Raw genomic sequence first — 136787 nt, 5'->3', positions numbered from 1 at the left:
TATAAATATTTAGAAAAAGATTTCACATTTTCTATTTTTTACAATTTAGTCCCTAATTAAAAAATTACATGCATAATACCTTTTTCATACACATTTCTTTTTCTCAACATCATTATTTAAAATCCAACCAAACATACCATTTTATATTCTTCACCTATACTTTTCTAAACATATTTCATAATTTCACAATTTAGCCCTTCATTTAACATATTATTTACATAACTATTCTAAGTAATTTCCATACTACAACGTAAACGTCTAAAGAAAATAAATTAAAAACCTTGTAGTGCTTACAACAAAAGTTGAGATGATATATTTTCTTCTCTTCTTACTACTTGGCCTTCTCTTTTCCGTTTCCTTCAATTTGGTCCTCTCATTTTTTTTCTTTTTCTTCAATTTCATAACAAACTTATAACATTTTCATGTTAAAAACCATAATCAAGTGACTTTTCTATGCTATTTAATAGAAATAAACATATATGACTTGAAAGTTTCATCATCTCTTACCTTTAACCCTTTGAAATCAAAATTCTAGTTCTTACTTTCTATCTCCTTTTAACACATTTATGGAGACCCTTTTCATGAAACTAATATACTCACTAGTCTTCTCTATTATTTTTACTAAAGAAACACCAAAAAAAAAAAAAAAAGAAGAAGAAGAAGAAAAAGAAGGGGGTTTGAGCTTGGAATAAAGCAACCAAATGGTGATTGAGTTCAACGTGTCACTCATACAATGTTAAATTAATAACTTCGTTATAAAACTTTTTGAAGTAATCAAAATTATTTGTACTTTTTAAAATTAAATATTAACCATAGTTTTAAATAAATAATTATCCAGCCAAAACTAGTACTTGGTAATCCCACTCAAGAATAACGTGTCTATATAAACTTACCAAAAGTTATTGATAGGTATGCACTGCTATCTTTGACTTTCATATAGTACTTATCTGTTATGTGAGAAGATCTTCCCTTCCGTTAATTTCATTCAAAAAAAAATCTATAAGCTCCGATGTATCAGTGACATTTAATTACAAATGGTCAGGTGAAAACAAACAAATAAACGTGATTCAATGATGCAAAGCAACAAAAATGGGGTAACAATCACATAGCCTGCAATTAGGTTTAGCCGCCAATGTTGTCTGGTCATATAAATAGGGCCCCTTGTTAAAATAATAGGTGAGATAATAACAATTGGTGCCCCACTCCCGCAACGTCCATTAATAAATAAACAAACAAACCACCAATTATGGATCCTCCATTCCCCACCCCACCGACCCACGTAGAGTGCTTGCAAGTTTCATAATTTACAATGCCCATTTTTTAATGGTTATGAATTTTCTCTTCTTCTTTGCTTACCTTTTTTTTTTTAATTATATCTCCAATGTATTAATTGTAGGAACTTATTCTAATTAAGCATGGCTTGGCATGCCTGACAGGTTTGTATTAATTGTAGGAACTTATTCTAATTAAGCATGGCTTGGCATGCCTGACAGGTTTAGCTTTAGGACAAGAATCTCCACCCCTTGTTGATAAAAGATTCCATGCCACATCAAACTTTCTTCTTTTACCTTTTAAAACATTATTATCATTATTGTCATTCAATGGGCATATGAGTTGATTCTTTGTACCAAACCCATCATTTATTACAATTTCTTTTGCTTCAGCCATGTAACCTAATCATGTGAAGGTTTAAATTATTAGATATGTACATAGACAATTATATGTGTATGGGCAAATAACCACAAAGAGAAAAAAAGAAGAAGAGGAGAATGGTATCGGTCAATGTGTCCAATTTAAAATATATGTTTTTATATATACTAAAGTATATTAATTAGATTTAATTATGATTTTTTTCTATAACATTCAGCCTTATAATTTAATCTTGAATTATGGTTTCTTTCCTATTACATTCAACCTTATAATATGTTCTTTCTAATTTAACCAAAACATACAAAAAGTATAAAGACCTGAGCATATTTAACCCAAACATAAGTACATACTACAAACTGTTGGCCAAAAAATAAATTCATACAAAATACAATTACTGAAACCTTACTACACTATATAACAATTGGTCTCCACCCTCTGATTATGATATTCAAACAGCTCCACTTTCATAATCCTTGTTTTAGGCTCCACCGTAATTTCAATAAATTTCAAAGAGCAATCCTCATTAATTAAAACCTATGAATAGCAACTACAAAAAAAATAACTTCCATGTGTGCCGAGCAACGTACCATTATTACAGATATTATAATTTATTTATAAATAATGTCATTCCAAATTCATCAAATCTATCACCTACGACCAAAACCAACCAAGAATAGAAAAAGCAGACTCAAAATATAGCTAAATTCCTTCTTCCTGATCCTCTCGTTGTCCTACCTTTTCCTTCCCTTCATTTTCTCTGATGCCAGAAAGGATGCTCTCATCGAAGGATGGATGCTGATCAAGAACATCAAGGATCTGCACGTGACAGAGATCATAGAATTTGCCGTCGATGACCATAACACGCAGTTAAAGGGGATTTGAAGTTGGAAGAGCTAGTGAAAGGCGAGTCTTAGGTGATCACCAGGATCAATTGCAAGTTGGTTCTGCAGGCAAAGGACGGAACAACTGATAACTCATACGAGGCTGTGGTTTGGGAGAAGGCGTGATTGAAATTCAGGAAGCTTACCTCCTTGACCCTCGTCAAGGGTTAGAATATTTTATTATATAATAATATAGATGTTCATGTATGTTATCATTTTTCTGTTACTTAACTGAGTGGAGAATAAAATATTGGTAATACACTGTTTGGGTTTTTAAATTTTGACATTAAGAATTTGCTTTTACCCTCTCTTTTTTTTTTCTCATTTCTCGTATAGTAGATATTCTTATGTTCATATATTTTAAAAAGATTAAAAAGGAAAAAGAAAATATTTATTTCTCATAAAATAATGATATCATTTGGGAGTTGAGTTTGATGGTAGAGGAGTAATGGTATTGTTGAAGTCTAACAATGAGATGTAGTGTGGTGATTACTTATGTTATCCTTTAATTATATAGTTGGGGTTCAATTTTCACTTATGAAAATAGAGCACATTACTTTCTTAGAAAAGCAACTAAGACGAATTGTTGATACATTATTTTCATGATGTGAATGTTATTTACAATCTCTTATAGAAAGTTGATATTAGGTAATAGATTATCGATGTTCTATTTTTATCAACTATCCAAGTTGATACTAGTTGCATAAATTTTTTAAATATTTCATTGTGCAACCAACACTTTTTGTAAAAAAATTATATTAACTTTTTTTAATTAAATAATAAAAATTACAAAATATCACAAAACTATTTAATTATCTTTTTATCACCATTTGATTAATGTAAAAATAACAATAAGCAATAATTCAAAATAATTAAATAAAAAATTAAAACTAAATAATTAAATTTCTATTTTGTAACTTTTCCCAAAATGGAAATTCACTGATAATTAAATCACCGTTAATATATTTTACCAAAAAAAGATGGAGTGATATGGGGCGTTGGATCGGTGGGCTCGACACACAAAGAGGCGGAGATCCCAACCAAAGTGAAGTTAGGTTTGGTAGTAGTAGGTCACTCAACTCATCTCTTATTCTGTCTGACTGACTCTAAGGAGAACAAAGAAGAAGAGAAAAAGAGACAAAGGCCTTAGCTTAGCTTGGGCCTTCCCCCAAAAAGAGAAAAATGTTGTCCATTCGATCCCTTACTACTACCAAGTTGGTGGTGAGAAGCTGTAGTTACTACTATTCTTCTTCCACTGCATCGGCTGCGGCTGTTGAAGCTGAGAGAACTATCCGGGAAGGCCCTAGGAACGACTGGACTCGCCAACAGATCGACTCCATCTACCATTCTCCCCTTCTTGATCTCCTTTTCCGTGGAGTCTGTCTCCTTCTCTCCTTTCCTCTTCTTATTTTTACATCTTATCTGTGACACATGGCTCTAAATCTTATCTACTTCATCCTAGGCTCAAGTTCACAGATATGCTCATAACTTCAGAGAGGTGCAGCAGTGTACTCTCCTCTCAATCAAGACTGGTGGATGTAGCGAGGATTGTTCCTATTGCCCTCAATCCTCTAGGTACCATACTGGCCTAAAGCCCCACAAGCTCATGACCAAGGATGCCGTTATGCAGGCAGCTAAACAGGTTACCACCTTTTTTTCTTTTCTTTTAAGTTTCATTTTTGTATTCCAGTTTTTCTCATCATTGCTGAAACTAGTAGGGGCTGGTTAGTTTTGAATTAGTATTTATAGATCGCAGTGTATTCCCTTTTTACATAAATTGGTACTGCAATTTAACTTTGCAATGTAAGACGTTTATTACCACTTTGCAATTTAATGCTTATGCCGTGCACCCTAACTGCCTCACTGTGCTCTTTTCTGGTTAAATACCGACAAATTTTGAGTTAATGAGGGACCTTCTTCTTTTCCTTTTCTGGGGAAAGCATTACTCTCCACTTTTTTCTTGTTTCATTGGCATTTAGTCAAATTATTAACTGACGCAGTAGGAAACTTTTACATGGAGGACATAATAGAATTCTTATACCTGCACTAGGTTAGTTTCTTACTGTCTTCCGCTCCTACTCATACAATACGTATAAACTGCTATATAATGTACTTTGAGCCATGGTTTGTGTGAATTATACTTCTTGTAGCATGGTATTAGTGATTTGTATATTTTTGGCAGGCTAAAGAGGCTGGTAGTACACGCTTTTGCATGGGTGCAGCATGGAGAGACACAGTCGGAAGGAAAACTAACTTCAACCATATTCTTGAATATGTAAAAGAAATTAGGTAATAATGCATCATTGATGTCAGATTGCTTTTAGTGAAAGTCAGAGCTCGAGTAATTGTTTTTTATGATGCGACTTTTGTTACCTAGAATATAGCATACATTTCAAGTGAACTTGATTCTGTGAAGTTATTAAAACAATTGGTAAGATGCTTGTCTTCCGCATGAATATCTGAAAAACACCCACAATCTTCAGTGAAAAAACATTTGTAAACTTTATTTTCTTTTCTTATATAGTAGTATATATATGTGTGTGTGTATTTCATAGAATGCTGAGGTTATTATGTTTTGAACAGCATTCTTTAAAGGTTTTCTTCTTCTTTTTCTTCCATTTTCAAATGTTTTGATCATGCCATTGCTCTAATTAATATTTGTCTCTAAGATATTTTTTCATTTTTCCATCAAAAGTTAAACAACATTTGAAGTGTCTATTGTTTACCAGGGATATGGGGATGGAGGTGTGTTGCACTTTGGGCATGCTGGAGAAGCAGCAAGCACTTGAACTTAAGAAGGCAGGTCTTACAGCTTACAACCATAATCTCGATACTTCAAAAGAATATTATCCCAACGTTATTACAACAAGAACCTATGATGAGCGGTTGGAAACCCTTCAACATGTCCGTGAAGCAGGAATTAATGTCTGTTCAGGTGATTGTTTAAACATTATAATATATCATAACTGAAAGCATTCTTTCACCATATGATTTGTTATCTAGTCATTTAGCCCTATAAGTCAATAATGTCCAAGTTTCTTTATCTTCTTTATCATCTTCCTGTTGAGAAGGTTGAACTGATGTAGAAAGGAGAAAAACTGTTTTAGTTGGTTATTCATGTGGAGTTGGCAAGAAATTCACAACTGGGTTTCTGGTTTGGCACTATTGTCTTTTAAAATCCTTTTGAGTAAATTTAACAATGCTACGTTAACCTCTGGATAAGCTTTATCATTAAGCTTCTATATATATCCTGAGTTTTATCTAATGAATATTACTTATATTTTCTTCTAAGTGAAATAATGCTAATTTACTTAACTTTTAACAGGGGGCATTATAGGGCTTGGAGAAGCAGTAGAGGACCGGGTTGGTTTATTGCACACATTGGCTACACTCCCCACTCACCCAGAGAGTGTTCCCATTAATGCCTTGGTTGCAGTGAAAGGCACACCTCTTCAAGATCAAAAGGTAATTCCAACCTCGACAGATAATGTGCAACACTGGCATTGGAACTTGTTTCATTTTTCTTTTTTTTTTTTTCTTTCCATGTTTTCATCTTTATTGCTATAATGGTACCACTAAGTACAGATTCGATGATGTGTGCACCAGTATGACTTTTGTGCTATCTTGTAATAAAAATACAAGAGAACAACTTTCACTCAGTCAATAAAACTCTTTGTTTAGTGAAGATAGAAATCAGCAGTTTGCAGTCCATAAAACTGTGTTTAGTAACTTTAATGGTTGTTTTTCTGTTTGATTCCTTATGGTTTTAGTATATTTTTTGGTTGATTTTCTCTGACCAATGTAATTGAGGACCTCTGCTGTCTGAGGCAGTGTCCGAACGTTTCTTCTTTGGAATGAAGTTCCAAGTCCCTCACTTCCAAGTTAAATTTTGAAAGAAGATAGTATAAATTCTCCTGCCAATTTGCTTCCTCTTGCTTACACTTGTTTTCCTCTATCTACTTGTTTCAACCCATTTGTTCTTGGTTTGAGCAAACTTCATATTTGATACAGAACATTTCTTTCATCAGAGAGAAAAATGGAACTAGGATATTTCTAGATTGCATCTCTAACCTTTGTCTTGCTCACTCTAAAGCTCTGCACTCTTGAATGCTACAGGTGCTGCTCTGTCATTTGGTTCTTTCCTCCCTTTGTTTTAGTCCACATTCACCACTACAGCTTGAAGCTTTTTTCTTTTTAATAAAGAATATCTGATATGTATATAGTTTTAGGCACTATCACCAGTTTTTACATTCTTACTTTCAAAAGGCATCATTTGCTTATGGTTTTGGATATGCTAGCACTTTGCGTTAACTGGACATGAAAGTGTATCGAATTAGGGTTTGTGCTCGACTCATTTATATCCAAATTTCTAAAGTGCTTTTTCATAAATTTGGATGGTTGGACCTGCATACCCTTATCAATCTGACGTGTGGGACAACTTCATGGATAATGAAGAGCTGGAGCAGCATAAGCCAGCAGTCTAGTTGTAAAGATGAGTGGAAATCTGTGTGCAAGCATCTTATATTTATTCAATATTGGTGTGGATTGTAAATGCACTGAAATTGAAATAGATTAAGTTTACACCTTATGTTTTGGTTGTGCATTAGAATTATTTAGTGAGTTTGAGAATGAGTGGCTTAATTAATATTTCTCATCACTTGGTCAGCCAGTGGAAATATGGGAGATGATTCGGATGATTGCCTCTGCTCGAATAGTGATGCCGAAATCAATGGTCAGGTTGTCAGCTGGCAGAGTTCGGTTCTCTATGCCAGAGCAGGCGTTATGTTTTCTTGCTGGTGCAAATTCTATCTTCACTGGTGAGAAGCTATTGACAACTCCTAACAATGATTATGATGCTGATCAAGTCATGTTCAAAATCCTTGGACTGATTCCAAAAGCTCCCAGTTTTTCTGAGGAAGAAGCAGAAAATTGTGATGAAGCTGTTTCAACTTCAGGTTGATTTAAAGCAGTGCCTTCTTGATGTAGTTGTAGCATTGTGTTCAGTGACCTTTTTCGTTGTAATGTTTGTTAGTTATTAGCTGTAAGGAATTGCCTGCGCAATAATAAATGGCAATGAGCTCTTTTGTTGTCCAGGGTAGAAGTGTCGAAGGCTTAGTCTAATGCAGTGAAAGACTTGTGACATGTATTTATTTGATAATTAAAAAAAGAAGATTAGAGTTAACGTCTAAAAATTTATTCTACAAGGTATTGTTGGCATGGACTTGGTCTCCCAAGTCATATTCCTAAACATGCAAATGGTTGCCTATGCAAATTGTAATGCACGTGGATGGTGGTTAGATGCCAAACTGTGTGTTAGCAAACCAAAACAAAGCAAATTCTACAGTGCAGTAGTGTTGCTGAATGGGAAAGGCAAGGCTTTGATTCCCATGCACCAGCCATTTTTGCACGACACTGAAGAATTAGAAACTAATAGCGATAAGAGAGACGAGCGAAGGAGAGTTATGCAAACTATTGGTCAAAGTTGATGGTTGGCAGACCTCTATTAGAGATTGGAAACAAACAAAATAAAGAGCATGCAAGTAGAGTGCGGATCAACTCCTGAGATGTCGATTAGATATGCATCAAATTCAAGCATGATACTTTTGAATTAAGCGGTAGAAGTATAATATTAATATTAGAAGTGACAACTATAAAAATACACCTGGGAAAGAAGCACCATGCCAGGTTGCTGTGGAGACCGTATCCCTAACCCTGCGTGTTCTGATAGTGAACCTCAGGCAACCGCAATAGCAGATTGGCTAATTTGGAATATCCGATGTGACAAGGGTATTTGATTCCTTTCCTTTAAATTCATAGGAACCGAAAGAATAAAGGAAAAAGTATATGCCAGAAGAGTAGAACCCAAGTCATGTCAATAATATTGTAGCAAGATCTTTTATGCATAATTTTAGCTGGTCTCCTGCCTTTTAAATGTGTATGAATGCGGCATTGCCAAGCAAAGTCATACTTGAATAGAATGATATATGTGTGTGTGTGTGATCAACAAAAACTAGCCATGCAAGGCAGATCAATCTGCGCTAGCCATGAAGAAGAAGAAAGCAAATTATTCTCTTATTGTTTTCTCTATTTATTAAGTCACAAACTCTGGCTGCTTGCATGCCACAGACTTCTCTGATGATGACATTGCAGTTTTGTTCCTCTGGTACCCCAGTAAATATCCAGGCGAAGCATTTCATTATTCCAGGATTGGGTCGTTATGATCACAAGTACTCACCAAAGCTTCCTTCTAAGTTCCCGAAAGCATCCATATTCAACTCGCATCAAATTCCGAATCCTATTTTGCACCATCCACCAGTAAATCAGGTCCATCCTTCTTATACATTTTATGTTGGGATCTTAATTCATTGAATATTTCCATATTTCTAATTGCTTTTAATCCAATGTGTATTGTTTGTTACCGAACGTGTTTCTATAAAATAATTTTGCCTCATCCAATGGCAGAGTGTTGCTGCAATAGTATTTGGAGACGGATCAGAGTCAAGGCTTTACCCATTGACAAAGAGAAGATCAGAAGGGGCTATTCCCATAGCATCTAACTACAGACTCATTGATGCAGTTGTTAGCAACTGCATTAACAGCAACATAAATAAGATTTATGCTCTCACACAATTCAACTCTACTTCTCTCAATTCCCATCTGTCAAGAGCCTATTCTGGAGCAGGTCTAGGGAAAGAAGGGTTTGTCGAAGTGATTGCAGCATATCAGAGCCCTGAAGATCAGGGTTGGTTTCAGGTATTACACAGCAGTGTACTGAATCATATTGTATATAGTAAAACTACAATAATAAATTCAATGCTTTGAATTGTTTGTGCAAGGCACACACCTGTAGCACGTTCATGTATTAAAGCAGTAACAGTTGTCAACATAGGCACGATTTCGTGACTTGCACTTATATTTTTTCTCAACACCAGGGAACAGCTGATGCTATAAGACGATGCCTATGGGTCCTAGAAGAGTATCCAGTAGCGGAGTTTCTGGTCCTTCCTGGCCATCATCTCTATAAAATGGACTTCCAAAAGGTGATAGAATCCCATCGCAACAGAAAATCCGACATAACTATTGTTGCTTCAAATGGTATTACCAAGAGAGATCAAGACCCAGGTGTTGGTGTACTGAAAATAAATACGGAAAATCAAGTCATGCAGTATAGTTTGAAGTCAAATAAAGAACCCGTGAACTCTGCAGTAGTAAGCTGTCTTCGTGAACTTTGCTTCTCTCATTTTGATGTCGCATAATTACAATTACTAAAATTTCCTTGAGCAGAACTTGTGAAAATTGGTTTCAGGCTGAAACTTTTACCAGATGCAGTGACTCTAGTTATAGTTATATTCCAAGTATGGGAATCTACCTCATCAATAGAGCTACAATGGTAAATCTTCTGAATAATCATTTCCCCAAGGCAATGGACTTTGGGACTGAAGTGATACGAGGTGCACTATCTCTAGGAATGAAGGTCCTCGGACTTTACTAATTGTATATACAAATAAATGCATTAATTTATCCACATAGTTTCAAAAAAGTCGATGAATGACGATCTTGTCCTTTTGGTTATGGGACAGGTTGAGGCATATCTGTTTGAAGGCTATTGGGAGGACATGGGGAGCATTGAAGCATTTTACCAAGCAAATATGGAATGCATAAAGAAACTAAACACAGGATACAAGTTAGTAATTTACTTACCTATGGAAGCCTGAAAGTAGAAATAGTGCTATTATTGCATCATCGAACTGAATATTTCACTTAAAATAATGAATATGTAGACTAATAAACTAATACGAACTTTATATATATATATATATAAATTCTTTGATAACAGCTTCTGTGATAGAGATTCTCCAGTCTATACTTTACCTCGAAATCTGCCTCCTACCATCGTAAATGATGCCATGATAACAGATAGTGTGATTGGAGATGGTTGCATTCTCAACGTAAGTATAAAATTTTCTGGAGGACTCTCCAACCTCTCTCTAAAATTTGATCATAAGCGTTTCTAGTAGAAAAATATGGATGCCTTTGGTGCAGAGATCATTTTGGTGTTTTTGTTTTTGGTTTCTTAATCTGAATCCAGTTTTCATTTGTTTCTGAATCATCATTTTGACTCATTGTAAGAATAGAGGTGCAAGATCAAAAGTTCAGTGGTTGGAATGAGGACGAAAATTGGAGATGGAGCAATCATTGAAGACTCGGTGATCATGGGCTCTGACGTATATCAGGTACCGTCTTTGACGAATTAGTATGTATATTATGTGTGTATATAACTAATGATGTTTAGCTTTTAATCTTCTAAAACTTGTGGTTTTAATTGGCCAGCTTGATCATAGAAATATGAGTTAATGAAATTATCCGGAAAATTTTATTATGGAACTTTCTGACCTGAGTTGAATATATGTATGTATTGACATATCTTGACTAGTGACTGGTGTTGGTAATAGATTGAAGATGGCAGAGAGAGCAGCATTAAGAGTACGAGCGTACCGATAGGGATTGGTGAGAATACTGAAATTAGAAAAGCCATTGTAGATAAAAACGCAAGGATCGGGAAAAATGTTAAGGTATGTACGGACTCTTGCAGTCCTACTCCATTAGTTTTGCAGCTTGCCATTTGCATTACCTATTACCTATTTTGTTTTGACTTTGTGAATATATATATACACTTACGTCTGAGTGGCCAATACATTACACGGTAAGCTAGAAACACTAAATGAGATTTGGTGTTGGACGAACAGATTATCAACAAAGATAATGTGGAAGAAGGGGATAGGGAGGCCAATGGTTATATAATCAGTGGGAGAATTATGGTTGTTCTTAGAAGCGCAGAGATTCCAGACAACAGCATCTTATGATTATGACTAAGATTTCGTTCTGATTTTTCCCCCACATATACATGCATGTGATATGTACATCACAAAGCCATAACGAGGGATTTGATTATCAAAAATATTTTCATTTTTTAAAGGAAAATAGCATTTATTAAATTCACCAACACGGGAACGTGCTTTGTTATTTTGTTTTAAAATATTATTAAACTATTGGTTAAATTAAAGGCAATTAGAAAGAAGTCACACAAACCAACCGTAAACATAATGATAATCGTAACAAAATTTTTCTACAGAATTGAGCAACCATACTCCCAAATGGCTATAAATAGAAACTGAATCTAGATTTCTTCACAACAATTAGATGCCAAAAAGATTGCTAGTTTTTTAAAATATGAAACATTTTCCTCTCTTAACTATCTCATCTGTAAGTATCATATCTGTCCAGCTCTTGACTCTTTGATTTTCTGTAAACTGGATTTTATCCTCTGTGCTCAGTCGGAGGCACAGATTATTAGAACATATAGTCAATGGCTCTTCCGTTCTGTCAAATAGTAATCACCCACTGTCAAGAAGACATGTTCTCCCAGCTTCACTTCCACTGCGGGCAAGTTCTCAATGCAATCAACCTTTATCTGCAACACAACACAAAACCAGACTAGACATTCAATTGAGGCTGACCAACCCATACTAGAGTCAAACCATATATTTTTTATCACAAGCAAACCAAATCGAACCTTGCCACGGCCAAGCTGAAACTCCGACTTCAAACAGGAATGGTCCCTTGACAGAAGGTAAATCTGCAGGCCTTGTGCAAATTTAGAATTTCCTACAACCATCAATAATTCGATAACATAGAATAAGACACGAGAATACAACATTTCAGTTTGCTAACACCATATTACATGCAGCAACTGTAAAGAGCTTGAAAAGCTATATCTTTTTAATGAGCCTAGCCTAGCCTAGCCTTGATCAAACCATTTAAGCGTCAAGCACAGCTCAATTGTCATTAGCATATATGCTTTATTTATATCATATTCAATACAATAAATTTTAGTTTGAATTTGGGAGAATAACCACAACCTTGGACAAGCAATCTGAGACTATTTTCAAAAGAAATCAAAATATGACCTAATGGAAGATGTATAGTTCAAAAGAAATCAAAATTGCAATACAGCCAAATAATCTGACACTATAATTGTCAAAACAGTGTTCTGAGTGGCTGAGTTGCAATGTATTCATTTGTAGCATGAAAGATGATATTGTAAAACACAGCCTAACCTGCATATAAGTTGAGAATAGAATTTGCTTTGAAAACAAGGGCTGGTCTGACCAAGCTTATTTTAAATGACATGTTATAGATGCCATGGAAAATCTCTTCGCTAAGCACCACCTGCAATTTTTATTATGTAAGAATAAGTAAACCATAATGGGATTATGAAGAGGTAAGAAGGGTGGGGAGAGAGCGCAATTGTTCTAGAAGCATGTAGTAAGGTGTATTATCTACTAAAGATTTGGTCTCAGTTGAAACAACATAAAACCAATTACTGCCTATAAAACTGCAGGCAACTACTAAAGAATAAGTGCACCCTATCAACGAGAAAAAGGAACACTCGGTTTTCAGCTTTACTACAAATCTATGAGTATAATATTTATTGATAAGATAGGATCTTGAAATGATGGCAGGATTAAAAAATTTCATACTCCACTAATACACAAACAACAAATTACTGCATTTCATTATACTAGCCTAGGAAAAGAGATGCTGCATGTCAATCTATGAAATCAAAAAAAATTCAAGGTGCTAATACACAAACTCAAACTGATCAAACTTAACTGCATGGAGAGGCATAATGTCAGAGGAAAGCAACGGAGATCCAATTGCATCCTTAATGTAGTTTTCCTGCAACAAGATGCAACCTTGAGCTATTATATACAGCACACTGCAAATTAAGACTTATGAGAAATTGGGCATTGCAACCACTGTCAAACAATGCAAAATCTTTCACAAATAGATGATAGAAGTATACAAAAACTCCATCATGCACATGTAGGGATGGCCAAAAAAACCCAAATCCAACGGGTTCTGACCCAACCCGATCCATTAGGGTCGGATTTTTCTAAAATAATCAGATTTAGGGCAGGTTGGGTAGGGTGAATTTTGAAAAAAAATAGTCAGGTTGAGTCAGGGTCAGGTTTGAGGTAAATCCACCCCGCCCTGCACTGGATATTTACAAAAATGCCACTGATATATATATTAAGTTTTTGCTTTCAATAAATAAAGAAATATTAAGTCTAAACTCAAAAAAAAAAAAACTTATTTGCTTCAAAATAAAAATAAAACAATTAAAAAAATAATTCCATTTGCTTCAAAATAAAAAATAAAACAATTAAATTCAGGTTAGGTCGGAGTCGGGTCTCCTATTGAGTTTAGGGTTTGGGTTCAGGGCAGTTTTTTTTCTTTAACAGTCGGGGTCAGGTTGGGGTGGATGCCTGAAGGTTCGGGGTGGGCGCAAAAATTCACCCCACCCCGCCCCGTTGCCTTCCCTATGCACAAGTACACGGATGCACACACAGCTGCATTCAAACAAAAACTCTGGCAAGGGGTTTAGCCAGTCATTAATTAGCAACTACAGCTAAATCCCTGGCTAGATTTTTTTTTTTTTTTTTTGGGGGGGTCAAAACTTACCTGTGAGTTTAAAACTTGCTGGATGACTGACTTGTCTTCATCCAATGACTCAAAGTAGACCTCCACCATATCTGTCGGCTCAAGGCCAGCTTTCTTTCGTGATTTTTGAATTCTATTAACCACCTACAAAAATTGAATTAAAATGTCCAATGCCTCAGAAATAGTACCAAAAACTTTCAACTAGCTTCCTCCATAATAAAGAACAAACCTAGTTAACCGCAATATGGCATTATCGATCAACATAGGTCACCATACTTCCACAAACACAATTGCTAATTAAAAAAAATTGAGAGGAAAAAGTAATACATCTTTTTGAATTAGAATTCATATGTTATTAGCATGATGATTAATTTACCTCACGTGCAACACCAGCTTCAAACAATGACTCATCAGGACATATATCCAAAACCACCAAAACATCACCTATTACAAAGACATTATTTTAAACTGATGTATTTTCATAACATCACTTTATGGGAAGGACAGATGATAGGAATAAATCACCAATCAGAATAACATTAATAATCCTCACCATCTCCAGCTGCATCCATCTCTTTATCTGTCATGCCACCAGGATGTTTAAATTCCCGCACAAGCTGAACAATTTCAAAACAAATAAAACATTTATTTACTCAGCATGGATTTACCAAAACACTATTCTTGGCAAAGCACATCAAATTATGTAAAAACTTTAAGCAATCCAGAGAAAGTAGCCTAAACTTCTTATTCAAGAATGTATAGACAGAGAGATAAAAGCCCATAAGTTTAAAATACAGCTAATCACTTAAATTGATGCCATCACTATAAAGACTAAACAAAAGAGACGGAGGAAACGATTTTAACAAATACATTAAATTAAATTTAATAATAAACTATGCAAAACAACCCTGCATATACCAGCATAAGTCGGCATACCTTAATATCAGTCAGCTTCAAACAGTGTGTAGCAATAGTCACCTCTCCAGCTTTCGTAAGAGCTAAGATATCTTCCTGAGACATGGCTTTGATTACCTTGGCAACAGCTCCCATAGCCTTTCCTAGTCGCTTACCTAATACGCTGCAAAAAAAAAAAATAGAAAAAGCAATAAATATTAGACGAACGTGGTTCCATACTCCTTTCCTGCTCCTCTCAATTGACAGGAGGGGGAAGCGGACATTAAAGGAGCTGATAAGATAATAAGTTGCATACCTAAAATCAGGCTCTGCGCGAATGGATGCATACTTCAAAGTGTCTTTACATGTAACAAGAGACCTTATATTGAGCTCCTCCAGTACATACTACAGTAAGAGAAGATGGGGGGAGGGGAAGATGAGGAAAATAAGATACAAAAAGTCATAGAAAATATTGCCCAACCACTACATTCTTATTTCAAGACCAGCGGACAACCCAAAGGAGAAAGAAGTAATTAGAGAAGGAAGTCAACCTAAGTGGAGGCATTTAACCTTACCATTGCATCAAATTGAAACCTAACTGCCATTAAGCTACAGGAAAATTTACATACATTTGACTCACTTCCTATTCCTCCTTAAAGGATCATCTACACACAGAAAGCTTCTTTCTCTTTTAGTTTTCCCTTTCTCGTTTTTCCCATTTGATTATTTAAAAAAACCCTCAAATGCTACTTTGAGAACTTGATGAATTTTGTGTATAGACAATGACAAACAAGGAATGACAAAGAGATAACAAGTAGAGCAAGGGGCATTTATTAAACTAGAAACTGAAAAAGAACTAAAGTTTCCACAATGCACCTCTCTTAATTTGCCAACTATGTCACCAAGAAAGTCCTCATCCGGATGAACAACTACCATCTCCCTAAATTACAAAGAATGAATGGGTAAGAAGGTAAGACAGACAAGAAACATATAAGAGAAATACGAGGCAAGAGACAGCTTATAAGCAGACCTCAGAGGTGTTTTGAGAGGCTTGTTGTGACGCTCGCGAATGTTGCGGGCCAGGTCAATTATCTTCATCATTCTGGCCACACTTTCTTCAATTCGCTCCCCCCTCTAAGATAGCAATGCCATTTAATTCAGCAAAGCAGCCAAATGATTAGTTTAGAGTAGTATATACTACCTTATAATTAAGAAGATAAATTATTTTCTCAGACAAGCTCAACTACAGAGATTTTGGAGCAAAGTCCATGCAATGACCAATAAACCATTAATGAATTATACAGAACAAACGATATTAGCCTAATTACAACAAAAATAAACAATACCTTTCCTTCTTCTTGAGGGAAACTACAATAATGGATGCTTTCCTCTGCTCCATCACAGATTTTTCGCATGTTTTGATAAAGAACCTCAGTGAAGAATGGTGTAAAGGGGGCCATAACCTTACATGAAGTCAGAAGCACCTAAAACCATAGTACAAATTTCTAAGCATGCAAATAATTATATGACTGTTACTGAACACATAATAACATATTAGCAATAAATTGCCACTAGGAAAATGAGATAATAGTACATACATTATAAAGAGTAGAGAGTGCCATACGGCAGTCTTCCTCTCCAGTACGGCCTTTGAGTCTCTTACGGTTGAATCTCACATATATATTTGTGAGGTTGTCAAGAAACTTCAATAGATATGGCACCACCTAACATAATATACACGCATATATTCCTTTCAGCTCTATTACAGTGTAATATAACAGATGTACAAAACTAATGCATAGCACCTACTGAAAGAAGGTATATCTCAAATGTACCATGGTACTGCTATTCCCAAAAACAAGTATGTTATAACAATATCATAGAATCAGTATCAGATCTACCTAATCGTATCAATCTCATCACATTGTAATACACATTTCTTAAATCTTATAAAGCTGGTATGGGCAGTCAAAGTTGCTAAGCTGCTGCCAACTCTGAACGCTAAAAAAGCAACCAAAGTGTGAATTCTATTTCAAAACATAGAAAAATGTTGCCAAATTTTCCAAACTGACTTAAATATTATATTTAAGTTTTATCTTCAACATGGATGTAAGGAAATTCCAAAAGGTTGTGTTGGTTTATAGTCAGAACCGTATAAAGTCGATATGCATCCATTTCCTCTCGAACAAAATGAACAAGACTTTGAGTTGCAGAGTTTATCCATTGGTCAAGCACATTAGATGACTTCTGAATAACAGCGACAGCAATAGGAACAAATGGGGCAGAACCCTCATACTCGAGTCTTTTAGCATTCTGAACAAGGAACCTATACGCATTATACCATGGGAGAAAGACATCTTTGACCTGGGCAGATATCAAGATAACAGAATAAGAAAATGAATGTCAGAAACATGCAACATAACACGAAAACTCTTTTCAGAAGCAAGAGCTGGTATACAGCAAGCAATGCACAGAAAATACTCACAACACCAAAGACTCCATCTTTTTTAAAGCGTAAGGTTTCAGCCCGAACAACTGGGGAGTTTATAAGGTACAATCGTAAAGCATCCTGAAAAATTGAAACAAGATACATGTGTTGATGAATGAAACAAAGTTCGTGTAACTAAAATACATGTAGACCGAGAATAAGCAACTGGCCCGAATGTAGTGAATAGGAAAAAGATAAAATAAGGGTATACAGAAAATGACTTACAGCCCCATAGTCATTAATGACTTCCATGGGTGAAGGATAATTTTTCAATCTTTTACTCATCTTCTTTCCATCTTCCGCAAGGACAAGCCCGTTGCAAATGAGATTTCTAAATGCAGGTTTCCCAAATAATGCAGTTGACAACACCATAAGAGTGTAAAACCTGACAGTGTATAAGCAGTATAAAAGGAAAACAATAATTAAAAAGAAATAGGTCAGTCTAGGAAGAGAACAATGTTCAGTAAAAAGGCTATCAACTGAATTTTTGACCAACTGGATGAGATGGCAATCGAAACTCCAAAACTGTTTCACTCACCTATATACCACTTCCAACGAAAGAAAATTTAAAGGGTTATAAGACCATGCAAAATGCTTCACCATTAATCATGCATGTCAAAGAATTTTAAAACAAAAAGTTAAACCGCCATCAAGAAAATTCAGCAACTCAAAAGGCTTGCTCATTTGGTTTGCAAAACAGTCAAAAGTGCATAAGATCAGCTAAATCCACATGTACTCCAAAATCTGGTAATTATAATGAATAACAGATCTAACAGTAGGGAACAAACCATCCACGAGTTTGATCCAATCCCTCAGCCACAAAATGCCCAGGAAAATTTTTCTCAAAAAGTTCAACATTCTCAAATGGATAATGGATGTAAGCATAAGGCATTGATCCACTCTCAAACCAACAATCAAATACCTGCAAAAATAATTCAGAATAATTGAACAGAGTAAAAGACTGATGATAAGCATAAACACAAAAAAGTAAAAAGATCTGACAAATGAAGGTTTTTAGCAGAAGCTGTCTAGAAATTTAGAACTCCAACAATGTGAAATCAGCTCAAAATTAAAATTGATAAAAATTCGAAGATGGGGTTGGACACTACATCAGCAACATAGAATCTGATAGTTACTAATAATAACAGCTCTTTGCATAAAAAGAACCTAAAGTCAGCAGCCTTACATCATCTATGCGTCGTAGCACACCAAATTCTGGACCACGGCTAGAAGGTATAGTGATATGATCAATATTGTGCCGATGGAGATCAAAGACCTGAAATAATAAATTAAATTATGCACAAACCCACAAATTGCTGGGCACAGATATTTTCAATAGCAATCTAAAAGTACACACTGCAATACTTCCAAGAAACAATTGTAAACAAATGAAAACAGGATAAATTTACTGGACCCTGATACCAAAGCTAAAATAATAAAGTGGTGCCAGAAGTGATGCAAAGTGACACAAACTCTAGAACCATCATCCATTTATTATTTTAGACAATACTTAAAATTAACTACATAAACTGAAGGCACAAGGATCAATCAATAAAATAACATATTTTCTCTCTCAAAGGATTCAGTCCTTAACTCGTCAAGACTGCACTGAAATAGACCCCTACGCATTGTGTGAAAAATAAATGAAATGGAAGAACAAAAGTTTTAAATCTATCGCGACAATCCCCAGACAAGGAGAAAAGGGGACCAAATGTAGAAAGCATAGAGGCAAAAGAAAATAGATAGAGGCCAACAACATCTACCTTCCTAAAGAGTAACATCTTAGACATGGGAAAGTAAGAAAAAGTCAAACCTTAGCACCAGAAAGCCTTTCGAGTTTTTCAACAGAATCCATGACTATTACTTCCTCACCATCCTCACTAATCCACACAGGAATGGGAGTGCCCCAAAATCTACTTCGACTAATAGCCCAGTCTCTTGCATTTTCCAGCCAATTGTGAAAACGTTTATCCTGTAAAATGGCAAAACACAGAGAATATGACATTCTGAAAGAACCATGAATAGAAGATAAATTATTTTATCTGCCTCTAAGGCATTGCTCAAGCTTTTCATTGGGCTAAATCCAGACCCATGCAAACAGAATGAACACCAGATAAATTGAAAAGAGCTTCAAGTAAAAACATAATAACATCAACAGGCAGTGAAGAAAGTCATCTAACCTTCACATAATCAGGTACCCAGTAGGTCTGTTTGTTGTTATCTAATAATTGCTCTTTCAGTTGTTCCACCCGCACAAACCTAAAACATATGATACATGACTTACACAACTAGAATGCAGCAGAAAATGAAAGCAAGGAAGTAAAAGCATGGTTTCCAGAATCCTTGTGCATTATCAAAATCTCCTTTAATAGGTAAATACACAATGTAGAGATGGGCAAACAAACCAGTTAACTAATGGCCAACTATATAAGGTAAAAAAGCATGAGCTTTGTAGTGGAAAGCAAATTTAAGATGCCTACATTCACCAAATGAAGTATGTGGAAATCATGCAACCAAAACTGTAAATCCTTCAAAGTCTACAGAACTTTTCCAAGACGGGGATCACCGTTAAATGATTTCTTTGCTCGTGTCTCAATTTACAGAACATCAAACCTTGTCGAGGAAGGCAAAGCAAAAATGCAGCATTCATAAACCATCAAAGCCTGCAGCCTACTCTTCAATGCTTACACCAACTCAAAGTTGCTTATTTAAGCACAAACTAACATAGCAGTCAAAAACCATTTATAGGATAACCTTCCACTTATTGAAACTAATAATTCATTTCAACTTAGAAGAACTTCTAACGACGAACTACATATACAGCACAGATACAATTCAACTTTCATGAGCTTAATTTGATAAACAATTTCTCCATGATACACCCTTTGTCAACTAATGCCCCTCAAGGGATTTACAAGCATATGACTTGTCTGTAATGATTCCAGAAGAATCAAGTCAACCAAAAGCACATGCGTAAAGCAACTTTCTCACAGCAAGGTAAGCAGACATTGGAATGTTCAAATTTGATCAATATATTAGCATTTCCTCTCAATGTATTTGACTATATTACCATCAAGAGAATTGATAATTAAATGAGCCAACAACTGAAATTAATATCTGAGTTGTTTTTGGCAAAAATATTAGAGAAAATGCATGAAAAACAGTCATTAAAGAAGGGTAAAATAAAGTTTGCTTGTGTATAACTTGTATCTTTATTTAGCAAAGCTATAAACTAAGGTTCTTAATCTTTCGGAATAAGAGTGATAAAACCAAACATACCAGCTTGGAACAGCTCTATAAATAAGAGGAGTATCAGATCTCCAACAAAACGGATAAGAATGTGTAAAGGTTCCCTGCTTAACAAGCCTGCCTTTTGCCTGGGAAATAAAGAAGAAGATTGATGAAGTTCAAGGAGAAAGAAAAGAAAGTATAAAACATAGTAAGAAACAAATTTTAGGACATAACAACTAGATTCTTTCTTTCTTTTAAAATTTTGCTTTTTTGGCTTGTAATGGTAATAAAAACTATCATCGCTAGCTTTAAATTTGCATGGAGCTGTCAACAAAGTATAGGAGCTCCCAAATTGGTAATAAACAATTATCTCAAGTTGGGGATAGATGCTCAGCGGTTTTCCTCTTTTCTTTCAATAAGATATAATTTTGCATCAATCTGACCTTCAATGCTTCAATAATATCCTTATCAGCATCCTTAACATAACATCCACTAAAATCAGTAATTTTGCCAGTAAAGCAACCATCATCATCAACTGCTACAATCAGATTCTCACCCTACAAGGCAAAAATAGATAAATAAATGGTATATACTGAAGGGTTGTATTGATCTGAGGAAGCAAACATGATAAAAGCATGGAAATTAGTTCAATTCACATAAAAAGAGCAAACAGATATAGCGAATAAAAGAAATGAAACTAATGCTTTGATTTATCCACTAAATTTCAAAAACACAATAAATAACAAGATGTGTTTGCGATAAAAGGAAACAACAGGTGACAGAGCATCAGCAAATGTATTCAAACTGATGAAGGAGAATTAATGAGCATTCCTGCCTCAAGGACATAAATTCCTCAGAAGTTAAATTACATTTGTGATAGACAATGTGCAACCTGCAGCTCTCTCCAACTTTCTCTAGAACTTAACCTTTTAAATTACATTTGTGATAGACAATGTGCAAGCTGCAGCTCTCTCCAACTTTCTCTAGAACTTAACCTTTCTTAGGCATCAGACTTAGGCACTGATTAGTAAATGAGCAAATCCTATATTCCAACATCAAATGCAGCCAACAAAGGATACAATATGTTTAGAATCCAAGAAAATAGATTTTTGTTCAAGAATGAAATCTTTTTGGAACTGCCCAATTCATCCTCTGGTACCATGCCGCATCCCGGTTCTGATGAAATAGTATGAATACAAAAGGTATTTTGAATATGCAATTATCTTGAATGTATTAACTATATCTTTATTTTTCAATCACCTGGAAAGGGCAAAAGAAATATTTTTTCTTTCCTCAACGTTATATTAACCCATATGAAATTTTGACTATCAATGTGAAAAGAATGAATGGATCTTGTAGTTCCAGAAGCAAATGTTATTCATCTGCTTCTCATGTTCAATGGACAACCAGAGAAGAAAGTTCATAACGAAAACGTATTAGTTACACAAAAACCATCAAGCAAGAACATTATAAAGGCATGAACACCAAATGAAAATTCATGCAACATGTAACAACCTATATGTCAAAATATCAAGTCTAAACGTACATCTAAAAATTAATACATTCAGATAAAGTAATTAGGGCAAACCTTATTGATTATTTGATTCCCAATGCAAACTCGGTAATCGTCTTCACCAAATGCAGGAGCACAGTGTACAATTCCAGTACCACTGTCATCTGTCACATAATTGTCAGCAATCACCCTAAAAGCGGCATCTGAGAACTCCAAGAAGTAGTTGAACAATGGTTCATACCTGCAACATATGCATCCTCTTAGTATCCTACTACAAAGAAGCTTGTCTAGACTCAAACCAATTTTAAATATCTCAAGAGCCAGTCACAAATTTTAATGTTCTCTAGAGAGATCATAACTGGCAGCCAATTATACATCACTTAATGATGCAGATAAAAAACATTGACACGCTGCACTCCATTCCTACTTATGAAGACCAGTAGCTATAAAGACAGTAGTCTAGATATCACCCAGATGGGAATCATTGGCATATGAACCAAGTTGCATCAAACTAGAGACCACCTCTTAATGATTCCCAAGTTATTTGGTGTCCTCAAAACAAACAACTCCAGATGATAGAAAGGTGAAAATATACATCATAATTCCAAACACAAGTTTGATATTACCAATATAAATCCCAAAAAGAACTGCTAGGATAATCAATATAAAGTTCTTTTATAGTCAACTAGGACCAAGAACAGATAACCATAAGCATGAATACTCACTTTTTCCCCACTAGTGAAGCCCCAGAAAATTTTTCTAAAACTTCAAAGGAATCTGCTGCAGAATCTTTAGTCTTTTCACCAGAAGATCCTTTGCTCTTAGATTTCTTGGAATCACCAGAAGGCCCATTAGCAGCATTTGGCTTTGGTTTCTCAGTTGGAAGCTCAGACAACCTTGACTCAGCAACCACATAGATTTTTCCAGAGTACTTATTGCGAACCTGAAATTTAATTACATAACCCATATTTCTTTAGGAAGGATGTCATCTCTGTGTTTTGCATGCAGGCACGCCAACGTAAAATTTTCATACACTATGAGTTCTAAGCAATTAAGAGCAATGTAAAATGACTATGGGAAGCATGATGGAGAAGCAGATTTGTTGGGTGGGATCAGGTAACAAACTAACAAGCGATACAGCGTCATGTATGATCTAAAACTAAGACTACGCATTGCTTCAACCCCAAATGCAGTAGAAATGACATGATAAACAACTAGACCATCTCATGCTGATGACCTAAATAAGTAACAAGTGAAGGGCAACGAACCTTTACATAGACAAAATTTGCGTTGACACAAAGTGCAAGATTACTAGGAAGGGTCCATGGTGTTGTTGTCCAAGCCACGAAAGCAGCGTTATCTGGATCACCAACTATGGGGAAAGCCACCATTATTTCAGGATCAGGCACAAGCTGCACAATGAAGTGTTGTTAGACATAGTTGGAGTAAAAGGGCTGAAAAACAAGTATCTGAATTGTACTTGGAGCATTTCAGAAAGGTCATCAGAGAACTAATAGACCAAATTGTTATAGGAACTTGAGTAAAAATAACTAGAGTGACACTAAAACCAAGTAAATACCTTGTAGTTCTCACCAGCTTCAAAATTAGACAGCGGGGTCTTGCACCCAGTACTATAAGGCATGACCTACAGGACAACAAACTTTTTAATAAAGAAATTGTGAAGGAAGCAAAGGCGACAGAAACTGGGTTTTAATTGTAACCAGACCTTAAATCCTTTATAGATAAGTCCCTTTTGGTAAAGCTGAGCAAAAACCCACCACACGGACTCCATAAACTTCAAGTCCATGGTCTTATAATCATTTTTGAAATCGATCCAACGCCCAGTCCTGGTAATGATAGTCTCCCACTCCTCGACATACCTAGTGACTATACTCCTGCATTCCTCATTGTACTTATCGATACCCATCTCCAGAATTTGATCGCGGCGCTTAATTCCGAGCTTGCGGTCGATTTCGTTCTCTACGGGGAGACCATGGCAGTCCCAACCAAAACGGCGGGTGACATGATGTCCAGTCATAGACTGGAAGCGAGTGACAATATCTTTAATGGTGCCAGCGAGGATGTGGCCATAATGAGGGAGACCGGTGGCGAAGGGTGGACCGTCATAAAAGATGTATTCAGGCAAGTTTTGGGTGCGAGCCAGCTGACCCTTGAAGGCATCTATTTGGGACCAGTATGATAGTATGTGCTCCTCTTGGGAAGGGAAGGAGAAGTCCTTTCCCTCGCACACCTCCTCCATTTGATTCTTCTTCTTCTTTGAGAGCTTTTTGCTGGGTCTTTTTTGTGTGTGTATTGGGGCGGAAAGGTGGAGGCGGAGTACTGATATAGATGAGATTAAGAGCAGGGCAAACAACCCTCTGCCTCTGGTTTTTTTTCAAGGTTTATGACTCCTTTTTGGTATACAAGGTTTATGACTTTAGGTTAAGTTTTGTTATCATCCATGTGTTGAAACTGATATCTTTTGAGCATAAGTAAATAAATTACTAGTAAATTTTAAGTTTTAATATTTATGTTATTGGGGAATTATGTTTTTTCAATCCGCTTAGCCAACTGCACCCAAACAGTAATTTAGCAATTAATATGATGGAGCAGTCTACGTTGATAATAATAACATATCTTGCATCTAAGTCGATTTGATGATCAGTTTAAAAAATAAAATTTTTTAAATTTAAGTTCATATATTCATCATATTAAAAGTTGTTTTATAAAAGAAAAATTATAGAAAAGAATGAAAATAAGAATTTTTAATTGATGCATACAATATAAACAAAAATGTCATACAACAATAAAAATTTTCGAATAGCTGATTTACCATATTATAACTTTTAAAGTTGAGTAATTAAAAGTTTAATGACATCGGATGTAATTTATGCATCTTTTAAAATAGAACTATAACATTGGGTCAAGGCTATTAACTCCATTCTATCAATCGGTAAGAATTATTTTTCTTCTTCATGTTCTAAATCGATCATGGCTATTTTGGTTAGATTATTTATGGCCTCCATCTTTAGGTTGGGTGTGGTTCATTTATCTCGATTGTGGCTCAATTATCTTGATTGTAAATGATTGGATTTAATGGTTACCATATACCTATTTCATTGGTTAGATTCTAATACTCAAAAATAATATAAAAGAATCTAAAAATCTTATCACACATGTATGCATCTGTAAATACAAATTTAGAATATAAATTTGTGTTTAAAATAACATATAATAAATTGAAATTTTTATCACACACGTATATGTCGCGGGCCCTGAATTTAAACCCGTGGCAAATGCATACAAAACATTCCATAGAAGTCAACTAATTAAATGAGGTTCATTTAACCCATTTAAATTTACTCGATTCTTGAAACTCATTGAGAATTCTTCCTACTCGAATCATTGGTGGCCTTGTAAGGATGTATAGAATTTAAATATCTTAAAACTCTCATCTTGAGATAAACATTAATCTCAGGTGTTGATGTAATTTGATTTGCATCGTTAAATCCGAAAGAGCTCAACTATAAATAAAGAACCCCGTCTCATTTCCTTAAACACTTATGATTTTTGTTATGTGTATAATTAGACCAAATGGTCCAAATCAAAGTTTATGTATTAAGTTGCAAGTTAAATTAAAGTTGATATATAAATTTGATATTTGTCCTTTTTATTTGTAAAATTTAAATTTTTATAATTAAACATTGGCATTGGTCGGATTTTTTAACGTCAAAAGGCTAAATCAATCGAGGACATATAAAATTAGGTCCTGATTTTGGGGTTGATAATTAGTTTCTTTCAAAGTAAATACAATAGGCTTAACTAGAGATAAAGCTTAAGTAGGGTGCTTCTAATGATGAAATCAGGCAGGCCTTATTCAATAGAGTTGATGGGCTTAATGCTCAACATAAATGGAGCTTTGTTTGGTGAAGCTATGGTTAGATAAGTTTTCCTTTGAGAGATTATAATTTCCAAGTTGAATGCAATTAATCCTTAAAGTGCCGTGACGTACGTAGTTACAAAGTTCATTGTTAATATGCTTAAAAGAGTGATCATCTCACCAAAATTCAGTCTGTTTTGTAGTTAAAAGTTGGATTACTGATAGCCAAAGAGGTCATTCATATGATATAAAGCGTCTGAATTTGGAGGAAAAAATATGTGGGACTTTCTGAAATTCACTGGCTAATGCAAGATTGTCAATTGAGATGGTTGTCGTAATTATCCCTGTATCTATTTGTTATTGATATGGAGGGACTTGGTCGAAGAATTCGTTTGGCAGTTCAGAATGAGCTGTATAGAGAGATTTAATAAATGAAAACGTAAACATAAACTGCTTAATTTGACTGGCGGGTTCGGCTGCTATTTGCTGATGTGATTTTCTGGAGGAGAGTAAACTTTGACATCACCCCCAATCAATAAATTTTGATATTTCAACTCAAAGCCTCTTTTACTAATAACGGAAATCCAATCCGAGTTTTCGTCCCTTCTCTTATTGTTTCAAACTAGGCTGTGGCCTATTGAGTATCAGATAAGTTTTTTTCTTCCTATCTCAACCAAAAAATGAAACTGATACCAAAACGTAACCTTCAACACCACATTAACATATGCAAAGACGAGTCATCTCAGTGGAATACGTGTAATTTGCAGCCTTCCGTTCCGTGAGAAAGAAAACCCTAACAACTCCCACCAAGATTCATACTGGTTATAAGTATCAATTTACCTCAAAATTCAAGGCATTAGGCATAGATAGAATAGGAGTAGAAGCGATGAACATACGTGTTCGCCCTATATTCATCTATGGCCATAAAATGGTCAGTTTATTCTTAGCAAAGCTCAAGTATCAGTGGTTCCATGCTGCGGCATTGGTTAGCTAGGTACCGCCACAATAATCATGGTGAGAGGAAACACAGGTATGATGAATCAACACAATTAGATTAGTTACCTCAGCAAATGCAGAGGTCCGGAACTAGTTGGTGAAGCTCAACTGGAGACTCTCACCACTGCATGCAAAGCCAACAGACGGTTGGATTCCATAGCCATATATATATATATATATATATCAAACACCAATGAAGCATAGTAGCAGTAAGAAGACATATTTTATTCATAGCATACGGGATACAATTAATATATCATATACATCCTAGTCTCCGCAGAATTAAGTCAAGACTCATTGGATCATCGGTTAATCTCAAACCTGTAACATCTTCCTTTCCAACTTCTTCCCATGCTCCTTGCAGCTGATCCATTTTTAAAATTTTGGCCTGGTCTATTTCCCACAATTGCTGGAAATGTCATCCCCACCATGGCATGGTTCGGCAGAGCGTAGAGTTTTATCCAGTTGATGCTCATCACTGAGAAAAATATTCATTCTCATTTTTCCAATGATTGTTCATAAATCTTTTAGTTGCACAGTTTGACAGTGCAGGCCACAGCTTGTGCCCAGAATTTAAGCCTTGCTTTAACATCTTCTGGATGGTCACCTGTAATGCATACACAAGGTTAAAACTCGTTCCCTAAGCGAAGTCGATCATCTAAACATGGTTTTGCACAGGCTAGATGCATCCAACTTGCGAGTACTACTGTTCTATGAAAAACAAATTGCACAATGTTCCTGCTTTTTTTTTTTCCTTTTTCTGTGAAAAGATTTGTAAACTTTCAGCAGATGGCAAAAAAATAGTTTCTTGGATTTCTCACCATCAATGCAAATCAACCTTGATTATTGTGTTTGTGTAAGAAACCAAGTATTTATTTGAATGAAGGAGGCGCAAGTGTGGGCTTTCAATTCCTGAATCTAAACTGAGCCGAATGAATCGATTTGAATCAGTTTTTCAATTCTTTTTGGCTCAACCCTAATTTCATCTAGCAAAGAAAAGCATGTCATGTATGATATAACACTTCAACAGGTGGGAAAGAAGAGCAAGAAACCAAAGCTTATCATCACTCAAAGTCCTAGTAAAAACGAGCACAACAAGATCTAATGGCAAATAGAAAAATAAACAAAGAAAGATGGTAAAAAAGAGAAAAGACTGACCAGGACTAGAGATCTTCCAATTGGCGACGGGTTCGGGGGTAGCGGTGGTGTCTGGAGATGCATGGTGCTGGTGGTCATCCAAGTACTTCTGAGACATAGAGTAACATAGCTCAAGTGCAGGCAAGGTGTTGCAAAGCTCAGGAATCTCCTCGTAGCTGAAGCCAAACCCCAGATCTAAACACCCCTTTAGTTCGTCTAGATCATCATCGGTCAAGCTCTTTGTCCTCTTCAGTTCATCCTCCTCATCAACCGCCTCCACGTACCCCTCCAGCAACACCTGATTTTTCTTCTTATTCTTCTTGGTGGTGCTAATCTTATCTTGGTTGTTAATATTATTATCCTCGTCTTCTTGATCTATCTTTATCAAATCTAGACGTTTTAGATCCAATTCGAAGCTATCTGCCTCTTTCTGGGATTCGTAGATTGAGTTTCTGGTGGCAACCCAAGATTCTGTTTGGGAAGAAAATCCTACCATCTTGTTCTAGTTCTGCTTTCTTGCTTTTCCCTGTAATAAATTTAAAGACTTGTAGTTCGATATACGATTCTAAGGCAGGCTTATAAAGCTGTGCTGTCCGCGACCAAGATTTGTGCTCCTCTTTTTAACTTTTTTATTATTACTGCGATTATCCATATAAAAAGAATCGGAAAGACAATCATTGTAGCAATTAACAAAATAATTATATATGTATGTATGCATGCATGCATCTTCCATGGATGTGGGTGGTGGTTATGATGATGATGGTAAGTAATTTATTGCTCAATTTCTTTTATTACTTTTTAAGCTACGTGTCTTTTTATTTTTAAAATTTTGAAAATTTATATTATAACTCAAACAATAATATTAAAATTTGCAAGCTATATTTTTGCTTATTTGTTTTCTTATTGTTTTAAATTTTAAAATTTCAATCATAATTAAAATAATTTAATTTTTGGATATCATATAAAAATAATAAATTGATATTATATTATACATGATAATATTTTCACACAATAATTTAAAAATATAAAAAGAAAAAATTAAAAATGAACTCTTAATTTCAACCTCCTAAAATCGTATCAATTTGATAATAATTTAATAAATTTAATAAATACTATTAAATAAGGTCTAAATTTGAAAAAAAACTTAGTAATTAACAAAGTTAGATAGACAGAGGTATCAAAAGGCAAAAGGGATTAGGTTACGTCTGTGGTGTGTGATGAGTGGTGACAGCTGTAGCAGAACGGTAGATGGTGGAGGTGGACCGCAATAGAAAGTAGATAGAGAGAGAGGTGGGGGATGGGACCTACCACGTGTATTCATCATGTTCTTATTCACACTCCTTGTTGGTATTCGGACGGACCCCATCACCCTTTTGTCCAGTTTTGACTTTTCGTTCATTCCCATAAATTTGTCTGTCTTTTTGTTACTGCGTGTCCCCTTTTATTTATATAATAATGAAATATATATGTCCCCATCTCTCATCTCGGGGAAGCAGGCCTAATAAATTACGTTACCATATCCAGGGCCAGGCCCAATACACCCGGTCCCAATAAAAACATGAATTTTGTTGATCAAAGACACAATCATCTTGTCTTGTCTTGTCTTCGTTTGGGTGGACTGAAAATCCAGTTCCATGCATTGCTTCCCCAAAATCTTTACAGTCCACAACAACAGTGTGATGTCAATTATTTGTTTATGTCCGTCTATTTTGTACTTCATTAGTAGCTATTATTGCATGGTATACTAGTACTCGTTTAAAAATTGTGAAAGAAGCAAAATTAATTTAAGGCACCGGGGCAGCTGGATGGGCTTTTGCTAATATTTTTCTCTTACAATTATCACTTGGCTTTCTCCTAAACTATAGAGGAAAATTACACAGCTACCTCCCAATAATCCATGATTTCTTAATCGCATTGGTAGACGTGGATTTTTTTGTCTTTAGTTAAATATTCTTTTGATAATTGAATAACTTGTGTATCATGCAAAATATGATTCATCATATCTTATTTGTTTTGTTGAAACCTATTGGGTCCCAACTCATCCTTATCCACGTAGACATGGGCATACCATGCCATGTTATGAAGTGAGAAAGCATTCATGTTGATGCATGGCATTGGCATCTATATACTATAGACCGCCATGTGGATGTTGGAAGCTGTTACTTAAGGACAATTACAGGCCAACAACCCACGTGGCTTCTCTCTCTCACTCAATAATTTCTTACCAGCTGTCTATCTGCGCCTAATATTTATATATATACTTGATCAGAGCCTAATATTTATATATACACACGTAAAAAAATCATTTAAAACCTAAACAATAAAATTTTGTATTATTTAGCTACCAACTCAGAAGAGTAAATGGTCCAAACTTCATGGTGCAAATTTGATAACCTATTTCTCCTCGAATTTGTAATGTTGTTAATGTCTAGGTGTAATTGAGAAAAGACTCGCACCATTTGGTATCTTGAACATTGTTAGACGTAGCACATTTACAAAGATTTTATGCTCGAAAATTAGTGGGTATGGATTGAAATCAAACTTTTAATTCCTACAAGAAGATATGGTCTTCAAAAGAGTCTAACCACTAAAAAAAATCTCTACTAGTAGATCCATTATTGAAGAGGTTTAAACTCTTATATATTGCATGATTTGTTTAGGTTATTTGTCACTTATTTAATTAAGAATTATTTTATTGTGTGTAAATATTGTAAGTAAATTAAATTGAGTTTTAAGAGAATTATTTAATTTGAAGTATACTTGATGTGTGGGTAGAATTTAAGTCGTACATGTACTTAATTACAGTATATTAATTCTCTTAATAATGTAAGAAATTTTCAAAATGTGTGAACAATTCCCAACAATAGTATGATTAGATAGAATTATGGTTTTGGAGGTTAGAGAGAGTGAGGAGAGTATTGGTAATGAAGCAAAAATTCGAAAGTTTAGAATTTGGACGTATAAAAGTTGATATATGAAAAAATGTAGGCTGATTGACCAAAGAAGTATGAATGATTGAAAATTTTCATTTTTTAGACTTTGGATTTCATTTTTCGCAATGCAAATAGAGTTGGTAGCATTAAAAGTAATTAATTCAAAGTGTGGTTAAAAAAATTATATTTTTTTCCATCATTTTTTATCTGTAATTAAATTAATTTCTTACAAAATGAAACTAGAAAGTCAACAAACTTCAACCACCTCATGCTTTTGGCTATGAATAGCAGCATTTAATTTGATTTAATGGATGTGACTTTGTTTCCTCATTCCTTCAATCTTGATGCACATTAATGAAGGATGCTTGCAATTGCAAGTCTCTCATATCCAATTAATTTATTTACGCCTCTTTCTTTCGTTCCAATTTTATATCTCAAAAGCAATTTCAAAATCATTAAAACCCATCACCATCACCATCACCATCACCATCTCAAATCTCAATCCATTTCCTTGTAGCCTACGTTAGATATGTTCACACATTAATATCATCATCATACCAATCTTCCATAAGCATGTGATTGTTAAATAAGGCTATTTCTCAAAATATTAGTCTTAAACAATTTTGTTTGGTTGTGCTTAAGGTTTATCGCATTAAATCAAGTCAAATCAAATAAAATTTTTTTGAGTTAATCGAGTTGATGAATACTATTTTATCTTAACTTAATTTAAATTGTTTTTGAATCAAATCAAGTGAAATGAAATTCAGGTCGAGTCATATCGAATAAAAATGTTCGAGCTAAATTAATAAATTAAATATGTCAAATTAAAATAACTAATTCCTTGAAACTATATATACTTGAAAACTAAAAAAAAGACAAATTTGAATCATTAATTAATTTATTTAGGTCTCCAAAATTATTATTTTAAATTTTTTAAAAATTTTAACTTTTTTATATATTCTTTAGAATTTTTTAATTATATATATTAAAATATAAATTTTGGAATTTTATAAATATTTTAAATTTTTTTGTAATTTTGTTAAGAGAGACCAATTTGCTCATTTTCAAAATTGACAAGAACCAAATGTATATTTACACTAATATGTTATTCGAATTGTAAAATTTAACTTGATTCGAACTCAAAACTCAAATTACTTATTCGAGTTGACTTGATTATGTTGCTATTTCGATATTTATTATCCATTCAATAATTTTCATTTGAATTATTATTTAATAAACATAAACATTTGGTTAAATAATATTCCTATATATTTTAACATTTATTCAAAATTTTAATTAAATATTATACATTAGAAAATTATTTTTGCAAAAATAATTTAATTTTATGTATTATAATTATTTTAAATATTATAATAAAGTATTGTAGGAAAAAATATTATTGAAAAGAATATCTTAATAAATGTCAATAAGAAGCAGATATGTAGATAAAATATAATAATAATTAAATTTATCTTATTTTCCACTTTCCATCTTTTATATTAAAGATAAATTTTGTGAAATTTAAAGTTTGATTTTTATTTTAATTACTTATGTTTTTCTATTTTTAAAAAATAGATTTGGAGAATAAATTGAATACGGATGAGTATATAATAACAATTTTAAGTCTCTAAAATTTAATGATGTGATGAATTTTATTAATGATTAAAAATCTTAAATTTTAAGTAAATTATTCCCATAATCAAAATCAAATCCTATTAGATTGCGTTAGTTAGAAGTAATTAGACTTTGATTTGATGATTATTTTGGAGATATGGTAAACGGAGAAGAAGAATCGACAATGACACTATCATTTGTTTTGTAATACTTTTCTCCCTCTGTATTGTATTATATTAACAATATTGAATAGGAGATTCTAAGTGTTAAAGTTGAAGACGACTCTCATGACCATGCACGCAGTCCAATCGGCTTCACCCATATGATAATCGTGCGGCTGCGTCTGTCCTACTGACCACATAACACCTAGACCCACATACACCAATCCATCATGTATGAAATTGCTCCACCGGAAATCTATCATGATATGAATTGTATGAATGAGTAATTTTGATTCTCAGAGAACTACTGTTGGTCTGTCCAATCTAATCTAAGCAAATTTACGTGCATCGTTATTATATAATGTTTGCTGATGGGATTCGCATCATGTTCATATCTTAGACTATCCTTTTTCAATTTCTCACTCTGAAAGGAATAAACTTGTTTTAAACAGTCTGCAATATAACTTTAGTTTTACATATTTTCAGGTAAACAACTTAAAACTGCTATGCTCTAAATTTGCAATATTGATGCCTTCAAGTGCTTTATATATCATTCATCATAAAAGGAATCAAATACACAGATGGCAACATGCAGTTAATGAGGGACGATGTCTAAAAACTAAAAACATTTCCCTTCTTCCTCCAACCCACACGAGGCTTGTGTAGGTGGTGGTGTTATGGCAACTTTGGACAAGAAGACCTTCACGAGCCTTCTACTTGTGCTATGGCAATTTTGGAATGTGTGGAACATGGAGCTGATCCAAGGTCCCTCAAGATGCTCTGATTTGGGCAAGGACTCTCCAAAAAGATTTTAGAGTGCATAACCTCATTCATGCACCTATGCTGCCCATTAGACCAAGGACTGCCAAGTGGAAGCACCAAGAGATACGAAACTGAAGGTCAATATGGACGCGCGACGGATGGCAGATGAGCGGAAGGCTGCTTATGGTGTCGTCGTTGGAGGCATGGAAAAGGACCGTGTTGATCAAATGTAGAGGTTCCTCCATGCTAAAAGCAAGGACTTGACTACTTTCGGCCGTTGCTTTCTTGACCATTGAGCTTGGTACCCATATGGATGATGATGATGAGGGTGGAATTGTGGGCCTTCCTTCTCTCATCATCCGAAAGATCAAATGCCAGGATAGGGGTAGTGTGGAAGGAGACAACCCATACCGTTGTAAGCTCACACTTCTGTTTCCAATGTGCCCATATCGCTCTCTTTCGTGTCTTGTGTTGCCTTAGATGTTTTCACGTACGCAACCCTCCATTTAGCTAGGTGTTCTGGATATTTTATGAGCTACGAGCATGGCTCTTACTTTAAGATTTGTTTTTTATTTTTAGCTTCTTGGCTTGTATCCTTCATCATTGTTGAATGAAATCCGTCTTTTTAAGTGAAAAATGGTTTTTTTTTTCTGATTATATATACATTATATAAATTTGACTTCAAGTAATGCAAAAAAAGAATGCATTTCTAATTGGACGGCAAATAGACTTGTCAATGGCTTTGCAGAATGCTGAGGGGTAAGTTTCTCTTAACTCTGATATTGAAATTTGCACAGAACGCATTTATCCAGTGAGGTGAAGGTATTGAGAAGCATTCGTTTAATAGAAATCACATTGTGAATGCTCAACTTTGTAGCGATTGGTGTATACTGAGGCTAGGAGATGAAGTTGTATTGCTTTCACACTATATGGTGTCGGATAGGAATAGGATGCCATTGTTTTGATCGTAGCAGTTTTTACTGCTTCTTGGATAATAAAATTAAAACTCATCCAAAAATAAAAATGGATAATACAATATTGGGCCAGTACACTACCATGTGTTCGTTTCTGAATAATGAATTTCGGTGCCCAAGCCTCAAATCCATAAAGAAAGGGAAAGAAAAGCCCAGAAGAAAAGGCGCTTTTGGTTTTGCTGGCTATTTCTTTGATTCGAAAACAGCGGCACCCTCTTTCGGCTTCATTGTTTTCCCGCAACTCTACGATGCATCCTAATCCGTAAATTCAGTTATCTACTCCCCAAAATGAGTTGAAGAATACTACTAATGTGGGAGTGGAGATGGCGAGGAGATCTCCCAACTTTTTCCTAAGGAAGCACCGAAAATGGCCGCTTATTTCCTCTCACAAAACTAAATGGCGCCAAGCTTTCACCCAAAATCAACACATGGTATCCTTCAAACAACTCGTTGCCCAGCATAACCCTCTTCAACCTGACTTTGTCCCCTCTCTATTACGCTCTCTTAGCCTCTACAACCTCCACCAATCCCCTCAAGCCTATCATTTTCTCATCAAAACCTTGCTCCATAATCGACACTTCCACCACATTCCTTCCCTGCTCCATCACCTCCAACTCCAACACTTTCAAACGCCCGAGTACATTTTTACCCACCTCGTCAAATTCTATGGCAACGCTAATAGAATCCAGGACGCGGTTGATATTTTCTACCGAATACCCCAATTCAGGTGCTTCCCTTCAGCTTATTCTCTCAATGCTTTACTCGCACTTCTTTGTAGAAGCCAACGTGGCCTTAAGCTACTCCCTCAGGTTCTCTTAAACAGTCTGCATATGAACATAAGACTGGAAGAATCTACTTTCCGTCTACTAGTTTGCACTCTTTGTAGAATGAAAAAGGTTGCTTATGCTATAGAGATTCTACAACGTATGTTAGACGATGGACTTGGTGCCAATGATAAAGTTTTCGCTTTTGTGCTGTCATCAGTTTGTGCTGAGGGTGATTTGGATGGTGAAGACGTTATTGGTTTTTGGAGGGGATTGCGAAAGCTTGGGTTTTCTCCCGCCATGGGTGACTATGATGGCGTGATTAGGTTTTTGGTGAAAAAAGGGAGAGGCTTGGATGCTTGGGATGTTCTAAATCAAATGAAATCCGATGGAATAAAGCCTGGTATTATATCTTACACTATGGTCTTAAATGGGTTAACTGCTGAAGGAGATTACGTATTGGCAGATGAGCTGTTTGATGAATTGCTTACGTTGGGTTTGGTTCCAAATGTTTATACTTATAAAGCCTATGTAGATGCTTTATGCAAGCAAAATAAAGTTGAAGAGGGTATCAAGATGGTAGCCTGTATGGAGGAGTTAGGGTGCAAACCTAATGTTCTCATTTATAATACGTTATTGAGGACAATTTCTAAGGCTGGTGAGATAAGTAGAGCTAGGGAGCTTGTTAAAGAGATGAAATATAAGGGCATTGAAATGAATTGGGTTTCATATACGATAATAATTGATGGTTTGGTAAGTAATGGTGAAATTCTTGAAGCATGTGCTTTGGTGGAGGAAGTGTTGCACAAGTGTATTTTCATCAAGAGTTTGACATTTGATGAGGTAATCTGTGGCCTATGCCAAAGAGGATTAGTTTGCAAGGCACTGGAATTGCTTGGGAAAATGGTTGAAAGGAGTATTTCTCCCGGGGCTAGGGTTTGGGAAGCACTTCTTCTTAGCTCTGGACCCAAATTTCATTTGGTAAATCCACTTTAAATAATGTTGCAAGTTAGAGAGGTCTACCAACCTTGTGTTTTCGGAATCAAAGACCATTTCTTAGACTTCTCACTTTTGTTCCTTAAAGAAGGGTGAGAGTGAGAAAGACTTGCAGTAGACGCAAAGAGAGACGAGCAAAACAAAATTCTTAGTGGTTCATAGTTGGTTCTGGTAGAGATGTATCTTTTGACTTTAAAACATAGAAACAGAGAAGTAAACAAAAGATTAAGTGGAAGAAAATGGCCGCTGTCCCAGATTCCTAGTAGTAAGTTCCATTTCCTTACCAGTAGCTGGGGCTTGTAAAACCTTTTACCTTACTGAAAAAAGTAATATTCCTGTCCAGGATGGGCATACAGCAGATAACAAGTGGAGTATAAATGAACCTCAGGTTTGAACTAAGGAGTTTAGCTTTGCTAATTTCTGTTTTCATTTCAGGATTAATTTTTCAAGTCGGAACATTTTATGTAATGTAATTTTTTGCAATTGCTTTTCTTGGTTTGTTATCTGAAACTAAACATGTATTAGATGGAATATGGCTGTGAAGTAAACACCTGGGTTGATATGTGGCCATTCTCTTTTGACAAGTGATTATAATTTTTACATTTGTCTGGTTGACTAAGAAAAAATACCATCTAATCGTGAAAATGAAAAGATGGGAGTGGGTCGGAGAAAACAAGATTCTGGTGAGTTGTGCACCAAACCAAATCTGATGAAGGGGTATTGAGAGAGCAGCAGCAGTAATATTGTATCCATTCATAACTTTCAATATTCTGATTCGCCACCATTTGGGTGATAAAATTGGTTTCAAATGGAAATGCAGTAGAATTATCAGAAGTCCTGGTAGAGTTACCTTCGGAATGGTTCCGAATGCCTGAGGATGGGATCTGCCTCTTCATTTGTGGTAGCTGCTGCAACAATAGCAGAAGTATATTCCATTGTCAGTCCTGCGAAGGAGTATGAAAGTAACTCTTAAATCGACATTGAATCAGAGGATCCTATATACTTAATGATAGAGCTAATTATTCCAGCCAACAAAGTAAACCATTAGAGAAAACATTTTCTTTTGTAAAAAGATCTGAACAGAGGAAATTTTAGTATGCACCGGTTTAGAGATGGCTTTTGTATGCCTTTCTGGAGGACATTAGGGGTAGCTTATCTGTTTGTTTTCTGTTTCTTTTGTGTTTTTGCTTGTAACACCTATAGGCTTTGCTTCGGGAACATTTATATTCATATTAAGTCGTCTTTTAAAGTCCATAAATGTACCCAATGCACTTGTGCTCGTTTCCAACCCTCTGCAATCATCTATGACCTCATCTATGACCTTGATGCTCCTCGGCTCAAACCTAAATTTAGAATGACTGTGATGCTTCTCGGTCATGACTAATGATGCTTTGTCAGCGCAATTCTTATTTTACCCACAATTTTCACTCATGCTTAAATCAATAGAATGCTTCTTTTTTACTCAAATCAGAGATTTGAAACACCAATTCACTGAAGTCTTTGATATACTCCTAAATAATACATTGTTGCGTAAGCCGGTGCAACTTAGCCTAAGTCTCCTCCTTAACATTTTGACGGTAAATTTGCTTTTTGAATTACTTTTGGAACTCCTCTAAGTCCCAATCATGGTCTCACCTCGTTCTCATTTGTGGACGTACGATGTCTATAAGAGAGCGACATTAATAAACTAAACTGCAACAGTTTAACTCAGTGGTATCATCCTCGATCCCCATTACACAGAAGTATTGTTCCATCTCTAGAGAAAATTGTCTACATCTCTTGCGGACCTTATCCACTCAAACTCTGCATACAACGAGCTCTCTCTCAAGCTCCTAAAATTTTGACATCATGACCTCAGTTTTCTTCTTCAAAGCCAAGACCATCCATGGCAGCATTCTCAGTTTTCTTCTTAAATTTTTTACATCATGACCTTAATTTTTCTTGAGAGCATAATTTTTCTTAGTCAGCTTCTCGGTCTGGTCATCCATGGCAGCATTGAGAGTCTCTCTCATTGTATCCCGATTGAAATTGAGAGTCTCCATCACATAATTCCTGAGTTGCTATCTCAACGACTCTAACTTATCGGTGTGTCTTTTTACTACCTTAATTGTTTTCTTCACATCGCCCATGAATTCTTGGTCACCCGAATTTTCAAAACTAACACAATATTTCTTGATCTGCTACTTTATCTCCTCCTTTCGTTATCTTAACCGTATCACAAAGAGACTCTTAAAAAACTATCGTGGAGTCTTTTCCCAAATTAGAGATGGCTAATACGGTTACTACTGTAGTGTAGTGTAATTTAGTGAAGGAATAATGCAATTACTATGTACAAACATTTGGTGGTTGGAAAAAATTTGTCAAAATTAACTTTCTTTTTTCATTTCCCATTTTGTACTCTGATGAGCCTCGTAGTCCCCATATTGTCAAATAATAGTAGGTCGGTTATCAATGCAATCTATGTACATTTTTCTCAAGTGTAGCTTCCACTTTTATATAAAACCAGCAATCTTTATTGCTGAACTTTGCACTTTTCACCTCTAGTCCACACAGATATTACAATTAGCAGCTACGGTCATGGTCTGCATGAGTTTGCTGTTTAAATTTATAACATGCAGGAAGAGGAAGTCAACATATGTTCCAAAAATAAAAGCCTAGAAACAGATGCTAGAATCGTTTTAGTTATATATCTATCTCTAAGAAGCAACAGTTATGCACTTTTAGTTCCTCATCGTTTTTCTTTTTTCGATATCATAAAAGATCCCATAATATCCTGATCAACAAATTCCATATGCCACCTAAGGGACTATGAATTACCTAACTTCTCACTGCCGAGGCCCAGGCGAGGGCGGCAGCCTTTGGTCTCTATTTTCATTTTATTTTTCCAGCATGTTTCATACAGACGGCAGCACTTCTTTGAGAAGCACCTTATAATCTGTTTTTTGGTTTCACTCCAAAAGCCCTTTTAGAAGTGTTTTGGACGTCAAAAAGAACTTTTTGGAGAGTAAAAAAGTAACTTCAGAAGCTTTTATTTTAATTTTTCTGAAAAAGTTCCATTAAGCAAAAATAAATAACAAAGTGGTGCCTTCTTTTTCAATAATTGAGAGCTTGCTCATATGCAAAACATGGTTACTTTTATTTTCGAAGATGCAATTTCATTCATATGTAAATCGTTATAATCAAAGGAAAGGGAGCTACAAAGACCCCAATACATTAGAACTAAAACCCAATGATAAACATATCAAACAAAAGCTTGCTTGCATGCAAAACATGGTTACATAATTTACAGTTCACATATATATTATAGATATGCTTAATGCAATTCTATTTTGACCATTTCCATGCAATGTCCCACTCCCAAGCCATTCATAATTAGCTTCCTATATGGCCAGCAAAAGGCCAGGCAATGAGCGGCGTGCCAAGTCCCTAGGCTGGCTCTGCCACAGAGTGTGGTTGTCGTGCCCGATTTCCCACCGAGGCGGCTTCACATCCCTCACAGTCAGCCATGTATTAAAGTACTCCCTAAATTGGGTAATTAATCCGTCTTTCAATGTCCATACATGTACCCAATACACTTGTGCTCCTTCCCAACCCTCTGCAATCACGCAATCACCAACCACCTCGATGCTCCTAGGCTCGAACATAAACTCGCTGTGGCTGGACTCCCCGGTGAGCACCCGCATCATATGGTGGCACCGAGGAGGCCCATGGAACCACCATTCCAGGTCAGTTGTTAGAAGTTTGACAACGGTGCTGGTGTCACCATGTGCCAATGCTTTATAAAGTGTATCCACAATTGCCTTATTTTGCATTTCTGGGTTTGAGACCATAGCTTCATTCTTTTTGGATTCCATTATCTGGTTTGCAATTGAAAAACAAAAAAAGCGAGTGAGCTAGCAAAGCTCAAATTAGGAATTACAAGGAAGGATATTGTAAAGCTAGCAAGGAATTAGAAATAATTTTGAGTATGGAATGTCCTAAAGTGCAGACTTTTTATAGCAAAAATGGGTCCCTTGCTACGAATGACATGGCAATGGATCTATCTAAATGATTAAATGACACATTCTTAATAAAGAAATTAATTAACTTCCTGGGAACAAATGATGCAGGGTTCAATTTTTGTAGTTAGTAGCTGTCGTAGATAACTACAAATCTGCTAAATTCGAACTTTAGTGTATTGAGAGCAGGAAGAAATTAGTTTGTGACCTTGCTTAATTGTTGACGTTCCATTTTAGAATTTAGCCTTAAGACGAGGCTTTTGGTCTTGCATTAGGATTTGGCTGCACCCAAAAAAAAGACAGCGTCTTTTGGATGCAACCGAGAATATCTCTTATATTCCTTCTGTTTTTCTATGCATTTTTGTTCTTTGATGTTTGGTTTCTTCTGGTAGTTTACTAAATTTGCAAAAGAAAAAACATGTGTTGATTGAATATCATATATGTATTTGGCATCTCCTTCATTTGTGTGTTAATTCCTAGAAATATGATGGATTGGTGACAATTGTTTAATTAACTTCACTAATTACATATCCATCTGCAAAATTGAGTATAAATCCCAACTCCCAACAAGTAATTAGACCGTGATTTTTGGCCAAGCTTTGAAATGAAAATGGGCTGAGAGTAGTTGACACTTGAGAGCGAGGGAGATGAGATATCCCTTTCAGTCATCATCCTCGTAGTTAAAATAGGCTGAAAAGAAGCCAGGTTGGCGACAGTCACTCCATCACCTTCAGCTTGCATGCAGTGCATGTACAGTTAATTTTGATGGCTCTTTTCATATATATAATTCACCAATAACAGACAGTTCGTAAATGGCTTTGCTTCGTAATTTAACACCCATTTTCAAGCTGATACGAAAAAAAATTAAGCAGCAGATGAATTGATAGAAAATCAAATTTGAGGGTCTTAAAATGTTGAATTTGTAACATACACCTTTTAACCAAAGTATCAAAAGTGGCATAAACTAGTGTCAGATTAAACCATACCGACATGAAGCTTTTGCAATAATATTGCAGTTTGAACGACCAATGTTGACTATTAGTTAAATCCATGGAATATTGGAATGAGATTAGAGATAGACAGTGACGGGGTCATGCATACATTTATGAGCACCAGTTGGATCCAACCTCCCCCTCGTGTGCAGTATTTAAGTGGGAAGTGGGAACCTTGGTTGATGAATTAATGGCCATGATTGAATCGCTGTTGTATTATTGGCACCTTCCCTGTCTCATACAACCAATTGACAATAGTATAGCAGGGAGGAGGTAGATTGTTACTCTTCCAAATCTTTCGTCTCATCCACAAACTAAATCCAGGCTGAGGGACTTCACAAATCTTAGTAGGCGAGGGGTGCCTATCAACTACGGATTTTGCATATTGGTTAGCCTGTTATTGTTTTTCTCGATAGATGATTGTTCACTATTCCGAATTGCCTACCAAATTTTAGGGTTATAAGGGACTTACGGCTAAATGACATCCACAAGTTAGACTAATCTAAGTGTGTATATGTACCCCAACTAAAACCATATCACATTATTATCCATTTCAAATTGAATTAAATTAATTAAATGATAAATCAAGAAATTAAACTTTATTAAATTGGTTCTCTATAACAACATATAGTCTAAATTTTTAAGTGAAATTATAGTTATTTCATATAAGCAAGCCTATTAATTATCATTTATTAAATGAAAATTATCTCAATTAAAATAGTATTTCAATAAAATAATTCAATTTAATTAATAGAAAACATACAAAGCAGTCGTTCTTTGCACAATTTGAAAAGATCACCTTTGAAGGGATATGAACTAAAACGTCAGCCCCGTAATGTGGAGAAACGATGAATACTCGTTGAGAAGGCTAAGCGCGAAATCTAAGCCTTATGAGCCTTTTTTAGGGAATTTCAACAACCATGTTAGATTTGTGTCACTCCATCCCTATTTATATTCTAAAAGATAAATAAAAATAAATAAAAATAAAAGGTAAAATTAAATCTAAATAATAATATTTAACAATTATCCTAATATAATTAAAATTTAAATAAAGTTTTGTATTTATAAGATCTCTTCTTTGCACTTTTGCCCCTATGTTTTTCACACTTTGCATTTTCGGCACCACTTTTGTCTTACTTCGCATGCTGACCCATTTTATCTTTAAATTCGCGCTTTTTGCCCTTAAATTTCCTTTTGCTTTCATTTTAGTTCCTACAAGATAAAAAACCATAAATAGCTCAAATTAGTAGGATCATACTCAAAATAAATATGTAATTAATACATAAAAATATATCATTCCAGAGTATTATCAATTTTACTTTTAAATTAATCAAGAGGTAAATAATAAAGATTATCTCTATAACACCCCTTTCTTTAGAAACTTGAGTAATGAATGTTACATTTAGCACTTAACATACTTTTCTATATTTATTTGGACCTTTATTAAGGTCACATTACCCTTTTTAAAACTTAATTAGGCTAACAATAAAGTTTAATTCCATTTCAAACTCGTTTCGGTTCTCTTTTGGCTCAACTAAAAATTTTTAATTTTAGGTTTGTATGTCTAGAGACAAGGGCTTGAATATCTCGGGATGGTGTCTTGTTATTGTAAAACTTTAGCTTTGAAGTTATCTTATCTAGAGACAAATGAGTGTATGTCTCAAGACATGACCATGATATTGTAGCTTTTTACCTTCGAAGTTCTTGCGTCTGAAGACACATTTTGTATGGCTCAAGACTTGGGACAGGAGACCTGAAAATTCTGTTTCAAAAACTTTCGAATTATATCAAAATTGACCATGATCAATCCAACACAATAAACAAAACTTATATACTATATAAGACATTGTATTTTCATTTCAAAACACCGTTAACTCGAATATTAAAACAACTAAACACTCTCTACTTACTTCATTATTAAACCTATGTACATGCTAAAATCTAAAACCCAAAGTATTAATTCCATACTAAATTGCATAATAGTAAAAAGTGAACAAATGTCAACTCAGTAGACTTAAGTGGTCGGTTGATTTCTTTGCTGCTAGTCAATCCTTGGATTAGGGATTTAAATTGCTCAAACTCTTAATTGATTCAATTTTACCTTTCGGTCACCATTTTACGCAATTAGATGGTTTTGTCTAATTTATCTCTTGATCTCACTAAACTAAATTGGGACAATCAAACTGGTTCACAATAGTTGGGACAATCAAACTAGTTCACAATAGGCTTTCCTCTCGGTTTCACCTACCTAAATGTTCACCTAGAGGAATCAATTCTAGGTTTTGAAATCTATTCGATTTAGTCTAATTTTTACGATTTAAATCTATTGGATGTTTTTAAAGAGAAATCAAAATAACAATGAGTTTTTGTATCTAATTGCAAGAAAGTTAAAGTTACAGTAAAACTAAAAAAACTATCAGCTACCAACTAACTAAAGTAAGAAAAGAAAGAACTCAAAAAGTAAAAATGGTGAAAGAAAAATAAAAGGGAAAACTATAAAGATGATAAATGTGGCTCCTTTATGTTTGGCATCAAGTGTGCCTTTAATACAATCAAGTTAAAACTCTAATATTTTGACAAAAGTGTCTTTGGAGTGCATGAATTGACTTGAGTTGGACATAAAATTGCTCTTGTAGTATTTTTCACCCTGTTAAACATCAATGTCACAACACCCTTGACAATGATACAATCTTGGCTTTGGGGGTTCTCGATATCATGACATAGTCTATCTTGCACCGTGACACCCTAAACAGTGGCCCTGGATTCTTCACTTCAACAATCAGCAGTGGAGCCGCGACCTTGAAGGCTTAGAGCCGCGACCTCAGGCTTAGTGTTGTGACACAACACACTTAGTGCCTTGACATCCGTGGTAGACTACTCCAAGTTGGTTTTTGGTTGAAGTTTTGCTCCCCTGAGTTGATTGAGGGCTAATGTCATGACACCCACATCAGATGCAATTTTCCTCATGGTTTGGTCATAGGTGTCTCCCTACACAAACTCAAATATACCATTAGACTCCCAACGTCATAATTTTGTCAATTTGGGTCTCAAAAGGATTGATATGAAAGAAAAACAATCATTAATACTAAAAACTAAAAATAAAAAAAGAAGCATAGAAAAAATTCTTAAATTGTTTGAGGGCAAACTCGTAAAGTCTTCAAGAGAGCCTAATTTAACCTATCAAATTACGAAAGATCATTGTTGCCGCACATTTTATCAATGATTGGCAGCTTCACAAGCGGTGTACCAACGTTTGTTACTGTTGTTGTGTTGTGGCCTAGTTTCACTGTTGTTGCATGGAGTCGACCCTTGGTTGGAGTCGACATGGTGCACCATTGATCAGAGGATGAGCATCGGGGTTGTGCTTCGTGATTCACATGGGTGTTCATTAAGGGCTGTCGAAGCAGGTAATGGCAGCATGTCATGCAGCAATCGCCAAAGTGTTGGGTATCCGCGAGGCCCGTTCGTGGCTTAAAACTTGCTGTTTCAATAATATAGCTGTGGAATTTGACTGCATTGAAATCGAATACGTTACTTAGCCCTAAGGTATTGGTTTGATACTTGATGATTGTCATTAGCTTGTGTCTTCTTTCCAACAGATTTCCTTCGTAGTGCTAATAGAGTTGCTCACCGATTAGCACAGGAGATTTTATACCAAGCAAATTGTATAGTTTATGATTCTGTGCCATCTAATATGAGTTCTGTCTAATGTTAATGGCATCAATCGGGAAGTGGTGCAGTAGGCAAAGGTGTATGAAAAGAACGTATTGGCTCTGATTTTAGTGGTGCTCTCTTTTCCTTGATTATTTTACTTAATAGTGTTTTCAAAAGAATAATAAAAAGGTATTGGTATTGATGTTGTAACCGAATGGATGGACTTGTGTTGATGAATGCCAAATACCTATTTATAAATCAGTTCCACAAGATATAGATGCATGAATAAAGACCTGATGACTAGCATTAATGAGAGATGGGCCCAGGAGCCTGCAAAGACATATGTGGTAGTAGTATCTAATTGCAGTCTGGTTGAAGGATATGTTAGGTATATATTATGATGGAGCTGGACTAATGATTGAGTACTTGTTCAAATTCATTTGAGTTTCTTATATATTAATTAAGATGAGGACCACGCATCTTGGTCTACCACCCATCAATCCAGATTCATGAAGCTCTTATTAATTAATAGGCCCCAACCCATGGAAAAGATAAATCAACAAGCAAGTCTAGGTCTAGTGGATGATGAATCAGAACTTACTGGTTTTGTTGCTCTAAGCTGATTAGATTTCAAGCATGGTTTGTATTTGAAAATGGATTAATGGCTTACTGTTTATATCTTCGCTCAACCAAGGTTGGTCCTTATTTCTGTTGTTTTGAAACAGTAAAAAGTGTATGAAAAATCCAAAACCCATGAGTATATTTATTGTAGCTAAGCATCGTATATTTAGTTGGATGGAGGCATTGGAAGGGACTGACAAAGAGCAAAAAAAGAAAAAGGGAAAGATAGAAAGCTTGAATGTAGGTGAAAATGTAGGGAAAGAGACAAAGAGAAAGCTGTTTGTAATAAGTAATGGAATTATAAAAGAGATTAAATTATATCAAAATTAAAATTAAAGTAAAGAAACTTAATTTTAAATTTTAAATTTTAAATTTTAAATTTTAAATTATTTTAATTACATTTTAAATTATAAAAATTATGTCAATTAGACGGTGTCATTATTCAAATTTTATTTAATCCTCGATAAATAAAAATAAAAATAAAAATAATTTTATTTAATCCTTTCAAATAATAAAATAATATATTACTATATAGTAAAATTACAACTTTAACTCTAATAATTTATAATTCAATTCTCTCGAAAATTGAGTTAAATTTCTTTTACATTAAACTTGATGGGTAAATATTTTATCAAAAAAACTATATATGAATCATGTCTTATGTATTCATCATATGATTAAAAAGTCGATTGAATGATGATTGAACCAATTTCAAATTAATCTAACCAATTGATTTGAAAATGATTGACCTGATTGGTTCAAAGTAAATAAATTCTAAAAAAATTATAAAATTATAAAATTGATTCAATTGGTAGTTTAAGTAACTTTTTAACTCGAGAGTAATTAATTCGTAATAGTTCATAGGTCAATCAGATTTTAAATTTTTAAAATTTTTTTAATATTAAACATTTACAATATTTTTCTATCAATTTGGTCCATACCCTTTAAAATTAAATTAGACCAGTTGGATTAGAAATCGATAAGTCAACCAATCTTGTACCTCTCATTGAATCAATACTCCAGCTAATATCCAGTTTGATCTGGTTTAGATAACATGAATTTTTTTTAATTTTAAAAAATAAATTTTAAAGTTTTATTTTTATAATCTTTTAATTTTTAATTTTAAATATTTTTATCATTTGAGTAAATAAAATAAATCTATATTATTTTAGTATTTAGTATTCTTTTTTGAAAATTTCCCAAGTTTATGTTAAACATTAGTTTCTTTGATTCGAGTTAAACTTTCGATTTTTATATTATTTTTATATTTTTATTTTTAGATTTATTTTAATAAAATATATTTTATTTTGTCAGCTTCTGAATATCATTTAACGAGGTCATTTTCACAAATATTTTTAAAATATAATAATTTTTCAAGAAATTTTAATTATTTTACTATTTTAAATATAAAATATTTATTTTATATTGTAAAAATTAAAATTAATTATATATTAAATAAAAATTCAATTTAATTTTAATTAATCATAATTATTAAACTTTTACATTTTGATTCGATTCAATTTCATCCGTTTTTTCAAGATAGTGTAAATATATATATATTTAATTTAATTAAAAACAGTAACAGTATTTAAAATCTGAGCGAGAATATAATAGAAATTGGAAGGGATGTAGCAGCAAAAAGCAACATCAGCTACTTAATTTAATCAGAAATATAATATAGTTGTTTCATCTCACAAACTATCTTGGGTGGGTGGAAATATGAGCCATTCATCTAAACATGCGTTTTGATCAGTTATGCCCCATTCCCCAACTTCATACTGCCCCAACAGTAGTGGAGAATGATCCTTCAGGCTCACAGCATTATCAACAAAAGGTGGATCCTTTGTTTTGGACATAATGTTGTTGTTACCATCTAATGCCCTAAGAAAACCTAACCACCAAGCGTAAGAAGCAGCCTGATTTTCACCCCACTCTAAAATCTGCACTGTTTCCAAGTCTGGAGGTGGTGTAGCAGGCAGTGAAGGTGCAGTAGTTGACCATATTGGTTCAGGAGGGGGCATAGCCTCCACCAAAGAGCAACAACAACATGAGTTAGTATAGCTGTAGTAGGAGGGATTACCTACACCAGAAGCTGATAATGGTGGTGTGTGAGTGGACCTATGGAGATGCAAGGCATGGGCAACTTCCCTCCTGGCTTCATCCATGTTGATGACAACTCCTTGACCGGTATTTCTTGTACGAGACCTTCTTCGCATGAGGGGCTTGCTTGAACAAGTTCTACTTTCAGGTTCCATTGAATGGGATGGTAATATGAAATTGGTGAGCAATAAGTAATTTTGAGTCAGAAGCGATGGCATGTAAGGTGACACGCGTTAGTAGCGGTGGACACATCAAATCAAATCCATTTACTGCTCTTTTAATTACCTAATTAATTAAGCAGAGCCGCTGTGGCTGAAGCTACACCCTCCCTCTCTACCTCTGTAAAGAATTAAAAGCCAGACTGAGCTCTGGTTCAGCTATGAGGCATACCTACTTTATATGGGCCGGGTAATGCCTAATGCTTGCAAGGTTCTTTGTGAATAACACAATCCAACTAGTAAATTGTTCAGATTTGGACTCAAGTGTAGCCACCCCCATATTTCACCTTTCAAACCCCTACATTATTTGGTTAATTTATCAACCGTCCTTGTAGTGTAGTGGCTTTTGCATTCTTCAATCTTTTAAGGACTCATATCAATTAAGTCTTTAATAAGTATAGTTTTTTGTTAAAGCCCTCACATGTAAAGAAATGATGCTTGACGTGAAAAAATATTGATAAGTGTGGGAGTTGAAGGAGCAATTAATAATTGTGATATGAGTTGGCTAGCAATTTTTGAGCCAATGCTTGTCTTCTGGATACCTACAAAATAATTGATGTTGCATGATTTTCAAAGAGAAATCAATTTCACATCCGACTTTGATTGAAGAATGAAGATCATAATTCTCCCCATGAAATCATTTTTATTATTTAACATTTCTAAATTGAGCTACAAATTTTAAGTGCACATGATTTTCGTTGTGGATCAACTATCCAAACCTTAAACTCTCATTTTTTTTGGTTTTATTTATACATAATGTATTTTTGAGTCAAATTCTTAAAGATTTTATTGAAAAATTTTAATCAAACAATTTAATCTAATAAAAAGTTAACATGTAATTAATTACAATGTTTTTTTACTTTAACGAAACTTTAACGAAAATAATCAATAATGTAATGATGTAAGTATTGAATGTGGCATAAGAATCAGTACAGTAGTGTTTTATGCATGCAAGGTGGGTGTAGGAATTAGGAAAATTAATGAATTTGTCCATCTACCGTCGACTAATTGCAAAAAGAAAAAAAAATCACATTATAGGCGTGTTTACCACATGCATATATAATAAAACAAAAGCAAGCAAGATATCACTTTTGACTTTGGAGTTCCATCGAGGCACAGACAATGCAAGCAGAGGTTAAAATATTATTAAACGCTTAGGCAAATTGTTGATGTGCTAATTGCTAAACCCTCCATCCAAAACAAGATTATGACCACTCACATACTTGGCTTCGCCACTAGCAAGGTATAGAGCTGCCATGTCTGCTGAACCTGGACTCCCAGAATTCATGCATTGCTCTATTAATTCATGGAATACCAATGGAGATATGCTATTCACTCTAATCCCATACCTCCCTAATTCACAAGCCGTGTTCTTTGTCAACCCAACAGTGGCGTGCATGGATGCCGCGTAAGCATGTGGAGCAACACTAGTCCTGGAAATAATGCACCCTCCTCCACCTCGGGTAATCATCACTCTCGCCGCATGTTTAATCCCTAGTGCCGCACCTCTCACGTTTACTTGCATAACACGCTTCAATTCATCCACGTTTAAATCAACAATGCTCGTGATTCATATCATCTCCACCCACCCCGTCATTGTTAAAAAACATAACAATCCGTCCATAACATGGAATTGTGGCATCCACCAAGTTTTCAATGTCTTCTTCTGTTAGAATTAAGTGACCCAAATTCTTATTTAAATAAAATACGATGGAAAATAAAATAAAAGTAAAATCCATATAGAACTAGACTTCTTTTATTTTATTTTAGAATAAGGTTTTTAAACCTTATTAAACTCCATCTATTTTATATTGATTAGGATAAGGTGTTTCAATCCTACTAGAATATGGCTTTGCAAGCCTATAAATAGACATAGTCTATTCCTCTTGTATTTGAGTAAAAATTTTTCGACATAGTGAATTTTCTTCTCCTCTGCCTGTGGTTTTTTCCGAAAGGGTTTCACGTAAAATTTATGTGTTCTTTATTTTATTTATTTTATTCTATTTTATTTTTCACAAATTGGTATCGAGCTTAGGGTTATTCATCTCGATCACGGTAATGGCGTCTTTGAAGTATGAAATTCATTGTTGGATCGCAACACCGATTTGCGTTGTGGCAAATTAAGATGCAAGCGCTTCTTGCAGATGGATCTAGAGGATGCCCTGCTAGGATAGATAAGATGCCTTCGACATTACAGATGAAGAGAAGAAGCGTAAGGATCGAAAGGCATTAACACAATTACATCGCATTTGTCCAACGAAATTTTGCGGGATGTGATGAAAGAGAAAACGCCACGTGCATTATGGAAGAGGCTAGAACAAATATGTATGTCGAAAACTCTAACAAGTAAGTTGCATATGAAGCGGCGTCTTTATGCTCATCGTTTGGAGGAAGGTGCGTCGACACGAACACTTAACAGTGTTTAAAGAAATTCTCTCAAACTTGGAGGCCATGGAGGTTCAAGATGATAAGGAAGATCTAGGGTTGATTCTACTTTGTTCGTTGCCCGTCTTATTCAACCTTTAGAGACACGATTTTATATAGCCATGAGTCTCTCACAGTTGATGAGGTTTATGATTCTTTAACCTCGTATGATAAGATGAAGCATCTTGTGGTTAAACCCAACTCTCGGGAGAGGGTCTCATTGTTCGTGGGAGACAAGACCGGAATGTTGATGATGATCGTGGTAGAACACAGAACGGAATCCTCGTGGTAAATCTAAGGGTAGATCGAAATCTTCAAACAGAGGTAAAACTTGCAACTTCGCAAGAAGAAAGGGCACATTAAATCTGAGTGCTATAAGCTACAAAATAAGATTAAAAGGGAGGTGCGAATCAAAAGGAAAACAAACGAGAAAATTCCGGTGAAGGCGATGTTGTAGAAGACTACAGCGATGGTGAACTTCTAGTTGCTTCATCAATGATTCTAAAGTAAGCGAGAGTGGATACTTGATTCAGCTGCACCTTCCACATGAGTCCCAATCGGGATTGGTTTACAACTTATGAAACAAGATTCGAAGGTGTTGTTTTGATGGGAAATAATGCTTCATGTAAAATCGCGGTGTTGGAACAATTAAAGTTAAGATGTTTGATGGAGTTGTCGAACACTTAGTGACGTGCGGCATGTTCCGAATTGAAAAGAAATTTAATTTCGTTGAGTACTCTTGATTCAAAAGGGCATGCAGATACAATTTGAAAGTGGGGTTTTAAAGATTTCCAAAGGGTCCCTTGTTGTGATGAAAGGGCAAAGAAAGATTGCCAAGTTATATGTTTTCTGAGGTTCTCTTTATTATGGTGATGCAATTGTCGCTTCCTCTTCCTTGTCGATGATGATATTACTAAACTTTGGCATATCGCCTAGGGCATATGAGTGAGAATGGCATGGCGAATTAAGCAAAGAGGACTTCTTAATGGGCAAGGAATTTGCAAACCTGAATTTCGTGAGCACTTGTGTTTTGGGAAGCAAAGAGAGTTCGATTCACTAGAGGAATCCATAACACGAAGGAAACGTTGGAGTATATCCATTACGATCCGTGGGGCCGTCGAGTGCCTTCGAGAGGTGGAGCTAATTATATGCTAACCTTTATTGATGATTTTTCCGAAAAGTTTGGGCGTTCTTCCGAAGCGAAGCGATGTGTTTTCCACATTTAAGTCTTGGAAAATTATGATTGAAAAAGCAGACGGAAAAGCAGATAAAATACCTCCGCATGCACAATGGCTTAGAGTTACGCTCGATGAGTTTAATAGATTGTGCAAGTCGGAAGGATCATGAGACACTTGACGATTCGTCATACTCCACGACAAAGCGGCGTTGCGAGCGAATGAACGAAGCGATCATGGAGAAGGTTCGATGTATGTTGTCAAATGCCAACTTACCGAAGTCATTTTGGCGAAGCGACCTCTCTTGCATGTTTTTGATCAACCGATCTCCATCCGTTGCCATTGAGAAAAAGACTCCACAAGAGGTATGGTCCGTAATCCTGCTAATTATTACGATTTAAAGATTTTTGGGTGTCCTGCGTATGCTCATGTTGATAATGGAAAATTGGAACCGAGATCCATTAAATGCGTTTTCTTGGTTGTAAAGTGGTGTAAAAGGCTATAAGTTATGGTGTCTGAAAATAGAAAAGTTGTGATTAGCAGAGATGTTGTTTTGATGAAACCGCTATGCTACCTAACTTATCTCTTAAAGACTCTTCCAATAAAGAAAACCAAAAGCGGTGGAGCATCGATTAATACGTAATCAACTCCTCAAGCCAAGTACAAAAATTGAGAATAGAGTTGCTTCTTCACCGCAATACTCTATCGCCAAAAACAGGACAAGAAGAGAAATTAAACCTCCAAAGAAGTATGCCGAGGTTGATCTAGTTGCTTATGCTTTAAATGTGGTGAAGATATAGATGCGAATCAAGAGCCATTTAATTATTTCGAGGCGATTAGTGTGAAGACTCGAAAAGTGGATGTTTGCTATGCAAGAGGAGATGGAATCACTCCACAAAAACAGAACATGGGATCTTGTAAAACTTCCTAAAGGTAAAAAGGCATTCGTTGTAAATGGGTGTTTAAAAGAAAGAAGGGACTCAGGAGTTGAAGAACCGGATATAAAGCAAGGCTTGTTGCAAAGGGTTACTGATCAAATTCGAGTGGACTTCACAGATGTGTTCTCTCCGGTTGTTAAGCATAGTTCGATTCGAGCTTTGCTTGGTATTGTTGCCATGCATGATTTGGAGCTTGAGCGGTTAGATGTAAAAACGCATTTTGCATGGAGAACTTGAGGAAGATATTTACATGCAACAACCGGAGGGTTTTATAGTCTCGAAAAAGAGGACTATGTTTGCTTCTTTGAAAAAGTCCTTTACGGTTTGAAACAATCACCAAGACAAGTGGTACAAGAGGTTTGATTCCTTTATGACTTCTCATGATTTCAAAAGAAGTAGTTTTGACAGTTGTGTCTACTTTAAGAAAAAAGTGATGGTTCTTTTGTGTATCTACTTCTTTATGTTGATGACATGTTGATAGCGAGAAAAGATAAAAGAGAGACAAGAAAGGTTAAAGCCCAATTAAGTGAAGAATTTGAGATGAAAGATTTAGGACCAACAAAGAAGATACTTGGTATGGAGATTCTCGAGATAGAAAAGCAAGTAAATTGTACCTAAGTCGGAAGGGTACATTGAGAAAGTTCTTTTGAGTTCAATATGCAGAGTGCTAAGCTGTTAGTACTCCTTTAGCGACCATTTCGGACTTTCATCGGCCTTATCTCCTCAATCGATAATGAGATTGAGTACATGTCACATGTTCCATACTCTAGTGCGAGAGGATCTCTCATGTATGCTATGGTTTGTTCACGCCCGATTTATCATATGCGATCGGTCGATTAGCGAGATACATGGCGAATCTGGTAAAGAACACCGGAAAGCGATTCAATGGATTTTAAGATACTTACGAGGCACTACTAATGTTTGCTTACAGTTTGGAAGAACTAAAGATGGAGTTATAGGGTATGTTGATGCTGATTTTCTTTGGAGACCTTGATAGAAGAAGATCTCTCACGAGTTACGTCTTTACAATCGGAGGTTGTGCAATTAGTTGGAAAGCCACTTTGCAAACTACGATCGCTTTGTCTACCAATGAAGTTGAGTACATGGCGATTCTTGAGGCTTGTAAAGAAGCTATTTGGTTGAAGGGACTATTTAGTGAACTCAATGAAGACCTTCAAATCAGACGAGATTTTGTGACATCGAGTGCCATCTTTCTTACAAAAGATCAAATGTTTCATGAGAGAACAAAACACATTGATATTCGGTATCATTTTGTTCATGATATTATTGCTCGTGGTGATATTGTTGTGAGCAAAATTAGCACTCATGAAAATCCTGCAGATATGATGACTAAGTCACTTCCTATAACCAAGTTTGAGCATTGCTTAGACTTGGTTGGTGTTCATTGTTGAAGTTAAACCCTTAAGGGGTTTTTGGAAGAGGTGAAGAACTTGTTTATTGAAAGTTCGCGATGAAGAACTTGTTCATTGAGAATTTGTGTCAAGGTGGAGATTGTTAGAATTAAGTGACCCAAATTCTTATTTAAATAAAATACGATGGAAAATAAAATAAAAGTAAAATCCATATAGAACTAGACTTCTTTTATTTTATTTTAGAATAAGGTTTTAAACCTTATTAAACTCCATCTATTTTATATTGATTAGGATAAGGTGTTTCAATCCTACTAGAATATGGCTTTGCAAGCCTATAAATAGACATAGTCTATTCCTCTTGTATTTGAGTAAAAATTTTTCGACATAGTGAATTTTCTTCTCCTCTGCCCGTGGTTTTTTTCCCGAAAGGGTTTCCACGTAAAATTTATGTGTTCTTTATTTTTATTTATTTTATTCTATTTTATTTTTCACATCTTCCAAGCTAACATCACAGTGAACAAATGTAGCTGAATTAGGAAGTAATGAATCAGCAAGCGCAGCTCTGACCATGTCCACATCTGCAATTACTACAGTTGCACCATGTCTAGCGAAAAGCCTAACTGTTTCCTCCCCTATTCCTTTGGCGCCGCCTGTCACAATGCAACCTTTCCCTCTAGCCTTTACTAGTAATTTTAAAAAATGTGTAGACTCACTACATAGACAACATCGAAAATTAATGCCCAAGGTGAATTAACATCACGTTTGGTTCCCCCTTATTACATAAGTAACCGTAATTATTTCTTTTGAATCAAGTATTTTGCGCTGAATCGTATTCTACCGAATTTTAAATTTATGTGGACTAGTTATTTAATTAGTAGAAAAAGTAATTCGAATTGTATAATTCATATTTAAGTTAAATCGAAAATTTTAATTTTTTTATTCGAGTTAACTCGAATTATTTAATTCAAAATTTGAGTTTTTCGAATCAAATCAGATTTTGATCACCTTTAATAACATTATATTTTAAAATAATAATAGCTTTTATGAATAAATAAGAGAATATTATATTTATAAGCAAATAAAGTAATGGTTGAATTCCCAGCTTAAATAATTGTTTAACATATGAGCATTAAACATTGGGCATTGGTTGAATATCTATATTAGAAAAATAGATGACAGAATGGAATCTCATTCCCATCATGAATGTATATATTGGTGGATTTGCGTATCCAATAATCTATCCGAACGAACTCAAATATTCCTGGAGATTGTCGCTCTAATCAGCCAGTCTGTCTACCCAGTTCCACGAGAATTGTGACACTCCATATTTTATTTCATGTGATTGCTGTATACCACCCAGTGCCTTCCACTTGCTTACATGTCCTTCAATTTATTTAACGAGATTGAGTGGCTCCAGGAAGATACACCTCGCTAAATGCTAACTATAGTATGTATGCTTTATGCATGTATATGTTATATGTTGTGGATTAATTATTTAAGAAATCTCTCCCATTTACATTGTAGATATGTGCTTATGGACCACTGTTTGCTTTTTGTTAGTGACAGCACATTATCAAGGTCATGTCTTTAGAAAAATACTCAAGTAAGGCTGAAAGTCAAGCAGCAGGTCTAATTAATGATAAGTTAAAATTAATTAATGAATGTTTCTCATGGAATAATATCAATTCTAGACTGGATAACCATATCATACATTAGGAATAATATTTACCTTTCCAATTATATATTATTCCCTTGGAACAAATGACAATTAAGCATATAGACATGCACAATTCCTTGAGCTATGGACAATAGCACGACATTAAGGAGCAAGACTAATTATTCTAAGTACAGTATCAGAATTTTTAATTATTTATTAAGTTGGTTGCACATCATGCACCTATGGAAAAAAAGATAAAAGAGGATCGCGGTTTACAACTCATTTTAGGGTTTAGCTGTTTGAAGTTTGACGCTTTGGCAGCTTCAAAGACTAGCAAAAGCCTAATAAGTAGATAGAAAATATAGGGGGATAGGTTTCCAAAGTGAAAATTGTCCCTTCAAGACAGCATCACACATCTCTATATTCTTTAGTCAAATATTTAAGGAAACAAGAGACAGACAGCTGCAAAGTTATGATAAAGTGGCAGAATCATAGAGAGTTGGGCCAAGCAAAATAAAAACGTAAAGATTCAAGCCAAGTCCCTTCCCATCAAATCAAAACCCCGTTTTCTTTGAAAAAAATTGCCTACAGTCCAAGCTCTGCCTCCTTCTAGCCGCCCAAATCTTTTGGTTAAACTACTGTTTTGATTCCCTTGTATTTGGCATCTACTTTTTATGTTTTAATTTGGGTTAAAATGAAGCATATTTTAACGTTTAATTAACCTCTCTCATTAGTTAATTCTAACATGTCCAAAAAATATTCACTTCATCAATTATTGGAGTTTTCACTTAAATAATATAAAATAAAATTAATAATTAAAATGATATGCTCGTAAAATTATTTATTAAAATAATATAGTTTTACGATAGGCTATACTGAATTAAAATGTAATAATTTAAAGTATTTAAAGATTTGATATGCAAATTTTCTATTTTAAGTGGCTGCTAAAAATGAAAAGGTGGCTGCACCAAACTTTAAATGTGGCTAATTACTTTATAAATCCTCATTATTTATTATTTTCTTTGTATTCCCTTCAACTCATTATATTATATTTAAACAAGCCATTAACTTTTTTTGTAGTTAAATAAATCTTTACCTTACTATTTTCACTCATAAAAATTTTTATTTTAATATTAAAATAAATATATTTTGACCAAAATAATTACATTTTTGTTGTTGAAAGTAAAAAATATTAAAATATAAAAACCCTAAACCTATTTTTATAGTTAAAAGAAAGGCCAAGGCTGCTGCATGCACTTCCCTTCCTCTGTTTTCTAGTAGTGGAGGCGCACTAACGTTTACCATATACATTTTGGTTTGCTACAGACTTAATTAGACATAATAACAAAATAAATGGAGTGAACATTAATTATTCGGAAGTCAATTCAAGTGTTACAAAACTACTGATTCCATTTGCTTGTACCAAACGGCAGAAGGGAAAGTAACCAAAAAAAAGGGCCAAATCTCGCGCAATCTTTTTGACCCAACATCATGTAGCCTTGGCTTGACATAAATACGTATAAGAGAGGTAATTTCGTGTTGGACTCACATTACATATTTTATTGCTTCTTCCACCTATTAACAACAACATTTTGATTTTAGCACCCAACCACTAAAATGGTAGTAACTTGATGAGATTTTTCTTGGTCAGAGGAGGTTGATTCGCATGCCATTAATCTTACAAAGACTAAAACGAGTGAGATTGATAAATCATCAAATAAGACTATTTGGCTCATACTTGTCAAAGTCTTAATTTGAATCCTAATAAATAAATCCAAGGACTGAATCAGTCTCTTTTTCCAACTTTTGAACTTGGAATTTAAATGGAGAAAAATAAATTCATTTAATCGAAAATTTACAATTAGGGTTAACAATGGGGTTACAAGCCAACACAATTTCTTGACGTTGTGACTCCACCATCCACTACAAGATTATGCCCACTTACATATTTAGATTCATCGCCAGCAAGATATAAAGCAGCCTCAGCTATGTCTTTAGCCCTGAGTGTTGGACCTTTCAAATTGGCAAGCCCTCTCACAAACTCTTCAGTCTTCTCCGTTTCTTGTTGGCATGGAATCCCAAAGTTAAAGCCGGTTTCCTCTTCTTCATCGTCGTGGCTTCTCCATGCATTCACAAGCATAGGTGTAGCCACACCGAATGGAGAAATGCAGTTCACTCTAATTCCATACCGCCCTAGTTCACAAGCCGCGTTCTTTGTCAATCCAACAATGGCGTGTTTCGAAGCCGTGTAAGCATGGGGACCAAGGCCACCCATCACTCCAGCAACACTGGCTGTTGAAATGATGCACCCACCACCTCGGGGAATCATTGCACGTGCACCATGCTTGATTCCCAGCGCCATTCCCCTCACGTTCACTCTCATTATATTATCGAACTCATCCACGTCGAAATCAACAATGCTTTTATGCTTTTTCTGATTCCCAAGCACCCCAGCATTGTTAAAAAGGATATCAAGCCGCCCATATCGGGAAACTGTTGAGCTTATTAAATTCTCAATGTCTTCTTCCAGGCTAACATCACAATGAACAAAAGTGACACAAGGAGACAAAGAATTAGCTAACGCAGTTCCAAGAGTGTCCTCCACATCTGCGATCACTACCTTAGCACCATGCCTTGCAAAAAGCCTCACTGTTGCCTCCCCAATCCCTCTTGCTCCTCCCGTCACAATAGCAATTTTTCCTTCCAACCTGTATGATTGTAACGCAAATTAAACTAACAAAAAAAAAAAAAAACCTAGTGTTTACTGCATTACACAGACAGGGAAATGTGGCAAGTATTAATGAGGAAGATGACGATGGGTGAGTTTACCTTCTAGGGTGAGGAGAAGAATTGTTTTCTCTACCCAAAACATGGAGACCTTGAAGGGTATTGTCAGGAATCACTTGAGCAGGCATGGTCATTTGGAGAAAGCTAACAGGCCGTATGGTATAGAATGAAATTGTTGTTGGTAAGGAAAAATACGAGAGAGGCTGAATTTATAGGCTGAAGCGATAAAGGGTTGGGTTGGAGGTGGAGTTTGGGATGAGCTGTTCTCTATTACAAACGCTTTTTCCCACGTAACTTCCTAAAATTTCTTCCTAGTAATTTATTATAACAGCTATACCCAACGATACTATTAATGTATGCATCATGTATATATGCTTTCGAAATGATTTTATTGAAAGGATGAATTACAGACTTCCTTAAAAACAATATTACTGAATTTTTTTATCATAAATTCTATAAAAGAAAAAAAAAGAAGATAAATTTTGAAGAAAACGTTCCCTTGTTTGGGAGTTGGGACAATGGGCAGGTAGCAATGCCTATGGTCAAACTAGTAGGTTTCAAAATCTATAGGGTCATCAAGGACCAAAAATTTAAATATTAATAAATGAAAACCAAGTCGGCCCTTAGGTGAATGCGTTTCATTTTAAAGTCAAATTCACACAGGATTCTAGCATAAAAGATACAGTGATAGTGCATGGAGGTTAAATTTTGATTGAAGATAAATTTCTCTCTCCCATGGTTTCTTTCACTAACCATTATTATATCATCACTATTCACAATTTAATCCTATCCATTACAATATCAACTCTCTTCCATTACTGTTGCAGTTATTAAAATTCCAACATTAATTCTACTCTTAAAACTTTTGAAATTTAGTCTTTAACTTAAAGAAATTAATCTCTCTGTTTTAAAAGCTAGAATCCAATAGATAACATTGTTAGTTTATGTTATTAATAAGGCTATATTTGAATATTAGAATGCTACATATTTGAATTCAATTGAAGTCAATTAATAATATTATCAATTAGACTTTAATTTTAAATTAGACAAATAAAAGACTAAAATTAAAAAATTTAAAGAGGTGCAGTTCTTATATTAAAATTAAACTTAATTTTTTTAATATTTTTATTCTTCAACCTTCAAATTTTATTCATATTTTCTATCTTTTGATAAAAAATTTAACTTGAAGGTGTAAGATAAACGTGATTAAAAATAAATAGATTATAGGGTTGAGTATTTTATGGGTCTATGTGCTTTTCTTATAGTGACTTTTGTTTCCTTTGCACTTTGGTTGGTACTTGGCATGTAGTATAGGCTACTAGCATCTTCAGCTTGTTTATGTTTTATAAATTATAATAGGGTTAATTTCACCAAATGTCTCAAAACAGTAGCATAGATTTTAAACCAGTTTTTTAACTTTAAAATATTTTAATTGAGTATTCAAAGTATAAATAAAGTTTTTTCATCAACTTAATTTTAGCTTTAGTGTATAGATAGCTTGGATCTAAGCCGGTTAAAAGAAACACAATATATTAAAATTTGATCGGAATGACCCATACAATAAGTATAATTATTTTTAAAATTTAATTCACATGTTTTAAATATACTCCATATTAAATTTAAGGTATATTTTAAAAACTAAATTAAATGGAATTAACAGTCCAGCTGGGATGAGGTATAAAGTGGGTGTCACAAATCTGGGTTTGTTTCAAGTTGAACATGTTTATGGAGCTAAATCAGAGAGGTGATTGATAATGTAAACAATAGGGTTGCCCATCTTCTGGAATCTAGAGAGGCTAAGACAGACAGTCTGGGTAGCTTCACATTCCACTGTGTTCTCGTACCATATCCAAAGATAGGGTCAATAAACAAGGACCTGCGTATCAAGTTGGTCAAACAAATAATGCATTACACATCCCTCAAATGTCGGGGACTAATCCTGTTAAGTATTTTTATTTTTGGGTAAGCTGATCACAATCACTTTGGTCTAAATATTTTAATACTAAAGTGGGAGGCATCCCTTAAAAGACAAAGCAAAATGTGAATTGTGTATAACGAAGTTTGATATTACAACCGCTGTTCATGCTTATCTCCATAACTATAAACGGAGTTAAAATGGAATCTTCAAATGTGGCAGTGGAAGTGGCAGTGGCAGTGGCCATAATAAAGCTTATAAACAACAAATATTTAAAAAGACAAAAGGGAGAATTTTGAATCTAAAAATGGAAGCAAATTGGCCATGTGAAGTCGGCAGCTGTACATCTGTAATCCCTAATCTATAGCACTGCAGTGATGGAGTTGGTTTTTATAATATCATTCTAAACATAGTGTTGAGACTTGGAGATTTGGCCTAATCAAAACTATAATATTCCTAGTTGATTCCTGCATTTTGTTTTGCTCAGTGATACATAGGAGTAGGACCTAACCTACCTATTTCTATATTCAATCACTGCATCAAATTTTAACTCAATCCAACATTACAACTTTTCCTTATTAATATTATTGCCTACTAATCTTTAAACTTTAATATTGTATCAATCAAACTTTTATTAACTTAGTCGTTAGTTTAAACATTAAATTCCAATTTGAAGCGAAGACTTTTCAAAACATTTAGAAATTATAAACTTATCATATAGATAATTTGTATTTGGTGTATCAAAGTATTATTGAAATTAAGGAGGGCTATTTTTTTTCCCTAGCGCGATATATTCAAGTCATTTATGTAACATATATACACGTAATTATTATTAGACACATGTTTTAAATATACCTCATGACATATTTAAATTGACATTTAATGTTCAAGCTAATAGTAAGATGATTAATATGATATTGATACTTGAAAAAATCGATTAGACAATGATAACATTTATTAAAGCAGGACAAGCAATGTTGGCAACAAGACAAAATGGGTTATTAATAAAAGCTTGAAAAAGATGTTGATTGCAGGAGGCATAAACAGAAATACAATTGATATAAATTCATGTCCAAATTCGAAACAATCTAAAAAAATTAATACAATTGTACATGCATTTCATGCTGCGTCTTTCTTTCCTATAAGAAACGAAACTAATAATAGTCCTTGGTAGTTAGGGAACGTGTGAATGTCAGATTATGTTTCACATTTGATAGCGAAAGCCATACCTAATATGTTGCATTAGTAATAGTGGGGTTAATTTCAATGGTGGGCTTATTTATTTAAATTTAAAAATTTATTTAAAAAAATAAAAAGATTTGGATAAAAATATAAGTTTAAAAAATAGGTTTAAATAAATAAAATAAAATCTGTTTTCTAAATAAATTGAGCCTCAGGTAGGATTTTTTGGTCTTGGCGACGTGAATAAGTTGTTTTGATGTTCTTTCACTATTGTTTTACTGTTATTTTACTACTATTGTAGATATATTTACTTGTTAAATTGTAATTATCTTAATGTTATTTAAGTATTAAGATTTTTTATAATCTATTTTCAGCTTGTTGGGAAATTTTTATTTTACTATTTTTAGTACATTTGATATATTATATTTTTAAAATTATTTTTATATAAAAATAATTTAAAATTTTAATAGCGGTGGGTCTAATCGCACTCGAGTTTACCCAAAAGTAGAGGCCATAATTAAATCTAGTGTAGAATGCCAACGTGGCATAGTTTTGGAACATGGGCCTTTTTTTCTCATTCAGTTGACTATATATAATAAGCCCTGAATCCAGTCACATTTATTTGTTAAAGCCCAAATATTACAATCACATCATCCATCCACTTTTTAAAAAACAAAAACACAAAAGGTTTTTATGAAAATTATGGATTTAGTCCTTATATTTTGATTTGATCAATTATTATTTTTGTACTTTTTAAATTGAATAATTTTAGTGTATATACTTCTTGAATATTAAAATTTTAATCCTAACCTAAATAGTAACAGTTAAATTTACTTGGTTAAATTCAATTATTAGTCATGTCCTATGCATTCATTTGTAGATTTAATCCATATTTTCCAATTCGATCACTTTAAGTCCCTATACCTTTTCAAAATTTAAAATCCCAATTGCTAGTCCATAGCATTACAATATGATAATATGTTTGCCATATTAGATTTTGAAAATAAGTGAACTTAATGAATTTAACAACTATAGTTTGGTAAGGATTGGAATTTTAAAATTTGAAAAGTACTAGGACTAAAAACGACAAAAATTAAAGTACAATGATTAAATCCACAATTTTTGCAAAGTACAGGGAATAACAACAAAATTTAACCAAAACTAAATTATATCAATTGAAGTCAAATCTGACCCACCTAAACCTAGTCTAGACTTGTTTTCGAGTCGAGCTACCTGCCCAGGCCCGAAGGCTTGTCCAAAATTTGAAAGGGTTTCTGTAAAAAAAAATTAGGCTCAAAAAATAGGATTGGGAAAAAAATTAGGCCCTTTTAAAATATGGGTTGGGTTCAAGCTTGAACATTCAAGGCTTGAGCCCGGCTCGACCTATTTTTAAGTTTGTAATACGCCCTTTTAAAATATGGGTTGAGTTTAAGCTTGAACATTCAAGGCTCGAGTCCAACTCGACCCGTTTTTAAGCTTATAATACCTTATATTGTGTAATTTATAACATATTAAAAAAAATAAACCTATAAACATTAAAATAATATTAAGATGACTGTATAAAAATTTTGAATAAATAAAAAATATTAAATTAAAATAATATAAGCATTTTAAAAATATATGAATAGACCTAAAACGAGCTTGAGTTAATTTTTTACAAATATAAATTAATTTATTAAACTCATATTTTGAATTTAACTGAATTTAAGTAAACATAAATTAAATTAATATAATATTTAAACTTGACTGAATTTATGAACAATCTCTATCCCAATCCCAACACACACAACTGAGAGAAAAAATAATCATATTTTCACTTTTGGTGAAAAACATGGTTCCATTCCTTAACTAAAACCCAACAAAGTATATACTAAGCATTGATTAGTAGCAAAAAACAATAGTGTCTTCACGACTAAGACAAGACGAAGGTTTAAAAAGTGGGGTTGTCTCTGTCACCAGTAATCCAAAACCAAAACCAAAACCAATACCAATACCAATACCGTTTCCTTTTCCTGTTGTAACTACATCCACTACTTCTTGAGACAAAAATGGAAAACTACACCCACTAACATGAACTTGAGCTCAAACCAAAAGGTTCCTACTTCAACAACCAAATCTTTGAAGCAAAGGAAGACTTCTTGGACTTCAACCTTGTTATTATATATTTACAAACTCAATTTAATAATAATCATCCTGGACCCCCACCCATTCTCCAAGTCACCCACTTCTTCATTATCTATTTGGCTACTTTGCTTAACCTTTTTTCTAACACATATCATAATACTTCAATGGGTTTGGATTGAGACATTGTGTTCATATGTGTAATTAATGGGGTTGGTTTATAGGTCTAATTCAACTGATTTGATTCATGGGTTCAACTTGATAAGTTTTAAAAGTAACAAATTTTAACATTATTTTTAACGCATTTTTAGGTAATTATTTTATGTTATTTGTAAATTTTATGTTCTTAATCTTTTAAATTCATGTTTTAATGCTTAATAGAGCACTTGGGAATAAAATAAACGAAAATCGAAATGTCGAAGCAAGCTACAAGAGACACATGGGCTGAACCATTTCACATGGCCAGACCACACGGTCGTGTGACCCACACAGACATGTGGTAGGCCATGTCGATTTCACAAGATTGCACCGAATAACAAAAAATCACGATTTTTAGGGTTTTGGGGCATTTTAAGATGTATATATGACAAAAATAAGAAGATAACAGTGAGTCGTCATAGAATATTCACGAAAACAACTCGAAAAACACTATTAAAGCTGGTTAAGTAATAGAAAAATGATAATTACTAGTACTTATAGTACTTGTTGTCTTCGTGAGAATAATATCTTTACTCATTATAGCTATACTATTAATTGAAAGATGTACAAATTTTTAATTAGCTTCATAACACATTACGACTAAAGTTTTTTGGTTTATGTGATAATCTCATCAAATTCGAGATTTTTTGAAAATTTAATTTAATAAATCCACTATAAAACTTTATTCATAGTGACCCAATTTTTGTGGTGGAAACTAGAAACACAATCCGTCAATCGAATTAAAAATGAATGATCTAACCTATTCAACTTATTATAGGTAAATGAAAATAGAACAAATCAATATCAATCGATAAAAAAAACGAAAGTTATACAAAATTGAAAGTTGTAGTTTATTAAGTAACTTGAAACTCATGGGTATCTTTTAATTGAATTCAATTTAAATAATAAAATTATTTTAAATTAAAATTTAATTATAAATTTTAGTAATGAAATAAAATTTTTAAATAAGTGGAGTCAATAAAAAATGAGCCTGAACTTAAAAAACGTATAAAGACGTCGAGCGTGAATTCCCACTAGAATACAAGTTACTTGTATTATTAAAGTAAGTGAAGATTTGTTGGGGTTTGGCATGTGAAAGATGGCGTAGTGTTTAGAATTCCAAGTTAATGTAGGGGACCAACCATTTATTGCAGAATTCTACGATAGGAGGGAATAAGAATGTGATGAGCAGCGTTGTTTAAGTAACTTTGTAACAAACGCTCCTGTTCGTTCCATTTTACTGTATAATTAAGACATACATCATCTCTTGGATGTTCAAATCTAAGCAAACCATTCAAAACTTATATTCCCACAAAGCAAGGCCATCTACTCTACCATCTAAAATTGTTAGAAGCTTTCAAAAAGATATATTTTTGTTTATAAAAAAAAATCAAAAGCACTTTTCCATTACATCATATCATCTTCCTTCTATGCTGGCACTGAATGAGTCATTGAGGCAATGTGGGACCTCCTTTCTCTTTCCTTCTAATCAGGCTTTTTATTTTATTTCAAATTTTGTAAATCTCAGTATATGAATGATGATGTCCCATTCCCATGTAATTCTGTGAAAATCCTACACTTGTGTTTCAAGGCCAGGGTCCCATTGCATTTGTCATAATAGTAGTAGATTTAGGATCGATTTAGTATTATTTCTCGTCTAAAAATATTTTTAAAAAATAATACTAAACCGAAGAATAGTATATAAACTTGCCGCTACATTGAGGTGTTAAAAAAATGTTGAACCCATTTCCTGCCTTTTTAAACACGGATGGTTTATTCATGGACTTCTATTTTATATCCAAAACACATCGTCTGTCACCCGCTAAACAGTATATAATATCTTTTAGTTTTTCTTTGCCCCTAAATTTATTATGATGTCCCTAATTACTTTCTTCTTTTTATATTATGTCAATATTTAATTTTAAAATATATTAATTACACTAAATATCTCTAAATTAAAATCTAATTTTAATTTCATCTTTTAATTTTAAAATATTCTAATTTAATCCTCAAATATTACATCAATCTGCTCCTTTATTTAAATACAATTCTATATTATAGGAGGATTAAATTGTGAAATTAATATATTTAAATTAATTTCGTTTAACAAAAATAAATATATGAATACTCTATTTATGTAAAATGGACAGATATGTCTGTATCAAAATTTTTGTCACCGGTATTTAGACCTGAATAAAATAAATAAATAAATAAATAAATAAATAAATAAAGACTTTCTCTCTCACACAGACACCGCTTCACGTCTTACACACACCACTGTAAAAATTTCGTTCCTTCATTTTCCGTCGAAAATTGAATTGAAAATTCAGAGTGGCAACAAAACAAAGGCTAACATATCACTGAAAGTGAATGCCTTTTCAAAGAGATCAAGATACATTTTGATTCTTTTCTATAAACTGAGAAGTTGAAGGCTTCTTTTCTTCTTTTTTGGCGGAACAGAGGAGGAGAAATGCCGTTGACGAGGTACCAGATAAGGAATGAGTACAGCTTGGCCGATCCGGAGATTTATAGAGCTTCCGACAAGGATGATCCCGAGGCTTTACTTGAAGGCGTCGCTATGGCTGGCCTCGTTGGTGTTTTGCGCCAACTCGGTGACCTTGCCGAGTCAGTCTCTTTCTCATCCTTTTTTTTTTTTTTTTTCCTTCTGGGCGACTGGGGAGGGAGGATTGTTTTTGGTTTTAGCTCCGTGATCAGTTTTCTGCTTTGAATTTTGAGCTGAATTCCTGCTCTTCATCTTTTATTTCTGTTTGGAAGCTGAATTTTCAGATTCTCAATTTCGTATCTATTTATTTAGATTTTTATATCCGGTTGACTATATTAACTTGGTTAGTAGTGGTTCTAATTCTACAAATTCTAAGTTACTTTGCTTTGAGGTCCAGGTTATAGAAATAGCCGGAATCTGTTAAAAAGTTTTCTCAATTATAGTGAATTGGAATTTAATTCCATCCATTTGAATCTGAGATTTGCTTGGAATTTGCTTACTTGATTCTTTCATCAATTTTTCCCAAATGGTGAGTTTCTTGGTATATTTAATGTGTTCTGGTTTGTGGTACTTGTGGTTTGGCGATCACCAATTTAGCAGTTGGAATTCAGAATTCCGTTCAAATTATGCAATTATTAGAAAGAAAAAAAAAAAAAAAAGAAGCATTGCATGACACAAGTTTCAGTATGGATATCGGTAATTTCTCTGTAGACTGATTGTATGAGCTAGTTTATCATTACTTTTTTAGCTTTGTACCTGTCTGGTTTTGAATTGCTTTTCCTCATGGTTGATAAAGGTTTGCTGCTGAGATATTCCATGACTTACATGAAGATGTAATAGCAACTGCTGCAAGAGGCCATGGTCTAATGGTTCGAGTCCGACAACTTGAGGCTGAGTTCCCTTCCATTGAAAAGCCATTTTTATCACAAACCAATCATTCATTATTCTTTACTAATGCAGGTTAGATTCAAGGTGTTTGTTTTTCACTATTTTACTAGAAGCCTTAGTTTCTGTTGTCATTTCTTGTTGCAATGGGGCACTTTGCTGTACGTGTTGGTTTCTTATGTTTTATATCTTTTGTACATGATTGCATTATCAGTAATTAGATCCTTACATTTTTTAAAAAATTACATTAGTTTCAAGGTGAGTGTCTGCTGCCTATGATATAGGCAATGCTTTTACAAGTTTCATTTCCCATTTGCGTCACCATCTAGAGTAAAAGGAAGGTTTGTTTATATAACAGAAAATCAAAAGATGTATCCTTTCATGACTTTCTCCTAGTGTAATTTGTCATGCGCATAGATGCATTTTGCCTTCCCATAAACCCATGTTTGATTTGCAAGAATGGAATAAATAAATAAATGGGAACTGTGATCTTGGCATATGATAGAGTCAGATTTGAAAGATGAACCTAATTAATGATTTATTTATTGGTTCTGAAATAGAATATTGGAGTTTTCATGCGCAAGGCACGATCTGCTAAACTGGTTGATAAATGTATTATCTTTTAGCAGGTGTTGACTGGCACCCTAATATGCGCACGGAACATAATCTGATTACTCGTGGAGACTTACCTCGCTGTGTGCTGGATTCTTACGAGGAATGTCGAGGCCCTCCACGGTTATTCCTTTTGGACAAGTAAGATTTCCTTTTAGGTCTCAAGTATGGTAAATTTGTTGAAAGGAATTTTCATTCAGGTGATGAATCTTCTAATAATTTATTCCAGATTTGATGTTGCGGGTGCTGGGGCATGTTTAAAGCGTTACACTGATCCATCATTCTTTAAAGCAGAATCAGCTTTCCCTGGAATTGAACCAGTAGAAGGTCAGAGGGGAAAGAAAGCCCGTAAAGTGAAGGTACCAAAGGGGAAAAAGAGAAATGTGACTCTTTTTTATTCATTTCCTTTTCTTTCTTTTCTTTTTTTTTTTTTTTTTTTTTTGGGGGAGGCTTATGACCCCTTTGACAGTGTTGATAGAATGAATGTCTCGGTCATTGTGCCACATATGGCATTGACTTTTTCTTCGAAAGTATCTGCTTAGATTTCTATTTTGGCAATTATTCTAGCAGTTAGCGGTTATGTCTCATTTATTCAGAAGCTGAGAGAGAGGTCTGTAGGATGACCCCAGTACTGATAAAAAAACTAGAGCTTTGCATGGAAACTACAGATAATCACACTAGCTATAAACTTGATTTGACATGTTTCTTTAATTTCACTGGAGATAAAGGTTTCTTAATGGTTGAATTTCCTTTTCTTTGTTCATTTCCAGTTCATGATTGACATCTATGAGTTTGTGTTTGAGCTAACTCATGTCAAGTTTAGAGAGTAGTTCTTAGTTTAAAATATCTGATAGTGTGGTGTGCTTCTATGTGAGCAGTACACTTCATATCCGAGGCCCTACTCCATTTGAGGTGCACTTGTTGCATTTGGGGTGATTTGCACAAATTATATCAAAGTACTGATTACGTTACTTCTCAGCTTTATGACATTCTTTTTCCTTTTTTTATATCAATACAATAGAGTGAAATTTTTTGTACGAGGGACTGGCAGCACATTGTAACTTTTTGGTACATCATTGTTTTAGTAATCAGTTTACAGTTTTCTTTCTATGTTGAGCTAGTTGTGTTATATGGTATATTGCCCTGTGTCCATACAGTTTCTTATATTATATTTTTTGCAGAAAAAAGGATCAAGATGGAGGAATGAAGGGACACCAGAATTTGCACTGGCATCGCATGCCAAGTGAGTCTTTTTAATTCTGCATCTGTGCCTTAGCTTCTTCTACTGATTAGGCATGCGGGTTTAAGTTTTAATATGGTTTCTTGGTGATTGAACTGCTTTCTGCTAGTGCAGATTGCATCAACTGTTTTTGCAGGAGCGTATTGAGAATGCCTACAATGACCCTGTTTGTCTTGTAAAACTAAAAAGAAGGCAATTGAATGAATTTCCACTTGACCCAAAATCTGGGAAAAGCTACATGGAGAAATTCCTGGAGACTCCTTCCCCGGAGCATAAAGCAGTTTATGAGACCTCTGGTGTTCCACAACCTCTGAGATTGACATCAAATCATTCTAATGAATCAGGTCCTGAAATACATGAAATTAGTAAAGAGAGTCCTGTGAAGAATTCTTCACTTGGAAAGGAAATCTCAAGTTCTTCGCCTACTGTACTAATCCAGAAATCATCCATGGAAAAGTTGAATGAAGAAGTCATCGACAGAGAGATTGTAGAAGTGTCTGAACCAACAGGTAATTTCACAGATAAGATCCCCCTTCCCCTTCATAAAGAAACAGTTGAAAAGGAAATAATAGTAGATGGAGAAGGCAGAAAAGAATGCAGTACAGATGGGGATCATTCTGATGATATGATCAGTGAGGTTGACAATTACACGGATGCCCTTACAACCATGGACTCTGAAATGGATACAGACAATGAATACAGATCTAAGAATGACATTGCCTTCATAAATGTTGGAAAATGCCAAACAGGTTCTGATGCAAATGAAGAAAAGCTTGCGGTGCAAGCCCATTCATCAGATTCTCAATCATTTGGGATCTCCTCTGAATCAGATGATGGTAACAGTTCGTTCAAGAAAGGAAGATCTAGTTTTTCCAACTCTGATAGTATGGACAATCTGGCTGAAGATATGGTGTCAGATGGTGAAGAAGCAGCTAAACTGTCCCCTTCTATTAAAAACCATGTTACAGAGATTGTTGAGGAATCGCCCATCCAGCTTCCTGCATGTTCAGAGATACACCATTCCAGTTCTGATAAGGTTTTGCTGCCAAAAGATACTGTTGAATGTAGGCTTCCTGATCACGGAGAAGTATCTGACAGTTCAAGTCGTGAAGATTTTAATTCCACACATGTTTTGTTGGATCAAGCCAACTACATGGCAGCTTCTTTTCTGGAAAAGAAACTTGATGAAGTGCCCTCTAATATTGTTACTACTAATTCTGATTTGTCAGACAGTGACGATGGAGAATATTTTGCAGATTCTTCAAAAGTCATTTGTGCTGGTTCGTCTGAGAAACAGGAGGTTTCTTTGACCACTCTTTCTGCTGATGAAAGCCTTCCCCAAGATGAGTTGGACAGTGGAGGCACAAATATCTCTTCTGATTCTTTGCCACATTTATCAAACATTTTACAGCTTGCTCCTGAAAAGAGGAGTGGTAATGATCATGAAGTTGTTAAAACAGATTTTACTAGAGAAAGTTGTGAGGAAAATTCAGTCAACCAAATAACTGATTCACGATATCCAATAACTTCAACAACAGAGCAGCTCCCTTGTTCAACCTTGGGAGAAATAGAAAGAGATGCAGGTATTACACTACCACCTGAAGGTTCGGATGTTATGGAGCCTGTCAACTTAGCTTATGAGGTCAATGATGCTACTTCAGAAGCTGTTCTGAACTTGGAATATGTGATTCCTATGCCAAATACTTCAGAGACTTGTGGCTTTAATGAACAGAAACTTTCAGACATATTACCTGATGATCCTAACTCCATGGTGGTAGGAGCTTCATTTCATGAAAAGAAACACAATTTTAATGAATCATTTGATGCTTCAGAGGGAGAAGAAACTAGGGAATTTCCCTGCAGTGTGGCTTCGGTGGAAGGAGATGCTAACCTTTCTGATCTTCCATCTCATGTTGCTGATAATTTGGACATCAAGGATCATGTGAGCTTAGATGATCTGGCTACTGGAAATGCTCTTGCAGAAATTGTTGTCGTCTCTACTGCTGCTTGTGGTTCTGCTGACTTTGATGATGCTGTTGATAATACTACTTTTCAGACTTCAAATTTGATTGGTTCGGCATCTGGAAATCTAATGTATTTGGAAGAGTCTCCTTCTGGTGATGGAGATCTATGTCAGGAAGAATTGGAATCTAATGAGGTTATTTCTCAAGGATGTCTTACAGGCTTAGAGACACGAGAAGAAACAAATCCAGTAGAAGGTGCTCCAGCAGATATAGTTTCCACTTCATGCAAATCAGTCTCTCACAACTGTTCCAATTTAGAAGATGACAGTCAGTATTTATCACCGGTTCAACCAACCAAAAATCGTTTGACTTCCATTGATATAACCGCAACACCAACTTCTTTAGAATTGAGTAATCAAGAGTCTGAATCAAAAAATTTGAGTAAGCTGATGAAAAAAAGAGCAGATATGGTGTCTTCACCAAGTCATTGCTTATCAGAAAAAGAAACTTCTTTCGAGCAGTCCTTAGACTTCCCTACAAGTCAGCATGATATGGGAAGCCTGGATATAGTTGAAGATAGTTCCAATATTTCACCTCTCCTGTCCAATCAGTTACAAAATTCTTTTACTCATTCCGACCAAGGCTTTTCAAGTAAACCTTCATTGGAGTTTTCACAGCAATCAGATTGGCAAAGTAAGCAAGAAAGATATCCATCAGGTTCTATTCATCCTGCCTTTGGCCTGATTCCAGAGGCAACCAAAGTTAGCATGGAGGAAATGCCTCCATTGCCGCCTCTTCCTCCAATGCAGTGGAGGTTAGGGAGAATTCAACATGTTTCTCCAGCTTCACAAAGAGAATTGGTCGAACAGGGTCAGGGGTCATTCCCAGTGATGCCACAATGTGGAACTGATGGGAAACTGCAGTTTGGTTTATCAGCATTAGAGAAAGCAATTGAACAGCCCAAAAACCTGTTTTTACCCATAGTGGATGGTGAAGAGAGGTCTGGTCATGTGTCTAATCAATTGGCTGTTGATTGCATGCAGCTCCCTGGTCCTTTTTCTAAGCACCCTCCAGCTATGGGTAGCGACACTAATAGCCAATTCAATGATACCTGGCTGGATAGAACACACTCAAACTCATATTATACTTTGCCTGTAATATCAAATAAAAGCATTGAGTGTGATTCCATTGCGATGGAAGACGATAGGGTAGAAACCACTTACTCATCACTGATGCCAGCTACTGATACAACTTCAAGACATATTACCATTGTATCTTCACATGAGAAAATAACACATCCTCCAGACCAGTTTGTACCGGATATAGGTTTGGAAGGTGGGGCATATCAGCACCCTGCACAAAATTCCAGGAGAGAGGAGAGGAATCTTCCTAATATATCTGTGCCCCTGCCAGTTAAGAGAGAGGAGCATATACCAAGCAAGGTAGTGGAGGATCTTTCAATGGAAGTAGAACAACAGTTTCCAACCAAAGTAGAGGAGCAGCCTCAACATGGTTTGGCAGTTTCAGAGGGAGAATCTTCGCAGATATCAAATGCCATTGTTAAGCATGGTTTGGCATCTCCAGAGGTAGATATTGCACAGACGTCAAATACAACTGCGCAGCATGAGTTGTCAACTTCAGAGGGAGCAGCAGTGTGGCCATCAATTATGCTTGCTCTATCACCAGTTGTTGAAGATGAAAACTCGAATGGCAATCCAACTGTGAAGCTTCCTCGACCTCGCAATCCTCTCATTGATGCTGTTGCTGCTCATGACAAGAGCAAGGTAATTATGGCCTTTCATTTCATTTCAATTTTTTTTTTTCAATTTTGCCTTTGTTTTTTGTAAGTAACAATTTCAATTTTGTGCAGTTGAGAAAGGTAACGGAGCGGATTCACCCTCCAGTCATTCCAAAGGTAGATGAAAGAGATTCGTTGCTGGAACAGATACGAACAAAGGTTAGATCCAATCCCCATTGATGTTTGTTTTGTTCCTTCCATTTTAAGTAGGAAAAAAACAGATGCTTTTACTGTTGGAGATGCATCTTTTTTGATAAACTGAGAGTTATTATTTTATTTTATACAGTCCTTCAACTTGAAGCCTGCTGTGGTTACCAGACCCAGCATTCAGGGTCCTAAAACCAACTTAAGAGTAGCAGCAATCTTGGAGAAAGCAAATGCAATTCGCCAGGTTTGTGCTTGCCCTCGTCTCTCTTTTTTTCTTCACATTTTGTGTGTGTGCATGCAATTCATAAAATCATTCACTGTTGAAATAGGCATTGGCTGGAAGTGATGAAGATGATGACGAAGATAGTTGGAGTGACTCTTAAAAAGACAAAAGGCAAGGACACATCCTTTTGGATATGCTCGTTGAAAATGTTCATTTCATCCTATATGTTAAATTCTCCATCTTAGTGAATAGCAAAAATCTATATACATGTGTATGTATGTATGTATGTATGTATGTATGTATGTCTTGTGGTCAGTGATTTATTCTTTTTTTATTTATTTATCAACATTCTCATTCTGTTGGTGTATAAAATTCTGCTCTTCCTTTTTCCAAATATATCACGGCACTTGGCTTTGCTATATTATACGAGAATGAGTTTCATGGTTCATGGCATCATGGAATGAGATGCTGTGTGTCCAAATCCAGAGATATGAGACATTATCTTATCTTACTTGAATATGTTGAAAAGTGTAAATTTTTTGTTTGAAGAGTCGGCTGTAATTTGTGAATTCCCTGAACAAGTTTTATTTGTTTGTGATACTTCTCTCTGTAAATTTGTTTTGAAGACATCATTGGGGGGATGGATATGTGTAAAATTGTTGAGAACTAGCATGGTCATTGTACCATATAAATGATGTTGTTGCCAAAAAAACTATTAGATTTGACTAGGAGAATAAGTCGTTACAATATAATTTTTTTTGGTTTCTCAAAGTTGTGTATATTTAAACAAAGAATGAATGTTTATTTTTATGTATAATTTTGTAAATTCTTCTTAAAACTTATTATTGCAATAACAAACAATTGTGTATACAAATTGGGTTTAGGTTTTATGGGTGACTTCTAGTTTGTGGTAAGAAAAGAAGAAGAGAGAGAATGAGGTGTAAAAGTGTTGGATGGAGAAAGGGCCTGTACGAGACACAGCCTTCCTCTTAGGTTGCCTGACCTAACTAATAACACTAACTATAAAGTATCCAATCCAATCCAACTTGGTTTCTTTTTGACTTTGTATTGAAATGGTCCGTTCCTATCTCAGTAAGGCTGGTACTGTCCTAAAGGCAGTATTAAACAAGTTCGGCCAATTTGTTTACTGATATTAAATTAAATGAAAATGGAATATTTCATTTTCAGATGGTGCTTGATTGAGTAGGCAATGAAGGGTCAAATATTCGTACCATCCGTCCACTCCTACTTTTGTCCTTCCTCATTCTTCCTTTTTTATATTCCCACCTTGCCCCCACTTTTCTTTTTGTCTTCACCTTGGAGTACGTTCCAATCCCTCCTCTACCCTTCTCTTACAAGTCCCCTCCAATTTTTTCATCATTTTGAATTTAATTGTCAATTTTCTAGTCAAAATTGTTTACTAATTTAATACTATCGAAAAATCAATTTATCCAACCGGTAAGATGTCAATCTATTTTTGGCTTCTTCATATATCAAAAACATTCGGACTTTATGTGAATCATACATGATTTTTCTTCAAAAAAATCAAACCTTGGAGGGAAATGGTGCGCACTGCTGGTACTAGTAGTTATTGAAAGCGGGAAGGGGTAATTTCGTCCTTAGATGGAAACACACCTCAATAAAAGGCCATAATCGTAATTTTCAACCTTTCACCCCTTCTTCTCTTTTTTGTCGTTTTTTTGGTTTTCTGTTAAAAGTTGGTGAATCGCACCTTAAAAGCACACCATCTTTTACTTTAAGTTTTCCCTAACTCACAAAACTCCCAAGCTCTCAACTTTAACTATGAAGAAACAAAAACCAGACAACCTTAGAGGCTTCAACCCCTTTAATCAGCTGCCTCAAGAGATCATCTTCACCATCCTCGACCTCCTTAACTCCAATCCTCTCGACATAAAGTCTTTCTCTTTAGCTTGCAAGTCTTTCTACGCTGCTGAATCCAAGCACCGTACCTCCCTCAAGCCCCTCCGCCAGGAACACCTCCCTTCAATCCTTTCCCGCTACCCCAACATCGGCCATCTCCATCTCACGCGCTGCTCACGTGTCTCCGACACCTGTCTCTCCTTTGTATCCCATGCATGCGCCTCTTCGCTTCGCTCCATTGATTTATCCAGAACTCATCTCTTTTCCGCTTCTGGATTGTTGGGCTTGGCTTTGAATTGTAACAACTTGGTTGAGATTGATTTGTCCAATGCCACGGAGTTGAAAGACTCGGCTATGGCAGCCGTTTCCCAAGCTAAGAACTTGGAAAAGCTATGGCTGGCGAGGTGTAAGTCGGTTACGGATTTGGGGGTGGGATGTGTTGCTGTTGGATGCAGAAAATTGAAGTCCATTTGCTTGAAATGGTGCTTGGGGGTTGGTGATTTAGGGGTTGGTTTGCTTGCTGTTAAGTGCAACCACATTTGCTACTTGGATCTTTCTTACTTGCCTGTAAGTAACTCGTGAGTTTTACTCTGTTTGCAGGTTGTTGTCTTCCCTGTTAAATATCGTGTATATTCATTGTTTTAACATTGTGCAGATTACAAGTAAATGTTTATCACCTATCTTGAAATTACAACATCTAGAAGAGTTGGTCCTTGAAGGATGTTTCGGCATCGATGATGACAGCCTTGCTGTCCTTAAACATGGATGCAATTCATTAAAGGTATACTGTTCTGAAAGTTTACTCTAAAGATGGAATGTTTAATTTTTATTTTTTTTTACAACATTTAGTTGACATAATGCATTTGTCAGAGTCTTGATGTGTCATCTTGTCAGAATATTAGTCACAATGGCTTGTCTTCCCTAGTAAGTGGTGCTGTAGGTCTGCAGCAACTTACCTTAGCCCATGGATCACCTGTAAGTCTCCCTATATGTGCTCCTCTCTTGCTGCTCTAACAGGTTCCTTTCTATACATTTGAGTGTGTTTAGTGTAGCATTTTGGTGATATTTCAGGTAACCTCTTCCCTTGCTGATTCTTTGAAAAAGTTTTCTATGTTGCAATCTGTTAAAGTAGATGGTTGTCTGATTAGCTATGATGGACTGAAAACTATCGGAAACTGGTGCGCTTCATTAAGGGAATTGAGTTTAAGTAAATGCTCAGGAGTAACAGATGAAGGCCTCTCGTCCATTGTAACAAAGCATAAAGACCTAAGGAAACTAGACATTACGTGTTGCCGCAAGATAACTGATGTCTCTATTTCCTGCATCACGAATTCGTGCAACTCTCTTACTTCTCTCAGGATGGAGTCCTGTACCCTGGTTTCTAGAGAAGCCTTTGTTTTGATCGGCCAGCGGTGTCATTTGCTTGAAGAGCTTGACCTTACAGATAATGAAATTGATGATAAAGGTTATTTTTTCTCCTATTTCTTCATTTTTGCTAGTATAGTCAGCACAACTGTGTTAATTGACGCACTTACACTCGCTTCCCTTTGCAGGTCTGAAGTACATATCCAGATGTTCCCAACTAACCAACTTAAAACTAGGAATTTGCCTTAATATAACTGATGAGGGACTTATCCATATCGGCAGGGGCTGCTCAAAACTGTTAGAGCTTGATTTATACAGGTTAGCTATTTGAACTGTGTAGCAAGCAAATTTCCATACAGCTTATGAACTGAGTTATCATTAATGCAGTGAAAAAGAGAATTCATGCTTATCTAAACAAGGCTACCGTTTTCAGGTCTGTAGAAATAACAGATTCGGGCATTATAGCAATTGCACAAGGTTGCCCTGGCCTTGAAATGATTAATATAGCTTACTGCAAAGATATTACTGATCATTCCTTGCTATCTTTATCCAAATGCTCACGGTTAAAGACGCTTGAAAGTCGAGGGTGTTCTCTGATAACATCTTTAGGACTAACAGCTGTTGCTGTGGGATGCAAGGAACTTACCAAGCTAGACGTAAAGAAGTGTCCTAATATTGATGATGCAGGAATGCTTCCACTTGCTCATTTTTCTCAAAACCTTCGACAAGTATGCTACTCTGTCCTTTTCTCGGAACTTTGCTTTCATTGCCACAAATCTGATTAATTTTCTCTTTTCAGATTAATTTGTCCCATAGCTCAGTTACGGACATAGGATTGTTGTCACTGGCTGGCATTAGCTGCCTACAGAACATAACAATCTTGCACTTAAAAAGTTTGACTCCTACTGGACTAGCAGCCGTCTTGCTGGCATGTGGAGGGTTGACAAAAGTGAAACTTCAGGCAGAGTTTAAATGGCTGCTACCCCATCGACTTATTGAACATTTGGAAGCACGCGGTTGTACTTTTCAATGGAGAGATAAAGTGCTTCAGGTAAAGTTTATGATTTCTGTAATGTAATAAAAAGCTCCTTTATTCAAATGTCTCTATGATGGACATAAGTGATTCAATCATCCAATTGACAGGTGGAATTAGATCCCAAGTGTTGGAAATTGCGGTTGGAAGATCTAATGCCGTAGAGATCCTTGAAGATCTTGTAGGTCGAATGAGTTAGCCACTAGTTATTGGGAAATGCAGATTCTAGGCATGGACACGTAAATCAACAAAGATATTCGTTTGTTTGCGAAGCATTACCCTTCAGGTGCTGTATAACTACTTTTAAGATTTATGATATATGCTGAAATACACAAAATATGACCAATGCATTAAAAAGAATGAATTGATGTTTTCCAATGAATTGATATTTTCCTGTTTCGACTTCAACCTTTTTGTCTTTCTATTCATCACATTCATGCATTGCAGATACATCTCTATGCACAATGACTGCTTATCACAACTTTAAGCTTACGTGTAATTTAAGACACAACAACTTTCAAGACAATCAAACCATAAACATGGGAAAGAAAAAAAAAAACTGAAAAGAGACGGAGCTGAGAGCTATGAACACTGCTCTGTCGACTGTACTAGGAAAAAGAACAACATTGATGCACACAAAAATACATACAAGAGAAATGAATGATAAGTACACAAATAATCATGTAGGGTAAAAAAAAAAAAGAATGAAGCTAAAAGGCACACCTATAGATTAGATGTATGATTGAGTTGAAAGTTTATAACCCGAAACCATGGCTGATAGTGCCAGCGATAGGAAGGCAAAAAATGACATACTGATAGCCGAAGCTGAGGCATCGGTGAAAATATTGTCTTGTCCCTCTCTCATATTGTTTGTCAATGGAATCGCCGCGGATGTGGATGATATCAACAGGTATGCCACCATCTGCAACTTCAGTTAATCAAAACCCTTTCCAAACATAGATATGCGTCCGGGGTTTGGATAATGTACAGCTTACTATCCCACGCCACCTTTAAGCTTTTATTTTATAATTCTACTTGTTAATTTTTAATCAATCAAACTGGATCATAGCAGCAGCACTTTCTAGTTTAATAACTGGAAGTTGATGTGACATGCTACTATAGCAAGCAGAAATTTGTAATAAACAAAAGAAAAAAGAAATGATCGGAAAACCAACTTGATCTCCAAAAAAGTCGAGCATGGCAGAGAAACGTTGTTCTAATATGTTATTGTTTTTCCAAATCGAAAGCACCTGTCTCCACGCTTGTCCTCCGCTGTACAAAATCGATAGAGCTGCAATTGCCAACAAATACCTGAAAAAAAAAATCAAATTTAAACTGTAATGTGGACTGTGGAGTTTGGAATATGAGTAGAGTTTTGGAATAAGCACCTGTATTCAGAATAGCGATCGAAATTTTTCCAACCACCATGTTTGTTGGAAGCCATGATAATGAAAGATAGCAAAGAGAAGAAGAAAGCCAATCCTCTAAGAAAGAGAGAGCCTTTATTAAACAAATCCTCCCTTTTCCAACGCCTGTTAATGGCAGAGACAGCCGGAGTAGGGTTCTCGACGTTGGAATTGGATCCAGCATCGTCAATCTTGGTTGGTTCAACGGGGTTCGACATCATATGAGAATCGAAGATAAAGATGGGAGATTTGGGGACTAAAATGAGGAGGAAGATGAAAGAAACGGGGGATTGAGAAACGTTGTTTTTGTTTTGTTTCGTACCGGAAACATACAACTCTGCGTTAGTCAACTCACTCAGCTGTCTTGGAAGGGAAGGGAACTCATTCATGTGGGGCATTTTCTTCTATCTATGACGTGGCGGGAAATGATTCACCCAATATTTACGTGGGACCTCCACCTCCGTTGGATCCATATGCTAAATAGTTATTGTTTGCTATGGGCTATTCGGTTTTCGTATACATGAGGTGAAATGAAACCCAATGCAAGTTTGTCTTGTAATTAAAAAAATAGTTAAGTTAATATTTATATAACTAAAATTAACCAAATAACAAAATGGATAGAATCTGTAATATAATGATCAGTTTATTCTTTGATTAAATATATAAAGATTAATTTATTTATTATTTAATAAAATTAACAAAATGTAATTCGATTTTCAATACGAAGTCTCCATAATTTTTTTACCCTCATATGCGTGTGCTTGATTTTATATGAATTATTATAGAATTTTGGAGTAGCCTACCAATGACCATGAAGTATCAACTAAAACTCAAGTTATTTCGAAGTGGCCTATTACCTACACAAATTTTGAATCCTACAATTACCCGAGGCACTCCGAACCCTACAACAGTTTTTTGCGCTGACACGAGAATAATAAGTTCAATTGTTGGGAGACCAGATCAATTGCTTGGAGAAAGACTTCTTTCGATGGAGCCAATTATAATCGAAAATTTGAGATATTGTGATCAAAATATATTTATTTATATGTTTGTGTTGGGTACATAGCAGATTTTCTTTGAATGGAGGGGGAAACCTTAAAGAGATGAACGTCTAATAAATAAGCTATTTTGTTCGAATTTTGTGGTCAAAGAAAATAATATTCCGACAAAAACTTAACTTCAAATTTAAGTCCAAGTCGTCACCGTTCACTTATATTTGTTTTTCAATATTTTGGCTTCTGTCCAGCTTATTACTATTGGCGTGACCTAACAATGATAAATTGAACAGCTTATTGGATGATTCCAAAACAGACCACAGTCTGCACGCTGCAGACTGCACACAGCAGGACCTTCCACGCCTTTTCTCACCTCTAACACAGATTGAAACACCACAGACTCCTGACATGTTTACTTTTCAACTTTCAGAAAATAATACTAAAATAACAAAGACTACACACTCTGTCTTATGCTGTCCATCAATACCCACAGAAAAACTAAATATAAACAAACATTGCTTACACAGTAACACTACTATTTGTGTGACTCTTAGTTTTGCTTTAGTCCTTGAGATATACATTATCATACATTGGGAAATCAAGTTTGCAGTACACAAAAAAGCAACCAAAATCTGTTTGCAGATTCATCTCTTCTTCCTGTTTCTGATATGGCTGATGAAACACCACCAGTTAAAAACTACTGCTGCATCTTTTAACTATATATTAAAGTCATACAACGCTCACACCACCATCTCCATATTTATACATAACCCATTACCAAATAATATACTACTACTCAAACAGACTACTAACAAAACAAAGTTCACAAACAATTAGTTAATAATACCCTCTTCAAAATTAAACATGATCACTCTTTTATTGTAACACCTAACTCAAGCTACTCCAAGGTTGATTTGCGAACAATATAGCGATAAGCAGCAACCTTTTTTCTCCTGGAACTTGTATTATCCACTGACAGCACTAGTTTGCCTGATTCCTTTGATGTATAGGAGTTGCGAATGGCTTCCTCTGTTGGACTTAGTTTCCTTGGCTTCTCCACTGCAATGGTGTAGCTGTCTTCTTTGTTGGGCACGAATTCTGCACTATATTCTAAGTCCCACCCTCCTACTACCAGGTCCCATGTTATGGTTGCTCCAGCCTGCAAGTTTTAGACGCATATAAGATATAATGAAATGTTTTCTTTTACCACAAGTTAACTAAGAGCAATAAAACTAGTGACCTCAATCCCTTCAATTTGAATGTTCACTTTCTCTCCTCCTTTAACAGTGAACTCCGAGGCTGGTTTCTGTAAGTCATTGGGTCGACTCAGTCCACCATACTGTACTGGAACATCTTCAGGCCTTATAAACCTGACAAACAAATTTTTAGCAAAGGTAAATATTGGATCTATCAACTGCGAATGGGAAAATAAAGAAATGAACTCACTTGTAGAGTGTTTCAGCAGCATGCCCTTCTCTGGAGATGACGAACTTGCTCTTAGTTCGCTGAGTTAAAAATGGACTGAACATTGAGTACAGCACACTGAAGTACCATGGGACATTGATGAAAATCTAAAACCCAAAAAGGCAGATGATGGAAAGTTAAAGCAATCTCCATAACAGTTTGAAAAACAAGAGACAGGAGCTGATTGACTACCTTTCGAGCTACCATTTCAGGGTAATTATCTTGAAAGAGGGAAAGGATCTGATTTGAAGCTACCCTAAGTTCTCTCTTAGGCATGTCTTTTAGATCAGTGACTTGAATAATAGAGTTAATCCCACCAGGCTTGAAATGTAGGAGACTGATCCCTCTTTCCAGGACTTGAATTCTCCATCTCAGAAACTTGTTCAGTTTCTCTTCATCACCAAAGATTCTCTCGTACATATCCTTGTCTTTAAAAACACCATAAGCATTGTAGCAAACAGGGTGACCTTCCCTGTCGTAGCCATGCATATAAGCAACAACTCCTTCAAGCTCCTTGAACCCCAAGTCTTCTTCCCCAACACTGTCGGCCTTAAACTCTTTCCTCCAAGCAAGACATTTTTCCAACATGCGGAAGGAATCCAACACCCTGAAGTCCCTAGCTCGCAAGAACTTCAACAAAACGACATCAGCTTTTTCGTCTTCAGCAAGTAAAGGGATCCCCCACATGGTGCATTCACCGTCCGGGCCATAAGAAGCCATGAGCTTGTCCTTGAGCTCTTGCAACGCCTTCTTCTCGGAAGCCTTCAAATGGGAGCTAAAATAGGTATCTTCCTTAAAAGGAGAGCGAAGACTAGCAGCTTCCATTAGAGTAGTAACAAAGCTTTTCTTGTAAGGCTTAGGAGAAGCCTCTGGGATAGAAATGGGTGAGTGTGGATTCTCCATTGAATGAGAAAGACCCAGATGGAATCTGTGTAAAAATGCTGCAAAGGGATTTGTTAAGATATGCAAGTGAATGTGTATAAGTTGAAGTCTAACTAAGAGGAAGAGAGAAAAAGCAGGTTGCTCGCAGGGTAAAGTGACAAGTGCACTGCAATGTTGCCTGCAACACACCAATTGAACAAAGCAAACCCGAATAGAAGATTATTTAATAAGAGACAAAAGAAGATTAGTAAAGAAACAAGCTCCTTTTTTTTTTTTTTATATAGAGAGAAGATTTTGCTCAAAAGAAATAAAAGGACAAGAAGCCGCGGGTTTGGTGTTTTGAAGTAGCGGCTTTAATAAAACAGAGAGAAGAAGCAAGGGCAGGAGAGTGGGTGTCAGAGTGTGAGCTGAGCCGAGTTTAAGGGAGTGAGTAAAGGCGTAAAGCGGTGGCTTGCAGAGATGGTGATAATAATTGAGGAATTCAGGGAAGGGAAGCACGGGATTCAGTTTGGTCTTCCAATGGGACCCAAAGGAACCAGCTTTAACTTTCCCTCTTTCTTTGTGGGTCCCCCTTTTCTTTAAAGCTAAATTTTCGGTCTTTTTTACAGATTTTTTGCTGTCTTAAATAAAACATAAAATTCTGTTTTTTTTAAAACAGGACTGTGATTCACATTAATTTCGATTAAAATCAATTATAAAAAAAATCCAATAAACAAACGAAACATGTATTTTTTTCTTTCACTGGTGTGGATTTCAAGGCCATCTTTGTGGATATAATTATGGAGAACGTAAATCCTAAGATAATAATAGTAATTAAGCTTGTTAATCAAAGCTTTAACCAATAGTATGAACTGTTTCCTACTTTCTTGTCCTAAAAACAACCTAAAGTGACTGCTTTCTTGGCTGTCTTAGTCTCCCCACTATGCACTCTTTAAACCCCCCCCCCCTTTTTTTTTGTTTAATAACCGAAATCCATTCCCATCAAAGTTTTAAACGTGGGGACAAATCATATCTTTTGTCAAATACTCCTTCCTTTTTTATGTTTAATAAACAACCAAGTTCATTCTACTAGTTTTAAACTAAATCCTTAGAATATTAATATGATATTAATTATATTTTTCTTTGGACTTTAGGCATTAAATGTGGGCTTCAATATAATATACATCAGGTTTCAAATACATGAATTAAATCGTAAATATATTTGGATATATTATAATATCAGTTTAGATTTGAAATGTTTAAAAAAATTAATATATCGAAGGTATTTTAAATTTAAACAGTTTATTCAAGAATCTAATTTGAAGACTTTAAGTTCAGCATTAGTCAAGTGTATTTATCAACTCTTAGATATAGTAATAAATTGGAGATTAAAACACATTCTTAAAGAAAATAATAAAAAACAGATCAAATGACCAAAATAACTTTCAACAGAAGAGAAGAAATGCAAATGTTTGCAAAAATTCTCTTTATTGGTTTAGTTTAATTAGTTGTAATTTTATTCTATTCACAAACAAAAAAAAACGTAATACTTTATTTTTTTTATTTACTTCACTACCAATGTTAAAATATTATGATGTGACAATAATTGATATCATAATGACACAACAACATTAAAATGTGAGGCTGCTACATGTCACCATGCTATTAGTTGTTAATCTCTCGCTAGCACATTTTAATAGTATTAATCAAGTATTTAACAAATATCAAGTTAATTTACGGTTTTAAATTTAAACATGAATTAAGTTTAAAAAATATATTTAAATATCAAATAAGTATAAATTACTAAATTCAGATATCCCGATATATATTAACTTTTAAAACAATAAGTTTGTTAAATTTTAATGATGTTACCTAATGTTATCTATGATATATATATATTTACGGTTGAATTGAAATATTTTAAAATTTCAACAATAATTAATTCAGAAAAACAAATCATTTAAAATATATCTTGATTTGTGGAAACATTGGTTTTGACTTTAGAAATGGGTAGTAATTAATTGAATTTGGCGGAGTAAATGTGAATGCAACAATAGCTCTTACCCTAGTGGTAGTATCCCATTGGCATTGGCATTGGCATTGGCAAATCCTTTTTAGGTTTCCCAATTTCGACACATCTCTTAATCATATTAAATATCATTTTCAGATGAGTTTTTATTTCATCATGCATGCTTCGATCTTCGTCCAAATTGATTGGGTGAAGCTAGCTTTTGTCGTCCTGTCTTTCTCCTCAGACAACTCCTGTTTTTTTCTTCATTTTTAGTGTGCCTTTTTGCATGTTAAATCAAAATCCTGATGCAAGATTTTGATGGAGTCCTTGGGAAAACCATACCTTTCACTCTTTCGCCCAACATTCAAGCCTACCTACTTAGCATGTATTCATCCTCAAATCTCAAACTTATACATCTAGATATAATTTCACACACAAAAAATATTTAAAAGCCTTGGAGGAAAGAGAATGTCTTAGAGATTTTTAGTGTTTGTTGAGGAGGGTCGACTTCTTTCAAAGAAGTTTTTAAAATATCATCCGTCAAATAATAATTTAATCCTTCAAGAACTAAAGATATTACCATTCAAAAAAAGTTGTCTCTTGTGCTCTTCAGACAACTAGTGTGCTATGAACAACCGCTTTAAAGACTTAGTTCATAAAGCTAGGAGTGCCTCAATCGTAGGTGAGTGTACGGCCACCCACCAAGGTGACGTGAGCATCTCATCCTTAATGGGATTTGGATCTCTAACCCATAGTATATAGCTCACTTGTTACGTGCTCGTATGGTCTGACAAATGATGCTTTTGAAAACTTCTTCGAAAGAGATCGACCCTTATCAATAATGGTCATAGGCTTTCAAGTTTTTTTTTTCTTTTTCATTACAAAACTACCACAAATCTCCCATGTATTAGTGTAACAATAGTTAGAATAAAAATAATAACATAAAAGAAAAACAAGAGTAGAAAAGAAGCATCACAACCAATATTTGTTTTTATTCAATCACCAAATGAAACAAGAGTACAGTTCTTCCCCATCGGCTAAAGCTCACAACTTCTTTTCCAAGCAAGTCTATGCAGCCCCGATAAATAATTAACAATCCCACAACTCACAATAGTTACTCAATAGTGATTTCCACTAACTGTTACAGCCACTTTACTAATCCAACAAGAAATGAAACAAACAAGCTAGTCGAAACACTAGTTGCGCATATTCTCAGTAGAAATCAACTCTTAAAATTTGATCATTCCCAAAGGAATATGTCACCTATTAATAGACTTGGAAAACAGCAAACTATTCTCTATTAAAACAGTTTATTACTGTTCCAGAAATTCCTTAAATAAAGTTAGATAATTATCCTTAAAAAACAATACATTAATCATCAAGAAATAATAAGACTTTCATGCTTATTAAACTAATTCAAGGAAGTTGATTGGAAGACTAAGACCTCTTAATCGATCTATGCTATTATTTTGTCAAACATGCCATAGTCAAATGGATCATATTTAGCCCAACAGAAACTTATATAAGACCCAAAATAATGGCTTAAGTATAGAAGCAAATTTATTATATAAGTACATGAAACGAGCAACAACAACTTTCCCAATACTATTGATATCTTTTTGTTGTAAATATAGATTATTATGTAAAGGGAATAAATATATATACCATGAGTGATAGATATCATGTCCGTCTCAAGTGTGTAGTCCCGATAGTATGAGATTGTAAGGTATTTGGCCTACAATGTCTTGGGATCAGAAAATACTAATTTACATTATATGAAAAATTAAGGGTGACTATGAAGCATAGCTGGAAACCTTAAGTTGAATAAAACGCTTAAAAAGAATTGTCCAGGTTTCTAAAGCTTACTCTTGTATAAGTAATTTAAAAATATTTTGTTTGTGCAATTTTATTAAATGACCATAATTTGAGTTGTCGAATTCAAAATAAGACGTTTCAAAGCGTGTTGTAAAATTAAAAGACAAATATTTGATTCATATAAAGACAATTTGACGCAAAAAGTATTTTGATCTCATTCAAAATCATCACAAATTGAATATTCTTCCCGACTTTAAAAGCTTCAAGTTTGGTGAAATTAATTTAATAAATTTCACTTCGCTTATTTCTATTTTAGTGAAAAATAACTTTTTAATTTTTTTTTAACTGAATTGATACCTCAAAACTTATGATTCAAACTCAATCAAAGGTTTTAAAGATATAAACAAGAAAAACTAGAATGAAATAAGCCCATAAAAGTTTTTGCCCCAATTAAATATAAATGGGCTAGGGCTGAGGCTAAGGCTAAGATACTCATTGTTTAGTAGTCGAGATTAGCCCCAAGAGGCCCATTTGGCTAGCATAACCCTGGCTGTTAACTAGTGCTTTGATTGGAGTTTGAGAAATTGGAAGTAAAGGTGAGTTATCGGAGTTATCGGAGCGTAGGATAGGATAAGGTAGGGATATCCAAGCTTAGGGTAAGTAGGGAGTATAAAACCGAGGTGTGGATTTTGTGATCAGAATATAATATCTCTCATTTTGGCAAGTGGTAGTTGTTGCAGAAGAGTAAAATAGTAAAGAGTCACAGCTGAGACACGGAAGAAGATGCCTTGCCTAAACCTTTCAACCAACGTCAATCTCGACGGCGTCGACACCTCCGCCATCCTTTCTGAAGCCACCTCTTCCGTCGCTAAACTCATCGGCAAACCTGAGGCCGTACGTTCTCCTTTCCTTTCCTCTCCTTCCATTTATAGTTTATCTTTCTTTTTTTCCTCGAATTTCTGAATCTCTAGTTTTTTATTTGCTGTGTAGAAGGATACCTATGCGCTTTATCTATTTGATCAATTTCTTTTTGCCCCAATCAATAATTTTACTGAATGTGGGAAAAATACTGCCGTTTCCGTATTGGGTTTTATATAATGTATCCTATCTGGTTAAATCCTATACCACTGGCGGTAATGATCATTACCCATTCAAGGATTTGTTAGAATGGGGAGTATTTAGAGGCTACTGGGTTACTGCTTTTGTGTATGCATGCTTTCTATGTTATGAGTATGGTTAGTATTTTCTAAGGATTTGGAGGATCTTTTGGACTGTGTATTAGACAGAAAAATGAAGAGGTTGAGCGCATGCATTTGATTCTTCACGATTTTGTCAGCTGGAAATGCTAGAAAAGAACCAACAACTCATTTGTCTCACAAGTATTGGACACATTGTTCTTGTTTGAGAAGTGTTCTTGTTACTTGTTTATATATCGCATGCGCTAAATACCTTTTTACCTTTTTCGTTTCTAGTATCATTGGAATTGTAACTTTAGAAGTTCATCAAATTTAGGCTGGATACTAGCGGATGCCTGAAGAGTTAATATCATGATGGTTACCATCATCTTTTCTAGTTATGTACAGTGTAGTCATCTTGCATGTAGTAAATGCTTTACTGTTCTACTTGTTTATGGTTACGTGTATAGACTTGAGAATGGCTATGTTGGATCCTAGGATCACCTATAGCATCAAGAGAAATATGCCCTTGGTTAAAGTGATTTATGTTCTTGTTCAAATATTCTTTCACTCTTCTATTTTGGTTTCTGCTTCTTATTTACAAGCTGGAAGGGGATTTAAATTTGTCTAAGTGTTTCATGTGTGGGTGTTGATATGCAGTATGTGATGATTGTGTTGAAGGGTTCAGTACCCATGTCATTTGGTGGTACTGAGCAGCCAGCTGCCTATGGAGAACTGGTATCAATTGGGGGCCTTAATCCAGATATGAACAAGAAACTGAGTGCTGCAATTGCTGCAATTCTTGAAACCAAGCTACAAGTGCCTAAGTCACGGTTCTTCCTCAAATTCTATGACACCAAGGCAAACTTTCTCTTCCTCCTCCTTAATTGTCATGAGGATGGGTCATTGTCACCTATATGTCTTTCTCATTGCATTTCCTTGTTTGTTTAGGCACATCAAAGTCAAGAATATGCACAATGTTTGCATGCTTTACACCAGCACTAGATAATGTAAATAATAAACCCTTTTTCTGTTTGGTACTGTTAGCACTGCTCTAATTAGCTTTATTTATGAGTCCATCTTATGCCATTTGGTTGTCCTGTGAGGATATTCAACATTCATTTGTTGCACTTGCTGTTTGATAGTGCTGATACGTTTTTGATTTATTTTGCAGGGTTCCAACTTTGGATGGAACGGATCCACCTTCTGAGCCTGGCATGTTCTGAATTTCTCGAAACATCAGTGATGTCCATTCAAAACAATCTTACTCGTATGATGAACTGGTGTGAGAAGGAATTGTTAAAACTTGGCATGGTATTTTAAGTTGTTTATCTACGTGTTTCTGTAGGGATTATGATATGTAAACGTTCATGAACACTAATCCAGCCAGGAGCAGTATGTTATCTTGGCTATTGGCAGTCTTCAAATAAAAACGTTGAAACTTTTACTACATGGAGTTGCATATTAGTTTAGGTTTTGTATAGATTGCCTGTGTTCATGGGTATATTTGCACCTGCGATTTAGCTTTGGTGGAGAGGTGTTATCATAACATAAAGAAATTTGGTTTGTCGAGGAACTAAGGTAGGCAGGGGTATTCTATTTTGAACTCATTAGGTAGAGTGTCTTTTTGCTGCTGTGGCTAAAATAAATACACGTAACAGTGTCTGGTTGTGGTTAGCGTTGTATTACATTTATATAACGCAAATACATACAGCAATTACCAATTGCAAATGAGTTGGTATAACTCCAAATATCTGAGTTAATTTGAGTATTGTCATTCATTACGCTTGAAGGGATTAATTTAGGTTAATTTGAGATTAGATTTCAATTATTCACTTTTTTACTGTGAAATCAAATTGGTTTCACCTTTTATGATCTGAATTTGGATTTAGGTTAAATTTCTGGGGCAAAATCGTTTTAAGTATCATAGATTGCATTGTCTCATTTATTAAAAAATAGTTAAATTAGTCTTTATAAGTTATATAAAATAAATTATTTCTTTTCTGTTAAAAATTTAATCTATTTTTACTGTTAGAAGCTGATGTAGTTAATAGAATAACTAGACTATTACAGGTGGATGTAGTTTACAGAATAATTAGACAATTACACATAGTATATCATGTGTATTAGACAATTATATATGGTTTGTCTTATATATCTCATGTTGATATATACGGATTAGTTTTTAGCAATAAAATAGATGTAATTTTTAATAAAGTATAGGAATTAAATTACTCATATTTTAATTAAAGAGAACAAAATTTCTAATACTTTTATCTAGTAAAACCAAGAAGGAATGAAGTGGGGTGAAACCTTAATGAAGAAGAAAAGGAATCAAAAGAACAAGCTCCTTAAGTTTATAAAAATTTTATTTTAGTCTTATTTAATTTATCGTCTATTTTAATTTTTGAATTTATAATTTTTTAAATATTTAATTTTTTTATTTATTTTAATCCTTAAACTTTTTATTTTTGCCAAATATTTAAATGGGGCTAAAATAAATTTTTTATAAGTTGAAGGACCAAATAAGTTAGTAACCCAAAAGGAAATTACTTACCGTGAAACGTATTTCATCCCTTCAGTATTTATTCTACGCGCTGAATTGAAGCCTCAAATCTAGATCTAAAATCCCCCTCTATATTCTCTCTCTCTCTCTCTCTCTCTCTCTTCCTCTCCCCTTCTCTGCCTAAACCCAAATTAAAACAATTGTCTCCAACCGACACCAATGTCCACCGCAGTTCCACCCGTTATCCCTGTCTCCTCCGTGCAATCCGTCGAATCCCAACCGCCCGTTGCCAGCCCCGCCTTTCTCTCTTTCGTTTCCCGTCTCAATGAATCCCTTCGCAACGGCCTCTCCCAGCGCCGTCCTTGGGCTGAGCTCGTTGACCGTTCCGCCTTCTCCAAGCCCGAGTCATTCTCTGATGCTCTCGTTCGCGTTCGCAAGAACTACTCGTATTTCCGAGTCAATTACCTGTCGGTGATCGGTCTCATCCTTGCTTTTTCCCTTCTTTCCCATCCGTTTTCCCTTCTCCTTCTCCTCGGACTCCTCTGCTCCTGGATCTTCCTCTACCTCTTCCGCCCTGCCGATCAGCCTCTCGTTCTATTTGGCCGTGCATTCTCCGATCGCGAGACCCTCGGCTTTCTCATCATCTTCAGCGTCTTCGTTGTCTTTCTCACTACCGTTGGATCTCTTCTTATTTCTGCTCTCATGGTTGGAGTCGGACTCGTCTGTGCCCACGGCGCCTTTAGGGCCCCTGAGGATCTCTTCTTGGACGAACAAGAACAAGTATCCACCGGTTTCTTGTCCTTTCTAGGTGGTGCTGCCACCAATGCCGCCGTTGCCGCTGCCCCTGCTGTTGCCGCTCGTGTCTGAATCCGATCCACGGTTCCGCCTCTTTGAATCTTTTCCTCTTGGATTACAGTAATGGTTCACATGTCATTGATTCAATTTTCAGTTTTTTCTTTAAGAACAATAAAATTCCTATTGGGGAATTTATAGCTGTAGTTTATTTTTTACGAATTAGAGTTTATATTAACATTTGTGGAATGTATATGGATCTCGTTTATTAGATACTTTATACTGGTGGATCCATTTTGGCTCCATTTTACAAAGTTACTGGCGCTGATCATACCTCGTATCTTATTGTTTATTCTCGATCTAGTGACTATGAAGAACCTTGTGTGACTCAGATCTGTGCATAAATCATGATTATATAAGTCAAATTTTTGGGTGATGTTTTGAATGGATGAATGGTATGCATTGTGCATACAATAGATTCTTTAATGCAAACACATTGCAGTGTTGTTTATTTGCTTGCTGCAACTGGTAGATATGGAACAGGGATGAAATTTGCAAGACTATTTGTTTGATCAACCTGCCTTCTTGCGTGGTGGAGTTTTCCTCATATGGTGTCATGTAGATTCCCTTTTCACTTCCTAGGGGATTAAGGAGGTTGCAGCAAATTATGGTAAATTTATTTTGTTGGTTCATGTAATGGAATTGTGGCACCCATTAAATTAAGGTCAAATTCTGATTTTGGCCCTTCCAAACGTTTGAGATATGACATTTCCCTTCACAAGTGTTTTATGTATTGAAAGACTAATATGTTCTAAGCACCTGTGGGAGATGATGTGTATTGTGGTTTGTGCGTCTAATTTTATTTATTTGAAACCTTCCAACTTGTATATTCTTAATTTGTGTTATTTGGGGATACCTTTTACATATGCTTAAGGGTGTTCCTAACCAGTTATCAATGGAATGGTTGAGTGGTTAATCAACAGCAACACTATAATAATGGTGTTACCAAAAATAAGAAATCAAATTATCGAGATTCTAACACCCCTTTAAAAAAAGGTGTAGGGCTAATTTAAAATTTTGGCATAATAAAGGGACTGAAAGCAAAATAAAGTAAGAGCAGGGTTTTTTGTACTTTCAGTTCATTACTTACAGGGAAAGGCCCATTAAAAAAAAAAAACACAACTGCTCTGCCCTCTCTTTCAGCTAATTGCTTAGATTAAAGCTCAGCTCATCCATCTGCCTCTTACAAATTAGTAGTACAACTCTCATTTACTCTCAGCTTTTCAACGTCATGGACGATCTGGTGTTGCACAAGCTAGCAATATCAGGCCCCGCTCTCTCCTCCATGATCCAACGCCTCTCAACCTCCCCTATAGACGTCGACGGTCTCCTCTTCGGCCACGTCACTTTCATCGCCCCTTCCACTCTCTCCGACGATTCCGCCCAATCTTCCTCCGATTCCCAACTCGTTGCCACCATGTCCGGCTTCCTCTGCTTCCCTTCTCTTCTCTCCTTCTACGACTCACTCGGCCGGGTCGACTCCTCCCGACTCTCTCCTACTCACCTCAACCACAAACCCCTCATCGGCTGGTTCTCCTCTCGCCGGAAAACTCCCCTCCGTCCTTCAATGCGTGAGTTCTCCGTCACTCGTTCTCTTTCCTCCACCCCAAATCTCTCTCTCCCTATCCAAAACGCCGATTTCAATTCCCTTTTCGCTCCTTCGATTTTCCTCCTCTTCACCACTCCTCTTCATGACCAATGCATTCAAACCAACCAGTATCGGGCTTTCCAATTCCGATCATCGAAACCCAGTTTTAATCCGCTGTCAATTGATATAGTCAACATTGGGCCTGCGTTTAGAGGACATTACGGGTCGTTTAGCCCCAACTCTACGCTACCCTCTTTGAACTGCAATTTAAGGAACTTAACGGCGATGAATGAAGATAGAAACGAGGAGAGTGTAACTGGAACGAAAGAAACAGAAAAGGATCAAGCTTTGCTGGATACTTGCGCCGAGGGAATGCAAGTTGGGAGATTGAGCCTGTTGATAGGACCGGGAGCCACTAACTACACGGCTGGATTAGAGGATTTATATGAGAAAATGCTTTCCAAAATCGAAAGCTTGGCTAGGCTCGTTGAAACCAGCTCAGCTAAGGTTCTTGAACAGGTGAAGCTTATTACTATTGTTTTTATATCCTTATTGTGGTTAAAGTTGGTTACTTTGTGCATTTCGGGTTATTTTCTAAATGAATTGTTTCCAGGAAAACCTGAATAGGAAGTTAAGGTACAAAGTTGCCAGGTCTACTGGGGTCGAATGATTGCTTCTTGTTGGCTTTCTCTTCATGCAAGGTAATTACTTATAGTTTCTTTGATTTAGTTTTGATTGATTCTTGCCTTATTGTGAATGCTGTATACTTTGTGGGATTTACTAGTTGGAGAAGCTAGTTGCTTCCTCTTTCACTGCACTTTGTTTGATTGTTGTATTACCGTGAAAAGTTATGTAATTGGCTTTATTAACACAAAAACTAATACAATAAGGGCACGATGGAGGTCCTCTAAATTTATGTGTAACATGATGGAGGTCCTCTATGTTGGTACCTAAGACCAGGGCTCAAACTAAGTTAATTTGTCTCGGAAGTGTAACATAACAAATGGAATATTGTGTTGGGTAGATATTTGAAAGTTTGTGACTTGCATCTTGGTGTGTAAAATCATTTTATTATGCTACAGTGGTTTGTATGATTGAATTGTGGATGTGATATACTTTGGAGGCTTCAGAAGCTGATAGGCTTAAGATTTTGCTGGAAAAAAATTCCAGATAAGAAAGAACTGAAGAACTCAATTGGTATTACCATATTTTATTTCTTTGGTTTCTGTTTTAACTTTTTGCTGATTGTTTGAAGGCAGAAATTTTTGATGTTGGAGTTGACCATCAAAATTATTTTTGGACTTCGATGCTTCATATGGTTGTGTTTGTTTCTCAACGATGGAGCATGAGTTGATGAATTGATCCTACAGTTGCTGCCAATGTGAACCGAAAATTTCCAAAGGTGGTCCTTTAAATCCAAGGGTGGAGTTGAAGATTGGCTCTACTTTTATATACTGTCTATGGTGTTGTATACTATTCTTTCTTCTTCTACCTTTGCTCTAAGGTCTTCTTTTTCTTGTTCTATTGTTCTTGGTTCTGTACGTTTGGAGACAATAGTATGGTTAATGATATAAAACTGAAATGAGATTCATTTCATTTTGTTAAGCGATTCTCATCAGCAATTTATCCTCTTTATGATCGCATTTGGTACATTTAACCACACGATGAAATGGCCTTAACGAAGGGCTTACTATTATGAGGTGTAGGGTTTGTCACGATGAGATCAAATTCTTAGTAATTGTGAGGCAATTTGTGCCATGATACAAAGATGAAGTAACGCTGAAAACTTTTGGGGAGGTCATTGCCAAAATAGAGGACTTCCAGAGTAATAATTTTATGAACAGGAGGAAAGAATGAAGAGGTAGGATTCATTTGGACTGAATTTGTGACTCAAACTTGAATGATTCAAACTCAAAGCATTTTAAACTCGAACTGGTTCAAATTCAAAATGAATTGAAATGCTATTCAGATTAACCCGATCCACCCAATTGACAAGTCTAGACGTGACAATATATTCTATAGGAGTCGTCTCTTATTTTACAGGGTAAAGAAAATATATGATTGAATGTTAAAATATATACATTAACCTGGCACTGGCAGTGAACGAAAGAAAAACAGATTCACATTGCTGATTATTGGTGTCAAAATCCAAATTCTGACCAGAATTGAATAGTTCTGGTGATGCCATCTTAAAATATAGCAGAGAAGCTTCTAAATCTTGTATTGATTCTGAATCCAGTTAGCTTCAATTAGAAGTTTAATATATAGGTCTTTGAATGCTATGCAGTGCACCATCCTGAAAGCTTTGGCCATTGCCAACTTAGCTGCATTCTTCTTATCCCTTTCCTTTCTCCATATCACAGTAAATCATTTTCCATGGTCCACTTTTTGTGCCCAACCTAGCATTGAACGGTCCACTGATCTCATCAGATTTCATATTCATAGGATATTTCTTCCCTTCCTATAATTAATGAACAGAGGCAGATTAGATTACCTCCACAATCCAGCAACCACACGTAAGGTCATGAAGAGAAATAAGCCAGTCCACACTCCAGCAACACTGAATAAAGGAGCAGCTACAAGTAGGAATGCACTTGAGATCAATCCAACTACCACCTACACAATCACATTTGGGACCTTATATCAGTTTGCCAAATACTATTATAGAATATACTTGGTCATATATTACCATAGACACTGCAGCATATTCATAGTCTGAAACCCCATAATAGAGTCCATCAAGAACAAAAGCTATGGCATTCACTGGTTGAGACCCAGCTACAAACTGCAAAATAGTGTCAATTGTTAGACGAGTCTATCATCACAACACTTGATACAATATATGAGGAGTTCACTTACCAATGTACCCGACCAGGCAATTTGGAGAACTTCTGCATCCGTGGTAAATAAGCCAGAAAGTGCTTCAAATCCAATGAATAAAAAGACAGCCAAAGGAAACCCTGTTGCTAAACCAATCTGCTAGAAAATCAAGGACAAAATATAACTGGCTAAGTTAGAGATACAAGGGAAATCAATTTCGAAGAAACGGACAACTTGCTTTTATAAACCTTTAGAACACTGTAAATCACTTTGCGAGCTTGTTGGTAATTTGCTTGGGAGTAATTAGTTGCAAGAAGAGCCTGTAACAGAAACCAAAAATACATGCAACAGGTTTCATTTGGTGCTACTTAATATGGTATTGTCATAAACATCCTACATTTGGGGTCTTCCAAATGAAAAACCAAAGGACATGTTACCTGACCAGAGAGTGCTAAAGCATCAGTTAACAAAGATACAGCCAACCAAATTTGTACACAAATCTGATGACCAGCCATAGGAATAGGGCCCTGCCTAGCTGCCAGTGATGTTGCAAGTGTGAGAGTTCCAAGAGTGGCTATTGTTCTACCAATAAGTAGTCCACCTGCGGGTACCATCACAATTTCAATACTAAAATTCAATTGTTTGCTGTTATGTTCATTTTATGAAGCTTAACTATAAGAAAAAATAAGCAGATACTTGAAAGTAATACTTAAGATCAGCAAGAAATGTACCAGATTTTAAGTAGAGGGAAACTTTACTCCAGTCAATTTTAGGAGAGATCAGTTCAACTTTCCCATTCAACTCCCACAGAAGTATAATAGCAATCAGATATCTAGTTTCAAAAAAGAAAAAAGAATATGAATAGAACATCCAAAATTAGCAGAAATGCTATGAGGCAAATACACTAGAATTATTAAGTTTACCACATTATTGACGTACTCAGAAATCACAGTAGCAACCGCAGCACCACCAACGCCAAAACCAAAGGGAAATATCAAGATTACATCCAATATTGCATTTAGTAAGGTGCCTGCACCTGTTAATTCAAGCAAGAAATTAACTATAAGCAGCAAAGAGACCCCTTGAGGGAACTTGAAACATAAGGCATGCTGTAATACTTGCCAATGGCATACAAAGGTGTCTTTGTATCCTTAAATCCACGAAAAGTGCCTTGAGCAGCAAGTGCAATTACGACTGGTGGGGCACCAAAGGCTCTCCATGTCAGAAACTGCTCTGCTGGCCCACGCATGGACGAATCCTATGGGAAAAAAAAAAGTAATAAGATATAAGAAATTAAAGCATTACAATTCCAAAATATAATTACAAATACATCATTAGTTAGCCTGACATACCATAGGTATACCCATGATATTCATTAAGAAACCCGAGCCAACTGACAGTACAACCGCTTCTGCAATGCCAAGTCCAGCAGCAAGTGCCAAGGAAGTGGACACTGAGGGAAGAACTTTCTTGCCTTGATGCTCAAGTTCACCATCTTGATCATACCAAAACCCCAGAGTCAATTAAAAGTTCAACCAAACAATATCATTTTCATGAAGTATTGCAGTTATTGTATAATCTTTTCACTGAAAATTACCATCCTTGCTTTTACTATTCAATGCTTGCTCTTCAGCAACAAAGGATGTTGTGATATTAAGTAAGGGAACATTAAACAATTTCGACACCAGATTGAATATCGATACAGATACCCCAACTGCCGCCAATTCAACCGACCCTTCACCACAAAAAAAACTAATATTTATCAGCCAATAGTTACCTGTGGGATTAATAGGTAAAGCTACAAAAGCAAGCTTGGTACGATAGTGTTAATAATAAAAAAAGAAAAACAAGTACCCAAGTGGCCAACAAAGGCTGTATCAACAAGTGAAGCAATGGGATCAGCAGCCAAAGCCAATGCAGCAGGCAGTGCAATAGATAAAATCTCTAAACTAATCTCATCTATCTTAAACCCATCCCTGCAAAACCCTCCCAGACAGATTACAATAAAGAAAAAAGGACCCTCAAATATTGAAATGAAGTTATTAACAAGTAATAGCTGTAAGAAAAATTGTACCTTAACCTGTCAAAAAGCGAAACAGAGGGGTTAGATTCGGGGACATTTACAGGTTTGGGAGGGATAGGGGATTGGGATTTCCTAGGCTGCTGCCGTTGTTGGGGTGAGGTTTCGAGCGAAGTGCTGGAGTTGCTATGTTTAGAGGAGTTGGGTCGGATACAAAGTGAGGAACTGCGGTTTCTAGAGAGCTTGTGAGAACTGTGAAAAGGCTGTTTAGCAACATCGAATTTAGAGAGAAAGTGAGAGATAGTGACAGTGGCAGCCATGGGGCTAATGAGCTGCTGCTTGCCTCTTCCACTCCGATGAGAGCTCGAGTTTCAATCGTAGTGAAACTGTCGGGAACTGGAACTGTTGGCCATATGTTATGTTTCAGTTTTTGTTTGTGTGGTGGAGGTAAACAATCTAGTACTAAAAATATCAACTGAAATTTTAACGGCAACACCCTTCTCGCACCTCTTTTGCTAATCAAAGGTTAAGTCCATATCACCAACCCAAATTTTAAAGAGTAAACTCTACCTACTATAACTAAACTATTACATTTTGGTTGTTGAAATTAAAAAAAGTTACATAATAGTCAGTGATTTTTTCTAATGTTTTTATTTAAATTATATAATACCATTGGCAAATAGAAAAATATATCTCAAATCCAAACTGATCTAATAGTTAGTATCAGATATTAAAGAAGAAAATTTTTTGAATTTTGATTAGTAAAATCATGACGTGCAAAATTGTTCCATAAAAAAAAAAAACTAACCATAGAAGAAGAGAAGAGGAAGGCGGAGGTTAGGATGGAGAAAGCCATACAACGACTATCTTACCAGCCTATTGACTTAAATCAAAACTTTCAAATTATATAGTGACTTGAGTGACCAAAATATAAACTTATTAATAGTTTAATGACTTTGAATGGAATTTACCCATTTTTAAATTAATCTCAAATTAAGTACAGTGTAATGGGTGCTGGGCGGTATATGACATTATAATGGCTAAATTTCCTAGCTCAATGCCTAAAGCTAGTTGATAATTTACTGTAATATTGTGCTATCTCCTTCTGATAAAAAAAATAATTACCTTGTTATTAGGCTCTTTTATCAATTTAGCTCGTATGCTTTTTGGATATATGATGTGAATTGTTTTTAAAACGCATGGATTAAATTGTAGAACACATTCTCAAATTCATGCAGTATGACCCATCTGTTTTAAATATGTCTATATTGAATTTGAGTAGTCATTTAACACTCAGTTCATCAAATGACTTAATTAATATAATATTAATATTTTAAAAACTCAATTAAAATGTTTTAAAGTTGGGTTAAGATGTGAGTTTAATTAAGCTTAAAACAAATAATATTTGTATCTTACTTTGTGGGCTGGGTACGTTAGACTTCTTTTTATTGACTTGCTGCTGATGTGTTATCAGCCCATTTTGTAGTGTTTACAGTGGATCAGACCCAATTTGCCTTTTGGACCACATGCTTGTAGATTAACTCATTGGGTTTTAAGGTATGTATTTAGGATTTATGTTAGGATGACCGATGACCATGATGACATATCATAAATAAAAAACGTAGATTAACATAAGATGAACCTAAGTCATACTTAAGATAATACGCACACTGATGATGAAGTCAAGTCTATATCTCTTTCATCATTATTGAAGAAGGGAATTATAAAATTCTTCTTTAGTATGGGAAACCGAAGTAACCAAAATGACTTTGATAGTAAACTAGTATTCTCTTGTTTGCTATTTCACTGTGCATGGCATCTAAAGGAGGAACATGGTCCGACTTTTAGTTTCTTTTTCATTTTTTAATGACAAAATATTCGAAAACCCACAAAATCTTCACAACAAAAAAGGCCAAAACTTCAAAAAAAAATAAATATAAAGAAGAGCTTAAATTCAACAGTTCATGCTGGTCCTTAATCATAACTTCACGATTATTAAAAACCCAGAAAGTGGAATTTGGAAATGGAAACCTTTTTACATGACTTCCGCCATATGCCATTCAAAGCTGTCTTCAAATCCATTGAAAAATGGTCCCTAGCTTCTATATATACATATTCCACCTTATTAAATAACACCAAGTTGAGGTTATTCAATAATAATATTATTATTATAAATCGGAATATCATGTCAACCCCCATTAGTTGGAGCATGGTAAAGGCCAGTAAAAGCAAAAGGAGACCTGCAGGCTGCACCTAAGCACATGCCATACTCTCCACTCTCATTCAATGTCCACTGCTACAATAAGACAAATTACATCCTTTCAATAATTTCATGCACATAATAGTGTTTATTACTTAATTTATAACAGCGACAGTGCCTCTCCGTAACACCAAATACAAGCAGAAGCATCATTTCCGCATGTGCATTAGAGGACCAAACTAATTATGTCCACAAATATAAGGCCCCTTATTTGTTTGTTTCTCCAATTTATACAACAAAGGGGAATTTTCTTCAACACTTTCTCCCCCTTTCTAGTGGATTCGTGGAACCTGCAAAACTTACCCAACACCTGTAATTGTATTTCCTTTAAAAATCCCAGAATTGGGAAAGAGAAAACCAACCAAAACCCTTTTGATTTCAACAATATATGTTAAAACACACACACAGAGACAAGAAATATTGATAAAAAATGGAGGAGAAAAATGCAGTAACGGTACGTACCCACAAGATTTTTGTGTGTTCCTTTTTCAGCTAACGGAGCGACAGCAAGCAAGAAGAACCGATGAAACTCAGGATGGATAGCGCTATATGAGGATCAAATAAAATACATGCATGAAAGCTTGAAAGATGGATCATCCATGGCGCTATCCCTCCTGAGCTTAACAGATTCTTCCATACTGAAATTTTTAAAAAAAAAAAGGAGAGAAAAAAACCCCAATGTTGGTGAGTGGTGGGGGGAGCTTGTGAGAAGAGCAGGCCTGTATTTATAGAACGTGGGGAGGGGAAAATGCAGACAAACGTCAGCCTCTCATGGAGTCATGAGAAAGCTTTGACTAACTTAAACTCTTAATTTGACTATGTATTATTATTATTTTTCTATGTCGAGCTATATTTTTTTATTTTATATTTTCTGCCGACTACGGTATATGTGGAAATAAATTCCATCTTTACTTCATAAATCCACCGTATTTATTTTGTATTTTTGCACTGTTTTTATCGTCACTAATTATGGTATTTTCTTTTTTTTTGTCCATCCAATTATAAAAACGTACAAAATGATCACTCAATTATCTTGAATTTTGGGTGTTTTTATTTTTTATATTAGCTAGCTGGTGACTAAAAAAGATAAAATTAAATAATAGAGTGATCATTTTGTAACTTTTCATAGTCGGGTGACTAAAAAAAATATATATAATTGGGTGACCTCTATCACAATTTACCTTTTATTTATTTATAACCATAATGACCCTTGTAGTAGGAGTCGAATTGCATTTTACTCCTCCTAAAAAATGGGCAGATTAGTTTTTGCACGTTAAATTAAAGAGCAAATTGATTCTTTTGTTAAAAATTTCATCCAATTTCTACTGTTAAAAACTAGTCATTGTATATCAAAACGAGGTACATGTGATATACCATATGTAATTGCTTGATTAATCTGTCAGTTACGTTAGTTTTTAAAAGTAAAAATGGATAAAATTTTTAATAGAAAAGGACAGTTTGTTCTTTAATCTAATATATAGAAACTACCTTTTTTTTCTAAATAAAAAAAAGAACAAAATACAATCTAACTCCTAATACAGGAATCTTCATAATACTTTTACCATTTATTTATTTATTGTCTCCACCATCATTATTATTACCTCTCCTTTTTTTGGTTAATCTTCTCATTAATCATTATGATAGTACATAATATAGTTCTAATTACTTTTCCCCCTAAAGAATATCTATAATTAGGGTTTCTGTTTCGCTTTTCATCCACCCATAGTTAGTAAAAAAAATTAGAGGTTCAAATATCACTCAATTTTGTTTGGGGGTTTCAAATTAAATATTATTAAATATGTTTTATTTATGGAAATGATAGATTTAAATATTTTATTAATTCTTTGATTGTGAAGTGGCACGAGCATGTAAAGGGACTAAATAAAAGATTTTTCTTTGTTATTGTTTGACATGCATTCATGATAATGTACTTTAATGTATTTGAATTTACGTCCTTTTGTATTAATAACAATATCTATATCAATCGAGTTAAAAACTTAATTAACAATAGTCGTATTATTTAAACATTAATGGACGTAGCTCTCATAGTAGAAAACTAGGTCAATGCTTAAAAACAAAGACACAAGTATCAACCCTATAAGCCACTCGACTTGGATGTCATCTTAGAGCAGAAGTTCCAGCGTGCCCCTGACTTATCTTTACCATACAGAAACCTAATCCGAACCCATCTCATCCATGCCTAACCATGAGAGTCCACCATGATAAGCTTTGGTTTGGTTGAATTCCAAGGAGTTTGAGACTAGCATTAAACACATTGCAAAATATCTACTACTTTAATCATATGCCCATCTCCATGGGGAAATTCAAGATTATGTATGGTGTGGGCCTTTTTAAAATTCCACTAAACACTAACAGACTAATTCCTAATAGTTTGGTAAATGGCTAAAACAACTTTTATCAGAAATGGGGGGAGTTTCTTCCAATATGATAATAACATTGACCCACCATGTTTTTGCTTCAAGTAGCTCCCATAATTTAACGGCCCAAAATTCCTTGTAGATGATGACACATTCCTAATTTAAATAAAAAAAGTGGTATATTTTTTAAAGGGAGGCCCCCAAATGTTTTTTTCTGATTATTTTGAATGAATGTCAATGGATTAAAGTCAAATCATTTTTTGTTAGTCAACATATCAACCATTTTCCATTTTGCCCAAATGAAATTTTGGCTTTGATTTGATTGTTTTATACTGAGTTGTGTATTGAATGAATTAGCAATAATATTAATACATTAAAACTGAAAAATACAAGCAAAATATGTAGCTACTCGTTGCTTTTTCTCTTGCAAAATATGTAGGAACTCATGCTGAGAATCAATTTTTAACAGTATAAATAAATGAAATTTTTTACAGAATGAATGATCAATTTGTTCTTTAATTTAATACCCATAAACTAATTTGTCCTTTTTTTAGCAGAGAGAGCAAAATTCGATCCGACTCCTAATACAATGACCTCTATGGTCCTTTTACCTCAAGTTGGGTTTTTTCATTAAAGTTTGACACTGAATTTTGGGTGATTTGAAGTTATTTGTTCTAATCATTTCAGGTTAAATCATTCTAAGTTTGGTTTATTTTTGAATAACGATAGTTAACTTTTTTTGATGAAATCAAATTTAATCATATTTGAATCCGAATTAAAAGGATTGAATTTTCAAGTTGGATCCCCCTTTATATACTTGATTTGCAAGCAGTTGCAGGCAACCAGTGTCCTCATGAGTTCCAAATACTCCTTATTTCTCTCTCTCATGGTGAAAGGACTGACATCATCAGAGCACTTTAATCTTCTTCTTTTTTCATTTTCATGGTCTTGATGAAACACCCTTACCTTGTGAGTTATGAAACATATGCACTACGTTTATGGTACAAATATACATAAACATGCAAACATACAAATCTGACAAGCTTACATGCTAGGGTCAGCTTTGATGCCTCAATTGAATATAAGCCTCTCATCATGCATCTTCATAAAAGCTTCTCCAGGACCAAAAATACTAGTAAAAACAACACCAAATTTCCCAAAATTTCAATATCACCTGCCACATAATAGAGGTACGTACTGGTATATATTTACACATAACTTTTGTAGAGCCTTAGCTGTCAATAAAATTGGCTAGAGAAGCTAGGTTGGTGACTATATATGTACATATATGACAGGAAATCAATGTAGTGGCCAGGGAGTAAAATGAGGGGTTGGCATTGCAATATTACCATTTAGTGGGAAAATTACAAACTCCATCCATCCAAGAAGTAAATTAACTCTCCACGGACTCTGAAAGACGCCTCGGAAATTGGGTCTTCATTTGGAGCTTTGATTTCTGTTCCAATAGGGTAGGTACAGGTACATTCTCGCCAGTCACTGAATTTGTTTATTTTATTTGGATAATGGCCATTGATACTCACACATCCTCATCCTTCACGCTACGTAATTTAATCTTTCGTAGCCAATAAGGAATTCTACTGTGTATATATAAATACTTAAACCCTAGCTCGTGGCCTAGTGTTTACGTCAAACCTGTGTTTGAATTATAAGTGCCACTGTGTTTGAATTAAAAGTGCCAACCTTGTTAGTGGCATGTGAGTTTATAGGAATTTGCTTTTATAAAAACTCATCGAAAAATACCTTAACACTTATTATTAATACAGGGATAAATATCAATTTTATTTATGAATTTTGATTTAATAAGTAATTTGATACGTAAATTTAGATTAAATGTAACTATGCATTTAAAAGTTAAATTGTGATTCCTATATAATTATGATACTTTAATTTTGATTCAATTGTATACATTTAAAGAAATAAATATGTACATTTATTTTCATATTGGATTAATATAATTGTTTATGTATGCAATACATTAATATAAAATGGTGCTAATTCGATAATATTGTTCATGGTTTGTGAAAATGAATCAAATCAAAATTATATGCATAAAATTAAAGTTTATGTATAACATTACACGTTAAATCAAAGTTCATGTATATTTTTAGATTTATCCTATTCACATTTAACAACAAATAGAAACTTACTTTAAATTTGTATTACGAGAATACCAAAATTTTAAATTATTCACTCAAATTTATCTCTACATAATTTGATCATAATAAATGAACAATTTAAGCATCTTAAACTTAAACTAAATTAAACCAAAATGATACGAGTCTTAAATGATTCAATTTAAAATATCTAAACAAAAATCTTAAATTTAAAATGACCCAAGGACTTGAATATAAAGGAACTAGAGATGAAAATAAAAATTGATTTTAGTATAGTGATATGCTAGTCGTAATGATATGGGTTTGTATAGTGATAAATCTTAACTAAATGAGAAAATAGTGAATGTGGCACGATGAATGTAAAATCTAGCCATCATACCTTTTTTGGGCTTGAAAATTAAATGGCAGCACCCACCAACCCTGTCCTGCCAACCAATCCATATTGGTACAGTAAAGTAATAATGTTAGGTGATGCATGACATAACATGAATTGAGTAGTTAGAGGTAAATGTAATTGGTGAATCCAACAATGGCTCAAATTTTAGGGGACTTTAAAGTTGGGGTTTAGTTTTTATTGTCATCCCACTAAACCTGCCGGGGGATCCCTGTCCACATGATCGAATTTTGTATAACATCCGACGCCTTAAAACTGGTTTTAGAGTCCCTTTGTCATTTTCCAAGTAGAGGGGGAACTGGGAATCTATTTGGGATACGGTAGGATTACGGTCAAATCATGACCCTTTTTTATTTGTTCTCTATGCTCCACGTTGGGGCCTCCTATCCACGGGCAAAACCCCCATTTTTCAGAATTTGTAATTGTTTCTTTAATGAATCATAAGAAGAAAATAAAGTTTTCAAAACAATGCGATTAATACGACTCAAATCTAAATTATATATGAGATGACGAATACATTAACTATTAAATTAACATATGAAATTTTGTAACTGTTTTTTAACAATAACTTTAAAGGCGAAGCCAAAACAAATTGTTAGAGAGGGTTGGATAAAATTTTAATTTTTTATAGTTTATATCTTTATAATTTATAAAAGATTAAATCGAATTTTTATAATTTTTGGAGGGGCCAAAGTGTAATTTTCCTTTTATTAATTTAAAATTTTTAAAAAATAATTTAAGGGCCAAAAGAGTAAATTTACATTTTAAGGGGCCGGGGCCCATGCCAGCCCCCCTGACTTCGCCCCTGAATAAATTTAAACTCAAGTTTTTTATTTGATAGTGTAATCTTACTTAGCATTACACTGAACACTTATTAGAATTCTCCACTCTATTCTTAATTGGGGTACTAACATATTATAATTTTTGTTTAAACATTATTATTGCTTAAGGTTAATTATGCTAGAAGTTTTAATATAATCTAAATTTTAAAATGTTATGATTGAATCATTAAATATTAATATTATATCAATTAATTCTTTAGCTTTAAATTTCAACTCAAATTTAATATGATGTATATTTAAAATACGTAAATCAAATTTTAAACACATATACCTTTGATTAAAATTGTTTAATTAATGTGAATTGAAAGGGAAATAATCGTGGTGGATTTAAATTCTTTTGTATCATGAATGCAAATCAAACGATTAGTGATTAGTCTATATGAAAAAAATGAAGAAAGGGGGAAATGGGAAGAAGTCAAAATGGTATAAATGTGATGATATAGGTGAAATGGGGCCATGGGGCCATGTCCGACATATAATTTTGATGAATAATAAAATTTGGTGTTGAAAGGATAGGAGGTAATGTAATCAAATAGCAAAGCGGGGGGGACGATAGGAGCGAATACCAGGTTGTGAATGCGGCAGTGAGTCCCCACTTTCATTAATCTCAGTGACGCAGTGATCACTATATTACACCATCTCCCCGTCGCATCAATCCCCCACTCCTTTTCTCTACTGTTTAATAAAGCACACATGTGGGTGAACCCCCCCCCCCCCCCTCATCGTTTCACTATTTTCCAAACAACTCTCACCAAATTCACTAATGTTTTTGTGAAGGGTCGTTATAAAATTATAAATTTTAGAGGGCTTTGAAGTTTTAATTTCCAGACTCTATATTTTTATTTGTATCTATTTTTCATTTCGGTTTAAATATTCGTTCAATTTCTACATATAATTGAGGTTTAATTGACTAATAAAATTTTGGTTCAATGTTAAGGTTAAAGTAGAGATAACTTTAATTTAAAATCTCAAGTTCGAGTTCCTATGTAAATATGCGGGTTCTCCTTAAGATTTATTTCAAGTTAGTAAGTTGGTTATTTAATTTACTGAATAAATCTTAAAATTATACATAAAGTTTTATTCAATGTGCAATTTGATACATGTACTTTGATTGTAGTTAAAATGTATACATAAACTTTAATTTTGATTCAATTATACACATTTAAAGAAATAAATATATCTATTTATTTTATATTGGATAAATATAATTATTTGTGTATGCAATATATAAACATAAAATGATGTTGTATTGGTAATTGTATTAATAGTTTGTGAGAATTGAATCAAATCAAATTTTATGTATAAAATTGCACAAAATCAAAGTTTTGTATAAAATTGTACATTAAATCAAAGTTCATGGTTAGTTTTACGATTTATCCCTTTAATTTAATGCTTGTAATAATTGATTCTTTTGGATCTGTTGTAATTTTAAAAATTGAAGTACAATTGATAACTTTGTCTAAGAAATTTTGCTTAATTGAAATATGTGGCGTTTCTAAAATAAAAATATTTAGTCACGTAGTTAATAATACTTACATATAAGGTTAAATAAGTAAATGAAAATGATGAGTTTGAGATCGCAATGTTTTGTAATTTTAAATACGAGGTTGTAAGGTTTTTCAACGTTGTTTCAAATTGATTTTATATAATCGTGTTGTTTTATAATATTAATTCTTAACTTTTTATAATTGGAGTTGAAAAATAAGAGAAAAGAAAATGAAAATTTTGAAAAATACGTACTTTTGAACAAACATACACTCCTCACTCACTTTCTCTTCTCTTATCATTTCAATCCAATTATTAAATGGCTTTTCAATTGCGTCTTTAAATTAAAATTTTATTCTTATTTCAAGCGATCACATCGCGCGTAATATATAGATAATAATTGACTAAATGCTTAAATTGTTGCTCAACTTTTTAAGAGTATCCATTATAAGATCCAAACCTTTCAAATGGTCATATAAAAGTGCTCATAATGAAGGCTAAATTTTTCAAAATGGTCAAATGAGGGTTAAACTTAAAAAAGTGCTCAAATAAAGACTTTTCAAATGTTATATATCAGTTTTCTAATTATGTTTTTATTCTAATTTTTTTCTTTTCAATCAATATTTTATTTAAGTGTCATATGTGCAGTTTTAAACACTTTTGTGAAAGATTTGATCTAATTTAAACATTTAACCATGGAGCTCCCTATTAGCATTTCTTTTCCTTAGAGATGGTGGCAGCTTGATAGAAAAAGATTCCAATTATTTGGGCCAAATACCATAAATAAAATGGGTGTGACAAATGAAATCACATCCACACCATTCATATAGTTTCTGGCCTAGAAAATAATAAAGCAAATTGCATGAAATGCAGGTTGTGGGTGGCCTGGGTGCAGAGAAAGAATATCTACAAATTACAATAAATGGGTTGCGGATGTTACATCAAAATCAAGGCTCTTCCTTGTACGTTAAACTGTAGCTAGCAGGAATATATATATATATACATGGACCATTGTTTTGGATATAAAAGTAGAATAGGCAGTGAAAATGACTAAAGGCCAATTCAGTTCTCAAGCCATCCAAGTAGTTCCATGGTGCAGGTTGCAGGCCCTTTTCGTTTGAAAATGAAACCTGCAACGACTAAGACAGACTTCTTGGTGACGCTAATCCATCGACCTAGCAAACATCTTTGGTGAAAATGGTTCGGATTAAGTTAAGTTTTAGGTCCGAATCGTTTTAAATTGTTGATTAAATTTTTTATTTGGATTATCGCTTATTTTAATTTATTCAAATTACTTTTTTTTAAGTAATATTAGGATTAGGTTCAGAGTGATATTAAGTTGAAATCGTTTTTAATATTAAATAGAGAATTAAATTATTTGCTTTTATAAATAAATTTATTGAAATTTTTGATGCAATTGCAAATTACAATGCATGTATGTCGGCCACCAATATGCCTTTGTCCACGACAAGAACTACAAGAAAAGCAAAAGGAAAATGGGGTGCCTTTATGCAAAGCCAAAAGATTGTGCATAAAGCAACAACCTTGAGCTTCTATAATGGCTTTGCTACTTACATAAGCCATAATAAATTAATTATATGTTTAAATTTTTTAGTTTTTATTTTTTTGTTTTATATAATTTTTAGAACAACGGCTATAACCCCTCCCCAATTCTTAAATAAGAAGATAATGTATTTCAGCACACCCGAGTCAACGTCTTTTTAAACTGATAATAATACCGATGTCAACTGAACTAAAATTCAATTGGAAAATTTGAATGTATTTAAACTTTCAATATCTTTTATTTTTATTTAAGCAATAAAAAGCAAAAATCTTTAATTTTTTTCATTTTTTCACGGTTTAACCAAATACAGTTCTTCAAAATCTGTGACTAATTTTTATTATTTATATTTATATATTAAGTTACAAAATATATATTTATTTACTAAAAGATTATAAAGTAGGAACAGTTTATCAATTAATAATTGTAATTATTGGCCTTTAATTCCGTAATGGCTGCGCTACTTGACACTGAGTTTGTCTGGCCTTTGCATTTTCAATGCCAATTATTGGGGGTTAAGTCGAAGATCTATTATGTTTGTGAGAAAATAGTCTTACAAAAATTCATTTCAACTCAATTTTAAATTTAATAAAGCATAATATAACTATCGAATAACATTAATTTATAAATAATAATAATAATTAACTAGTGAGATGAACAAAGGAAGGAGATGAAGATAGAATGAAGGGAAGAAGTATGAAGATCGGGAGAAAATTGTAATTTCGTGAGGAGAGTTTTTAGATTTAGCAAAGAGAGAATGAGAAAAAGAAGACCCATGTGAGTTGTTTGCATGATCTTTTTATAGTGGATGACAAACTTAACTACCAATCTTAACATTGTTAAAACATTGTTAATGTGGAAGTCTGATTTGATACTTTTAATAGTGACGATGACATGATGTCTTAGGATAAGACATGTTGTGCCACCAAACAATTAATTATTTTGGGACTCCACATGACCCTTATGTAGTCTTAACGGATATGCATAATTTTGAAGTTTGTCAAGTTTTGGGTTCACAATATTGTTGGTTCCATTAGGAGACATATGCCAAGTTCTCTTTAAGTGCTCCATGAAGTTCGTTACACAAGATATATTAATAGTAAAACCTATATGTTTACTAATGAACAAATACAAAGCGGTGTAAGCTCGTTACACAAAAATATTTGTACCAAAATATTACAAAAAGTAAAATATACAATGAATAGCATTTTCCTAATATAGAAAACCTTGAAATTCATTTTTATGAAAATTACATGTGACTGTACATTTTCTTTCCGAACGTTTGATAATTAAAAGGGTTTGCATGTAAAAAAAAAAAACTTCCATTTGCACAATTCGTTCTTTACGAAATGTTGTCTGCTCTATAACTCATGATACAATCAACAGTTACATCAAAGCATTATCAACCCCAGTTTTCATAAACACATATTTTTATTTGTGAAACTAGGATATCGTCAAAGTTCAAGAATGTAAGCGTAGAGCAACTCGTTCCACACATCAGGCACTCCGGGGAGGCACCAATGGATACAATCCGAGTAATTTTTGGGATTCAATAATTGTTCTTCCGTTATTGTTTCCCAATGCTTCCTATATATTGATGGATGGCCTTCTTTCCTGTAATCTGATAGCTGTGTAATGTTAATCATTTGGACGTTCAACCCTCTTGTTTTCAGTTCACCAAGTACGCTATCAACTACGCGCATCATCCTCGGACTCGCTCCGTCTCCAACGTATTCTTCTTCGGTAACCGGTTCAGTTTCACTATAACAATTTTCACCTTTGATTCCGCCCCATTTATTTGCCCTGAAATGATTGATTGTGTTAACTATTTAAACTAACAACATTATAAAAATCGAGAGATCAAATTGTACTATTAAAATATAAAAACTAAAATCAAAATTTGAACATAGTAAAAGGACCAAAATCAAAATTTGAACTAGTTTCAATTAGTTAATAGCTTTATTATGGTTGAAATGCTAACGTGAGGGGTTTTCTTAAAACACCCCTTCCAACGCAAAATCATCGTCAAACGAGTTCCACAACTTGTATTTAAGAAAAAATCTACATTAGCATTTCAATAAGAATGATTGATTATGTTAACTATTTGAATTAACTAATGGCATATATTATAAAAGTAGAGAGATCAAATTGTGTTAATTAAAATATAAGGGCTAATTATTGTTTTAAGTCATAGTTCGACTGACATTGCGTCAGTTCAAGTATGCTTAAACATATTTTCCTCCTATTTAAAGAAAGATGAGAGGTTAACATTGCATCAAAAAAAAGTATAAGGCTAAATCCCAAATTTAAGCATCCTAGAGGGACCAAAACTACAATTTGGCCTAGTTCTAATAGTTAACACATTTAACTAAATGTTGAGGGGGATTTTTCTTAAAAACACCCTTCCAATGCACAAAAAGAACAATTAATATCCATATGATGAGTTAGAAGGGAGTTTTTGAAAGAAAAAAAAATTCCCACTTCAACATTGTAAAATTAAGGATCAAATAATGCTAAATTAAAATATATGAATCAGATAGCTAATTTGAGCATAATTGAGAGGCGAAAACTGTAATTTAATCTAAATTCATTACTCTTGATGAACAAATAAGAGATAAGATTATATATATACTTTTGGTGAGTTGGTGACATGCTCATAAAGAACAACTGGGTCTTGTTTCTATCAACATGAACCTCCAGCCATTGTGCCCATGTCTGTAAGGCCATCTCGTATACTCTCGGCAACTTTACTGCTTTAAATACCCCATCTTCGGGGCTTTCAAAAGATCCCCACCTAATAATCAAAACCCACATCAAATTAAAACTTGGACGACATAAAGGTGCTAATTAATTTAGCTAGGTCAGAAAATGTACTTACAAGACCTTCATTTGACGTCTTCTCCACCAAAGATAAGTGTTAAAAACAAGATAATCAGCATCAGTCCAATGTCTTGCATGCTTTTCGATTGCCTGAACTCTCACAATCCGATCCGGTACACGATGGCTAATTGGATCATCGGAGTTTGATTCCACCAACAATGGAGACCAGTAGAATTCAATTGTTGCATTATATTCCTTAATATATCACAAAATGTAAAATGATGAGATCAATAAATGATTAAACCACTGTTAAACTGAACTTGGAAAATATTAAAAAGGCTCACAATGGCTTTGAAAATGTTGATTGAACCATTGTTATGCATTGATTTAAAGGTTGGAGAGATGACTGAGTCAACCAGGCAAACCATTGAAACCCATTGGTTTCTATTGAGTGAGTCACCAACGTAAACAAGTCTCTTGTTCCTAAGCTTCTCCAGCAATGCTGTGGCATTGAACCTTATTAACATAAAACAAGCAAACATTCCACAAAACTTTTAAAGCATTCCCAAAAATGCAAATTTAATAACCATCCCCTCTTTGTCTTTATATGGTTCAATACTTCAATACATGCATGCATACACACATATATATATATATGGAAAAAACTGACCTGGGGAGGTCACATTGGTGAGGTTGCCATCGCCAAAACTGATAGTTAAGGTTTTTCTCCCAAATTTCTCACAAGCTAACTGATCAGACATGAAAGTGCATTCTTTCTCTTTGTATAAAGGGTAAGATCTATTATCAAATACCCATTTTCCGGCAAACAAATTGCAGCTCGACGACAAGCCGGTGATGGTTTTATCATATGTAATCCAATATTGGAACAGTTGTTCATTGCTTTGTCTGATATAGATAGTGGCAACGACTAGAATGGCAATGAGGAGGGCAACAAGCGATTGGAAGCTGCTTCTTATACCCCCTATTGAAGGAACCTGCTGCATAGCCTGGTGCTGCTGCTGCTGCTTCTTCGCCATGTTCTCCCCCTCTTTGTCCTGTCTTTTGCCTTGTCTCCTTTCCTTTTGAATTTAATAATGGGTGGTGGTAGCCATTGATTTTAATTATTTCTTTGGATTAGGAAAAGTGGAAGTTCAAACATGGGGTGGTTTGTTGAAAGCTACGGACTAGACTTGTAGCTGTTGGATGTTTCTTGCTTTCGCTGGCCAAAAAACAACACCCAGGTTTGCAAAACTACTACGTTTCATTATTTTCATCAAATTCCCATCAAAAGGTTAAATTTTGCTATTAGTCCTTGTAATATGTGCAAGTTTTGAATTTAGTCTCTATACTTCAATTTGAAAATTTTTACTCCTTATCGAAATTTTAAATTTCTAGCCTTGACTAAATGGTAGCAGTTAAATTCTGTTATTTTCAGAATCTGATATGGCAAACATAATATCACATGTAATGTCATATCAGCTTGTTATTTTCACATGTTACTCCTACAAAAAACTAATTGTCGTTTGCGTCAAGACTAGAATTTTAAATTTTAAAAATTATACGAATTAAAAATGATCCAATTAAAAAATATGGACTAAATCTATAACCTTACACGTCGTTAGGACTAATAACAAGATCTAACCTGACGGACTTAACTACTACTATTTGGTTAAAAATTTTGACCAAAATAAAATAAAAAGGCTAAATTCATAACTCGCATAAATTACATAGATTAATAGCAAAATTTTGACCCATCAAAAACACTTTTAATTGATTTCATCGTAAAAATCAACAATACAAAAATTTGATCAGACCAAATGTTAAAACCCGAAATAAAAAATTGTAAAAAGGGTTAGAGAGAAGTGGAAGCAAAAGTTGTGATTGTGGGAAAGAGCAAGTTGTGATGTTAATGATAACATACATTCCAATTGTTTGTGGGTAATGTTGACTGTTGAGCAGTATTGGTCAAATAAGTAAAAGAGACAATAGGTTAGGGTTGTTGGTACATCATTCAAATTATCTCATTTCCAATTCGTTGCCTTCAAGTTACTTCAACAGGTGCCTTTGTCTCTCGCTTTCTCTACTAATTTCTTTTTATCCTCACTTTTTAATTATCATCCAAATTCGGAATTAGAAAAAATTCAAATTCAAAACAATTTGAAATAACTTGAGTAAATGATTTAATATGAAATTAGTTATACTGTAATAATATTTTAATTTGACATGTTTAATTTTTTAATTTAACTCGAATAAATTTACTTGATTCGACTTGACTCGATTCGAAAAAAATTCAAATCAAGTTAGGATGATAAAATGAGACTCAAAAACTCGATTAACTCGAAAATTTTTTCACTCAATTCAATGTAAGTCTCACCTTTAATCCCATGGTTTTGGGAAAAAGCTTTTAATTATTGTTGTAGAGAGAGGGCCCAAGCCATAATTATAAATAGTAGATCATGAATAGGCCCTCATGCACTACGGCCGGAATGCCCAAACTGATACCATAAGTTAAGAGTTAAAAGGGTAAAACTACCATAGAGGCCCCCAGAATGCATGTTATTTCATTTACTTGTAAAATAGGTAAATTAGTCCTTATATGTTAGATCAAAGAGTAAATGACATGGTTGATGGAATAACCAAACAATTACACATACCACGTGTACCTTATGCTAATGTACAAGGATTGATTTTTAATAGTATAAATGAATGAAACTTATAACATAATGATCATTTTTTTGAATAAAGGGAACAAAATACAATCTGACTCCTAATACAAAATCATCTATGATTCTTCTTTTACCGAGTTAAAAGGCAATGCATTAATGAGGTTATATATATTAGTAAAAGTAAGTCGGATTGTATTTTGCCCCCTCTATCGAAAAAATTGGGCAAGCTAATCCCTTTTACATTAGATCAAAAAGCAAATCGACCATTCTATTAAAAATTTCATTCATTTTTACTATTAAAAATTGATCTCTATGCATCAACATGAGGTACACGTGGCACACACCACATGTTATTATCTAGTTATTCCATCAGCTACACCAAATTTTAACAATAAAATGGATGAATTTTTTAATAAAAAACCAATTTGCTCTTTAATTGAACTTATATGGACTGTTTTTCTCATTTTTCTCATTTTTTTTTGAGAAAAAGAGATAAAATGCATTCTAAATCTTAATATAGGGGCCTCCATGGTTATATATTAAATTAAGATAACAAAATTTAACACTTCAATTATGGGTTGAGTTGGTAGTCTAGTCTATCAATATGACTAACAAAGTCTTGAGTAGTTTTCAACGAGGTATAACGATTTATTTGGCCGTCTAATTTTTTAAAAATAAAAAATAATTTTAGCCATTCATTTAAATTTCCTTCTCTTTTATCTCTTAAATTTGTATTATTTGTCAAATCACCACAAAATAGATGGAAAAGTTAACAGTTAAATTTTCTAGCATGGCATAACCGTGGATTGCCACATTTATGTCACATTAGCTATAAATTATTTTTAATGATGATGGATTGTATATCCTAGTTAATTAATTATTTCGTCTTCAATTTTTTTATTTTAATTATTTATTCAATCTTATACTTATTTAATTTATTTGTCTAGCCACCTAGTTGTGTTAATGTGATAATTTTAATTTGTCTTGAAAGAGAAAGTTAGGGTTCAAATATAGACTAAATAGATTAAGATTAACTAGTAGCACTGATAAATGAGTTAACTTACCGCTAGAATAAGAATATATTTGATGCCCTACATCCTAATCAACCCAATAGTTGGGTTGTTCTTAATGACTTAACCCGACTTTTTTTGCATAGGAAAAAACCTAGTGGGGGAGGATTAACTTAGAGAGATATTGGAAATGTCTGGTTAATGCTATTGAATCTTGAGTTGATAATTATGAGAATTGATTGTATGAAACTGTAATTTCATCTTATTCTTATCTCTTTCCAATAGAAGAATGAGAAATAAGATTTTTCCTCCTGCAATCACAATTTCATACAATCCTTTCTCGATTATTATATATATTGAATAATTGAATGAGAGACAATTGATTAATTAGATTAGGGAGTTATAGTTCTAGATTCTTAAAATTTATTGAGAAATTTGAAAGTTTTCATTGCTCTAGTTTAGTAAATCTTTATAATTTATTTAGTTTAATTTTAGTAGTAATTTGAATTGATTTTATTGCTCTAAATTAGATAAAATTAAACAATTCATACTTAGAAACTTAAAATTTAGTCTTTTTTTATAATGGAAATATGAGAAATAAAATAAAAGGTTCTACATTTGGATTTGAATCATAGAACAATTTAATCTTCAAAAATTATTAAAAAAGAATATTTTTATGTTCATACGAGTTTCAACCAGGATCAATTCATTAAATAAAAAAGACCTTTATTTTCATCATTTTCAATTTTACAAACTACTTATAGTAAAAACAATTTTTATCACACATTTTCATTTTTAAAAAATTATTTTTAAAATTTAGGACCAAACACATTTTTTCAATATTTTCCATTTTCTAATATTGACAAGGAAAAGAAATCATATTATCAAGATAATCTTCTTATTCCAAAATATAAAATCACCATCAATAACCTTAGATTTTACAAACCGTTTCTGTAAAAATATCATTTACTTTCATCAGTTAAAAGAATCATAAAAGCCTTTATATTAAAAGTCAGATTGCATTTTGTTCTCTTTATTAAAAAGAATAAACAATTTAGTCCTCGAAAGTTAGATCAAAGAGCAAATTAATCCTTCTGTAAAAATTCTATCCATTTCTACTGTAAAAATCGATCCATATATATCAAAATAAGATAAATGTAACATGTCATGTGCAATTATTTAATTATATACCTATTGTAACTAAAATAATGAAACGATATAATATAAAATGAAAGAGAAAGTGTTAAAAGGAGGGAACTCATGTCATGGGTGATGGGTGGCGTGAAGGCATTCAAAAGCAGACAATTGTACACGGGATCATTAAACATAAAGCATCCCCTTCCTTCCCACTTGCAGCCCCCAACTTGCAATTTTAATTTCAAAAAACTAAAGGTCCCATTCAATACTCTTTACCATATGAGAAAAGAGACCGCAACTTGCACCTTTTTTTTAATATTACATACCCATTAAAATAATGAAACCAAACAAAACAACTTGCAACTTGCCTTACGTATGCATCATCACCACCCAAGTTGCATCTAACAGGCAGCTACTGCTGCAATTGATCTCCAACCCCTAATTTCTGGGTTACTTCCCATCTTTCTTTTACCACTTTCACCATTCACGCCACCTCATTTTACCCTAGTTATTAAGTATCCACATGTAAAACAGCACCTCTTTAACCTTAGCTCTCAGGCTCTAAATGTTCCAGATTTCCATTTCTGTTGAATCAAATATCTTTCATTAGCACATGATATCATGTGCTTTGTAAACTATCTTCATGAGCCTAGTGATCTCTCTCTAGGTATTTTTTTCTTCAAGAACAAAAAACCCAAACCCACAAAATACTTTATAACACTTTCCTTCACTTTAAACCCATATTCAAGATCTATCTTTAATCACTATAATGTGTAAATTAAGTTATATACAAATGGTAGTGGTGGTGGTGATTACGACGATAGAAAATAGTGGAGAGGCTAATATAATTTATTAACGATATATTGAAGTGGTGTGTGTGTATTTAGTAATTAATTTAAGATTGCCATAGATCATCTGGTGAATCGATAAACATGAACTTGACAGTGTAGTGATGATTATGAGATTTCCCATCGGCGACCTAACTATCGGATACTCACAAAAAACGACAGCTTCAGCTTATCACCAATGACTTTTAAAAGAAAAGAAAAGAAAAACTAAAAACATACAGTGACTGGACTGGCTATTTCCGGCTTGCTAGATTCTCTGCGATCTGAGCAAGTGACTGCAGGTTACACCGAACAATGGTATCAACGAAGACGCACGTGTCATCTTCGGTGTTCCCCGGCGGTACGTCCACCACGTAAGATTCCACTACCACCGTTCCATTCCCGTTTGTGGAAGGATGAAGGGTCGTTACCGACCTGTAGTTAGCTAACCGATGTTCTCCACCGATGACACTGAAGCTAAGAACATGACTCTCTTCATCAAGGATCTCGAGACGTTCGGTGCTCCTCGCGGCGGGTAGGCCTGAGATGACGTGGACTTCACGAAGGGTACCGACATCACCGTCCCCAACGATTACATGACAGCTCTTGACGAAGTGCTTGTAAGCCTGGGGGTTGTCAAACCGACGGACGACGGACCAGACGGTGGAAACTGGGGCAGCGATCTGCTGGACTACGGCTGAGCAACACTGGTTGGGACCAACAGGGTGGGTGTGGTGGCGAGCAACGGCGTCTGGGACTGGCATGGTGTATGTTATAGGGTACCGCTTTTGGTAAAGCATGGAGAAATGGAAATATAAAGGGTAGCTAGCTGCTACGCTATAGTATTGGCGGTGGCGCGGTGTGTTAAGGGTTGTTTCAGCAGTGGAAGGAGGACGAATTTGGAGGACAAACGAGCATTTTGCTATTGGAAGGTGTTGTAGTCGCTTTGCTTGAAGAGGTTTTCTCCAATGGCTGGCTGATGTTTTGAGCTACGCACAATGGAGAAGAAGAAATGGAGGTTTTATTGTTTAATAAATATTTGTAAAGGGTACATAAATACTAATAAATAATAAAATATATTTGAAATGCATTGAGATTACTAAACTACCCCTAATTTATGGATTATTAGAAAATTCGAATAAAAAATAATTAAATCAAAATTTAGTCATTCGATCAGCTTCTCTATTTTCTTCTATTGATATGTATTGTAGTAGCTAATGATCTACGCTCTTCCGATGCTGATAAATTTGTCTGATTAACACTGAATCGGAAATATTTGAATTGGATTCCTTTATTGCTTCAATACCTTTTAAATCGTCTAAAATATTCCAAAATTCTACCTCAAATATATCCCTAGTCTTCGGTTAAAACTTATTAAAATAAAATTTATTAATTTAATTAATTAAAATTATTATTCATTTAGGTCCTAATAATGAGTGGCTTTTTATAAAAAATTTATTTATTATTTATTGAAATATAAAATATGTAAAATCATTTACCGGAATTGATGGCAAGGTCTCCTATTCGTTTGTTTATACTTTGAATGTGACTGGATGGAGCCTGCAATGCAATGCAGCCCTGCCCCTTTGACCATTTTCAATTAATTTTTATTTTTATGAGATCAAAATCAAATTATTTTCGGGTTTTAGTGGATTTTGGTTTCGATAAATTTTAAAATTACACGTAAATTTTAGTGTGATTTATAATATTATATATGAATTTTGATTTTATATAATTTTATAGAAAAATAACATCATTATCGATATAACATTATTTTATATTTACATATTATATATACAAATATTTATACTTATTCAATATAAAAATAGACTGATGTATTCATTTGTTTAAATGTAAATAATTAATCAAAATCAAAGTTTAATTTGTATGATTGTTAAAATTCAAATTTCATGTATCAAATTGCACATTGAATCAAAATTCATGTATAATTTTAATATTTATCCTTAATAGAAAAGTTACTGTTATAAAAATTTTGGATTTTATAAGATTTAAAATATGTTATTTATTTATAAAAATAATATCTAAGTCTCAATTCAAACTCGAATTGAAGAGTTAGGCAGGTTCAAATGAGTTGAGATTAGGTTGTTGTCGAATATGAAAATTTTTTATCATTGATTCATTTTGAATGTAGATTATCTCATACTTAGATACTTTAACATTTTAATTTCGATTTAGGCTTTTTCGAGTTATAATCCGAAAAATATCTAAACTTAAATACAAAATTATTTAAATCCAAAAATTTATGAACTTAATATGATCTAAAGGCAAAATAAATCCAAACTCAAATTAATTCGATTTTAAACACATAGAAAACAATTTTTATAATTGAAATTTAAAAAAAAAAATTTAAAAAAAGTCAAAGGGGCTGCAATGCATTTCTGCCGCACTCAAAGTATAAACGAATGTATAGAGCATCAAAGTGAAGTTTTTTAAATTAAAAAAACATATTTAATATTTTCAAAAATAAAAACAAAATTAATATAAACAGTCTACAATGAAAATATTTATTTGGGAAAATTTTGCTATTGGTCCCTACATTATACATAAATTATAAATATAATCATTATATTTTAATTTAGTCCACAACTTACACCTAATAAAAGAGAAATAAAAAAAAAATACTAATCAAGATTTGTGAGGCGGCCTTTCTTGTATTCTTGTATTAGATTCAAAGGCCTTTTCTTGACCTAACTACAAAGATGATGTGTCGATTTCTTTTTCTTTTCTACTCTTGTCTTGTCTGTCTATTTTTGTAAATACCGTTTATAATGATTGATGAAGCTAAAAATTTCAATTGAACTTATTATTTCAATTCGTATTTTTGTTTATCCCCTCTCGTTTTTGCTCTTTTCGACACAATGCTTAGAATTACCCATAATCTCTCTCCCAACCTATAAATATGAGGATAATACATTTCAGCATACTCAAACTAACGTTCTCCTGTATTGATAACAATACCTATCCCAATCGAGGTAACACTCAATCGAAAAATAATTATATATTAAATTGAAATAGAATAGATTTAAGATTTTTTGAACCCTTCCACCTATTAAAGCGAATACTTATTTTCATCTAATTGTAGTGGTAAATGTAACACCATACAATATTGTACTATTATCCATTTATTTGCCCTTTTTTTTATTGATGGCATTGCCTATCTATTGCTTACATTTGAAAAAAATGAGTGATTGTGGTTGCATTTGAAATTATAGAGAGATAAAAAATAATGATGAAATTAATCTCTTTTTCCCCTAATCTAGATGTACCTCTCCACCAAAAAGTGAAATACGGAACTTATCTCACCATAACTTTTATGCAATTTGCTTAGTGCTCCTAATTAATCAAGCCTTGCACTTATACATAGGATACCCCCATAATAATAATTACAGAAAAAAATTGTCAATTTAGTCTTAATTCGACTGACATGGGTATTGTTATCAATACAGGAGGGTGTAGATTCGAGTGTGTTGAAGCTTATAATCCTCCTATTTATGAATTTGAGAGGGACTATAAATATTAATTCTAGACATTGTGTCAAAATTCGTATAATCAAAACTTAATATATTAATTAATTCCATCTTTTTGAAAATGGGTATGCATTTATAATTTTATATATTATAAGCTGGTTTTGCAACAAATTTTGTTAGCGAAAGGTCAGAGATGGAGGGTCAAAAGCTCAAACTTGATCAAGACTAGAGACTGCAATAAATAAATGAATTTTATTCTTATACTATACTCAACTTGAGGAATTAATCTTTATATTTTTTTCCTTTTCAAATGAAAATTTGATTGAAAAATAATTATTTAACTAGCCATAATTTTATATTTTTAAAAATATAGGATTTTTTAATAGTATGATGGTATACGAAATTTTATAAGTGGTAAATTTATATTATAAATTGGTATAAAATATTTATTTCATGATTTTAATTTTATGATTTTATATTATTTTAAATAAAATTGAATATAATAGTTTGAATATTATTTTTAATAAAGTAAATAAATAATTTTTTGATATTTTCAACATTAATACTATTGGCACTAAAATCATTGGCATTGGCCACACAACTATTGGTGAATGTATAAGGTTATTGTGGAATTGGACGGTCTTGAGGCAATTCAACTAATCCAAATTCCTCCGAGGTCTGGGGCTAATAATGCGTTGGTACAAGGAATTCGTGGTATGATGCAACAAAATTGGGATGTAAAGACCATGCATGTTTATCAAGAAGGCAATGCTCTGGCTTCTAGTGATTTCGGTCAACTATTTAGACTCGGTTTGTTTTTATTATCGTCGGATGAAGCTCTACAACCTCTAAATGACGATTTGAATGGTCTAGCACTTTTTAAGATGATACTAGTATTACGAGATATCTTAATGTGTTTGAATAAATACTCTCAATTACTATGAAGGATTACAATTGAGTTCCTCTAGAATTAACAATACAAATTGTTTTACATCGATGACCGAGATTAAAACTTATCTACAATTAAGACTTATTTTTACTACCGTCGAATGAAACTCCACAACCTCTAAATAACGACTTGAATGTACTAGTGTAACCTTTAGTTCATTTCTTATATAAAAAAAATGATAAATAATTACCTACCTATTTATTTTATTTAACACATTTTATTATTAAAAATTTTAAATTAAAGTCAAACACATTTAAAAATTAAATGTTGAAATGTCTTTTCAATAATTTATCAAGCATGCCCTTAATAATTGGACCAGTATAATATTATTAATAATAATAATAATAAAAACCAAATAATATAAAAATAAAATGAGTATAATATTTAGACAAAACTATAAATAAAAGTCGGGAAGAAAAAAAAAAAAAAGAAGAAGCAAAAACAAGGAAGCGGTGGGCTACCTACGTTTACTGGTTCAATTCCATTGAAAGAAGGCGTGTTTCTTCTACTATTCCCTTCACCTTTTGCTGCTTTAACGTGATTCTTTTTCATCTTGTCTTTAATCAAATCAAATCAAACCTTAATTTTTATTTTTGATTGGGTAGAAAGTGGAACAATAACAAGTTGGGAAGGCTTTTAGCACATGATCCTCATGCAGTCAGGTAGTGGTCTTGTCCTCATTTTGGATCCAACTGTTTTTGTTTCCTTTGAATTTGAATGCTTGATTTCGACCTTTCGGTTTATCCATTTCCTTCTTCACCTCCTCATGTCTTCTATTTATCTTTTCCTTTTTAACTCTCAAACTTCATCTTCCTACTTATTTGGATTGGGTTAATTCAAAATTATTAATATTTTAAATTATTTCGAGTTCGAGTTAATTTTAATTTTAAATTATGATAATTAAAAATAGATCTCTTAGTATATAGGCTCGGACAAAAAATTAAATAGAACTTTGAGTGAAGTGTTCAAAATTTGTTAAACTTATCCTCTTAAATTTGTCATCTAGTTGATTGAAAATTAATTTTTGATTGAAATCGAATCAAATTAAATATATATAAAATATGAAATTGATTTATTAGAAGGAATTGTAAAATTGGGATGAGAATTAATGGTTCCACCAATCAAAATCTTTTAAAAAATAGAGTCGTATCACTGGCTGGCCGTCCACTTGATATTTAAAAGAAAGAAAAGTGGTCATAAATGAGGTTCCATGGTGGGTCCAGACTTGGCTGCAGCGTCTCCTTCATTAAACTTCCCTTTCAATTTGCATGTTGAAGTGTTTAGTTAAAGGCTGGGGATGGTCCCCTTTCACCCTTCCCTCTCCAAACGTGGCGTATATACCAAAATGAAGTGCTCTCTTGAATTTGTGCCATGGTTTCCAAAATTGAAACAACAACAACAAAGTAAAATTAGGGAAATCATTTCAACAAAATTTACAAATGGATTAAGAAAGAAATTGATATGAAAGAAAGGGTTAAATTCTTCATTTTATATACGATTACTTAATATATAGAATGTTTTAGCTACAACAATAATCTCTAATTAATTTGATTAAGAGAGTTTGTTGAGTGTTTTCTCTATTTCTTTTTAGATGGTAAGATTGTATATTTATATAATATGGCTGTTGTTCATTGATGTGATATACTAGGTAGATTCCATACATGCCAACAAGTACCTTACTCTAGACTTAATATATGTTTATATAATGGGGGTTCGTCTATATAATAACGTGCGAACCCACATCGAATAGTCCCATGTGTGATCTCATGGGAGAGTGTAAGTTCTCCTTTTACGAACACTTAGTGTAATGCAAGCTTGATGTGCGAACTCAATGTGCAAACCATGTAAAATCTGACCCGAATCCATTCGAATTATGGATCAATAATAGTAAGTATCATAACAAAATTATAATGTGAGAATGATTTAATTAAAGTTTAAGGATTACGTGTTGATAATGTTTAGATATCAATGAAAACCAATTAACAATAAGATAGCAAGTAGCAAAGTAAATTTCAACCTCCAACAATATATTAGGACAATTATTGACATAGAATATGTCATTGCTTTGTCCATTTATGGACGAATCCAAAACTTTTTTAGGTGGGAGTGGAGATAAACTTTTGTAATTTTGAAGGGATGTGAGATAACAAATTTATTCTAAAAAAGATTAAATTATATTAGTAGGTTTTAGAAGGACTAAAATTACAATTATTTTCATTTATTTAAATGATTAAAAGATAAATATTCGAGGGATACTTAGGTGATGTCTACCCCGATTTGATCTCAGTATCCCTCGATCATATGACATCAAAATTAAGAGATTAATCAATTTTCATGCATTTGTAGAAGCTAATTAACCCTTTAGACAGCATTAAAGGTAGATCTCCTTGGTCATCTTCACCATTTTTACCGGCTAAACCATTTGGTTAGCCTCACCAATTTAAGCATCAGAGATGGTTGCAATGTAGAAACAGTAGCCTACCAGTTGAGCCCTACTAGAGTTAACAAAATCTAAAATAGGATAATACAATGCAACCAATAGAAAAATTATATTTATATACAGAAAAAGAGGAAGAGCCTCTCCCTCTCTCAATATTATCCCTTGGTTTTTACATGCATACATTACATTGGTTTCAATTCCAAATCCAAAAAAGAAAGAGAGAAAAATGGATCAGGTGTTGAACAAGGTAGGCACGATGTGGGTGGGCCATCAAGCCGACAAGCAACTCGGTTCCGTCGGCAACGAAATCGACGTATGCTTTCTTTTCTTCTTTTTTTTCAATTAATGATTAATGGAGATCAATTTAGCATCCATTTCAATAGGTTGTGGCTCATCAATGCATTTCTGTATTTGTTTTTCTGCTCCATAATCAGCAAATCTCCAGTAGTATTGAAGGAGGAGCCAAATGGTTGGTTAATACAATCAAAGGTTTGTCCTTTCTCTTCTCTTACCATTTGTATTTAATGTATGAAACATTGCTTTCATTTCTGTGCTTCAAATGTAGCTCTTGGTCTTTGGAAACAAATGAGGCTTAGAATTAGAGAACATGAGTCCCCATCTTCACCAACAACATTAACCTCTGGTCATAGGTATCTATAATTCTGATAGAAAGGACTCAGAAAATAAAAAAATTGAGACTGTTTAGCACTGTTATTGGTACACTTTTTAAGATCATAAGTATCTACATATTGCATTCACATATAATTATACTTATCTCATTTTTTATCTCATTTTTGTAATGTGAATGATTAAATCAAAATCAAAATTCTTATATAGTTTTGATATATATCCCAAATTTCAATCTACACCCTTTCATAATAAAGCCTAACATGTTTAGCATTATCCAAAAAGCTTCTGTCATCAAAAGAATTTTAAGAAAGTACAATTTTATTCAAACTATAAAGCTGGTTGTTGGTACTAATCCTTACAAGTTTTTAAGACTATATTTCTCCATCAAGCCTTTTTAAACACACATTTTATCACCTAAGTTTTTTCCAAATGATTCTTTTTTCAATTATTCCATACATTCACTTAAAGTCAATAAAAGTATTATGAAAGCTCTATATTAGGAAAGGATCACAGTTTGTCCCTCACCTCAAAAAATGAACAAATTAATCTTTATACGTTAGAGAAAATTGGTTATTCTGATGAAAATTCCATCCATTTTTACTGTTAAAAACTGATATTATATGTCAAAATTAGGTATATGTGGATAATGATTAATTTGTCCAATTTTCAAATAAAAGGGATAAAATACGGTCGAACTCTTAATAAAGATTCTTTAGAAGGCTCTTTCATGGTGTTAACTTAGGACTACAAGGCACTCACCTTGACCACTGGTTTTTGATTATTCAAGATTTATAATAGAATGAGTGTCAAAATTTGGTCTTTTACAGGGAAAGTACAAAAGCCATTACCAGAGCTGTTAAAGGAGTATGATTTGCCAATAGGCATCTTCCCTTGTGATGCCACCAACTATAAGTTAGAAGAAGAGACAGGGAAGCTTACTGTTCATCTCCCATCAATATGTGAAATCGAATACAGGGACTCATCTGTTCTACGCTTCTTCACCACTGTGACTGGCCATTTAGCGAAAGGAAAGCTCGCAGATATAGATGGTATGAAGACAAAAATGATATTATGGATAAAAGTATCATGCATCACTTCTGATGGATCAAAGCTGTATGTCAGTGCTGGAATAACCAAAACCAGGAACAGAGATGCTTATGAGGTTAATAGGGATGGTATAGGTGTCGACAAGTTCTAGATTTGTTAGAAGTATGTCTATGGGGAAAACCTATGTATTTGTTTTAACTCCTCTCTCATAGCCCTTTGAACCTTTTGTGGTAAGGCTTTTTACTCTGTTCTAACATTGAAGGTGGAAATGTCATGGCTCATATTAGTTGTGTGGAATTGGACATTAAATTAAGACTAAATTAACATAATTTATAAATATTAAGGGTTAAAGTTGATATTATACTAAATTTAAAAGTTATTTGTAAATTTTTATAATTGGTCACTATTAATGTAATTAATGCTATAATATATATCTTTTGCCAAGATTTGGGTGAAAAGGACTAAAGCTTTGAGACAAGATTTGGGGAAAGGGACTAAAGCTGTGAGAGTGTGTTATAACCCAAGTAGACTGTTGTAAAACTTGTGGCTGCAAATGCTCTGTTATGCTTGTACGAGAAAATCCTTCTTTGTTTGCAGTAACCCATAATAATGTCCTTAGGGTCAACAAGAAATTTCCTCTCAGCTAGCAACTTGAGTTATTAAATAAGTCGTACTTTTATACCTTTCGTGAGATTAATTGAAGTTTTTTTTTATCAATAATATATTCAATATTAAATTAGTACTTTACTCTTAATATATATATATATATATATATATGCTTAAAACTAAGTAAATAAATCATAACATAAATGAGCTCGAATAATTTTAATTCTACTTTAAATCAGGCTCAAACTTTTATGATATTATTTGATTGAACTTAAATTGAATTTCGAGTCAAGTTTAAACTTAGAGTCTGTTTATTTCACTGAAAATGATTTTCAGAAAATAACTTTCTTTCTTGGAAAAGTTAATATTTTCTAGTGTTTAGATGAATCTGTGTAAAATATTTTCTATTATTTGACATGTTTCTTAAAAATATTAAAATATTTTATATCTATAAATTTATATTTTACATTGTTTTGCATATATTAAAAATATTTTGTTAAATTCAAGTTCATTACAGTGCCATTTTTTAGTTACATGACTACCAAGTGAGTATTTTTATTTAAAAATATAACATCAACAAAATTGACAAAAAATTTTTAACAATGTCAACAATTGGACTTAATTTTTAGATTTGAAAAGTAGAAGGACTAAATTTTTGAAAAAAATACAGAGACTAAATTACAAATTAAGTAAAAAAGTACAGACTTATGACATATTTTAACCTTTATATTACAAAACATTTATTATTAATATATTTATAATTGTAATAAATATTTATTATTAAAATAAAATTGAAATATTAAATAATTTATTAAAATAATAAATTATATTAATTATATTAATAATTTAATATTTGACTAGTAATATTAAAAATATAATATTTTATATTAATATTTTAAATATTTTAAAAATAAAATAAAATTTATTATCAATATAATAATATTAAATTAAATTTAAATTAATTTTTATATAAAAATAAAATTACCTATAAATAAGTTATTTTTCATAAAATGATTTACCTTTTCAAAAGGTCAATCATTTCGGAGGAAAACTAATTTATTTTACGTTAATTTATAAATTATTTTCTTTTAATAAAATTATTTTTCATAAAAAATATAAAAAATATTTTCTATAAAATCTTCTAGACGTAAACAACAAACAGAGTGGTCCAAAATATTCATGACTTTACATTTCCCATGTATCCTTACCTACCCTACCCTACACTACCAAAGAAGGGACAATTTATAAAAAAATTGTTAGGGACAGAGGTGATGGATTAAATGGGTGGTTGTATTTTCTTTCAATGCTTTTAGGGGCATTATATTAAACATAAATAAAATATTAGTTTAAGCAAAAAGCATACAAAGATTAGTTTGAAAACAGCAGGGTTGATAATCAAGAAAACATCAAAATATTCTATAAAATAAAAGTCAATGACATCCCCCACAACACAAACACTTTAAACTGCAAGAAGAAATTAGTTCTCAAAATTTTACTCTTCAGGTGAAAACAAGACATATCTGGATATCTCATGCTAAAGTTTATGCTGCATTTTGGGCTGCAAGCCTCTTCCGAGCTTCCTCGATGATGGATAACTTGATACCTTTGCCCTTGGGAAGCGACACCCATGGCTTCGTTCCTTTTCCGATTGTGAAGACATTACCGAGACGAGTTGCAAATTCGTGCCCAGCAGCATCTTGAACATGAATGGTCTCAAAGCTACCCTTATGCTTCTCCCTGTTTTTAATTACTCCAACACGACCTCTATTCCTTCCTCCGGTGACCATGACAACATTCCCAACGTCAAACTTGATGAAATCGACAATCTTGTTGCTCTCAAGGTCCAGCTTAATGGTGTCATTTGCCTTGATCAAGGGGTCTGGGTAGCGAATAGTACGCCCGTCGTATGTGTTCAGGTATGGAATGCCCTTCTGGCCAAATTGGACAGATCGAACCTTGCAAAGCTTAAACTGCAGATAGAAAATAAGAACAATATGTTTATACCTAACAGGATGACGAAAGTAGAAAAAACTCAAATGCTCTAATTTTAATGTAATAACAAGATAATAAGTCTAAAAGCTTTATATTAATGTATTCAAACCTTGGTTTCATCGCCAGTGATAGCATGGAGACGGAAACGTCCTTTAGTGTCGTAAAGGAGACGGAAGTCCTCATTTGTTTTAGGAATCGAAACAACATCTGGGAGAAAGATAAAATTACATAAGAATTGAATAGATTAATCTTGAAAACGCAGAGAGAAAAAAGCCGAAATCCAGAAAAGGGAGCATGAAAAGCTAATCTAGGAACACGCCAAGAACCCAACACCATATGCCAATGAACTAATAGGATTTGTTTCTCATTGCTTTTCAAAATTGCTTTTCAAAATTATATATTTAACTTTATAATGGTTATATTTTAATTATTATTAAAATATACGATTATGTATTCAAATTAAATTTTACAAATAATTAATATTAATTACTTACAAAATTTAAAATTTAGATTTCATATATTAAAATATTAATAATGAGTTAAAATAAATTATTTTTATATTTTTACTAAAATATCATAATATTATCGAATTTGAGCATTATTTAAATGCATATTTTTTACTTCACAACATCATGTCTAAAATGGACATTTTATTTCTCAAAGTGTTTTTTGAGAGCAATACTAAACACTTGAATTTTAAACCAAGCTTTTCATAAGCACTTTCACAGCACTTGTCAAAAGCAATGAGAAACTAGCTCATAATTGATGTGTCAATAAACCAGGCAAGTGCACACAAATATATGAACATAGGATCCTCTTGCCATGTGAAAATCAAAGAAACCAAACCAAATAACAGTCTTCATAATTGGGAACAAAAAACAGTCAAGGAAAGTAAACATACCCATGAAACCAGCAGGGTAGGTCTTATCAGTTCTAACCTTCCCATCTACCATAACATGCCTCTGCATGAGAATAGCAATGACTTCTCTATAGGTCAGAGCATACTTCAATCTGTTTCGCAGAATGAGGATCAATGGCAAGCATTCCCTAGACTTGTGAGGACCAGATGATGGCTTGGGAGCCTGCATACAATCAAAAACAAAATTAAAACTAAGTACAAAAAAGAGAGCTGAAAGAATAAAGGACACCGATAAACCGGTACGGAAGTGAATTGATCAAAGATGATAACATACAAAAGCACCACCAAGCTTGTCAAGCATCCAATGCCTAGGGGCATTAAGCCTCTTCAAATGTTTCTTCAACCCTCTAGCCTGCAATACAACATAAACAGAAATATAGTTTTAATAAAATTGAAAACTTTTTTTTGCAGAAGATTTTAATGGAAGGCAAATTTAAACCAAAAGCAGTGACCAACAGTTCAAAATACAAATTAAAAATATGGTTAAGCTACAAAAGCAGAGTTACAAGCAAATGTGTAATCAATAAATTCCCATTTTATATCAAATATATCTTAAATGAAGAATTAGATCGTTAGAATCAAAACCCAGATCCTATTATGGATAATGGAAATCACGAAACCCAGATAACATAAAAGATTCTAAATCAATTAATCGAGATTTTCAAGAAAAACAACTTCACTAGTTCAGTGATTAAGCAAGTTAACATGGAGCAACCTATTTCATTTACCAAAAGCAAACAACAAAAGATCCATGAAGCTCACAGAACCATCAAAATGAGAGTGGCAAAGATAAAGCAATGAAATATAAATGATAATTTATCAAATAATGAAAGAGTAAAGCAGAAACTGACCATCCTGGTGAAACGCGGCTGTGTTAGCTCAAAGACTGGTTTTGTTGCGAGAGCCGGCTACTCAAGTGGAAGAAGATGATGGGAGGGGCTAACGAAAACCCTAATAACGCCTATCTATCTATACTAGTCTAAATTTGATGAGGGCATTTTAGGGTTTGAGATCCATATATGAATTGGACTAAGTTGCATCCACCATTAATGAAATTTATGGGCTATATAGCCCAGAAATTGGTAAGTAAGTCTCCTTGAAATGGGTTTTTGGCATTCGTCTACACACTTAAGATCACTAAACTATTACTATGTTTACGTTTTGATGACTCAATTTAAAAATTTACAAAATAATCATTAAACAATTTAAAAGTTTTTTTTTAAATTACTAGGTTATTAAAATTGTTGTTGTATGAAATTTTTTGTTCGCATTGTTTGTACTAATTGAAAACTCCCATTCTCCTTATCTTCTACAACTCAATTTTTTTTATGAAATAACTTTGAACATCATTAATCTACGAATCAAAATCCAAATAATTTTCTTCTCTAATCTTCAACATTAATCGTAAAATTGTCACTTACAGCTCACTAAACAAACTTTTTTTATAAAAAAGTACTTTAACAACTCCATTATTTAAATAAAAATAAGCCTTCCTTCAATGAGCTTTAATTAATTGGGTGAAGAAAGTGTTGTTTTTGGTGGAGCTTCTACCTTTTAACTTGTGCAGGTTTGCAAGGTGTACAGTGGGTGACTTGACTTCTTGTATCCTGGGATGGCATGCAATAAAACCATCTTTGCATCGGTTATTATCACTGAGAGGCCGCATATCATCCCAAGAGAGCGACCTGGTCCACGCCTCAATCTCCGTCACCTTATTTTAACTATTAGAATTATGATAATTTGGCAGCAATAAATTAATTCTATACTCCTATCCGGAAGAAATATCGTGCATCATTCTTCAACAAGAAACAAAGCACTACAACGAAGCAAACATACTAAAACACAACTTCGATTCATCGGTATCTCGACATTGATGCATCGACAAAACATGTGTACCCTTTCTACAAGAAAGAAAAACCATCTTGTTTCAAATATGTACATACAGCCGATGGTGTATTGCTTATCTTGGATTATATATGGCTGCATCCTCGACTTTCTTTTGTGCTTCCCTTTTCTCCTTCCGTCTTCTCTCCCTTGCATTAGCATCAGCCTGTACTTTCTCCATTATTGCATTGAAACCGGGAATTGTCCTCTCCAATTTGTTATACACTTGGCTGCTAAGGTTATAAAAGATTCGGAATATTCTCTGAAAGTGTGACAACACAAAGATTATAAACATGAGCTTGTGGACTAATTTGACTCATTCTTGAAAAACAAGGCACCATATTAAAGATCATTGGAACAGTTTGAAGCTACTACAATTGTTAGTCTACTAGGCAAAGATTTTGAAAACCATTGTTATATGTTATTTCAACTAACATTTCCTAGAACCCTACCTTGACATCCTTGTTCCAATGTCTAATGTAAGGGGGACCGGTTGTGTAGGTACCAAGAGGTTCACGATACCACTCTCCGCTATATGTGATATCATCCATTGCTTGCTCAACACTTAAAACCTCCCACGGCCTTAATCCGGGGATAACTTTGGCCAATTTGTGCCTGAGTCACAGAAGCAACAAAAATATTTAACAATTTTAGCAATATGAAGTACGAGTATCTTCGAACTTGAAACCAGATAAAGATGGTTAGAACTTAGATTAAGAGAAACCATACCGAAGATCTTTTGAAATGTATTTGTTTGGCATATGATCAGATTCCAAAAGAGTTGTCATTTCAGAGCCGCTAGCCCAAAGAAATAGAGCATGGCTAGGAATTCTAACTCCGGGCCATATGCCATCATTAGCTTTTAGGACAGCCAAATCACGTCTTTTGCTCTCTATCGCTTCTTCTTGAAGCTGTTTATAAGTTTTCTCCTCGTGCCCTTTAAGGGGAACCCAGGGAGGTATACCTTTCTGAAGTTTATGAAGGAAAGCTGTTGCTGCCGCACCTAGCCTAACTGACCACCAATATATAATAAGAGCAAATCAATATATAATAAGTTTTCTTCTAATTTAATACAACCGTGTAAGAAAATGGTCACCATAGCAAACAATATGCATCTAAGCCAGGTGCATTTCATGCACATTTCATCGTTTTCTAGATCCCCATGAAAATCACCTAATTATGTGGTCGATATTATACACATGAAATCTAGTCCATCAAAAGTTGTATTCAAGTTTGATAAACATTACTGCATTTTTCTATTACATAGAAAGAGCACCAATCCAATGCCAATTAGGTGATACCCATCGGACGATGCTGAAACCAAGAAATGGGATTTTCTCAACGTATACCTTTGGAGTCCTTTTTCCACTTACCATAAACGGATGTAAATGAAAATAAATCAAAAGGACAAGAAACAAACCTTCCCAAGTGGCTATTGCAGGTTCCAAGCCATAAACCATATGAATTGGTGCCCATTCATCCATATCCTCTCCCCAAATAAAAGTGTGTTTATCAATAATCCCACCACCCCAAGCTGTTTTCAGGGTTATTAACTCACAAGGACCTCGGGTACGGCCCAAACGATCTTTGTAGTACCAGCCTCCACTCCTCATGATAACTGCATCAATAAATGACTATGACTGAATCATTTTCATAATAAAATTAATTCAGAAGGAGTAGCTTTGAGTTTAACTCTGGTATTAAGCTAACACTAGGAGTTGCAAACCAAAATGATTCATACACCATGAAAACACAATATCGAAACTAATGCATGAACAAGGAACATGCTCCAAGAATCCATTAAAAGAACCAAACTTACAGTCATAGTAACGTTTCTCGAGCCGCTTATACCCGATAGCTTGAGCAACATCAATGGGTCGACCTGGTGGATAAGGCCTCTGGCGAAAACCCCAGAGACCAAAAAAGAACTGCTTAGTGAAATCCCAGAACTTATCATCACTCTCTTCCCTGGTTTTGATAGCTTTTCGAGGCATAGGCCGGCCGTCCAAACCAATCACATGCGGAACCGCTTGCCACAGCTTCTTATCTTCCTTTCTAAACGGTTCTTCATTTTCTTTAAGCTCTATCCTATTGATTTCATCAGCAATTTCCTCAGCTCTTGCCAAAAACTGAACCACAGGACTTGCTCTAAAGTCTTGCCACCACTTTTCATTCTCTTTAATTTCCTCCTCGGTTGGGTTCTCTTTGTTCTCGAAAAAAGGGTCTTCATTCAAAATTTTTTCGACTTCAGGCGTGTGTCTGTAATCTGGGAGGTTCTCACATTCCCAAAAGAACTGGTCCACCATCTGCTTGTAAGGCCCGGGCTTGTCGGAATCCGGGTCAGGTTTCTTGGGTTTTTTTCTGAAGAGACCAGAAGAGCTTATAGAAGCGAAATTCGGAGAGTTTGAGGATGTTGTGGGGAGGAATGATTGAGTTAGTGAGAGAAGGTTGATGGGTTGGATTGGGTTTTGAGGTTTCCTGAACCAGCTTTCGAAGGGATCGAATTTGATTGAAGCCATTGGGAAAAGGTAACAGCTTTTTGAGAACGTTTTTACTTTCCCATACAGGGGGTTTTATGATATTGATGAAGTTCAAGAGTGACTGTACAAGTTCATGTAGAAACTTGGAGGAGCTAACGAGTTTGAGTGTGTTTTCCAGAATCACGTGAAAAGGGGAGAGAGTGAAGAGTGTACTTTATCCATAAAGCTTTTGGGCTTCAATAATAAAGCTTTTAGGCTAAAAAATTTTTGTGGGTTGGATTCTGATTTGACCCAAAATATCAGTAATCTGTCTACACATAAAAATAAAATAAAAAGCGTTAAAGTACTTGGAAGGTTCCTATATTATAAGAATTAGATTAAATTAGTCCACGAATCAATTTAATCTCTATACTATTATAAAGAATTAAATAAATCTAAATTGTAACAAAATTAACATTTATTGTATAAAGAATGTCTTGAATTTTTTCAATTGCAATTCAATTTATTTCATTTGCGAACTATTAAAACTTTAAAAATATTGACTCTTGTTAAATAATATAGACATTTTTATACAATAAATGTTAACTTTATCCCAATTTGACTTTATTTAGTTCTTTTTAATAGTACAAGGGCTAAATTGATCAATTTAATAGTAGAGGGACTAATTTGATTAAAGGAACCTCTCAAATACGTTCATATAAAAAAAATGTCATATCGACAACCATAACAAAAACAACACATTTGAGTTAATTAGTTTAATTAGTTTTATTCATTCTTTGTTCAGGTTAATTAGTTTGAGTTTGATTATCATTGATCTTTTTACCATCAAATTGGATTCGAATACGGGTTGACAGGCCTAAGTCAAATGTTACTGGCTTTGATATCTCTCAGGATGATACGAGGAATGAAAGCATGGTGAAGAAATTCTAGTCCCTGAGCAGCACCAATGGCAATTTTGAAGCATTTGGACCAATCAAAGACATCAAGAGCTCCATTGCTGTTTCCCAACCAAAGAGAAACAACCCAAAGCACAGTATCCAAGCAATGGAACAATACTTTTGTTGTTCAAGTTTTCCATTTCAGCTATGAATTCTCGATGGCCTTTTGCCTGGCTTAGTTTCTTAACTGTAACAGTCTTTCCACTTTGGCCTTGCAAAAGTGACTGGTGCCCTCAAGGGTGTTGCCCAGTGTGAGTTTCAGGAATGGCTACTTGCACATCGCTATATTGATGCTCAGCGGCTCTTTCAACCTGCTGCTACTGACCGCTCTGCATAAGCCATCTGTGTAGAGCAAAGGCTGAAGTGAAAATGGCACCAGTAAACATATTTAGTAAATTAGGTTCAGGGTTGCCAACAAAACCTGATTCATTATTAACAAACAACCTTTTAAACTAGTGCATTTCTTCAACAAGAGAATGGCTGCAATGGCAGCGTTGAACCTCATACATACATTGGTCAAACAAGAAAGGATCTAAGAATCAAAATCTAGTACATGACAAGATCAAACTAAATTTAGGAAAGAAAATGTTTTGGATAGAAGCATTAGAAACACATACATTACATATTTTGTTACATATGTCAACCAAGAGAAAGTATAAAGCAATGGCTATCGGGAATTTATCATCTTCCATAGGCTATCACAGGCATCAAAAGCAGTCATCTTTGATGTATCGAATTCAAACTTCTTTATCACCTTTTTATCTCTATCTACTATATCTGTGACGAATTTGAATCAAGGAGAATCCTTGTAAAGCAACATACAAACAACTTTCAATGTGAAACAAAAAACAAGATGAAGGGGGAAATAATATTTTATCAGAAGGATACGGCCTGAGATTCTGGATTGGTCTTCCAAGTCTGGAATAATATTAGTTATAGAAGCATACATTGAAAGCTTCCTCCTGCAAGATCAAATTTCAAACACTGAACATCAACACATCAAAAGACAAGTTGGGAAAGTATAGTAGCCATTAAAACACATTTTTCAATGAGTAAATATTGTTGATTATAGCAAAAGACAACCTCCGTTAACCACACACAGAACAGAAAGCAATGGTGTGAGCAATGAGCATATACATGGAAATCAAAGTTTCTTCGCTGTCCTAGAGACACATAACAAGTTTCCCCCGTTTTCAAGACATCAACCAAGCAAAAGACAACTTGGGCAAGTATGGTAGCTATCAACACATTCTTGAATAAGAAAATGATGAACATAGCAAAAGATCTCAAGTTCCTCGAAAAACAGTTCCGACAAATCCCAAGATACTACAGATGTTATTTCAGATAACCAATGTTAAAGACATGGAAATCAAAGTCAAGATCTTTCTCTTATTTGTCCAAGAAAACACATTCAAGCTAACAAAAACATCAGTTCCTATACTTACTGTTCTTTGAGTTTGTCTTGCTCATATTTCCTTAGGTTTTTCTTGCGTTCTTCAATAGAAACCCTCTGGCGCTCTAGTTCAATTATCTCATTGCTAACAGCTGTGTTCTTATAGAAGAAGATTTAACAAATCAATCAAACACCATAACACCAAAACATTAAATATATATATCAAAAGTCATATACTTATCTAAGCTCCTCTTCAAGTCCACGTTCTTTTTCAAGCTCTTCTTGGTATTCCTTCTGCAGATACTCCATTTCAGCACCATCAGCAACCTCCAATTTTGCCTGTTCTGTTTTCTTCTTGCAAGCTTCTATCTTTTCTTCATATTCTGCATTTTTTTTTTCAAAAAAGAATAAAAGATTTTGCTTTACTTTCTTAATTCTTCTTTTAATTTCTGGGGGAAAAAAGAATAAGTAGAAAAGGAAAGATACCTCTTAGCAATCGATGAACCTCGTTGGAATCAGCGTCGCAATGCGAGCGGAGATCGTTAAAGTGCTGAAAACACTGCGTCAAGTTGTTAATGTCCCTTTTGTCCTTCAATACCTCCACCAGATCGTCACTGTAAGATATCAGCTTCTCCACATCGATCATTCTCGTGGATTCCCCCATTTTTTTTCTAGGGTTTTATCCCTTCTTCAAGATTAAGCACACACACAAAAAAAAAAGACAATTTAATGAAGAAGAGTGGATAAAAGCAGAGTTTTGCAAGCGTTTCACAAAAAGGAAAAGAAAAAAGGAAAGGCCTTTGAAATTAAAAATCGGATCTAATGAGGAACAGTAAAAGAGCCAAACAGCTGAAGAAGAAGAGAGATTTAGAGAGAGTAGTTGAGAGGGAAAATTCGAAAAAGCTTTCAAATTTGGTTGATTAAATCTTTGGGTAAACTACAAAAAGCAGTCCCATATCACTGTTTAACTTTACTTTTCGCTCGCTGATATTCCAATTCTTACAATTAGGTCATGGACATTATTGATAACAATTTGGTTACCGTCAATTAGTTGCCCTTAGGAGGATAATACACTTTACCGCATTTGAATCCTGTCATTCTATACTAATAATAATGCTGAGGCCAATTAAGCAAAGACTTAATATAAATTGAATCACCATTTTCTAAATTTTAACTCGACTTGATATATAATCGAATTACTCAAACTTATTCAATTAAGCCGATTACTTGATTTCTATGCATGCTTGAATTAAGTAAGGTTTAATAATTTTTACAAAGGTAAAAATATAATTTGATGTAAAACATTAGTGATTTACTCTAATCAAATTGTAAGATGCTCAAATTTGGTTTGTTTAACTGCTCGAGCTTGACTTGATAATTAACAAAATGATTTTTTTTTGAATATATCTTCTTTTAAAGTTAATAATGTTGCAATTTTTTATAATTTCAATAAAAAAAGTTCACCTTGTGTCAACTTTTTGTCACTTATCTAACGACAACTAACAGGAGAGTAAACTTATCAATGGGCTGGGTCTTGACAAAATTTTAGGCTCGTTTGATAAGCAAGAGTTGAAAAATGGGCTTAAATTTTTGCCCAACCCCAGCCCGAA

At 34.1% G+C, this 136787-nt stretch overlaps 21 protein-coding genes, 3 long non-coding RNA genes and 1 pseudogene across 35 annotated transcripts; 10 read left to right on the top strand and 15 right to left on the bottom strand.

The window, feature by feature from the left end:
• The first annotated feature begins 3530 nt into the window (after positions 1–3530).
• On the top strand, positions 3531–7723 carry LOC108467229 (biotin synthase, mitochondrial). The gene is made up of 6 exons (XM_017767818.2): positions 3531–3908; positions 3994–4173; positions 4714–4820; positions 5261–5466; positions 5857–5996; positions 7198–7723. Exons 1-6 carry the CDS (start codon positions 3714–3716, stop codon positions 7489–7491), a joined length of 1122 nt encoding a protein of 373 aa, XP_017623307.1. The 5' UTR covers positions 3531–3713; the 3' UTR covers positions 7492–7723.
• Positions 7724–8459: 736 nt separating this feature from the next.
• LOC108466934 (inactive glucose-1-phosphate adenylyltransferase small subunit 2, chloroplastic) lies at positions 8460–11531 on the top strand. Its single transcript, XM_017767317.2, has 9 exons — positions 8460–8855; positions 8994–9284; positions 9464–9739; positions 9838–10005; positions 10112–10215; positions 10369–10480; positions 10667–10765; positions 10985–11104; positions 11279–11531. Exons 1-9 carry the CDS (start codon positions 8649–8651, stop codon positions 11393–11395), a joined length of 1494 nt encoding a protein of 497 aa, XP_017622806.1. The 5' UTR covers positions 8460–8648; the 3' UTR covers positions 11396–11531.
• Positions 11532–11611: 80 nt separating this feature from the next.
• Positions 11612–24725, bottom strand: LOC108466933 (isoleucine--tRNA ligase, cytoplasmic). Its single transcript, XM_017767316.2, has 27 exons — positions 23889–24725; positions 23742–23807; positions 23431–23574; positions 22888–23105; positions 22238–22403; positions 21093–21206; positions 20698–20795; positions 19599–19677; positions 19232–19390; positions 18605–18694; positions 18207–18340; positions 17644–17803; positions 17416–17499; positions 17082–17294; positions 16529–16654; positions 16277–16414; positions 15961–16064; positions 15807–15870; positions 15247–15335; positions 14973–15114; positions 14590–14653; positions 14413–14480; positions 14058–14180; positions 13206–13271; positions 12650–12761; positions 12106–12197; positions 11612–12003 (listed from the first exon to the last, which is right to left on the bottom strand). The coding sequence occupies exons 1-27, from the start codon at positions 24420–24422 to the stop codon at positions 11896–11898; spliced, it is 3555 nt and encodes a 1184-aa protein (XP_017622805.1). The 5' UTR covers positions 24423–24725; the 3' UTR covers positions 11612–11895.
• Positions 24726–26582: 1857 nt separating this feature from the next.
• LOC108467108 (uncharacterized) lies at positions 26583–28913 on the bottom strand. 8 transcript variants are annotated; one of them, XR_008279060.1, is made up of 5 exons: positions 28197–28875; positions 27360–27645; positions 27105–27162; positions 26939–27032; positions 26583–26835 (listed from the first exon to the last, which is right to left on the bottom strand). XR_008279060.1 is itself a non-coding variant. In XM_017767622.2 (2 exons), exons 1-2 carry the CDS (start codon positions 28669–28671, stop codon positions 27566–27568), a joined length of 555 nt encoding a protein of 184 aa, XP_017623111.1. In that variant the 5' UTR covers positions 28672–28913; the 3' UTR covers positions 26583–27565. The 8 variants fall into 8 exon arrangements, 1 of the variants encoding a protein (XP_017623111.1); XR_008279061.1 differs by having other exon boundaries at positions 26939–26957; XR_001868762.2 differs by having other exon boundaries at positions 26939–27162.
• A 3981-nt stretch (positions 28914–32894) lies between these two features.
• On the top strand, positions 32895–34282 carry LOC128289402 (uncharacterized). Its single transcript, XR_008279058.1, has 2 exons — positions 32895–33115; positions 33370–34282. It is a non-coding gene; the product is annotated as an uncharacterized LOC128289402 (long non-coding RNA).
• Positions 34283–34648: 366 nt separating this feature from the next.
• On the top strand, positions 34649–37637 carry LOC108462351 (pentatricopeptide repeat-containing protein At2g38420, mitochondrial). Its single transcript, XM_017762313.2, has 2 exons — positions 34649–36644; positions 36723–37637. The coding sequence occupies exon 1, from the start codon at positions 34943–34945 to the stop codon at positions 36377–36379; it is 1437 nt and encodes a 478-aa protein (XP_017617802.1). The 5' UTR covers positions 34649–34942; the 3' UTR covers positions 36380–36644; positions 36723–37637.
• Positions 37638–39512: 1875 nt separating this feature from the next.
• LOC108466809 (senescence associated gene 20) lies at positions 39513–40367 on the bottom strand. Its single transcript, XM_017767170.2, has one exon. It carries the CDS (start codon positions 40231–40233, stop codon positions 39760–39762), a length of 474 nt encoding a protein of 157 aa, XP_017622659.1. The 5' UTR covers positions 40234–40367; the 3' UTR covers positions 39513–39759.
• A 3335-nt stretch (positions 40368–43702) lies between these two features.
• LOC128284170 (uncharacterized) lies at positions 43703–45258 on the bottom strand. The gene is made up of 2 exons (XR_008274519.1): positions 44547–45258; positions 43703–44357 (listed from the first exon to the last, which is right to left on the bottom strand). It is a non-coding gene; the product is annotated as an uncharacterized LOC128284170 (long non-coding RNA).
• Positions 45259–49136: 3878 nt separating this feature from the next.
• Positions 49137–55455, bottom strand: LOC108466344 (short-chain dehydrogenase reductase 2a-like; annotated as a pseudogene).
• A 1892-nt stretch (positions 55456–57347) lies between these two features.
• LOC108466674 (short-chain dehydrogenase reductase 2a-like) lies at positions 57348–58704 on the bottom strand. The gene is made up of 2 exons (XM_017767052.2): positions 58359–58704; positions 57348–58237 (listed from the first exon to the last, which is right to left on the bottom strand). Exons 1-2 carry the CDS (start codon positions 58448–58450, stop codon positions 57409–57411), a joined length of 921 nt encoding a protein of 306 aa, XP_017622541.1. The 5' UTR covers positions 58451–58704; the 3' UTR covers positions 57348–57408.
• A 7236-nt stretch (positions 58705–65940) lies between these two features.
• Positions 65941–73528, top strand: LOC108467193 (protein SCAR2-like). Of its 2 annotated transcripts, none has more exons than XM_017767757.2 (9): positions 65941–66357; positions 67032–67195; positions 67750–67873; positions 67962–68091; positions 68914–68975; positions 69087–72720; positions 72807–72893; positions 73021–73125; positions 73211–73528. In XM_017767757.2, exons 1-9 carry the CDS (start codon positions 66203–66205, stop codon positions 73262–73264), a joined length of 4515 nt encoding a protein of 1504 aa, XP_017623246.1. In that variant the 5' UTR covers positions 65941–66202; the 3' UTR covers positions 73265–73528. The 2 variants fall into 2 exon arrangements, with proteins under 2 accessions (XP_017623246.1, XP_017623245.1); XM_017767756.2 differs by having other exon boundaries at positions 65947–66357; positions 67747–67873.
• Positions 73529–74621: 1093 nt separating this feature from the next.
• LOC108460981 (F-box/LRR-repeat protein 3) lies at positions 74622–77765 on the top strand. Its single transcript, XM_017760717.2, has 8 exons — positions 74622–75552; positions 75641–75766; positions 75856–75960; positions 76057–76450; positions 76539–76668; positions 76784–77078; positions 77150–77401; positions 77494–77765. Exons 1-8 carry the CDS (start codon positions 74908–74910, stop codon positions 77545–77547), a joined length of 2001 nt encoding a protein of 666 aa, XP_017616206.1. The 5' UTR covers positions 74622–74907; the 3' UTR covers positions 77548–77765.
• Positions 77766–77771: 6 nt separating this feature from the next.
• LOC108460988 (CASP-like protein 4B1) lies at positions 77772–79202 on the bottom strand. Its single transcript, XM_017760731.2, has 3 exons — positions 78772–79202; positions 78559–78694; positions 77772–78305 (listed from the first exon to the last, which is right to left on the bottom strand). Exons 1-3 carry the CDS (start codon positions 79185–79187, stop codon positions 78114–78116), a joined length of 744 nt encoding a protein of 247 aa, XP_017616220.2. The 5' UTR covers positions 79188–79202; the 3' UTR covers positions 77772–78113.
• A 1213-nt stretch (positions 79203–80415) lies between these two features.
• On the bottom strand, positions 80416–82645 carry LOC108461414 (patellin-6-like). Its single transcript, XM_017761263.2, has 4 exons — positions 81441–82645; positions 81231–81355; positions 81025–81154; positions 80416–80943 (listed from the first exon to the last, which is right to left on the bottom strand). The coding sequence occupies exons 1-4, from the start codon at positions 82149–82151 to the stop codon at positions 80683–80685; spliced, it is 1227 nt and encodes a 408-aa protein (XP_017616752.1). The 5' UTR covers positions 82152–82645; the 3' UTR covers positions 80416–80682.
• A 3849-nt stretch (positions 82646–86494) lies between these two features.
• Positions 86495–88560, top strand: LOC108462181 (uncharacterized). The gene is made up of 3 exons (XM_017762163.2): positions 86495–86829; positions 87771–87971; positions 88285–88560. The coding sequence occupies exons 1-3, from the start codon at positions 86719–86721 to the stop codon at positions 88318–88320; spliced, it is 348 nt and encodes a 115-aa protein (XP_017617652.1). The 5' UTR covers positions 86495–86718; the 3' UTR covers positions 88321–88560.
• A 1275-nt stretch (positions 88561–89835) lies between these two features.
• Positions 89836–90833, top strand: LOC108467075 (PRA1 family protein B4). The gene has a single exon (XM_017767564.2). The coding sequence runs from the start codon at positions 89836–89838 to the stop codon at positions 90481–90483; it is 648 nt and encodes a 215-aa protein (XP_017623053.1). The 3' UTR covers positions 90484–90833.
• A 144-nt stretch (positions 90834–90977) lies between these two features.
• LOC108467074 (uncharacterized) lies at positions 90978–93661 on the top strand. Of its 2 annotated transcripts, none has more exons than XM_017767561.2 (3): positions 90978–92575; positions 92670–92757; positions 93312–93661. In XM_017767561.2, exons 1-2 carry the CDS (start codon positions 91700–91702, stop codon positions 92724–92726), a joined length of 933 nt encoding a protein of 310 aa, XP_017623050.1. In that variant the 5' UTR covers positions 90978–91699; the 3' UTR covers positions 92727–92757; positions 93312–93661. The 2 variants fall into 2 exon arrangements, with proteins under 2 accessions (XP_017623050.1, XP_017623052.1); XM_017767563.2 differs by having other exon boundaries at positions 91344–92575; positions 93316–93661.
• Positions 93662–93975: 314 nt separating this feature from the next.
• Positions 93976–97508, bottom strand: LOC108466446 (protein DETOXIFICATION 44, chloroplastic). 2 transcript variants are annotated; one of them, XM_017766806.2, is made up of 13 exons: positions 96951–97508; positions 96731–96852; positions 96474–96611; positions 96229–96371; positions 95999–96134; positions 95816–95912; positions 95608–95708; positions 95314–95477; positions 95125–95196; positions 94916–95035; positions 94746–94841; positions 94551–94672; positions 93976–94455 (listed from the first exon to the last, which is right to left on the bottom strand). In XM_017766806.2, the coding sequence occupies exons 1-13, from the start codon at positions 97214–97216 to the stop codon at positions 94392–94394; spliced, it is 1641 nt and encodes a 546-aa protein (XP_017622295.1). In that variant the 5' UTR covers positions 97217–97508; the 3' UTR covers positions 93976–94391. The 2 variants fall into 2 exon arrangements, with proteins under 2 accessions (XP_017622295.1, XP_017622296.1); XM_017766807.2 differs by having other exon boundaries at positions 94916–95032; positions 96951–97506.
• A 1534-nt stretch (positions 97509–99042) lies between these two features.
• LOC108466716 (uncharacterized) lies at positions 99043–99951 on the bottom strand. Its single transcript, XR_001868687.2, has 2 exons — positions 99619–99951; positions 99043–99446 (listed from the first exon to the last, which is right to left on the bottom strand). It is a non-coding gene; the product is annotated as an uncharacterized LOC108466716 (long non-coding RNA).
• A 9338-nt stretch (positions 99952–109289) lies between these two features.
• On the bottom strand, positions 109290–112002 carry LOC108466738 (protein trichome birefringence-like 34). Its single transcript, XM_017767109.2, is given in 6 exon segments — positions 109290–109754; positions 110584–110745; positions 110830–111026; positions 111116–111287; positions 111442–111493; positions 111496–112002. Coding segments are annotated over 6 exon segments (1245 nt in total). The 5' UTR covers positions 111809–112002; the 3' UTR covers positions 109290–109405.
• A 4464-nt stretch (positions 112003–116466) lies between these two features.
• Positions 116467–117473, bottom strand: LOC108462192 (abscisic acid receptor PYL4). Its single transcript, XM_017762170.2, has one exon. It carries the CDS (start codon positions 117209–117211, stop codon positions 116666–116668), a length of 546 nt encoding a protein of 181 aa, XP_017617659.1. The 5' UTR covers positions 117212–117473; the 3' UTR covers positions 116467–116665.
• Positions 117474–123103: 5630 nt separating this feature from the next.
• LOC108466848 (uncharacterized protein At5g01610) lies at positions 123104–125262 on the top strand. 2 transcript variants are annotated; one of them, XM_017767208.2, is made up of 3 exons: positions 123104–123601; positions 123723–123777; positions 124746–125262. In XM_017767208.2, exons 1-3 carry the CDS (start codon positions 123515–123517, stop codon positions 125114–125116), a joined length of 513 nt encoding a protein of 170 aa, XP_017622697.1. In that variant the 5' UTR covers positions 123104–123514; the 3' UTR covers positions 125117–125262. The 2 variants fall into 2 exon arrangements, with proteins under 2 accessions (XP_017622697.1, XP_052877872.1); XM_053021912.1 differs by having other exon boundaries at positions 123672–123777.
• A 1597-nt stretch (positions 125263–126859) lies between these two features.
• On the bottom strand, positions 126860–129484 carry LOC108462058 (40S ribosomal protein S4). Its single transcript, XM_017762060.2, has 5 exons — positions 129334–129484; positions 128757–128834; positions 128465–128645; positions 127673–127770; positions 126860–127541 (listed from the first exon to the last, which is right to left on the bottom strand). The coding sequence occupies exons 1-5, from the start codon at positions 129334–129336 to the stop codon at positions 127113–127115; spliced, it is 789 nt and encodes a 262-aa protein (XP_017617549.1). The 5' UTR covers positions 129337–129484; the 3' UTR covers positions 126860–127112.
• Positions 129485–130221: 737 nt separating this feature from the next.
• LOC108463200 (protein TIC 56, chloroplastic) lies at positions 130222–133074 on the bottom strand. The gene is made up of 5 exons (XM_017763143.2): positions 132186–133074; positions 131787–131984; positions 131096–131378; positions 130819–130981; positions 130222–130628 (listed from the first exon to the last, which is right to left on the bottom strand). The coding sequence occupies exons 1-5, from the start codon at positions 132883–132885 to the stop codon at positions 130443–130445; spliced, it is 1530 nt and encodes a 509-aa protein (XP_017618632.1). The 5' UTR covers positions 132886–133074; the 3' UTR covers positions 130222–130442.
• A 1139-nt stretch (positions 133075–134213) lies between these two features.
• Positions 134214–136128, bottom strand: LOC108466583 (kinetochore protein SPC24 homolog). Its single transcript, XM_017766964.2, has 5 exons — positions 135664–136128; positions 135419–135560; positions 135230–135331; positions 134673–134746; positions 134214–134561 (listed from the first exon to the last, which is right to left on the bottom strand). The coding sequence occupies exons 1-5, from the start codon at positions 135839–135841 to the stop codon at positions 134452–134454; spliced, it is 606 nt and encodes a 201-aa protein (XP_017622453.1). The 5' UTR covers positions 135842–136128; the 3' UTR covers positions 134214–134451.
• Positions 136129–136787: the final 659 nt, after the last annotated feature.

The sequence above is a fragment of the Gossypium arboreum genome, chromosome 2, assembly GCF_025698485.1.
Source record: "Gossypium arboreum isolate Shixiya-1 chromosome 2, ASM2569848v2, whole genome shotgun sequence".
Lineage (NCBI taxonomy): Eukaryota > Viridiplantae > Streptophyta > Magnoliopsida > Malvales > Malvaceae > Gossypium > Gossypium arboreum.
This window is presented reverse-complemented; position numbering and strand designations above follow the sequence as displayed.

Excerpts from the sequence above, each read along its gene's own strand:
- LOC108467229 (XM_017767818.2), top strand. The coding sequence starts at position 3,714 with ATGTTGTCCATTCGATCCCTTACTACTACCAAGTTGGTGGTGAGAAGC. Across the intron at positions 4,821-5,260 it reads GAATATGTAAAAGAAATTAG|GGATATGGGGATGGAGGTGT; the intron begins GTAATAATGCAT and ends ATTGTTTACCAG. Across the intron at positions 5,997-7,197 it reads CACCTCTTCAAGATCAAAAG|CCAGTGGAAATATGGGAGAT; the intron begins GTAATTCCAACC and ends TCACTTGGTCAG.
- LOC108466934 (XM_017767317.2), top strand. The coding sequence starts at position 8,649 with ATGCCACAGACTTCTCTGATGATGACATTGCAGTTTTGTTCCTCTGGT. Across the intron at positions 8,856-8,993 it reads ACCATCCACCAGTAAATCAG|AGTGTTGCTGCAATAGTATT; the intron begins GTCCATCCTTCT and ends ATCCAATGGCAG. Across the intron at positions 10,481-10,666 it reads GAGATGGTTGCATTCTCAAC|AGGTGCAAGATCAAAAGTTC; the intron begins GTAAGTATAAAA and ends TTGTAAGAATAG.
- LOC108466933 (XM_017767316.2), bottom strand. The coding sequence starts at position 24,422 with ATGGAGGAGGTGTGCGAGGGAAAGGACTTCTCCTTCCCTTCCCAAGAG. Across the intron at positions 23,808-23,888 it reads TTATCTATAAAGGATTTAAG|GTCATGCCTTATAGTACTGG; the intron begins GTCTGGTTACAA and ends GTTGTCCTGTAG. Across the intron at positions 19,678-20,697 it reads TATAGAGCTGTTCCAAGCTG|GTTTGTGCGGGTGGAACAAC; the intron begins GTATGTTTGGTT and ends CATATGTTTTAG.
- LOC108467108 (XM_017767622.2), bottom strand. The coding sequence starts at position 28,671 with ATGGTAGGATTTTCTTCCCAAACAGAATCTTGGGTTGCCACCAGAAAC. Across the intron at positions 27,646-28,196 it reads TTGGAAGATCTCTAGTCCTG|GTGACCATCCAGAAGATGTT; the intron begins GTCAGTCTTTTC and ends TATGCATTACAG.
- LOC108462351 (XM_017762313.2), top strand. The coding sequence starts at position 34,943 with ATGGCGAGGAGATCTCCCAACTTTTTCCTAAGGAAGCACCGAAAATGG.
- LOC108466809 (XM_017767170.2), bottom strand. The coding sequence starts at position 40,233 with ATGGAATCCAAAAAGAATGAAGCTATGGTCTCAAACCCAGAAATGCAA.
- LOC108466674 (XM_017767052.2), bottom strand. The coding sequence starts at position 58,450 with ATGACCATGCCTGCTCAAGTGATTCCTGACAATACCCTTCAAGGTCTC. Across the intron at positions 58,238-58,358 it reads TCTTCTCCTCACCCTAGAAG|GTTGGAAGGAAAAATTGCTA; the intron begins GTAAACTCACCC and ends ACAATCATACAG.
- LOC108467193 (XM_017767756.2), top strand. The coding sequence starts at position 66,203 with ATGCCGTTGACGAGGTACCAGATAAGGAATGAGTACAGCTTGGCCGAT. Across the intron at positions 67,196-67,746 it reads ATTATTCTTTACTAATGCAG|CAGGTGTTGACTGGCACCCT; the intron begins GTTAGATTCAAG and ends ATTATCTTTTAG. Across the intron at positions 67,874-67,961 it reads CGGTTATTCCTTTTGGACAA|ATTTGATGTTGCGGGTGCTG; the intron begins GTAAGATTTCCT and ends AATTTATTCCAG.
- LOC108460981 (XM_017760717.2), top strand. The coding sequence starts at position 74,908 with ATGAAGAAACAAAAACCAGACAACCTTAGAGGCTTCAACCCCTTTAAT. Across the intron at positions 76,451-76,538 it reads TAATGAAATTGATGATAAAG|GTCTGAAGTACATATCCAGA; the intron begins GTTATTTTTTCT and ends TTCCCTTTGCAG. Across the intron at positions 76,669-76,783 it reads TTAGAGCTTGATTTATACAG|GTCTGTAGAAATAACAGATT; the intron begins GTTAGCTATTTG and ends TACCGTTTTCAG.
- LOC108460988 (XM_017760731.2), bottom strand. The coding sequence starts at position 79,187 with ATGCCCCACATGAATGAGTTCCCTTCCCTTCCAAGACAGCTGAGTGAG. Across the intron at positions 78,695-78,771 it reads GATCGCTATTCTGAATACAG|GTATTTGTTGGCAATTGCAG; the intron begins GTGCTTATTCCA and ends TTTTTTTTTCAG. Across the intron at positions 78,306-78,558 it reads TCGACTTTTTTGGAGATCAA|ATGGTGGCATACCTGTTGAT; the intron begins GTTGGTTTTCCG and ends CTGAAGTTGCAG.
- LOC108461414 (XM_017761263.2), bottom strand. The coding sequence starts at position 82,151 with ATGGAGAATCCACACTCACCCATTTCTATCCCAGAGGCTTCTCCTAAG. Across the intron at positions 81,356-81,440 it reads CTGAAATGGTAGCTCGAAAG|ATTTTCATCAATGTCCCATG; the intron begins GTAGTCAATCAG and ends TTTGGGTTTTAG. Across the intron at positions 81,155-81,230 it reads GCTGCTGAAACACTCTACAA|GTTTATAAGGCCTGAAGATG; the intron begins GTGAGTTCATTT and ends TTTGTTTGTCAG.
- LOC108462181 (XM_017762163.2), top strand. The coding sequence starts at position 86,719 with ATGCCTTGCCTAAACCTTTCAACCAACGTCAATCTCGACGGCGTCGAC. Across the intron at positions 86,830-87,770 it reads TCATCGGCAAACCTGAGGCC|TATGTGATGATTGTGTTGAA; the intron begins GTACGTTCTCCT and ends GTTGATATGCAG. Across the intron at positions 87,972-88,284 it reads TCAAATTCTATGACACCAAG|GGTTCCAACTTTGGATGGAA; the intron begins GCAAACTTTCTC and ends TTTATTTTGCAG.
- LOC108467075 (XM_017767564.2), top strand. The coding sequence starts at position 89,836 with ATGTCCACCGCAGTTCCACCCGTTATCCCTGTCTCCTCCGTGCAATCC.
- LOC108467074 (XM_017767561.2), top strand. The coding sequence starts at position 91,700 with ATGGACGATCTGGTGTTGCACAAGCTAGCAATATCAGGCCCCGCTCTC. Across the intron at positions 92,576-92,669 it reads CAGCTAAGGTTCTTGAACAG|GAAAACCTGAATAGGAAGTT; the intron begins GTGAAGCTTATT and ends AATTGTTTCCAG.
- LOC108466446 (XM_017766806.2), bottom strand. The coding sequence starts at position 97,216 with ATGGCTGCCACTGTCACTATCTCTCACTTTCTCTCTAAATTCGATGTT. Across the intron at positions 96,135-96,228 it reads ATATCATGGGTATACCTATG|GATTCGTCCATGCGTGGGCC; the intron begins GTATGTCAGGCT and ends TTTTTCCCATAG. Across the intron at positions 95,197-95,313 it reads CTTTAGCACTCTCTGGTCAG|GCTCTTCTTGCAACTAATTA; the intron begins GTAACATGTCCT and ends TTTCTGTTACAG.
- LOC108462192 (XM_017762170.2), bottom strand. The coding sequence starts at position 117,211 with ATGCTTTACCAAAAGCGGTACCCTATAACATACACCATGCCAGTCCCA.
- LOC108466848 (XM_053021912.1), top strand. The coding sequence starts at position 123,515 with ATGGATCAGGTGTTGAACAAGGTAGGCACGATGTGGGTGGGCCATCAA. Across the intron at positions 123,602-123,671 it reads CCGTCGGCAACGAAATCGAC|GTTGTGGCTCATCAATGCAT; the intron begins GTATGCTTTCTT and ends CCATTTCAATAG. Across the intron at positions 123,778-124,745 it reads GTTGGTTAATACAATCAAAG|GGAAAGTACAAAAGCCATTA; the intron begins GTTTGTCCTTTC and ends GGTCTTTTACAG.
- LOC108462058 (XM_017762060.2), bottom strand. Across the intron at positions 128,646-128,756 it reads ACAAGCTTGGTGGTGCTTTT|GCTCCCAAGCCATCATCTGG; the intron begins GTATGTTATCAT and ends GATTGTATGCAG. Across the intron at positions 127,771-128,464 it reads CTACCCTGCTGGTTTCATGG|ATGTTGTTTCGATTCCTAAA; the intron begins GTATGTTTACTT and ends TCTTTCTCCCAG.
- LOC108463200 (XM_017763143.2), bottom strand. The coding sequence starts at position 132,885 with ATGGCTTCAATCAAATTCGATCCCTTCGAAAGCTGGTTCAGGAAACCT. Across the intron at positions 130,982-131,095 it reads TACATTTCAAAAGATCTTCG|GCACAAATTGGCCAAAGTTA; the intron begins GTATGGTTTCTC and ends TCTGTGACTCAG. Across the intron at positions 130,629-130,818 it reads ATTGGAACAAGGATGTCAAG|AGAATATTCCGAATCTTTTA; the intron begins GTAGGGTTCTAG and ends TCACACTTTCAG.
- LOC108466583 (XM_017766964.2), bottom strand. The coding sequence starts at position 135,841 with ATGGGGGAATCCACGAGAATGATCGATGTGGAGAAGCTGATATCTTAC. Across the intron at positions 135,561-135,663 it reads GGTTCATCGATTGCTAAGAG|AATATGAAGAAAAGATAGAA; the intron begins GTATCTTTCCTT and ends AAAAAAATGCAG. Across the intron at positions 135,332-135,418 it reads GGACTTGAAGAGGAGCTTAG|AGCTGTTAGCAATGAGATAA; the intron begins ATAAGTATATGA and ends CTATAAGAACAC.